Source organism: Mesoplodon densirostris, chromosome 5 (genome assembly GCF_025265405.1).
Source record: "Mesoplodon densirostris isolate mMesDen1 chromosome 5, mMesDen1 primary haplotype, whole genome shotgun sequence".
Lineage (NCBI taxonomy): Eukaryota > Metazoa > Chordata > Mammalia > Artiodactyla > Ziphiidae > Mesoplodon > Mesoplodon densirostris.
Window position 1 is genome coordinate 2,984,324 of NC_082665.1, and position 111,998 is coordinate 3,096,321.

A 111,998-nucleotide genomic window follows, 5' to 3' on the forward strand; every position below is an offset into this window, starting at 1 on the left:
TTTTTTCTGTTTCCTTGTTTTTGTTTTAAACTTATATTTTATTTATTTATTTTTTGGCTGCGTTGGGTCTTCATTGCTGCGCATGGGCTTTCTCTAGTTGTGGCGAGCGGGGGCTACTCTTCATCGCGGTGCGCAGGCTTCTCATTGTGGTGGCTTCTCTTGTTGTGGAATGCGGGCTCTAGGTGCTCGGGCTTCAGTAGTTGCGGCACATGGGCTCGGTAGTTGCAGCATGCAGGCTCTAGGGCACACGGGCTTCAGTAGTTGTGGCGTACAGGCTCAGTAGTTGTGGCTCGCAGGCTCTAGAGTGCAGACTCAGTAGTTGTGGCTCACAGGCTCTAGAGTGCAGGCTCAGTAGTTGTGGAGCACAGGCTTAGTTGCTCCATGGCACGTGGAATCTTCCTGGACCAGGGATTGAACCCGTGTGCCCTGCATTAGCAGGCAGATTCTCAACCACTGTGCCACCCGGGAAGTCCCCTAAGCCACTTTGTGATCTAAGCTTGGCCACAGTGCTTGCCCTTAAACAGGTCTCAGTAATTAATGATCTTTGGGGAAGTGAGGGAATGCAGGAACACAGGAAAAGCAGTAAAGAAACAATAGTTCAGGACTTCCCTGGTGGCACGGTGTTTAAGAATCCGCCTGCCAGTGCAGGGGATGTGGGTTCGAGCCCTGGTCTGGGAAGATCCCACATGCTGCAGAGCAGCTAAGCCCGTGCGCCACAACTACTGACACTGCGCTCTAGAGCCTGCAAGCCACAACTACTGAAGCCTGTGTGCCTAGAGCCCATGCTCCGCAACAAGAGAAGCCACCGCAATGAGAAGCCCGCGCACCGCAGCGAAGAGTAGCCCCTGCTCACTGCAACTAGAGAAAGCCCACGCGAAGCAACGAAGACCCAACGCAGCCAAAAATAGATTGATTAATTAATTAATTATTTTTTTAAAAAAAGAAAGAAACAGTAGTTCATTGGTAAAACTGAATCCTAGTTCCTCCTCAAGGAATGTACATCACAATCTGATACAGTCTTTGAGTTCTGCAGGAACTGAGACCCCCACCAGGTACAGGATGGGATAGTGATGTTGACCCTCCTGGCTTCAATTGACTAAAGATTGGATTCTGTCGACCTTGGCCCCAATTCTATGCTGAATTCTCCTCTGCCCAGGCCCCCTCATGAACATGCATACACCACCCAAGCCCCTCATGAATATGCATGTACCCTTAGCTTAAAACTTCCCCAGTTTTGCTGCTTGGGGATACAGTGCTTTGGGAAGGATCCCGGGTGTTCTCCTTACTTGCTGCAAATAATACATCCTTCCTTCTCCCACTCTTTGGCTTGGCTGTGTCTTTTGGCTTGACACCCACCAAGAGGCAAACCCTATTTTCAGGTAACAACAGGACAGCTAGATTCTTGATCTGGGACTATTTTCCATCAAAAAATGCTAGTGAAAGATTATAACCTATATAGTATGGCTAGAATCCATGAATTTACCTTATATAAATAAACACATAAAGTAGTGGTTTACCTATGGCTGCTGCATTGATGGGGGTATGGCTGCTAATGGGTACAGGGTTTCTTTTTGGAGTGACACAAATGTTAAAATTGTGTGATGGTTGCACAACTCTGTGAATACTAAATATTAGTGCTTGTGTGCAAAAACCCATTGGTCTGTTCACATTTCAATGGTAAAACGTATGGTTTTTTAAAAACAGGAATCTATGAATCCACACTGGTGTAAATAAACGAATGAATGCATGAGTGGGGGAGAAGAAAAACTCTTATAGTGGAATGCCAAATAATAAATGTAGAAGGACTGATAGAATTAGAAAACCACCCCTGGGCAACCATTTTAATCGAAATTGACTCAGGCAGAAATCAACAATGGAAGCTATAATTAGAGGATGAGATTTGACAGGTCACAGGGTACTTACATAGTTTCAAAGCCTCTCCCCATAAGATGCTTACGAATTACAAGAGTGAAAATGGTAACTTTACAGTGGAGGAAGCAAGTGGGCAAGGTTAACCTTGCCAGTGATGGGACACGCAGACAGCAGGTTCCCCTGTCAGATCACAGACTCTGACTCAGCACCCCTCCTGTGGTCTCCCTCCAGAGTGCATCCCCTGGGTGGAATTAGACCAAACGAAGGACATTCTACAACATCCCTGGTTTGTACACTTCAAAAATGTCAGTGTCCTGGGGATTCCCTGGCAGTCCAGTAGTTAGGACTCCACGCTTTCACTGTGCAATCCCTGCTCAGGGAACTAAGATCCCACAAGCCGCACAGCGCAGCCAAAAAAATTAAAAAAAAAAAAAAAAAGGGAGGGAGGAAGGAAGGAAGGAAAGAAGAAAGAAAAAATGTCCATGTCTTAATACAAAGGATAGCTAAAGAAACTCAGCCACTGAATGTGGCATATGGTCAGGGACTGGCTATGCAGGACACTGTTGGAATGACTGGCAAACTGAGTGAGGTCTGTTGGTTAGATCATAGTTTTGTATCAACGTTAACTTTTTGTTTGTTTTTTAAAGTCTTTATTTTTTTTAAAAGCAGTTTTAGCTTCTTGATTTTGACCGTTGAATTATGGTTATAGGAAACAATTCTTTGTTTCTGGGAAATACACACTGAAGTAGTTGGGGGTAAAGGGACATTGTATCTCCAACTTACTCTCAACCATTTCAGAAAAACCAGATAGACGGTAGATAAATTGATGACAGAGACTTAGATACATATTTTATATGTAAGAATCTAAGAGAGACAGACACAGAGAGAGAAGTGTAAAGCAAACATAATAAAAATTTAGCATTTGGAAAATCTGCATGAAGGGCACCTGGAAATTCTTTATACTATTTTTGCCACTTTTCTGACATTCTGAAATTACATCAAAAAATTTTTAAAAAGTTTTATGCTTGCCTTTTAAAACAACACAAATTCATTGTCTCTCACAGCTCTGGAGGCCAGAAGTCCAAGATCATGGTGTCGCAGGGCCTTGCTCCCTCTGAGGCTCTGGCGGGGGGTCATTCCTGCCTCTCCAGCTCCTGTTGCTTGCGTGTTCTTGTCTTGTGCCTGGATGTCTCCAGTCTCTACCTCTGTCTTCACACGGCCATCTCCCCTCTGTGGGTCTGTGTCCAAATTTCCCTCTTATAAGGACACCAGTCATACTGGATTTAGAGCTCCCCTCTTTATTCTCTATGACCTCAGCTTAAGTTGATTATATCCTCAAAGACCCTATTTCCAAGTAAGATCACACTCAAAGATTCAGGGGTTAGTAAAAGTTTAACGTGGGAATCTTTGAGTATCTGGGAGTTCTTATACTCTTCCTGCCACTTTTGTGGCAGTCTGAAATTATGCCAAGGTAAAACAAGTCAGAGCATAATCAGAAACTCCCCACTGGAAACCCTCCCAAGCGCCCCAGGTCTTTGAGGCTAAAGTCCAGATCGTGGCCTGGGCTCCGCCTCCCCTCCCACCTCTGACCGCACCTGCTTCCACTCCGGCCACAGTGACCTTCCCTGCTTCCCCGGACACCCTGCCTTCTTCCTGCCCCAGACCTTTGCACTGGCTAACTTCAGCCGGGGACATCCTTCTCCAGGACAAGATGTGGTTCCTAAGCTCTCTGCTCAAGGGTCACCTGTCCACAGAGACTTCTGACCACCTGATCTAGGACTCTCCCACTCCTGTCTTTCTCCATTCCCCGCTGTATCATTCTTTATTATCAGTCCCATTAGTGGAAGTTTTTTTATGAAGTGCTGTCTGTTGAGCCCCCTCCCCTAGAACAGCAACCCCGCAGGCGCAGAGGCCATTTGTCTGAGCTTGCTCTGTTTCCCATGCAGTGCTGGGAGCAATGCGGGCCCGTGGCCAGCGCACTGAACAGTTGGGTGCTGGGCCAAGTAACTGCATCCTGTATATCTGCCCAAGCCTGGCGGCTCCGCCTTTCACTTAGTCACTACAGTGCAGGAGAAACTCAGGGGTCAGGGATTCTCCATTCAGCTCGGGAACCTCAAGAGGCAGGCAGGCTCTTTAAAAATCGAGAGCACCCAGTCTGGAATATTGTTATTAGCGGTGGCCTTCCCAGCGACCAGGGCCATCCTGGCCTTCAGCCTTTGGCGCCCGTGACTGGTGAGAGCCTGCCGGCAGCCCGGCTGGCAGCGGCTTTGTGGCTTCTGGCCATGGCCACGTGCGCTCGGGTTCCCTCCCTGATGGGAGCGGTTACCGGGCTGGGCAGACAGCGGGGCTCGGCCGGCGAAGCACTGTGTATGCTGGGCCCTTGGACCGTGAGGGGCAGGAAATAAGTCGGGACAAACCCGCCGTGGTGGATCCCAAGCCCAGGTGCAGAGCGCCTACTGTCTGCGCGCTGGGTCCGCCCGCAGCTTTCAGCCCCCTGGGGTCCCGCGACCAGACAGAACCGTGTCCGGTGTTCGCGGGACCGGGGCCTGCGTGAGGGGACTCAGCAGGCGGGATGCGTGCTGAGGCTCGTCCTCAGGGCCTTCCAAAGCCTTCCTCTCTCCAGACCGCACGTTTTTAACTCATCAATCGATATTTATTTATTACACTCCCGCAGAGCAAGGATTTACCCAAGTAAAACAGAATCGGGACATTGGGTGCAGAGTGTTCGCACACCCCTGGATGCGCGTTTCTGGTTGGGGTCCCGGGGCGGGGAGTGGGGAGAGGGTAGGGGTAGGCGGAGCGTGCGGGGGTCCCGGGAGTGAGGGGAGAAGAGGGGACAGAGGCCACCGGCCCACGGCTGCGTCAAGAGAGAGTAGGTGATGGGGGTGGGGTCTTGACCCAAGGTGCGGCGGTGGGGGAGGGATGGGGGCGTGGCGGGGTGGGCGTGGCGAGAGGCGGGTACGAGAGAGGCGGTGGCCCCGCGATACGCAACTCGGGATTGGCCGGAAGCCGGCCCCCGCCCCCTCCTCTCAGCCAATCGCCTTCCTTCCACTCTGGCCGCCCGGTCCCCGGGGTGCCACCCAGCCCCGGGGTCGCACTTTCCGGGTCACCGCTCGCCGCTCCCGGACGCGCCCAGCCCTCCGCTTCTTCCCGGTCTCGGTCCAGGTGAGCACTTGCCGGACCGTGACTCGCCCCACCCCTAGGCGGAGGGATCTGGCCGGGGTCTGGGACGGGGTCCCCGCCTCGGCAACCGCTGGGCCGGCGTTGCATCATCTACATCTGCCAGCCGCGGAGCTGGCCCCGCGCCCCCCGCGTCCCGAACCCTCCCCTTATCGCGAGTCCAGACTGTCCTGAAGCTGGGGGTTCCGCGCCCACGTGGCCCAGGGCCTCCACTCCAACTCCTGCGGCTGCGGAGGGGACGGCAGGGGGCGCGAGCCGGGGGGCGTCGAGCTGAGACTTTCGGAAGATGCGCTCTAATGGTGCCATCATTGATTTTTCGCTGCATTTTGGATGGGAAATGGTTGTCTCGAAAATTGCTCTCTTCTGCCAGTTCTGTGGAGTGGGTGGGGGCGGGGTGTAAAATATTGATGTAGTTGCGTAGGCTGCACGGGAGGTGGCTGCCCGCGGTGGGAGGGAGCGCAGGGTGCGCAGGGCAAACAGGGCCCTGCCTCCAGCACGTACTAAGGGGGTGGGGGAGGGTGCCCTGAGACCCCCCCACTTCGAGCCCTAGGCAAGGCGGTTGGCTGAGCTGGAGAATGGGGAGGGGTAGTGGGGAAGGAGCGGGAGCGCAAAACTTAGCCTCCCAAGAGTTACCTGGGGGTGTTTATCCCAAACCGTATCCCCAAAAGCCCCTCCCAAAGGCCGGGTGACCGGGCGGTCTCCAGATCCTCTGTAGGGTCTCAATTTCCCGCCTGAAAAGTCTCCCTTTGAAACAGGAGTTTACTACCTTCCGCACCCTTGGCCCTAACTGGCCCTCTTGGGCCGACTGGTGCGCGCGTGCAGGGCGCTGGGGGGCGCGGGGGCCGTGACCCCAGGAGGGTCTTGTGGTTTGGGGTGCGGCAGGAGCCAGCAGCGCCGCGCCAGGGGAGCCCGCCTTCCCAGCACGCACGTGCGTCGGCGCGCAGGGCGCTGTGCCCGCGCGGAGCTGTGCCCGCCGGGAGCTGAGACGGGCTGCGCTGAACTGAATCCGCGAGTTCCAACCCGGGTCGCCCAGCGAGGGTCCCGCCGAGTGCCTGTGGGTTCTACGGAGGTTCTGTCGGTCTCGATTTGAGTTCCCAGCAGCCCCTTACCTTTCGGGAGGTCTCTACAGGCGACGCAAGTCGCCACATAGGAGGCGCAGGGCAGCCTGCGTCTGCCGGGCCGGTCTGCGGGGTGTCCTGGCCAGGGGGCTGCCGCCCTGTCGGCCTCTGATGGGGAAAGAGGTCTAGGACAGGGGCGCTTCTGCACGACGGAAGAACCACCTACCCGCGGGCGCACCGCGGAGCGAAGGCAGTGTTCCGCTTACCTCGGGGGCTTTTTGAATGGTGGAAGAAGGACGCGTGGTTTCACGAGGGGAACTGAACGCCTGAAAAACTACTTGCTGATCCAAAGACTTGAAGGAGCCTCTGCTCTAGGCACGTTTGGGGGCAGATCGGCTGGGAGGCTGGTTTCTCCCGGAAAGCCGTGCGCCGCGGGCCTCATGGATTTGAAACAGATGTGATTGCCAAGGGTGGGGGTCTCCGCTTCCCCTGCGCGCAGGCTCCGGCCTGGGCATCTGGGGCGACCTGCTGGGCGCTGGTCTGCACCTGGCCCTGCGCTGGGAGACAGGGAACCAGCTGGGGCGGCCTCTGCCCTTGCTGATGGCGGCGGTACCCGGATGGGGCCGCTCCCGAGAAGTCCAGCGGGTCCACGAGCCCCCATGTGCACCTCCAAGTGAGGGGCCCTTTGCAGCTTCAGCCCAGTTCCGCCTGGGCCACCCGACCTTTTCACAGCAAACTGCCTGCCGAAATGTCCTGGGGAGCAAAGGGGCTGGGGTCCCTCCAGCTTCGCGGAGGAGTGGTGAGGGCTGCGCTCAGAGGTCACCCCGAGCCCCATGCCCTACCTTGAGCTCCTCGCAGGGACCTTCCAAACCCACGGGGCTCCAGAGACTTGGGGTGGGGGGAGCTTTAGATTTACAGAAAATTGAGAAGAGAGCAGAGTTCTCACATTCCTCCCCCTCACACTCACGGTTCCCCCCATTATTACCATCTTACGATTTTTACAATTAATGAACATTATGGTTAACTACAGTCCCTACTTATTCAGATTTCCTTAGTTTCCCCTAGTACCCTTTTCTGTTCTGGGATTCCATCCAAGAGACTTCATTCCATTTAGTTTTCACTGCTCCTTACGGAGTTGGAGCCGTGGTGAGTGTCCGGTCATCAGCCTGGGGAGGGATGGCTCCGCGCCGGCCTGGACCGGTCCTCTGTTCAGTGTGGGAAATCACAGGGAGGCAGCGGAGCGGCTGAGCTCAGTCCTGGTTTCTGAAGGTGAGAGGTGGGCGTTTGCTCATTGTCACCAGGAGGAGCCGGGCAGGGCTGCAGTCTCTTCTTTGAGTGCCCGTTCTCTTTCCTTTCTTTCTTTCTTTCTTTTTTTTTTTTTTTTTTTGTCATCTATTTTAAGGTTCCATGAGATTTTTAAAATTTGATAAAATACACGTAATATACTGTTTAACTCTTCATAAGTGTGAAATTCAGTAGCAGTACACACATTCACAGTGTTGTGTAACCATCACTATTATCTGTACCCCAAACTTTTTCATCATAACTCTGTACCCATTAAACAGTGGCTCCCCTCCGCCTGCCCCTGGGAATCTCCATTCCGCTTCATGTCTCTCTGATTTGCCTATTCTAGGTACCTCATATAGGTAGAGTCATGCAATATTTTTCTTTGTCTGGCTTATTTGACTTAGCAGAATGTTTCATTCCTTTTTTTTTAGGGTAAAAATATATTTATTACCATCTTCATCTTCCTCTTGTTATTTCCATCATATAAATGTAGTCTTTTAAAATGTATATATTTATTTATTTGGCTGCTCCGGGTCTTAGTTTCAGCGTGCAGGATCTTCATTGTGGCATGCGGGCTCTAGTTGCCTGACCAGGTATTGAACCTGGGCCCCCTGCATTGGAAGCGCAGAGTCTTAACCCCTGGACCACCAGGGGAGTCCCTAAATGTAGTCTTTTTCAAACAACTTTATTGAGATATCTTTGATATATAAAAGTCATATATATATTTAAGGTGTACAACTTGATGTTTTGATTTATGTATACATTATGAAAAGACACCACAATCAAGCTATCAAGATGAATAACATTCATCACCTCTACATAGTTGCTGTGTGTGTGTGTCTGTGTGTGTGTGCATGCGCTCACATGTTGAGAAGATTTTAAAACTTCATTCTTTTTTCATGGCCAAACACTCTTCCACTGTCTGGGTAAACCACATTTTGTTTATACATTCGTCTGCTGACAGACACTTGGTTTGTTTCCAGGTTTTTGCGATTGTGAATAGTGCTGTTATGAATGCGGTGGGCAAATACTGTATGTTTCCATTCTTTTTGGCTATATGCGTAGGGGTGGAATTGCTGGGTCACACCGTAGTTGTATGCTTAACCCTTTGAGAAACTGTCCAGCTGTTGTCCACAGCAGCTGGTGCCTGCGTAGTTATGCCTTTTCCTGCCGAGCTACTTGAGTGAACAGAGCTCCACGCCCAGAGCGGGCTGGGCGAGCAGGATTCCCAGGACAGGCAACAGAGAAGCAGGCGCTTCTGCAGGTGTTTGGAAACGGCCCGAACTGACGCCCTCTCTTCCTCTTGCCTTTGACAGATCCCACCATGCCGTCTGAGACACCCCAAGCAGAAGAGAGGTCTGCAGGGTGCCCCCACCTCTCAGGGGCACACCTGGGGAAAGAGAGCCTGGAAAAGGAGCCTCCGGGAGACAAGGAGGTCCTGTGGATCCGTCCCGATGCCCCGAGCAGGTGCTCCTGGCAGCTGGGCAGGCCTGCCACCAACTCTCCACATCACCACACTACTCTGTGAGTCCCCTTTATGATCATAAGATGGAGGGAAGAGTTTGTTACCTGAAGCCAGATAGCCACAGGGACCTGGGGTGTGAACCACCACCCCACCACCCCCGTCCCTTGCAGTCACTCTGGATGGATGGTGAGCTGGGGCGAGATGTATTTTATAGCTGAGTCCCCCCAAGGCTCAGAGAGGCCAAGGCTCGTTTGTGCTGTAACACAGCACCTAGTTCAGTGCCTCCCAAGAGCAGATGCTCAATAAATAAAGGGACGTGCCCAGGTCCCACGCTCTGAGTGACAGGTAGGGGGGAGGTTTCTGACCCAGATCCGTCCGGTCACACACTCGAGTGATTAGGATCATGCCTGCCCTTCTCTGCTTAACTCCAGGCCGTGAAGTATTTTTCTGTAGTGGGGTCTTTGTGGTTGGACCGAGACTGTTGGATGAATAAACCACGACTTTAAGCCCTCTCTTGGGTATTCATGTGTCTGCAATGATCTCATTATGAATAACTGAAGTGGAAAATGCAATTCATTTAGTCACAGCACCTACTATATGTGTGCCCTGTTCTAGGTGCAGGAGATCAATCAGTGGGAAAGGGGAAAAAAAAAAAAAAAAAAAAAGGCAAAAATCCCTGATCCATCATGAAACTCGAACTAAGTTCACTAAATCTTAGGATGATCTTTATTTCCTTAGTGTTATCTCCCAGAAGTACAACAGATGAGTCAGAAGAACATGCCTTTTGGATGTTTGGTTCTTATTCTTCATACACTGCTGTACCAACGTCTATGATTATTGATTTTCGATTCAGAACTGGGGAGGGGGAGGAGGTGCTCCCCTCACTGGGGCCAATGGACCGAAGTAACATTTACAAACCCAGACGCTCCCAGCGTTAAACATACCTCGATTCTGGGAGCTCAGGAGGCCAAGGTGGCCGCCGGCCATAGGGCATGAGCCCCTGCTTCCAGAACAAAGCAGAGCAGGGGGTGAAATGGCTCCGTGAGCTTCTCACTGGGCCTGGGGTGGCTGGGACACCATCCTATCCAGGCTGCAACCTAGCATCACACCTGCACTTCACGTGGTGGCCTAACCTTCCTGAAACGCCCTGGAGGGGTTGCTGTCCCATCCTGAAACTGCTTGTCCCAGGTCAGCTTATGAGGAGCTGGGCTCGGGCCTGAGGCTCTGGGGCTCACCCGCTGTCAGGACGCTGGACCCGGGTCCCTGGACGAGGCAGCCTAGGCGATCCCGGTGGTGAGAGCACAGGGGTGATGAGACAGGTTACGTGGCCGGGCGGCCTGGGGAGACCTCAGAGCCGGTACCTGGATGGGCAGGAGGTGCCAGCCCTGTGGGTATCTGGGGAAGGGGTTCCAGACGGTTCCCAGGTAGGGTGGGCTTAGAACGAGGAACAGAGTGGGAGCAGCAGAGGGAGGGGAGGGGCTGCGGAGGGGAAGCAGAGCCAGGCGCCCTGCCAGGCGAGGGGTTTCGGGTTATTCTAGCGGGCTATAGGGCTCTGCCCCTGGAAGCCTCCTGGGCTGTCACAGGGAAAGCAGCTGAGATAAGGTGTTAAATTCCCTCCCCAGGCCCGGCCGGATCACCTCAGGCAAGCTTCCCAGGTGACTTTCTGGCCCCCCAGAGCCTGGTGCTGAGTCAGGAACCCTGAGTTCTCCGCAGGGGCGGGACAGGGTGGGCTGGGCCTCCCCCTTCTCAGGCCGCTACAACCTCTGCTGGGGGTGGATGACTCAGCCACCCTCCAGTCCTTCCCAGGTGTTTACCCCTCCTGCCTTGGCTTTAACTAGTTAATAAGTCAACCCGGAGGTCGCCCCTACAGCTTGGTCTCCCTCCAAGTCTGGGGTCAGGAGCCCTTTGCCCCCGCCCCGGCTCTCCCCTCACCCCGACTTCTGCACCTCTCTTGGCCAAGCCTGCCTCTGGGGGGCTCGGGGCATCCGTGCCACCTTGGAGGGTGCAGCTGGGCTCTAGCCAGGCCGTGTTGCTGCCTGTCTGGGCCCCGGGGCGGAAGGCAGCATTCCTGGGGAGCTGGATCACCACCTTGGGAGCGGGGGAGGAAGCTACATGGTTAATGGGTCCCTGCAGTGGGGACCGCGGCTCACGCAAGCGTGAGAGCGTGGGGATGGCACCTGAGACATCCAGGGTGTAGGAAGCCATTGAGTTTCTTGGAACTCACGTCAGTTTTGCATATTCCGGGATGAATGGTCGGTCCCTGAGGATGAGGATGGAGGCAACGTCGTGGGGGCCACTAGGGAAACGCAGGTCTCACGGCATGCACACAGCTGAGCAGTGGCTGGGCCGTCCCACACCTTCCTGTCACCTGTCACCGGCTGCTCAGCTGGAAGAACCCCTGGGGGGGGGCAGTCACTCGAATGTGAAGGGGGACAGCTGGTCCACGAGAAGCGAATCCCATTCGGGGCCTGGAGGCCCACCTGGGAATTCACCTGACCTTAGCCCCAAGGACAAGAGATGACCCGCCAGAGGCCTTGGTTCTCTGGTCTGAGTATCAGGCTTCCTGCCACCTGTGCTAGACACTCTGAGTGATGCCAGGTGCCTGGGCGGGTTCTTTGCAGTCACTGTCACTGCCTGGTGGCCAGACCGTCTGAGGGCGTCTCTGTCCAGGGGTCCCCACCAGTTTTTTCATCAAAGAAAAGGAAGGGAGGTATCCCAGGAGGCAGGTGCTGAGAGAGGAGATGAATTGAAGATCAAAAACCTAAAAAGATCGGGACTTCCCTGGTGGTCCAGTGGCTATGACTCCGCCTTCCAATGCAGGGGGTGCGGGTTTGATCCCAATGCCAAAAAAAAAAAAAAAACTAAAAAGGTGGACCAGGATGTGATGTTGTTTTGAAGTCAGTGTTTGTTTGTTTTAACTTTTTTATTTGGAAATAACATTCAAATGAAGTTGCAGAAATCATACAGAGAGGTCGTGGGGACGTTCGCCCAGCTGCCCACTGATACCGTCTGTTACCATAGTGCGTTTTCAAGCCCCGGAAACGTTGGTGCAGCTGTTCATTAAATTGCATTCGTTTTCGTAGGTTTTGAGGTGTACTCGCCCGTGCATGTGTGTGTGACCTGTTACTGAATGTAGATTTGTGTACTTGCCACCCAGATCCTCATGAAAGGCAACTCTTTGATTTACGTCTTGATTTATTTAAAAGAATGTGCTGGCCTGCCAAGGCTGGTACCACTTTGTTTTTCTGAGTAATCGTGGACTCCTCTGTTTTAGGGAAAAATCTCCCAAAATCTTGCCGGACATCCTGAAGAAAATCGGGGACACCCCGATGGTGCGGATCAACAAGATCGGGAGGGGCTTCGGCCTGAAGTGTGAGCTCCGTGAGTGCCGGTTCCCGCAAGTGGCTCGCGGGCGGGGGGCGCGGGGGGCCCCTCAGACCCCGCGGGAGGGGTGTCTGACCACATCTGTTGAGGGTGGGCTGCTGGAGGGTGAGCAAGCCCTCTCCGGAGTCGGTGTAAGGGAGGCCGTGGCCTGTGAGCCGAGGCCTGAATTGTGGAGGGAAGCGTGTCTGGGCAGAAGTCGGGGGCAGAACCCGAGCTGGGAAGGCGGTGCTCTAAGCCGACAACTTCGGCGCCCTTCCGTCTCGGACTCTCGTAGGGAGGGGTAGCCATGCCGTGGGTGGGGTGGGCTGGCCTGAGAGCCGGGGCGGTTTTTGTGATGAAGGTCCCAGCCATCAGCCGGGCAGGAACTGGCTGCCCCGGTGCTCAGACAGACAGTTCGCGTCTCACTTAGGAGACACAGAGTGGGGATTTGGGAGCTGTGTCTGGTACACATGGGGATCACCTGAGAGTCTTATCCAAGTCCTATGGAGAAGGGACTTCTTTGCAGGAGGCTGTTTCTAGGAACACAAGAGGGTGGGGGGCTTTCTTCCCCTCCACTGTTCTCCCGGGCTCGGAGCCCAGGTAGATGTCAGCCTTGTCCCAGAGGACGTGACAGGTGCAGAGGCCCTGGGGGGGACCAGGCCCGGTGCTGCTGGGACAGAGAGAGCTGGGGAGGGGAGAGCACGGCGGTCCTTGGGGGTCCACACCTCCTAGGGGAGGGACCGAGGCCACGTGGTCGATTCACCCCGGAGGCGTCACCATCAGAGGCTTCCCGCGCATGCCTCTGGTGAAGAGTTCTCTCATAAGCAACAAGCAGTACACACTCCCAGGCACTGCTGGGGGTGTATCAGAACAGCCCAGGAGAGCTATTGTCTGCTCTGTGCTCCTCCGTCAGATAACAGAGACCAGTAACTAGTACCCCGTAGGCATGGGCCTGCTGCGTGCGCTTCAATTTGGCAGGAGCCCCTGAAGTAGGTTTTACTGTGCCCATTTTACAGATGGAAAAACCGAGCCTCCGGTTGGTTACTTGGCTTGCCCACGGCTGATCAGCTTGAATCCCTGCGTCTCTGTTGGCTTTCCCATGGGCTCATTAGAATTTTCTAACAAGTAATTCAAGTGTGTGACCTACAAGAGCCTGGGGTGCAGGGCTCCTCAGCGGTCAGACCTTCAAGACCCCCTCCTTCACTGTCCCGGCAGGGCCCTCTCTGGGTCTTAGGGGGGAAAGCCTGTCTATGGTTGTGGATTTCAGAAACCAGGACAAAGCAGGAGGAGCTTGTTTTGTGGGTGCTGCAGGCCGGCCTGGTCCTCCAATCACAGTTGGTGCCATCTCTCCCCCTTTTACGAACACTGCATATTCTTGAGAGGTGGGAGGGAGTCCTCCCCCAAGGAAGGAAGAGCAGAAGCAGAGGCTTAGGCGCAGGAGAGGAAGTCGTCTCTGCCAGGTGGGGAAGACGGCGGGAGGCGGGTGTGGAAGGCGTGTGGGTCCTGGTCTGGGGGTGTGACGGGCGAGCCGTGGCTTCAGGACATCAGGTCGTCTGTCATGGTCCGCTGGGTACAGCGGGGCTGTCTGCTCTGACGTAAGCCTGGGCTCCCGTCGGGCGCCCCCTGCTCGCCCAGCAAGTCTCTTCGGGACTGTACTGCCTGGCGGGGGTGACCCTGCTCCATCCATCCAGCTGGGGGGCTCCTTAGGCTCCTGTGTCTCGTACACTTGGAGTTGCCACGTGGTCCATGGGGGTTGGGACGGGCAGGTGGCAGGAGCTCCCGTGGGCGAGCACCCTCACCCACGTCAGGTGTGGGAGGTGGCAATGGAAAGGCGATGATTTTCAGGACCACTGAGGCTTGTCCCTGCCTCCTGGGCGTGTCGGGTGCTGGGGAGGGGACGGCACGGCAGGCATCCCTTAGCGGTCGGGGGCCTCTTCCTCTCTCATGATGCGTCTCCGGCTCCAGTGGCCAAGTGTGAGTTCTTCAACGCGGGCGGGAGCGTGAAGGACCGCATCAGCCTGCGAATGATTGAGGATGCTGAGCGCGAGGGGACCCTGAAGCCTGGGGACACCATCATCGAGCCGACGTCGGGGAACACAGGTGGGCGCTGCCACGGGCCAGAGCTCCCGGCCCGGGGGACCCATGGCTGCACACGCTGGTCTGTCCGGCTGGCCTTTCCCTTCCCTCCACGCACTTTGCTCGGCACCTGATGCCTGTGTGCAGGTGTGTGACTGAGCCCAGCTTTCTCTGCTGTCTTGCCGTCCCAGCTGCACTGGTGATGTTGGAGTCTGTTATGTGGGCAACTACACCTTGTAGTAAAAATCTGTCCGAGTTTCCTATGGCTGCGGTAACAAATCCCACAGCCTGGGCGGCTTAATCAGCAGACGTTTATTATCTCACAGTCTGGAGGCTGGACAGCTGACATCAGGTGTCAGCAGGGCTGGCTCCTCCTGAGGCCTCTCTCCTGGGCATCTTCTCCCTGTGTCCTCACACGCGTCCCTCTGTGGGTGTCTGTGTCCTGATCTCCTCTTCTTAAGAGGACAGCAGACACACGGGGTTAGGGCCCCACCCGTATGACCTCGTTTAACCTCAATCTCCTCTTCAAAGACCCATCTCCAGTTAGAATCACATTCTGAGGGCGGTGCAGGGTGGGACTTCAACAGATGAAGTTTGGAGGAACACAGTTCAGCCCATAACACTCCACCCTCTGTGGCCCCCAGAATTCATGTCCTTCTCGAATGCAAAGTATATTCACCCCCATCCCAACAGCCCTCCAAGGTCTGAACCCATTCCAGCACCGACGTTAAGTCTCATCTAAGGATCCCCTCAATCAGAGGTGGATGAGACCTGAGGCTCGATTCCTCCTGAAGCAAAATTCCTCTCCGGCTGTGAACCTTCAAACCGGACAAGTTATGTGTTTCCAAAGCACAGTGGCAGGCCAGGCACAGGACAGACGTTCCCAGCCAAACCCAGAAAGGGGTCGTGGGTCCCAAGCAGGTCCGAAGCCGAGTGGGGCAAACTCCGGGAGATCTTGAGGCTCCAGAACCCTCCTCTCTGGCTCCATGTTCTGTCTTCAGACTAACTGGGGTGGCCCCTCCCCTCAGCCCTGGGCAGCGGCCCTGACCCCTTTGGAACCAGGGAGGAGGCGTCCGGCCCGGGCCTGTGCCCCGGGCCCGTGGTGGGGCTGGGGATGGGAACAGGTGGGCTCCACGGTGCCCAGCAAGAGCTGGAGGAACTGGGGTTCGTGGTGGGCACCCTGCTTTTTTCTCTGGGCACACTTGCCTTTTTATCTCTGCCTGCACATTGTCCTCTTATCCCCTCCTTTGAGGGCAGAAGGGGATGACGTAGGGCATTTTCGCAGCGCCCTCTCCCCTGGGCCTTTGGGGCTGGAAGCGGGGTCTCGGGGGCACCGTGGCCCCCTCTCACTCCACGTGCTGTCCCCAGGGATCGGGCTGGCCCTGGCCGCCGCGGTGAAGGGCTACCACTGCATCATCGTGATGCCAGAGAAGATGAGCACTGAGAAGGTAGGCGGGCATGTCCCCGGCCCCCTGCCCTTGCGCTACAGGCCCAGTGGGGAGGTGAAGGCCACCACGTACCTCTGCAGGTGGACGTCTTGCGTGCCCTGGGGGCTGAGATCGTGAGGACGCCCACCAACGCCAGATTCGACTCCCCTGAGTCACATGTGGGCGTGGCCTGGAGGCTGAGGAACGAGATCCCCAACTCCCACATCCTGGACCAGGTGAGGGCCAGGCCCTGGGGGCCAGTGTGTGCCCAGAGGCTTGGGACCAAGCGGGGCCTTCCCTGGGGGATGTCTGTCAAGGGCTTGGGGGTGGTGTCACATCTGCAGCAGGAGCAGAGGCTGCAGAGGGACCGACGCACTGGGACGTGGTCACTGGCTCCTCCCAGCCCAGGGTGTGGCCGGCAGGGTCGGCCAAGCCTTTGGCGCTGCTGTCTGTGTGCCGGCTTCGAGGGCCCAGCTCAGTGCACCGGAACGCCCTTTGCAGAGGACCCTGGAAGCTCTCTACAGGCATAAAATACATGCAGACCTTTTGACTGGAAGCTCTTCTTTGTCACTCACTCCACGTCTGGGTTAATTCAGAAATCTCATCTTCTGGAGAGCTGGTTTTCATGCTTGGTGTCTGTTGAGGTGCCCGGGCTGTTCCCTGAGCTGCCGGGATCCTCTCTGGCTTGCACTGAGCTGTTTGCCTGGTGCCCTGTGGCCGCTGCCAGTTCTGTGCCTTGACTTCAACACGACTCCTTTGCTCTCTTTCCTTGCAGTACCGCAATGCCAGCAACCCTCTGGCTCACTACGACATCACGGCCGAGGAGATCCTGCAGCAGTGTGACGGTGTATACTTCTAACCCTGCTGTCCATCTTGCCTGGGAGCGTACAAGTCACTTACCCGCTCCTTCGTAAACTCCTATTAATCCTTCAAAACCCAGCTCAAATATCCCCTCTCCGTGAAGTGCTTTTTAGAGCATTTCTCTAGAGCGGTTTCCTCCCTCTGTTGTGCCCTCTTGGACTTTGCCCGTGCCTCTCCTATAGCACCAAACATATCATGTGGTTGTATTTGTTTACCTAGCAGTCTTTCCTCCAGACCTGTAAGAGCTCTTGAGTGCAGGGAACAGGGGTGTCCCAGGCTGGTGCTGGGCTTACAGCTGGGGCTTCACGTTGCTGAACGGCACTTGGCCTCAAGCCCCAGCCTGGGCACTGAATTCAACATTGGGGTTTTCTCATCTGCAGAACTGGGGTGGTGACATCTGCAATTAGCTTACTCTGTACAGACATGAGGCTGCTTGGAACCTCTCCACACAGTTGGTGCCAAGGCCAAGGGGGTTGTGATGTTTTCTGACGGACTGTTTCCCTAAGAGGTCTTCGGGAAGCGTTGCCAGGGACTTGGCACCCCTGGCTTCCTGTTTGGAGCCTAGCATTGGCTTAAGTGCCCTCGTTCCGTGCCCAGGAGCCAGGCAGCAAAGTCCAGGCATTTGCTCACCCAGGTTTTATGTGTGAGAATCCTCTCATTCGGTAAAAACAGCCTTTCTGCCTCAGCACGGGTGCCCGCGCTGACTTGTCTGCAGGTGCCTGAGCTGGCCACCGGGCACTGAGAGAGGCCAGACGTCTGAGCCAAGCTGAGCGGTTTATTCTGGTTCCTTTGATAATTCAGTTCACTTATCCACGTCGTCTGAATCAAACAGCTTAAGAAAGTGTGAAGAGCCTCCCTGGGCTCAGCCCTCAGCCACCTGGGGCCCACCTCCTGCAGGATGTCACCTCGTTCACGATTCACGACAAATAGGGATTTCAGGGACTGGCTGCCGTTTAGCCTTAAATGGGGCTCCCTGGGGCCCTGTTACTGTGACTGCATCTTAAAGATGAAGGACTGTGATGAGAGGCTTTACATTGGAGAATAGGTTTGCTTTTGCCCTTTCTGATAACTTGCCTTCGTTGCGGTTGAGGACCTTCTTGCTTCTTATTAAGAGTGGAGGGCCGAGCAGAAACGAACACACCATTGTAAAGCAATTATACTCCAATAACGATGCTTAAAAAAAAAAAGTGGGGGTTGGCCACTCCTGCCTGGGGATGTTCTCCCTGACATGCCTTCTCCCCTGTCAGGGAGGCTGGACATGCTGGTGGCGTCGGCGGGCACGGGGGGCACCATCACGGGCATCGCCAGGAAGCTGAAGGAGAAGTGCCCTGGATGCAAGGTGAGGAGCTGCGAGGGCACCACCCTGCCCCGCCCAGGAGAGGTGGGCCTGGACGTGTGCGCGTTTCCCACCTGCGGCCTGAACTGCAGCTGGAGGCTTAACTGCCGGGCTCCTTGGCCTTGGGCCCACAGAGTGGCCTCTGCTTTAGAGCTGGAAGTTGCCATTTCTGACACTTCTGCATAGACGGCCTTGCATCTTATATGGGGGCGGGGAGGTGTACCTGTGCCTGCCTGGGAGATAAAGGACCCAGCAACCTGGACACCCAGATGAGTTGGGGGTGGGAGAGTCCATTTGGGTGGCCTCCAAGGGTCATTCCAGAAGCCGAGAGCTCTCAGGTTCAGGTCCTACCGCTGCCCTACCGGGGCTCTGAGAGTAGGGGAGGGGCACCTGAGCCTGGAGAGGAGCTCAGAGAGACCCCCACTGGAGGCGCACCCTTCCTCTCTGCCCATTTCTCCGCCATCCAGGAGAGGTCAGTCCTAGCAGCCCCCTTGCCCCAGGCTCCCGCTGTCCCGGGGCGTCTCTTGGGGCTGTCCTGGGGCATCCGCGCAGGAGGAGCTTTCCAGGACGCCGCTTCCCCCAGCCTCGTGCTGCCCCCTTGAGTACCCTGAGCTGGACATTTATTTACCTTGCGATCTCCCAGCGCCCGGGCCTGGGTTTGTGGGTTTCGAGCCTCGTACCCGAAGTCCGGGAACGGGGCCCATGCCCCGATGGCAGCCGGGTGCGTCCAGGTGAGACTTGAGCCCTAAGGCTGCCCACTCTGCAGATCATCGGGGTGGACCCCGAAGGCTCCATCCTCGCAGAGCCCGAGGAGCTGAACCAGACGGAGCAGACGGCCTACGAGGTGGAAGGGATCGGCTACGACTTCATCCCCACCGTGCTGGACCGGACGGTAGGCGGGGCGGCAGTGACAAGCCCAGCCCTCAGGCCACAGCCTTGCCTGGCTGAGCGGGAACAGAGACGCGAGCTCCGTGCTGCACAGGCGGCAGTAGTCTCGGGGGTCATGACGTGGTGACTGCGGTACTTTACCTGACGAGCGTGTGCCACGGCCCTGTTGGGCAGACACAGAGGCCGCTGGGGGGTGGCGGCTGGCGCAGACCACCCCGGCAGAGGGAGGGAGCCGGGTGGCTGGAGCGGGTAAGCAGGCCGACGTGGGAGAGCTAAGGACCCCAGAGAAGGCTCCTTTTAAGGACCCTAAAGGATGCTTCGGTCAGGGACCTAGACTAGAAGTGTGGCCCTACAGCGGGGCTGGTGGGCGGTTTTACTGGCCACGTGCACAGTGTGCTGGACCCGGGGGGAGGGGGTGGGGTGCGACCTAGGTCTGCAGATGTGAGTCCTGGATCCCAGGCGAGGGGCTGGGCCGCATCCCTGGAGGGTCACGGCCTCCTGGACCGAGGTCCTCTGTGAGGTTGCAACCTGGGCGGTGGTCCCCACGCCCACCACAGCCCCGCTGCCCGGTGCCCGGCGCCGCCTGGCCTGACCGCCTGCCCTCGGCGTCCCGCAGGTGGTGGACAAGTGGTTCAAGAGCGACGACGAAGCCGCCTTCGCCTTCGCGCGGATGCTGATCGCGCAGGAGGGGCTGCTGTGCGGTGAGTGGGGCGCCAGATGCTGGGGCAGCGCCTGAAGGACCCCCTCGCTCTGGGGCTGCCCGGCCCACCTGCACGCCGTCTGCTGCAGGGCTCGGAGGTTCTGTGTGAGGAGGGTTTGGTCGTGACACTCGGTGGTGACGAGGCGAATTTGGGTGGACAGTGAGAAGCGGGGGTCCCCTCAGCACCCCGAACCCGGCCCCTCCCCCGAGCACCCCTCCAGAGCGCGGTGCGGCGTGCACACGCACACGCACTCGCACGCACACGCGCCCTGCGGTCTGACCCCGCCCCTCCCGGCAGGCGGCAGCGCCGGCAGCGCCATGTCGGTGGCCGTGAAGGCCGCCCAGGAGCTCACTGAGGGGCAGCGCTGCGTGGTGATCCTGCCGGACTCTGTGCGGAACTACATGTAAGGAGCGCGCCCTCCGGCCCCTCGGCTGCCCGCACTCCGCGCTCCGCCCCCCGGGCGCCTGTGCCGCCTTTGCTGCCCGCCAGGCGCCCCCCCCCCCCACCAGACCCAGCAGCAGCGTGGAGGGAGCGGGGGGAGGGGGGTGCTGTGGGGCCGCGGGGGACGGGGTGGCGGACGCAGCCGCCCTAAGAACGCCTCCCACCCCCCGCTGCAGGGAGCACCGGCTCTGCTGCTTCACTCACACTCCAGCCCCAACCTGGCGAGACCCAGGCTGGGGTCGGCGGCCCCGGGGACGGGCTATGCGAGGTCTGCCTGGTGGCCGCCGTGGCCGCTTCCAGTCCGGGGGTGCTGAGTGTCTGCACACCTGCCCAGGCGGCAGCTTGCAGCCTCCTGCCTCCAATTCCCGTCCTCTGGGCTGACGGCCCCCGCTTGGGGCCACCGGCTGAAAGATCCAAGGTTGCTGTGCAGGAGCAAGGGCACGGGGGACTAGAGACCTCCCCCACGGGCCCGCAGGCTTCCTGCCTGGCCCAGGAGTGGCAGGTTACATACGTCGGGTGAGCTCCGCTGCCCCTGGTGGGCGCCCGTTCCAGCAGGGGTGAGGGACGTCTGGGTGTCCACTGCCAGGTTGCCCTGAGCATGGCTGGCTGCTCACACCACACAGTGCGTGAGAACGGCCATCTCCCCGTGTGCTGGGCCGGACTGCCGTGGGTGCACACGCCTGCCTGTGTGTGGGAGAGAGAAATGGCGAGAGTGTGACTGAATGATCATGTCTCGGGCACACACGTCTAGGCTGGGGGGCTGTGGATCCTCTCTGCTCCCCACTTCGTTGGTCCTCGTCCGCCTTTTTTTTTTTTTTTAACATCTTTATTGGAGTATAATTGCTTCACAATGGTGTGTTAGTTTCTGCTGTATACCAAAGTGAATCAGCTATACGTATAGATTTATCCCCATATCCCCTCCCTCTTGCGTCTCCCTCCCACCCTCCCTATCCCTCCCCTCTAGGTGGTCACAAAGCACCGAGCTGATCTCCCTGTGCTATGCAGCTGCTTCCCACTAGCTAGCTATTTTACGTTTGGTAGTGTATATATGTCCATGCCACTCTCTCACTTCGTCCCAGCTTACCCTTCCCCCTCCCCGTGTCCTCAAGTGCATTCTCTACATCTGTGTCTTTATTCCTGTCCTGCACCTAGGTTCTTCAGAAACTTTTTTTTTTTTTAGATTCCATATATATGTGTTATCATACGATATTTGTTTCTCTCTTTCTGACTTACTTCACTCTGTATGACAGACTCTAGGTCCATCCACCTCACTACAAATAACTCAATTTCGTTTCTTTTTATGGCTGAGTAATATTCCATTGTATATATGTGCCACATCTTCTTTATCCATTCATCTGTCAGTGGACGCTTAGGTTGCTTCTATGTCCGGGCTATTGTAAATAGTGCTGCAGTGAACATTGTGGTACATGAATCTTTTTGAATTACGGTTTTCTCAGGGTATATGCCCAATAGTGGGATTGCTGGGTCATATGGTAGTTCTATTTTTAGTTTTTTAAGGAACCTTCATACTGTTCTCCATAGTGGCTGTATCAATCTACATTCCCACCAACAGTGCAAGAGGGTTCCCTTTTCTCCACACCCTCTCCAGCATTTATTGTTTGTAGATTTTTTGATGATGGCCATTCTGACCAGTGTGAGGTGATACTTAATTGTAGTTCTGATTTGCATTTCTCTAATGGTTAGTGATGTTGAGCCTCCTTTCATGTGTTTGTTGGCAATCTGTATATCTTCTTTGGAGAAATGTCTGTTTAGGTCTTCTGCCTATTTTTGGTTTGGGTTGTTTGTTTTTTTGATATTGAGCTGCATGAGCTGCTTGTGTATTTTGGAGATTAATCCTTTGTCAGTTGCTTTGTTTGCAAACATTTTCTCCCATTCTGAGGGTTGTCTTTTCATCTTGTTTTTGATTTCCTTTGCTGTGCAAAAGCTTTTAAGTTTCATTAGGTCCCATTTGTTTGTTTTTGTTTTTATTTCCATTTCTCTAGGAGGTGGGTCAAAAAGGATCTTGATGTGATTTATGTCATAGAGTGTTCTGCCTAGGTTTTCCTCTAAGAGTTATATAGTGTCTGGCCTTACATTTAGGTCTTTAATCCCTTTTGACTTTATTTTTTTATATGGTGTTAGGGAGTGTTCTAATTTCATTCTTTCACATGTAGCTGTCCAGTTTTCCCAGCACGACTTATTGAAGAGGCTGTCTTTTTTCCATTGTATATTCTTGCCTCCTTTATCAAAGATAAGGTGACCGTGTGTGTGTGGGTTTACCTCTGGGCTTTCTGTCCTGTTCCATTAATCTATATTTCTGTTTTTGTGCCAGTACCATACTGTCTTGATTACTGTAGCTTTGTAATATAGTCTGAAATCAGGGACCCTGATTCCTCCAGCTCCGTTTTTCTTTCTCAAGATTGCTTTGGCTATTCGTGGTCTTTTGTGTTTCCATACAAATTGTGAAATTTTTTTGTTCTAGTTCTGTGAAAAATGCCATTGGTAGTTTGATAGGGATTGCATTGAATCTGTAGATTGCTTTGGGTAGTATAGTCATTTTCACAATGTTCATTCTTCCAATCCAAGAATATGGTATATCTCCCCCTCTGTTTTATCTTTAATTTCTTTCATCAGTGTCTTATAGTTTTCTGCATACAGGTCTTTTGTCCCTTAGGTAGGTTTATTCCTGGGTATTTTATTCTTTTTGTTGCAGTGGTAAATGGGAGTGTTTCCTTAGTTTCTCTTTCAGATTTTTCATTATTAGTGTATAGGAATGAAAGAGATTTCTGTGCATTAATTTTGTATCCTGCTACTTTACCAGATTCATTGATTAGCGCTGTAATTTTCTGGTAGCATCTTTAGGATTCTCTATGTATAGTATCATGTCATCTGTAAACAGTGACAGTTTTACTTCCTCTTATCTGATTTGGATTCCTTTTCTTTTTTTTTCGTCTCTGATGGCTGTGGCTAAAACTTCCAAAACTCTGTTTAATAATAGTAGTGAGAGTGGGGCAACCTTGTCTTCTTCCTGATCTTAGTGGAAATGGTTTCAGTTTTTCACCATTGAGAATGATGTTGGCTGTGGGTTTGTCATATATGGCCTTTATTATGTTGAGGTAAGTTCCCTCTGTGCCTACTTTCTGGAGGGTTTTTATCATATATGGGTGTTGAATTTTGTCGAAAGCTTTTTCTGCATCTGTTGAGATTTTCATATGGTTTTTATCCTTCAATTTGTTAATATGGTGTATCACGTGGTTTGATTTGCGTATATTGAAGAATCCTTGCATTCCTGCGATAAACCCCACTTGATCATGGTGTATGATCTTTTTAATGTGCTGTTGGATTCTGTTTGCTAGTATTTTGTTGAGGATTTTTGCATCTATGTTCATCAGTGATCTTGGCCTATAGTTTTCTTTCTTTGTGACATCTTTGTCTGGTTTTGGTATCAGGGTGATGGTGGCCTCGTAGAATGAGTTTGGGAGTGTTCCTCCCTCTGCTATATTTTGGAAGAGTTTCAGAAGGATAGGTGTTAGCTCTTCTCTAAATGCTTGATAGAATTCGCCTGTGAAGCCATCTGGTCCTGGGCTTTTGTTTGTTGGAAGATTTTTTATCACAGTTTCAATTTCAGTGCTTGTGATTGGTCTGTTCATATTTTCTATTTCTTCCTGGTTCAGTCTCGAAAGGTTGTGCTTTTCTAAGAATTTGTCCATTTCTTCCAGGCTGTCCATTTTATTGGCATATAGTTACTTGTAGTAATCTCTCATGATCCTTTGTATTTCTGCAGTGTCAGTTGTTACTTCTCTTTTTTCATTTCTAATTCTATTGATTTGAGTCTTCTCCCTTTTTTTCTTGATGAGTCTGGCTAATGGTTTATCAATTTTGTTTATCTTCTCAAAGAACCAGCTTTTAGTTTTATTGATCGTTGCTTTCATTTCCTTCATTTCTTTTTCATTTATTTCTGATCTGATCTTTATGATTTCTTTCCTTCTGCTGACTTAGGGGTTTTTTTGTCTTCCTTCTCTAATTGCTTTAGGTATATGGTTAGGTTGTTTACTTGAGATTTTTCTTGTTTCTTGAGGTAGGATTGTATCGCTATATACTTCCCTCTTAGAACTGCTTTTGCTGCATCCCATAGGTTTTGGGTCATTGTGTTTTCATTGTCATTTGTTTCTAGGTATTTTTTGATTTCCTCTTTGATTTCTTCAGTGATTTCTTGGTTATTAAGTAGTGTATTGTTTAGCCTCCATGTGTTTGTATTTTTTTTTTAATTATTTATTTTTGCTGTGTTGGGTCTTCGTTTCTGTGCGAGGGCTTTCTCTAGTTGTGGCAAGTGGGGGCCACTCTTCATCGCGGTGCGCGGGCCTCTCACTTTCGTGGCCTGTCTCGTTGCGGAGCACAGGCTCCAGACGCGCAGGCTCAGCAGCTGTGGCTCACGGGCCTAGTTGCTCCGCGGCATGTGGGATCCTCCCAGACCAGGGCTCGAACCCGTGTCCCCTGCATTAGCAGGCGGACTCTCAACCACTGCGCCACCAGGGAAGCCCCTGTTTGTATTTTGTTACAGTGTTTTTCCTGTAATTGATATCTAGTCTCATAGTGTTGTGGTCAGAAAAGATACTCGATACGATTTCAATTTTCTTAAATTTACCAAGGCTTGATTTGTGACCCAAGATATGATCTATCCTGGAGAATGTTCCATGAGCACTCGAGAAGAAAGTGCATTCTGTTGTTTTTGGATGGAATGTCCTATAAATGTCAATTAAGCCTATCTTGTTTAATGTATCATTTAAAGCTTGTGTTTCCTTATTTATTTTAATTTTGGATGATCTGTCCATTGGTGAAAATGGGGTGTTAAGTCCCCTACTATGATTGTGTTACTGTCGATTTCCCCTTTTATGGCTGTTAACATTTGCCTTATGTATTGAGGTGCTCCTGTGTTGGGTGCCTAAATATTTACAATTGTTATATCTTCTTCTTGGATTGATCCCTTGATCATTATGTAGTGTCCTTGTCTCTTGTAATAGTCTTTAGTTTAAAGTCTATTTTGTCTGATATGAGAATTGCTACTGCAGCTTTCTTTTGATTTCCATTTTCATGGAATATCTTTTTCCATCCTCTCACTTTCAGTCTGTATGTGTCCCTGGGTCTGAAGTGGGTCTCTTGTAGACAGCCTATATACGGGTCTTGTTTTTGTATCCATTCAGCCAGTCTGTGTCTTTTGGTTGGAGCATTTAATCCATTCACATTTAAGGTAATTATTGATATGTATGTTCCTACTACCATTTTCTTATTTGTTTTGGGTTTGTTATTGTAGGGCTTTTCCTTCTCTTGTGTTTCCTGCCTAAATAAGCTCCTTTAGCATTTGTTGTAAAGCTGGTTTGGTGGTGCTGAATTCTCTTAGCTTTTGCTTGTCTGTAAAGGTTTTAATGTCTCCGTTGAATCTGAATGAGATCCTTGCTGGGTAGAGTAATCTTGGTTGTAGGTTTTTCCCTTTCATCACTTTAAATATGTCCTGCCACTCCCTTCTGGCTTGCAGATTTTCTGCTGAAAGATCAGCTCTTAACCTTATGGGGATTCCCTTGTATGTTATTTGTTGTTTTTCCCTTGCTGCTTTCAATATTTTTTCTTTGTATTTAATTTTTGATAGTTTGATTCATATGTGTCTTGGCATGTTTCTCTTTGGATTTATCCTGTATGGGACTCTCTGCACTTCCTGGACTTGATTGATCATTTCCTTTCCCATATTAAGGAAGTTTTCAACTATAATCTCTTCAAATATTTTCTCAGTCCCTTTCTTTTTGTCTTCTTCTTCTGGGACCCCTATAATTCGAATGTTGGTGCGTTTAATGTTTTCTCAGAAGTCTCTGAGGCTGTCCTCCATTCTTTTCTTTTTTTTTTTTTTTTTTTTTTTTTTTGCGTCACGCGGGCCTCTCACTGTTGTGGCCTCTCCCGTTGCGGAGCACAGGCTCCGGACGCGCAGGCTCAGCGGCCATGGCTCACGGGCCCAGCCGCTCCGTGGCATGTGGGATCCTCCCGGACTGGGGCACGAACCCGTGTCCCCTGCATCGGCAGGCGGACTCTCAACCACTGCGCGCCACCAGGGAAGCCCCATTCTTTTTCTTTGTTGTGCTCTGCGGTAGTTATTTCCACTATTTTATCTTCCAGGTCACTTATCCGTTCTTCTGCCTCAGTTATTCTGCTATTGATCCCTTCTAGAGAAATTTTAATTTCATTTATTGTGTTGTTCATCAGTGTTTGTTTGCTCTTTAGTTCTTCTAGGTCCTTATTAATCATTTCTTGTATTTTCTCCATTCTATTTCCAAGATTTTGGATCATCTTTACCATCATTACTCTGAATTCTTTTTCAGGTAGACTCCCTATTTCCTCTTCATTTGTTTGGTCTGGTGGGTTTTTACCTTGTTCCTTCACCTGCTGCGTATTTCTCTATCTTCTCATTTTGCTTAACTTACTGTGTTTGGGGTCTTCTTTTCACAGGCTGCAGGTTCGTATTTCCCGTTGTTTTTGGTGTCTGCCCGCAGAGGGTAAGGTTGGTTCAGTGGGTTGTGTAGGCTTCCTGGTGGAGGGGACTGGTGCCTGTGTTCTGGAGGATGAGGCTGGATCTTGTCTTTCTGGTGGGCAGGACTGCCTCTGGTGGTGTGTTTTGGGGTGTCTGTTAACTTATGATTTTAGGCAGCCTCTCTGCTAATGGGTGGGGTTGTGTTCCTGTGTTGCTAGTTGTTTGGCAAAGGGTGTCCAGCACTGGAGCTTGCTGGCTGTTGAGTGGAGCTGGGTCTTAGTGTTGAGGCGGAGATCTCTGGGAGACCTCTTGCCGATTGATATTATGAGGGGCCGGGAGGTCTCTGGTGGATCACTGCTGTGAACTTGGTTCTCCCACCTCAGAGGCTCAGGCCTGACACCTGGCCGGAGCACCAAGACCCTATCAGCCACATGGCTGGTGTGGGTCAACACGTCTGCTTTGCCCTCTGGGCTTCAGTTTCCTCACCCATAAACTGAAGTCACTCTGGGCTTTCAACGGGTCTTCCCTCCAAACCTGCCCCTCTAGCTCTAGGCCTAAGCTGCTGTTTGTCAGGTGCTTTCTCATCTGCCTTTTTAGGGCAGGTCTCTGGCAGACCCCAAGGCCTGGTCTGGTGTCCTCTGACCCCAGGTGGGATGGGGTCCCTCATCCCCCTCTGCCAGAGCAGACATGAGGACAGCCAGGGAAGAGGCCACCCAGGAGCCCCGAGGGGACATGATGGCACAGGATCCGGGACAGAACTGTTAACCCACCTGGGTTCTTGGACTCTTTAATCAGTAGAAATTAATAAGAGGCCAGACAAGAGATTCAGGCAAGGCTTTATGGGGACTCATTCTGCAGCAGGCGGGAGTGAAAACAAGTAACAGCTTCCCTTGCTCTCTCCCTGAGGAGGGGGTGAGCTGGTCCCTTAAGTGGAGTGAGGGTAGGGGTGGGTCCAGGGGTCAGGGCTGGAGGGGTGGCTTAGGTGGTCTGTCCACCCCTTTGTGGTGCTGTGGACATGGGGCATTTGCAGGACCCTGCTTTTGCTCCCAGCAACTCAGAAGTGGCAGTTGGTTTTTTGGTCTTTTTGTATCTTGTTTTGTCCTGAATTTGCCCCAGCTGTGCTGTGCATGCAGTTTTTTTTTTTTGTTTTTTTTTTTTTTTTTTTTTTTGCGGTATGCGGGCCTCTCACTGTTGTGGCCTCCCCCGTTGCGGAGCACAGGCTCCGGACGCGCAGGCTCCGGACGCGCAGGCTCCGGACGCGCAGGCTCAGCGGCCATGGCTCACGGGCCCAGCCGCTCCGCGGCATATGGGATCCTCCCAGACCGGGGCACGAACCCGTATCCCCTGCATCGGCAGGCGGACTCTCAACCACTTGCGCCACCAGGGAGGCCCGCATGCAGTTATTTTTAGTCCCTCATAGTTTCTTTGTATCTGTTGCTTGAGAAGTTGTTTGTCCAGGTGCAGGCACTGCAGCAAAGGGTCCCAGGTCCTAGGTCCCAGCGTACCACAGAACCTTCTGCTGTGCTCTGAGCTCAGTCAGCCCTGGTTGACCAGATGCCCCCGTCGACCACAGTTCCCTAGGGGGTCTTTCTGGAATCTGGCTCTCAGGCCTCTTCGCGGAGCCTCCAGCCAGCCCCTTTGGGGTCTCTGCTGGACTGTGGGGTCTGGGGAGGGATGCTGGGCTTTCTCTCTCTGAGGACCTCCGCCCACAGTGTGGGCAGAGGTGGTGGTGAGACCCTGGTGACTTCTGGTGCCGCAGGTCCAAGTTCCTGAGTGACAAGTGGATGCTGCAGAAGGGCTTCATGAAGGAGGAGGACCTCTTGGTGAAGAAGCCATGGTGAGGACGCCTCTGAGCAGAGATCTCTCCCCGACCACACGCGTGTGGCTTGGGACTTGCGTTCCTGGTACCCAGGGCACGTGTGCTGTCCTGCACCTGGCTGGGTGCCCCTGCGGTCTCCCTGTCCTGGACTCAGCCTCCTGGTTCACGGCCTCCCTGCCCCACCCTCTTCCTGCAGGTGGTGGCACCTCCGAGTTCAGGAGCTGAGCCTGTCGGCCCCGCTGACGGTGCTGCCCACGGTCACCTGTGAGCACACCATCGAGATCCTCCGGGAGAAGGGCTTCGACCAGGCGCCCGTGGTGGACGAGTCGGGGTCAGTCTCAGCCTCCATCCAGAGCTCTGCCCTCTGGGCCCTGCTGGGTGCCTCCAGCCTGTGCTCCACGCTGCTCTGTGTCAGCGGTGCTGGACGCGGCAGCCCAGTGGACCGCACAGCTGGTCGGCTGACCTTGGTCACTTTGCACTCAGATGCTCAGAGCGTTGGACGGCTGGTCCCTGAGCACCGGCCAGGATGGGGGCTGCTCATATTAACCCTTTGGGCTTTAATGCCTTGGTCCCAGCCCACTGCACCCAGCGTGTGCACAGGAGGCTGGCGTACGGTCCTGCCCTGGCTCTGGGCATGTGCCTGACAGTGGAAGGCTGTGACAGACGTGCCCTGGTGACAGTGACCCACCATCAGGGCTCTCCCGGGACTGCCCCAATTCTAGCACCAAAAGTCCCATGTCCCAGGACACTGGCCAGCTGGTCACCCTTGACACCTGTCAGAATGGAGATGCCCAGAGGACTCACTGGTTTACCGTTCCCTGCACTGGACGGTCAGCTCCAAGGGCAGGGTGTTTGGTCACTGCTGGGCTTCTGCCACACAGAGACCCTGGGCAGATAGTGGTTGATTCTAAGAGGAGTTCTGGGTTTGACCCTGAGGGTGGCTGTGCTGGACTCTGCTGTCTTGGCGGGGGTGGGGGGTGGGGGGTGGAGAGTGCAGGAGAGGCACCAGTGCTGACCCTGCCCCGTCCCCGCTTCCCCAGGGTGATCCTGGGGATGGTGACCCTGGGGAACATGCTCTCGTCCCTGCTCGCGGGGAAGGTTCAGCCATCGGACCAAGTTCGAAAAGTCATCTACAAGCAGTTCAAGCAGGTATGAGCCCCGCGAGGCCTGAGCAGGCGGTGCTGAGACCAGCTCTGTCCCAGGAGGCGGGGCCACGCGTCCCTCGCCCCTGACCCTTGACACCACCCCAGACCCCATCAGACCCCTAAATCTGACAATTCGCCCCGGCTTCACAAAGCGAGAAGCCCCAGGTGGGGAAAGGCCAGCATTGGTGAGGGCTCACCCACGCCCGTACTTTGGCAATGCCTGTGGTCACTGGCAAGCCCAGGGACCGTCATCCCAGCCGAGCCGGGCATCTGCCAGCGTGACCATTCCCAGAGCACCAGGCCTTGATTTTGTCCGGTGCACACATCATTTAAGATCACCTGGCATGCCTAATTATTTAATAAGAACTAGAACGTTCTGGGGGCTGAGCCAGGGCTGGTCAGACCCCGTGGTCATCCTGAGATGATGGCCACCCTGTGATGGGCCAGGGCAGAGCCGACGCCGTGTCCCCGAGGGTGCCTGGGGTCAGGGCAGCCCCTCTCCCTGGTCTCCGGACGTTCCACAACCCCTTTCTCCTCGGACCCCCAGGGAGTGGGAGTGGTGGGTTGCTGGCTGTCTCACGCTTGAAAGGCTGGCAGGTGGAGCCCAAATCTAGGAATGGATTTGATTTTCCTTTCTCCCCATCCCACACATAGCTGAAATGTCACCAGAATCTGAGTGTTTCTCCCCATATCCACCCCCCCGCCATCGCCTCTAGCGTGGTCCCTGCACGGCCCCTCACTCCTGGCCCTACCTCTCTGCGGCTGGAGAGACCACAGGAGGTGTGGGTGGGGTCTTGCCCCTCCCTGCCAAGCCCAACCCCGGCTGCCTCCACTCCTGCCGTCCACCTGCCCTGGTTCTCAGGCCGGTCCCTTCCTGCTGCCTTGGCACTGGCTATCTCTGCTCTCCTGCCCTCCACCCCCCGTCCCCTGCTCTCGGCCTCTCTGACCCCCAGGCCCCGGGCACCTAGCACACGGGGTGTGTTCTTGGAGCACTTATTGCCCCCCAGTCCAGCGGAAGCTCCAAGAGGCTATCCTGGCCCCCGTGGGCCCTGAGTGGGAAGCACAGGGCCCGGCGTCACATGCATGTGGGTGGCCAGCCAGGCTGAGCAGGGGCAGCCTTTCCGCCCATGCCATTGCCCACCAGCATTCCTGGAAGTTTCTGACCCTCCTTCTCTTCCCTGCGTTGAGCTGAACATAACATGTCCCATTTGATGATTTTGAAATGAACACACACCCGCGAAACCACAGTCGAGAGTGAGCGTATCCATCCCCTCCCTCCCCCACTTCTACCCAGGCTTCCTCTCCCCTCCCCGCACGCCTATCCTGTCCCGTAGACTGTGCGCCCTCCCCCGGCTCGTGCGCATACGCAGCCCCACCGTGTGTACCCTTGTCTGGCGTCTTTCATGCAGCAGAGTGGTTTGGTTTTTTTCTATATAAATTTATTTATTTCATTTTTGGCTGCGTTGGGTCCTCGTTGCTGTGCGCGGGCTTTCTCTAGTTGCCGCGAGTGGGGGCTACGCTTTGTTGTGGTGCGAGGGCTTCTCATTGCGGTGGCTTCTCTTGTTGCAGAGCACGGGCTCTAGGCACGAGGGCTTCAGTAGTTGTGGCACACAGGCTCAGTAGTTGTGGCTCGTGGGCTCTAGAGCGCAGGCTCAGTAGTTGTGGCACACAGGCTTAGTTGCTCTGCGGCATGTGGGATCTTCCTGGACCAGGGCTCGAACCCCTGTCTCCTACTTTGGCAGGCGGATTCTTAACCACTGCGCCACCAGGGAAGCCCAGCAGTGTTTTGAGGTCCCTCCGAGGTGTGGTGTGCATGCTCTCCACCCCGTCCTGTGCCTGAGTCCAGTTCTGTTGTGTCTCTGGCCTTTCCTGCTGATTCTCTGCTGTGTGTGCCCTTCCCTCCCCCAGGGAAGAGCTGAGCGCTCTAATGTTACTGAGTCCGGGCTTGCCCTGCTCGCCGCACGACAGGCCAGTAAATCGGGAGACAAGGCGTTGAGGCTAGGAATACAGCTTTATTTGGAAAGCCAGCAGGCGGAGAAGATGGCAGACTGATGTCTCAAAGAACCATCTTCCCGCGGTCTGGATGCCGGTTTCTTTCACAGAACAGAGAGGGGGAGGAGGTGAGGAAGTAAAGTGAAAAGGCCATACGGTTTGCAAATGTCCCCTGGAATGGCCAGCCTCGGGGAGGGGATGTGTTAATGTCTTCTTTCTTGCAGCCATCCACAGGGTCAGGATGTTTCCCTGAGCAAAGGCACTTGGGTTTAACATTCAGGCAGAGGGGCGGGGCTCCCCGAGGCAGGCTGTCCTTTTAGAAAACAAAAGCAACGGGAAGCAAAGGTTAAAATAAAAGAAACAGATCCAGCCGGTAGTCAGGACTGGCTCTCCCCTGTTCCACCAGGTCACCCCCCTTAGTGGCCGAGGCTGGCCTCCAGCCACAGCCTTCCCCCGGGGTGTAGCCGAGCCCCAGTTCCCTGGGCTCTAGTGCCATCCAGGCCCTCAGGGGTCTCGACGCCCCGCCACCAAGATGTTGGGTGGGGCCGTGTGTGCCTGCCCTGCTCCAGGCACCAAGCGGTGGGTGTAAGCGGACACAGGACGTCCTTCAGCAGGGTCCCCGGCATCCCTGGTCCAGACAGTGTCCCGAGGAGAATGCGGCCCCGAGGAAACCTGGTGGGTCCTGTCTCCTGGGTACACCCTCCGCATCCAGGGCTGCCCCTTCCTGCCGCCACGGGGGTCTGGCCGCTGGCAGTGAGCAGCACGGGGAGGTCCCCATGGAGCTGTGGCGCCCCCTTTCCGCCCTATTCTCCCAGCGGAGAGGAGAAATCCTGACCCCCGTGGTCTACTGACCACGCCCAGCGTCTGACCTCGTAAAGGCAAGCATCGGGGCCACTGTGTTGTGTACGGCTCAGCATGCACTAGTGCTTGGCAGGCAGCTGGTGCCCAACCCGCCTTACACAGGTTAAGGCACTGCCCCGGAGCTTGCGTCCTCTCACAGGGAACTTGCCTCCATTGCCAGAGCCGAACTGGAAAGGGTTCCAGTGGGGCTAACAGCTTTGGAGATCACCTTGGGGTTTGAAAGATGGACCTAAGTGTCCTTTCTTTCTTTTTCTTGGAAGCTCTCATCATATGTCTACTGAGCAGATGGCCCAGAGCGGGCGCTCATGTTCCCCGCCCGTCACCACGCCCTGTACCACCCCCGCCCCTCACCACGCCCTGTACCCCCGCCCCGCCCCTCGCCACGCCCTGTACTATCACATCTTGCACTGATGTAGGATTTGTTCCGATGGATGGCGAATATTACGCTGTTCGTAACTAAAGTCACTAGTTTACTGAGGGTTCAGTCTTTGGGTTCTACAGCTCTGTGGGTTTTGACAAATGTACAGTGACCTGTACCCATTACAGCATCGCACACAGTAGTGTATGTGCCCCGGGTGCCCTGGGTCCCTGCGCCCATTCCCCACTGCCTGAACCCTGCAACCGCCGATCTGACTAGCTTTGCCTTTTCCGGAAATTCATAGCGGTGGAATCATACTGTGGGAAGCCGTCCTAATGGCTCTTTGCAGAGTGATACGTACGGACTCTTCCCCGTCATCCAAGTGTCCTTTCACGTGTGTCAAGCCTCGTTCAGTTTCTAAGTCAGCAAGAGGCTCCAGAAGAACCTTCTGGAGGGACGCCGGCCCCTCCTGCTGCCTTGTGCTCCTTTCCTCGGGCTCCGGCCAAGCTGGGCTGCCCTGGCGAGCGCTGACCACGGCTTCCCTTCCAGATCCACCTGACGGACCCTCTGGGCCAGCTCTCGCACATCCTGGAGACGGACCACTTCGCCCTGGTGGTCCACGAGCAGATCCAGTGTAAGTGGGGCCCTCTGTGGGCTGGGAGCGGGGGCGGGAGCCCTGTGGGGTGCTGGCCGCCGGGCCCCCAGCCCAGGCTTGTGTGTGCGCTTTCCTGCCGTGAGCGCACAGGGCGTCTGGGAGCTGGAGACGCTGATCCCCAGCCTTGGGTCCAGATCTCAGAGGGACCCCGCTGTGGGCCAACCTGGGTACCGGCTCGCGGTGAGATCACAGGGCTTTATAGACTGCTCACAAAGCCCTTCCCGGGCCTCCTGGCCGCATCTCCGGAGGCCGGGGATGTTGTTCTGGTGCCGGACGAGGACGAGGGTTATAGAAATCCCGAGAATTGGTGGTGCGGGGGGGCTTGGAGCCCGCCCTCCCGCCTGCCGAGGGCTGGTCCTGGGGCCTGGGCGCCCCCACCTAACCCTCTCCTGTCCTCGGTTCCTTGGTGCGGGACCTGGCCTTGGGGGTGGGGGGGACCTGCAGGTGTGTATGCCCCGCGCACCCCTCGAGCTGGGGAGCGGCGCTGTGATCAGCTTTGCAGCCTCCGAGTACCAGGGAGGGCGTCCAGGCCCCGGACCCCGAGCTTGGGTGGGAGGCTCCCCTGCTTGTGTCACACACTCGTGTTTGAACATCTACACACCCTGACGTGGGATCTGGTTTCAGGGTCTGTAAATAAAGTTTCCTTTGACACCGCCCTGTCAGAAAGAACGGTCAGCGGCCGCTTTCGCGCTGTGTGGGCGGAGCTGAGGGGTCACAACAGAGACCGTACCGCCTTTTACAGAAAGTTTGCCGACCCGGCTCTGGCCAGTGTCTCCTGGGGGACCTGGAGACCGCTCCGACTGCCCGCCCCTATGGGGCTCAGTGCTTCTCCAAAGCTGCCCCTTTGCCTAGAAGCCCCTCATCTCTTCTGGGTGCCTGTTGCTTTTTCCTGAGGTGCTCCGAGCCGGCCCATAGGGTGCCTGGCTTCTCTGTGTCTCCAGCAGCCCACCCTGTGTGACCTCTGCCCTCAAAGGCGTGAGGGACAGACAGGGAAGCGGGGTCTGGTGGAATGGGGTGCGACCTGGGCATTTACCACCGGCCGCTCAGTTCTGCCCAGCCTGCTGTGTGCTTCACAACAGCTGTCAGTCAGGGTTCCCCCAAGAAACAGAACTAGTAGGATGTGTGTATACAGAGATTTGCTATAAGGAACGGCTTATAGGCTGGCAAGTCCCAAGACCTGCAGGGCTAGTGGCCAGGTTCAAGACCCCAAGAGTCAATGTTTCCGAGTCCAAAGGCCGGACATTTCCATCTTACTCGTGGTGGGTCAGCCCTTTTGTTCTATTCGGGCCTTAAACTGTCTGGATGAGGCCCAGCCACACTGGGGAGTGCAATCTGCTTTACTAGGTCCATCCAATCAAGAGTTGATCTCATCGAAAGACACCCAGAATGAGGTTCGCCCAGTTCTGGGGCACTCCATGGCCCAGTCGAGTTGAAATGTAAGATTTACCATCTCCATCACCCTCTCTGCCCTTGGGCGGCAGGGCAGGGGGCCAGCGGCCTGCATTCATTCTAAGCCTGAGAGAAAGGCGTGGGTTTGAACATGGAACTGTAGGCCAGAGATGTGAGCTGGTGGTGTTAGGTGTGAGTAGGATTGGAATTTCATGCCACAACTCGGGCCTTGGGCACCAGGGGTGACCACCGGCTGTTCTGAATGAATGCGACCCTTGGGCGTCCCCGGTGGGCGCGGCTCAGAGGGCTCAGGGCCCTGCTGTCTGCAGCTTCGCCCAAGTGGCTTGTGTTGGGAGGGGATGGCGCTTGTGCTTGGGCTGCCAGGACCCACAGGTGCCCGTGGACACGGGGCACCCTCCCCACACACCCCCGCCACCCTGTGCCTGGGGACGCGGCTGCCTCAGATACGCTCTGTGTGGAGGCCCCTCTGAGCCTGCGGCCTTGTCCCCCCTCAGACCACAGCCACGGGGAGTCCAGTGAGAGGCAGATGGTGTTTGGAGTTGTCACTGCCATCGACTTGCTGAACTTCGTGGCCGCCCGCGAGCGGAACCAGAAGACAAAGTCAGGAAGTGAAGGTGCCGGGGCCGCAGCCCAGCTCTGACTACCCCCCGAGGTTGTGTGGCTGTTCTCTTTTGCTTTCATAAACACTAAACAAACAAACACGTGATTTTTAGCCACCTGGCACTGGGCATCACTCTGTCACAATGGGTAGCCAGGATGCTTACTGCTTAGCCCGGGCCCGGCAGAGATGTTATAGTTCCCCGTCATTAACACTTGGCCACCTAAATGAATCTATTTATGATTTATTCGATTAGATGTGTTTTTCTTTAACTAACTTTCTCATAAGATGTTTCAGCAAGCAAATCTTTTAAAAGAGAACTCAGCCAGGCCAGGCGGATGAACCCCTGCCATGACTGGGGTAGGGGGCCTGAAGGCAGAGGCCAGTACCTTTCCCAGGAGTCCAGAGGGAGGATCAGGAGAATGGGGCCCAGGAAGCGCGGGTCGGTGCCGTGGCCCTTCTCCCAGCAGCGTGGTCCACTTGGGGGGGATGGGTTGGTTGGAGTGGCTTGAGTGTTTGGGGTTTTTTAATTGAGGTGAAATCCACTTAACCTAAAATGATCAATTTTTAAATGTGTAATTCAGTAGCGTTTATTAGAGGTCGTCCAGCCACCACCTCTGTCGAGTTCCAGAACATTTCATTCCCCCCATTAAGCCGTCACTCCCCTCTCCCCTCCTCTCTTGGCACCCACTACTCTGCTTTCCATCCCTATGGATTTACCTGTTTTGGATATTTCATATAAAAAGAATCATACAATCTGTGACCTTTCGTGTCTGGCTTATTTCACTTTGCCTGATGGTACTGAGATTCATTCACACTGTCGCATGAATCAGTAGTTCCTTTTTGTGGCTGAACAGTATTCCTTCTACGGATAGACCACAGTTTGTTTCTCCGTTCTCAGCTGATGGACATTTGGGTTGTTTCCACTCTTGGGCTGTTGTGACTAGTACTGCTCCGCACTGTCGTGTACAGGTGTTTGTTTGAACACCTGTTTTCAGTTCTTTGGGTTATATACCCAGGACTGGAATTGCTGGGCCACATGATAATTCTGTGATTAATTTTGGGGGGAGCTACCAGATTGTGTTCCACGGTCGCACCATTTTACATCCCCACCAGCAGTGCATGAAGGTTCCAGTTGCTGCACATCCTCACCAACACTTATTTTCTGGGTTTTGTTTTTTATAGCCATGATAGTGGGTGTAAAGTGTCATCTCACCGCGGTTTTGATTTGCATTTCCTTAATGACTAATGATATTGAGCATCTTTTTATGTGCCTGTTTGGTCATTTGTATATCTTCTTTGGAGAAATGTCTATTCAAGTCCTTTGCCCATTTTAAAATTGAGTTGTTTGCCTTTTGTTGTTCAGTTGTAGAAGTTCTTTATATATTCTGGATACTAGAGCCTTATCAGACATGTGATTTGCAAATATTTTCTCCCATTCTGTGGGGTAGCTTTCCTCTTTCTTGATAATGACCTTTGGTGTACAACAGTGTTTTTTTTTTTTTTTTTTTGCTGTACGCGGGCCTCCCACTGTTGTGGCCTCTCCCGTTGCGGAGCACAGGCTCCGGACACGCAGGCTCAGCGGCCATGGCTCACGGGCCCAGCCACTCCGCGGCATGTGGGATCTTCCCGGACTGGGGCACGAACCCGTGTCCCCTGCATCGGCAGGCGGACTCTTAACCACTGCGCCACCAGGGAAGCCCAGTGTTTTGTTTTTGATGATGTTCAGTTTATTTGTTTTTTCTTTTGTTTCGTTTTTGGTATTATGCCCTTGCCAATCCAAGGTCATGTTTTCTTCTAAGAGTTTTATAGTTTTAGCTTTTACGTTTAGTTCATTGATCCATTTTGAGTTAATTTTTGTACATGGTGTGGGGCAGGGGTCCAAATTCATTCTTTTGTATATGGCTCTCCATTTGGGGAACAGACATTCTTTCTCCATTGAATGGTCTTGGCACTCCTGTGGAAAATCAGTTGGCCGTAGATGTATGGGTTTATGTCTGAACTTTTGCTTCTGTTCCATTGGTCTATATGTCTGTCCTTATGCCAGTACCACACTGTTTTAATTACTGTAGCTTTGTAGTAAGTTTTGAAATCAAGAAGTGTGAGTCCTCTGGCTTTGTTTATGTTCAGTATTGTTTTGGAAATTGTGATGTATCTTTCTTCATGTTTCTTGTGCTTGGAATTATTTGAGCTTCTTGGGTTCCAACATCTGGTTTGTAGGAGTTCCAGAAAAGAGGAAACAAGAGAGAAGGAAATCACCAGTGAAATAATTCAAGAAACTGTCTCAGACTGAAAGACACGAGTTTGTAGATTGAAAGGTTCCACCTAGTACCCAGCGCAACGGATGGAGAAAGACCCACATGGGGAACGTCACCGTAAAACGTTAGATCACTTGGGACAAGAAGATCAGAGAAAGTTTCCACTTAGGGGTGGGGAAACCCAGCTCACAGAGAGAGTCTAGGGAATGAGAAAGGGATCCAGCTTCTCCATCTCTAGCATGTGGAGGCTGGGAGACAAGGGAGCGAAGCCTCAAAACATCTGAAAGAAGGGACGTGGGCCAGAATCCTGGATGCAAGCACGCTCTCCCTTAATCCTGGAGGGAGGATGTAGACGTTTCCCCCGAGGCAGGTGGCCTCCGGGCCCAGGGGAGCACTGGAAGATGCACTCCACCAAAATGAAGGGGGAAAACAAGGGCCCTAGCAGGCCATCAAGATGGGTACCCCTAGAGTGATGGGGAATGGGGCCGGGCTGCCATAGATATTTCGATAGATGGACACAGCATGCAGGACATGCTGAAGACGCAGCCCTGAGGGCCCACTCTCGTTTCCTACACGCCGGAGACGGCCCCTTCCGAGGCCTCAGACCACGTGGGCAGGCCGAAGATTCGACGGGAGAGGCCACCGTCCCTCGGGAGCTTTCTGGAGGGGCTGGGCTGTGTGGAGGGGTTGCTCACAGCTGCCTGACCCTGTCCCGGCCACCGTGCTCCATCCATCTTCTGGGAAAGGCCTCCTGTCGTGGACGCGGCTTCACTCCTCTGTAAAGAGCCCCAGGAACAGCTGGGTGTGCCTTTTGGGAACGGCCAGTTCCTTAGTCGTCGGCTATTTGTCTCTTAAGACCGAGGCTCCTCCCGGGTGTCCTGCAGCCCTGGGCCCCCAGCAGCCACGAGCAGGCCACACGCCGCTGTCCCCCGGGGTCTGTGCGGGAAGCCATCCCGGTCCCCACAGACAACCCGGCAGGCGGAGGCCTTCCCCACCAGGTCCGAGGAGGGCCTGGGACTGCACAGAGCTGGCGGGAGATGTGCTCTGACCTCAGGGGGGCTCATTTGATGATTTGACTGAGGATGGGGAAGTTTTTTCAAAAAAATATTTTTCAGTAGAACTGTGGTAGGACAAATAAGAAATATCAGGTCCTAATCCCTGGAACCTGAGAATGTTCCCCTCTTTGGAAGTGTCTGCAGGTGTGATGAAGGTAAGGCTCTCGAGATGGGGCGATTATCCTGGGTCATCCAGGTAGGCCTAAAGGCCCTCAAGTGTGCGTCAACAAGGGTCCGTCTAGGGGAGAGGCGAGGCAAGACCTGAGACATATGGACAAGAGGAGGAGGATGTGGCCGTGGAGACAGAGACGGGAGGGATGCGGCCGCAAGCCAGGGATGCCTGGAGCCCCAGAAGCTGGAAGAGCCGGAAGGACCCACCCCCAGAGCCTCCAGAGGATGCACGGCCCTGGGACACCCTGATCTCAGACTCCTGGCTTCCAGACTGGGAGGGAATGAAGGTCTGTTGCTTTCAGCCCCCTGTTCGTGGTCCTTTGTTTGTTTCCAGTGCTTTACTGTGACACGTGATGCGGCCACAAACATCTCTGAACACAGTGGCTAAACCTTACAGATCACTATTATGAACTGGCCATTGTTCTAAGCATTTCATGTGTATTCACTCCGTTTAAGTCCCGTGATTTGACCTCTAGACTTCTATGAGAGAGAAAGACACTCATTCCTCTGTTGCATAAGCCACTGTTACTCTGGGTCTGTGCTACTTACAGCTGGGCCCGACCCTCACTGGGATGCTTAGGCAGGAGGAGGGGGGCTGCTAGGAGTGATGGTGTCTTCAGTTTTTCCAGAAATAGATGGCCATCTGCCCCCCACCCCGCATTAGCTAGAGCTGGTGTAACAAAGTACCCCAAACTGGGCGGCTTAAACAACACAAATTAATCCTCGCACAGTTCTGGAGGAAAGAGGGCCAAGATCCAGGTGTGGGCAGCGTTGGTTCCGTCTGGAGGCTTTCCTAACTTCTGGGGGTTTGCTGGCAACTCTTGGGCTTCCCTGGGGTGTAGAAGCATCACCTTGACCTCTGCCTCCATCTTCACATGGCGTCCTCCCTCTGCATGTGTCTCTGTTTCCAAATCACCCCTTTTTATAAGAACCCCAGTCATCAGGTTAGGGCCACCCTAATGACCTCATCTTAATTAACTGCATCGATAACTACCTCATTCCAAATAAGGTCCCATCCAGAGGTGCTGGGTTAGGACTTCAACCTATGAATTTGGAGGGGACTCAGTCAGCCCCTGACACCCCCGACATAACCTGCCCTCTTCCCTTTGTCAGTACTTCTGAAGTCATACACGACACTTCCAATGTGGATCCTATCGGCTGATCCAGCTGCCAGCACACAGGGTACCTTTGGGGGAGTTTGAAAAAGGCAATCCCTCTACTAGATGCAGCCTTGAGGGTACACAGCTTGGTAAGGCTACAGTGCCTTTGTGCAAATGGGAAAAATGGTGAATTAGTCCATCACTGCCATTTCTCCAGGCAGACTCGGGATGCAGGCCTGTGCTGGCGACCCTCTAGTGTGAGCAGAGGTCAGCCTGGAGTCAGCTAGCCTCACCCTCTGCTCCACACCTTCGCTCTGGCCACAGCAGTATTAGCACAGGAGGCTGCCCTGCCCACTGGCCTGAATGTGGGAACGTGTCCCACCTTAGCTGCAAGGGAGGCTGGGCAGTGGAACATTTATTCTGTGGCCACAGGCTCAGCTTAAAATGGGGGGGGTGTCTAAGGAAGCCCTAAGGAAGAAGAAAAAGTAAAAGTTGGGTGCCGGTTTCAATCTCTGCCATACCCTCACCCCTTCCCAAGGTGCCCTTTTTAATGAAAACCCAAATGACAGAGATAGCTGGCTCAGGACACTGGTGTCCCAGAGAGCAAGCAAACTGATGGAGCCCCTTGGGCCCAAAGCCATGGTCAGCCCATGTGGCTTTCTCTAGTTGCGGTGAGTGGGGGCTACTCCTCATGGCGGTGCATGGGCTTCTCATTGCGGTGGCTTCTCTTGTTGCAGAGCGTGGGCTCTAGCCGCGCAGGCTTCAGTGGTTATGTCGCGTGGGCTCTAGAGTGCAGGCTCAGTAATTGTGTCTCACAGGCTCAGTAGTTGTGGCTCATAGACTCAGTAGTTGTGGCACACAGGCTCAGTAGTTGTGACTTGCGGGCTCTAGAGCATGGGCTTGGTAGTTGTGGCTCGTGGGCTCAGTAGTTGTGGCACATGGGCTCAGGAGTTGTGGCTCACAGACTCAGTAGTTGTGGCTTGTGGGCTCTACAGCTTGGGCTCGGTAGTTGTGGCTTGCAGGCTCAGTTGTGGCATGTGAGCTCAGTAGTTGTGGCTTGCAGGCTCTAGAGCGCAGGCTCAGTAGTTGTGGCTCACAGGTTCTAGAGCAGAGGCTCAGTAGTTGTGGCTCACGGGCTCTAGAGCGCAGGCTCAATAGTGGCTCGTGGGCTCTAGAGCACGGGCTTGGTGGTTGTGGCTTGCAGGCTGTAGAGCACGGGCTCAATAGTTGTGGCTTGCGGGCTCAGTAGCTGTGGCTTGTGGGCTCAGTAGTTGTGGCTTGCAGGCTCTAGAGCACAGGCTCAGTAGTTGTGGCACACGGGCTCAGTAGTTGTGGCATGCAGGCTCAGTAGTTGTGGCTCACGGGCTCTAGAGCATGGGCTCGGTAGTTGTGGCTCGTGAGCTCAGGAGTTGTGGCTCACGGGCTCTGGAGCACAGGCTCAGTAGTTGTGGCTCGTTGGCTCTAGAGCACGGGCTTGGTGGTTGTAGCTTGCAGGCTCTGGAGCGCGAGCTCAGTAGTTGTGGCTCACGGGCTCAGTAGCTGTGGCACGTGGGCTCAGTAGTTGTGGCACGCAGGCTCAGTAGTTGTGGCTCGCGGGCTCGAGTGCAGGCTCAGTAGTTGTGGCTCATGGGCTCAGTAGTTGTGGCTCGCGGGCTCGAGTGCAGGCTCAGTAGTTGTGGCTCATGGGCTCAGCAGTTGTGGCACGCGGGCTCAGTAGTTGTGGCTTATGGGCTCTAGAGCACAGGCGCAGCAGTTGTGGCGCACAGGCTCAGCTGCTCCGTGGCATGTGGGTTCTTCCCAGACCAGGGCTTGAAGCCCTGTCCCCTGCGTTGGCAGGCGGACTCTTCACCACTGCGCCACCAGGGAGGTCCTCACCGCAATTTTTAAAAGAAAGAAAAAGCAAGCAAAGGGTTGGATCTCTGGGAGGCAGAGTGGCCACGTTTCCCAACAGACTGGCGGGGCTGCCCGGTGGACAGCAAGGGAAGAGCCCAGCGAGCTGAAGGTACGGAAGGTGCACAGGCCCTGGGGCAGGAGATGCTCTCCAGGTCAGGGGACGGGCCGGGGACCAGATGCGCAGCGGGAGCAGGGTCGGAGCCGAGTCAGAGGGCAGCCCCGCCGCTGAGGTGGCCCGTCGCTTCTGGCTCGGTGCTGTTTCCTGCAGGAGCACGTCTGCCCTGCTCTGAGCCGTGCACCCACCAGAGGCTGGCTTTGGTGGGTTCACATCAGCTCTGTGAACGGAAGCCCCGTGCAGCATGTGTGTGCTGGTGCTCTGGACAGGGCAAGTCCACGGTGTGCAGAGGTCTTGCCGAGCATCTCCTGATGCTGTTCTTACAGCAGAGGCCACCAGAGGAGGGGTCCAGGCCGGCGGGCGTCGTCAGAGCAGCATCGCCAGCTCCTCCTTAATCCTTTACCACAGGGGTCCCCAACCCCTGGGCCGCGGACCGGTACCGGTCCACGGTCTGTTAGGAACCGGGCCGCACAGCAGGAGGTGAGCGGCGGGCATGAGAGCGAAGCTTCACTGCCGCTCCCCATTGCTCCCCACCACTGGCATCACCACCTGGACCATCCCCCACCCCACATCAGTGGGAAAACGAAAACTGTCTTCCACGAAACCGGTCCCTGGTGCCAAAAAGGTTGGGGACCGCTGCTTTACCAGAATGGCCGGGAGGACAGCAGGGGAGCAGAGAGGGAGGCCGGGCCGTCAGCAAGGCCAGGCAGGGAGAGACCGCCCGGCGTCTGGGCGCTGGGGAGAGCCAGTGGGCGTGATGGGGTCGGTTCTGTAGGAAGGTTGGCCCTGCCGCAGAGATTGTTCCACCCCCCTCCCCGGGGTCCCTAAAAGCTGGCCGTGGAACTGGAGCTTTGCTCAGACGGCTCAGTGTGCCCCCCAGGGTCTCCTGGGCAGGACGCTTGCGTGGGGTCTGCCAGTGGACACGCCTCCCTCGAGTCCAGGAGCCCCGCCCTTGAGTCACGAAGACCAGCACCGTGGGCAAGGCGGGCGGGCGGCGTGCGTTTGTGAGTCGATCTCCTCAGAACTTCTTAAGTTCTCTAATTTTTTTGAAACTTAAAATTAAGTTAGAATTTCAGTATTGTGTAATAATAACAAATACATGTCAGCTATTTTTAACTGGGTGGGTAAAATTGAAGAGTGCAGTTTTTTGGAACACGTATTTACTTGAAGGTTTACAACTTGAAAGAAAGGGAGAGATGGACGAACCACGTGTGCCACTGGAAGACCACCAGAACCGTCAAAGGCCCATTGATGAGCCCCGAGGGGACGAACACACCCCGAAGGGGAGCAGCTGGGGAGGAGACGAGGAAGCGCTGCGGGACCATCACATCTACGTCCTCCACGCATGATGCCGCAGCGAGGGGAACACGACGCAGGGTGGGCCCCCGCGGAGGCACCGCGTCTCCTTGCTTCCTGGCCGGGGTCGTGCGGGAGCCTCCAAGGCAGGACAGGAGGAGGAAGCCGGGGTCCTGGACGCTGCTGAGCTCTCCCAGCCCCCAGCCCCTCCCTACAGCCATGACATTGGGGATGGGGGCGGCAGTGACTCCCCCACCCGGGGAGGGGCCTTGGCTCAGCCAAGCCCTCAGTGCCTGCGTCCCCGGCCGGGCACGTGACCTCGCGGGACGGGCAGCCCGCAGCCCCGGTCGCTGCGGCCGCCACTGCAGCACGCGGAGCCTCCTGGACAAGGCAGGCACTGGGGGGTCCGTGGGGGGCGGCCACGTGCGCATTTGTGCAGCCGTCGGCTGTTCGAGAACACGCATCATCGCTTCAGAGACGCGGCGGCACTTAATCGCCAGGACGCACAGGCTGCTCGTTACAGACGGGCCGTTATTTAAACGAGGCCCTAAAGCCTTCATCCTAGGGACACCTGATTTGCCACTGGCCCGTTTCTTGTGCATTTTAGCGACAGGACTGGTCTCTCTCTGAGGTCTAGGGCTCAGCCTTCTCATGGACGCCTCCGGCTTCCGTGGTCTAGCCCAGCCATGTCCCCCGGTGGGACCGGGCCCGCCCACGTGGGGATCGCCACATCCACCTCCTCCGTCAGGTCAGGAGTGTCCCAGGCAGGGCGGGCCTCCTGCAGCCCCAGCGCAGGCCGTGGCCGGGAGGCTCTCAGCAGGCAGGGTTGAGTTACAAGCGCACCGGTCGGGAGGGAGCGGGTGGGAAGCAGAGCCCCTCGCCGCACAGCCCGGATGCCTGTCCTCGCCGAAGACACCACCACAGGGCCAAACGTGAGCTCCGCACCCTGGACGAGGCAGGTGACTGGCTGGAGGGCGGCGTCCCTGGCAACATGGGCCCTTCGAGCCCCTCTCAATGCCTCTTCCTGGGCCCAGTATCAAAGTGGGGGGAAGGTTAGTGACTGGATCCAGACCGGCACCAAAATCGACGTGGCTCACTGTCTTCTCCTGGGTCCACAGTGCCTGACGTGAAGGAGAAGGGGCCCCGCAAAGACAGGGCACCAAGGCTGCCCAGGTAGGCACCCCCAGCAGCGTCAGGCAACGACGACATCTATCTGCTCACACTCCCCACGTCGAGCAGCTGCCCCACCTCAGCGCAGCTCCCAGCGTCTGCGAGGCCACCCGCCTGTGCGTGGCAGGAGGCTGAAGCCGTGGCTGGGACCTCTGCACGTGGCCTGGGCTTCCTTACAAGGGCACGCGTCCCAAGTGGTACAGCGCCAACAGGACGCTGTCCACTTTGGTTCTACCCTCAGTCACCAGCGTCACAGACACGCATCCTGCCTGACGTCAAGGCGGAACCAGACCTCACCCAGTTTCTAGAGAAGGGGACTTGCTCGATGGCGAAAGTTCTAGAAGAGCACATGGGCCTGGGAAGACGGCTGTGGCCACCATGGGGAAATTAACCTGTGGAAACCCCAAGGCGTGCCGTGAACAAACATTGCCGGGCAAAGAGTCAGGATGGGAACGGCTTCAGGTGGCTCAACAGTCAAGTGGGAGGCGACCAAACAGCCCCTTAAATTCCCAATAAAAACAGTCTCTAGGCACAGTGCTTCCCACTCCCGATTCCCATTTTTAATTCCTGACCTGCGGTGCAGAGAGTTCGTTGTGCACTCCGACCCCGTCTGGACAAGGCCCCACCTCATCTGAGACGGGCTCATCCTCAGGACCCACCCCCCTCCCTCCCAGGCAGCCTCCCTGGGACCTTTGGAAAGATACGTATCCTTGAAAAACAGCGTTTTGTACATTTCCCATGTGCCTAAATGGTGAAATAGGTCTGGTTCCACTTCCTTTTTCTCCACTCACACCGATCGTAAAATCTTGTTTTCAGTAATCATTTTGGGGCCCCAGTTCCATTTTGGATGTAGAGGCCATGAGAACACTTACCAGCCTATCAAGGAGAAAAAGTGGATAATCTACAACACCTTTAATTCTGCTTGAGCTCAGAGAGCTGCGGTTGCAAGGCGAACACGTGACTGAATCCGAAAGAGGGACAAGCCCCCCAAGGCGGGAGGCGGGGTTGCAGACTGGTTCCCCTTTGGCATAGCTGGCAGCCCAGCTGCGAAGGGCACCGCCTCGGCCGGCGAGCGTTCTCTCCCCCGTGTGCTGGGGAGCAGGGCAGGGGCTGGAGACCTCCCCCCGCCCCAGCCCGGTGCCCCAGGAAGCAGGCGTGAAACACCGCCCACCACCCTGACCTTCCCCTCCTTCGAAGCAAAGCCTTAATCCAGCGGGGGAGGGACAACCCCCCGACCCCACCCAGGGGAAGGCTGCTGCTTCTGGGGAGGGGCAGGGAGCCTCTCAGCCCCAGGGACACGCCCCCAAACCCCGAACCCCACCCAGACACGAGGCAGGGGCTGCGGCAGAGGCGGGAGGGGGCAGGATGGCTGGAAAGGCTGACCCCTGGGCCCCAGGACCTGCCTGCGACCGAGCCTGGACCAGGAGAACACCTGCCTCCACCTGGGGGGGCGGGACGGGGTGGAGGGGACAGAGCAGAGAGACACGCCTCCCCCCCCCGCCCCGCCCCAGGGCCGGCAGAAAGCCGGAGGCCGGGCAGGAACACGGACGGAGACCCTCTGGCAGGAGGAGTCTGAAGGCCACGAAAGCAGCGACAAAACTAAACCCCAAACCCAGCACAAGGGCCCAGCAGACGGACTCGGCCCCGCACCCCGAGCCGGCCGCTGGCTGCGCCCACTTCCGCGCGCGAGGCCTCTTGGCTTTGGTCTCAGCTGTTCTCCAAAAAGTGTCCAGCATTCGGTCACGTATCGTGAGACACGCGGCAAAGAGGAGACAACCCCTCGTCCTCAGAACCATCCCCGAGTGTCCACATGCCGCCTGTCGCCGTCCGAGCCTGGACCTCACGGCCGCTGTACTCGGCAGGGACCCCCAGGGCGCTTCCCTGACTCCTGCTGCCGCGCCGCGGGCACCTCTGCAGGTCCTCGAGTGACCCTGCAGAGGAATTCTGGCAGAGCCTGTAGGACCAGAGCTCAGCTCCATCTCCCTGGGGACCGCTAGGGCTCCACGACGGCCGTCCCAGTGATGCTCTCACACTCGGTGCCACCTTCCCAACTTTTGCCGGGTAAGGGGCAGTCTCATCGTGGTCTTGATTTAGTCTCTGGTGGTGGTGAGGCCCAGAACGTTTTCACGTGCTTGTTCACTGAACGGGTTTTCCTTTCAGTGAACTGACTAAAGATCCTCTGCCATTTTCTTTTGATTTCCAAGAACTCTCCCTTTACCCTCAATACGAACTCCTTGTCAGCTTTAAATGTTAGCAAAGAAAGCGAGGGAGAAGCGTTTCTCCCCAAGTGTCGCCTGTCGGCGGTCCAGGCTGTCGCCCTTTTGATTTGGCCGCGTCCACCAGGGCACGTCCTCTGACTCACGCATTCGGCCTCGTAGGTCCTCCTCGCCCGGTGGTAATGACGGTGAGCTCCTCCATCAGCTTCCGCTGGCTTCGTGGCCACTGGCCCTGGGAGCCTGGCCGCCCGGTTCGGCCTGGGCCCCGCGTCCCTGAGGCTGCTCTCATCGAAGCGCCAGGGGCGCCGTCCCACATCCCCACACTCCGCTCCTCCTGGGAACACCCCTTCCTTGGCTTCTCCGGCTCGATGCCGGGGAGCGTTTCCTGCAGCTGCAGGGCTGTCCTCCTGCAACAGAACTCTGGCTGGAAAACTCAGGTCTATACTCAGAGCATAAACTACGAAGGGCTTCACCACTTACTTGGATTGACTGTGGTGTTAATATCAAAAAAAAAAAAAAAAAACCCAAAAAACCTGAGTTAACATGAAGCAAAATATTTTTAAAATATACCTGATTTTTTTCTACCAACCATTTTCTAAAAATGTATAAGCAACTAGAGCCATCAACATCACTAAAATGTTCCTTTTCAAAGACACTGGGATAAAAGAATTCCTGATTTAGCCCTGTATATTAAAGCCATTATTGGCTTTTATAGGCTGCACTCTTGGGTTCGTTTAAACAGTGATATAAAAAAAATGGAAACATCTGTGCGAGAAATGCCTTCTCAATACTATCTGTATGTAAAATACTTACCAAATTATTTCATTAAGCAACACTAACTAGTCCTTTATAGACTAACAGGGAAGAGCTGGGAGAGATCTTGCTGAGATGGCCCTGGACCCTCCCCTGCAGAGGCCGGGCCTGGGCTGGGGGTCAGTGTGATGAGCAGAGCAGGCTCCCGGCCGTGGGCGGAGGTGCCCGCCCCCAGGCCAGCATTCATTAAGTGATTACGCTATAGCTCTACTGTTCTGCAAATTTTAGTTTCAAAATGGTACGGAGACCTTAGGTCTTAGTGAAAATAAGAGGATCTGTTTGTAAAAGGGCAAAACTAACTTGTGCTAAGAATTTCTTCTTAAGAGTGTATATAACACAGCACGTGGGCTAAACATAATACATACATTATTTAGGACATCTCATAATGCAACAAAATGCAAAACACTGGATATTTGGTCCAAATTCTGTTCTTTCTTTCACGACTTGCTAGCTCATTACTTATTCACTCAAGCTCTCTCTAGACAGAATTTTATTCATCAAGTATTACTCTGAGCTAGACCAAATCTTATAAACCAATTTCTTCCTTTTATAAACCAACTTCTTCCCATTTACAAATGAAGCACTTGAAGCCTAGAGGGGCCCAGGGCTGAGCCAAGGTCTCACCTGGTGAAATTTCACGCCTACCCTCTCACCTCTGACCTGAAAAGAGTTGGAGAGAGAAGAGGGTGACTCCCTTTTTCTGTCAGATGGATCCGAACCATGTCCTGGAGCAACACATTTCAGAGCTGTCCCTCCTCATTCCAGCCAAGTTCACGATTTCAGATGCACTTTAAAAAATTACTTAAGTCTGGGCTTCCCTGGTGGCAGAGTGGTTGAGAATCCGCCTGCCGATGCAGGGGACACAGGTTCGTGCCCCGGTCTGGGAAGATCCCACATGTCACAGAGCGGCTGGGCCCGTGAGCCATGGCCGCTGAGCCTGCGCGTCCGGAGCCTGTGCTCCGCAACGGGAGAGGCCACAACAGTGAGAGGCCCGCGTACCGCAAAAAAAAAAAAAAAAAAAAAAATTACTTAAGTCTGCTGACTTTAGCTTGTAAGTATAAACGGTTTGGGAGTTAAAACTCTCTGACAGTGTTTCAATGGACAGCCCCCTTCAGTATGTCTGGAAACTGCTCTGGCGGGTAACGTGACAGCGTGAACTGTTGAAGGCAATTCCTTGCTAATGAATCATTTTCTCATTACTATCAAAATAATTAGATTTGTGGTGAACTACAGTAAAAAACAAATAAAAACTTCCCAATTTTTCTCCTGGAAAACCAATGACAACCTGAAGAAACTCAGAAAAGAGTCTTGAAAATGTAAATGGGCCTGAATGCGCCAGGGCAGTGCAATCTTAATTTTAAGAATGTGCGGGGGTCACAACGGACCCCAAGTGCCACCAGCAAACATGTCAACATCTGAATGTTCTTAAAATGGAAAAGCAGCTGCGGTGACACGAGCTTTAGAAAATAAAACGTCCATGAAGCATGTTTCTGTTTTTAATTTTTTTGCTTTGATAAATCAGTTGCTTCACAAAAATCCCTTTCAAAGACAACAATCCAAGAAAACAATTGTTACAGTATTCACATCTAAAGATTGTCAGTTCATAGACCAAACAGAACTAAAACGGGAGGATGGCAGAGTTATTTCTGTCCCTAACTGCCAGAGGTGGGCCGTACTCACCTTCCGGGGATGTCTGAGCTTGTCTAAAAGAAAAAGTGCTCCAACACTTTCTCGCCCAGGTAAGAGTCGGGTCACGGGCAGGTTATGCAGAGAGGACCCCCGGAACCCTCGGGGCTGAGGTTCCGGCATCAGGGCTCTGTGGTCTGTGAGCGAGCTGGGGCCGGGGCCCACCTCACTTTGCACGCTGGATAAATGCTTACACTGTCTTATTTCTGGAACCAAAATACGGAAAGCTCCGTTAGCGCAGCAGCTGGAGCGTGGCCGGGGCACGGCCCAGCCATCCGCTACCGGCTCACAAGCTAAGCAGCAGGTAACACACCGCGCTTAACCTGGGTCTCAAACCACCGTCAAAAGCATCCTTCACAGGGAAAGAATTTAACAGAAGCAAAGTCAAGGTCGCATTTGTTCATTTAAAATGAAAGCTCGACGGGTTCGTGCTCTCACAGATGCTCTCAAAAATCCGAGGGCTGGAAAACGGGTATTTATTAGGCACCAACTGACCACCAATACGCCGGGCGGCGGTTAGCAGTCTGCCTGTTGGGTTGTTTAAAATCCCCTTGGTTACTCATGGGAAGAGCTTAAAGGAACCTCAGGCTGTGTCCGGGGCGCCTTCTCTCGAATGACCTTCATCCTTGTCCTCTGAATGTGGTGAGCAGCACACAGACTTCGGCTGGAGGGAGTGTGGCAGAGACCCCGGGCACCGACGGCTGGACCCCCATGCGGCCCCGCATACGTGCTGCCGTGGCCTGTGCAGCACGCACCCTGGGACAGGATTTCTGCTGCGGGGAAACGCGGACCTGGAGCAACCACCTGCCGCGGTCACTGATCTGAGCCCAAGGGCTGAGGGATGGGGGGCGGGGGGGGGGGGAAGAGGCGAGGGAGGGAGGAGGGAGGGAGGGGCTGGCCAGCTTCCACAGGGCCTCGTCTTAAATTCTAACTTCGTTGGACTTCAAATGATCTTTTAAACTGGTGTAGACTTGACTTAAAATATTTGAAATTGTTTACAAATGAGGAACGCAATAGCTGCTTTAAAATGTTATTTTCTCCCCCAAAAGAGTCGAGAATCAAGGTTTTCTTCTAAATCTCCTGAAATATTTTAAAAGAAATTTCTGTGTGTTTCTTGCTTCCTTCTGAGTTACCTAGGAAGTGCTCTCCTATGACTAACTTTAATTATTAATAATTTCGGGGCAGGGGGGGGAGTCAGTTCCAGAAAACAATCTGCACCAGCTCAAAATACCCGCCATGTAGCCTTGGTCCACAACCCGTTACTGTCACTGCTTCTCAGGAACTGACGACCTTCCCGACCGTAAGACTGTCCTTGAGAAGTGCGCTGAGCTTGACGGTTACACAAAGATTTCCTCCGTGAAACCAGGGCCTCTGTTTCCTCTCCGAGAAAAAGCCCCACTTGAAAGCAAACCAACAGAAACAAATGAAAACCCAAGGAAACAAACCCAGTCTGCTCCTGTGGTTCGTCTGGTCACCAGGAACCGAAGTCCCAACACTACTCCAGATCTGATGTGATCAAGTCAGAGGGAAGAACCACGTGCAGGAGAGAACGCCGACCCCAGGACCAGTGTGAGACACGGCGGCAGGGCCACCGTCACCCCATCCTCCAGGCCCCGCTCGTTCCCGTCCCACAGTGGATGTCTGTTAATCGTGTAACAAAGCCGGGGGTCCCGGCTCTGAGCCAGCGGGATAGAGGACACTTTATATTAGTTTATCATAAACATTCTACACGTAACAGATGGCTGACTAAAAAATTCTAAAACAACACCCAGCTAACATGGTACACCAACCATTTAACTGTGGTCAAATTTAAATTAGACTGAAATATGTCAGTAAGAGCTTTTAACAGACCACTGGCTACCATTTCTTAACTTACCTAAGCTCTGCTTAGCAAGTACCTTTAGATGTATGTTTAAGATAAGTGTAGGATGCAATCTGAGCATTTACGTATAGACTAAAATTTGAAGATATCAAAACTTCATTAAGTAGGTGTTTCTTTTATAGGAGTAAATGTAAATTGCTGCCCTGGGATAGCAGAGAGCCATGGGATGCGAGCTAACTTTGGGCAGGTTCGTCAAATTTGGTCAATTCAGAACATTCCGAATTGACACAGTAAAGCACGTACTGTTTCTCCTCCAGAAATTTCATCCTCGATATAGTCATCATCCAATTCATAGCGAATTTATAAAAATAGCTTTTTATCCAATAATTCCAGCAAGGTAAAAATAGGAGTTTCTTTTCACATACAGCAAATGACACAGGCTCACGGAACACGAGCGAACGGAACCACGTTTAACTCGCCATACATTCGCCACCAGGTCACACGCGGTTTATTGCTGTGTGTTGTCATCCGCCTCGCACTGGCAGTTTTCAGGGGCAGAAGCTTCTTCCTAATCCACGGGCTCCACAAATAAACCAGCCCACTGAGACCTGCTTTTACCACAGAACTAAATTAAAACTGCATAATTTTTTAGAAAATGGCAACACTGTTCCTTAATCTAGTCGGGTTCAGGGGGCGGGGAAGGGGATCCGTCATTCGTCATACTTTTAGCGTTAAACCTTGAAAGAATTTCATTTAAAACACACACACACACACGCACACACACACACACACACACACACACCTTGAAAGAAGTCGCTGCACCAGCAAAGACGCCCTGGAAGCTTACTAGGAAATACAAAAGTGCACTCTTCTATGCCTACATATAAAACATATTAGAAAGAAAACTGTGTAAAATGTTTGCTGTGCCAACTATAAAACGCGGGGCGGGCGGTCCTACTGCAGGGAGTCGCTGTTCTCCAGCACCAGCCCGCCCAGGTGGCCGGGCGCCAGCGCCGCCCCGCCGTCCCCCGTGCTGTCCACCGAGTCGTCCTCGCTCTGCTCGGCCATCATCACCTGCTGTACCGCCAGCGTGGCCCCGTCCGACGACAGGGATTGCAGGCTGTCCACGTTCATGCTCACGGGCGCGGTGATGGTCACGACGGCTCCTGTGGCACAAGGCGGCTGTCACCACGCCATCGGCGCTCGGATGCAAACCGTTACCCCTCGACCCGTGGGTCCGGGCTGCCCGACCTCCCGTGAAGCCCCCTGCACGATCCTGGGACCATCCACAGGGAGTTAAGGACCCGTGTCTCCAGGATGGGCCCCAGACCCTGTGCGGCTAAGCTCTCAGTCTACAGAGGGTCCGAGGGTTGGGACGGTAAAGGGCACAAACGGCCGGGGCGCAAAGCGAGTGCCACATGGAGGACAAGAGACCCAGGACATGGGAGAGGCCATGAGACAACAAGGCGGGGAGACAGGGTGGGAGGACTGGGTCAGAGGAAGGCAGGCCGGTCTGAGAGGGAGAAAGAGAACCTGTGACACGCATTCCTGCTCCCCTGGCCAACAGCGGAGCGGGGAGACCACCAAGGGCCCGCGAGCGGGACGCCGATGAGACGCGCTGGGCCGAGGACGGCGCTGCGCTAGGGAACCCCACACGGCGGGTCACACGTGCCCGTCCATAAAAATCTCCACAGCACCAGCGGGTGAAGAAAGCAAGAGGATGTCATCTGTGGTATACATAATTCATATAGTATAACATGTTCAGGAAACTTTTAAAAACGATTCATTCATGCATTCATTCTTGTCTGTGCACAGACCACGGCATCAGACACGCACTGGGAGCCTCCACGGGAAACTGGTGCTAAGGGTTGTCTCTGGAGAAGATTAGAAGCCAGGGTGGAGGAAAGGTTACTTCTCACTGGATATCCCTGCCTGAACTTCTTGCCCAGTAGATAGGTATTGCCTTTTCCAGGAGCGGGGCAAGGGAGGGGGAGAGAGAGAGGAAAAAAACCTTTCTAACTAATCCTTGAATTAAAAAGGAAAACAAAAACGGAAAATACAAATGATTTAAGTATGAAGGTAAAACGACTGCCTATCAAAACCCAAATAAAGAAGCCAAAGCTTTAAACGCACATACCATGAGGGGCCCATTCCAAGCCCAGGGCCAGCCCAGCTCTGGGACACCCTGAGCATTGGCAGAGGACAGATGAGTGCATGTGTGCAGGAAACAACTGAGGCCTGGAAAAGAATCAGCCCCAAAGATCACAGAGCACAGTGTCCAGAGCTGGCAGAGCTGGACTGGACACACCCTGAAGCACAGGCCCTGGGCCGGGCACTGACAGGTCTTGCCTCTGTCTGTTGAGGGGGAAAAGCAGGCCAGGACCCAGCACTGCCGGGACCACCAGGCAAGAACCAATTGCAAAAGCAAAGCACAAGAGGATCAGAGAGTGCCGAGCAACCTAACTTCTAGAACATAGCTCAGGAAGACCTGGAGCCACACGGAAGCACCCATCCCCCGATACGGTAACACCCACAGTGTCTGGCGTCTAGTCAAAGACTACCAGGCATGCAAACAGGCAGGAAAACAACCCGTAGTGAGAATTCAGCGGACAGAAACCAGCCCAGAGCTGACAGATGTTACAATTAGCAGAGGAGGTCATCAAAACAGGTACTGGCCGCCGCGTGCTGTTTGTCCCAAACTTCAGTAGACCATGAAGGATCCAAAAGCTCACATGGAGCTTCTAGACAATGTCCAACAGGAAAAACACAGGGATGGGATTAGCGGAAGATTCAACATCACAGAACACAAGACTGGGGAAGCTTAGGAACAGAAACAGAGAAACCATCCAGGATGAAACAGAGAAAAAGAATCCAAAATCCCGGAAAAAGCAGCCATAGCTGTGTGAGTTACAATGCCCTATCATATGGGCAACTGGAGCCCCTGGGGGAGGGGAGGTCAGAAAATATATTTGAAGAAATAATGGCCCCAAACTTTCCCAACTGAATAACAGTAAACTGCTGAGCGGAAAAAGTAAGAGGAGAACGAGAAGGTAAGAATGCGATAATAACACAACTTATTACATTTAAAAATACACACAACCATCTGAAGTGTGAGGAACTCACGCACACAGAAGATGCTTGTCAACTAAACACAGAAACAGTGGCCCGTGATGAGGGGACGCGGGTCAAAGGGAAGAGGAAAAGCCGGATGAGGGCGGCAGGGACATAAAGGGTGAAGCACCAGGCGGTGAGCGCACAACACGTCCACTCCCTGCACCGAAGCAGGAGGGACAGAAACAGACGGGAGGGACCTCGGGGGACTGGCCTTGGACCCGGCTCTCCCAGGCACACTTGCACCCCTAACAAGCAGCAGGACCAGCGCCCTCTCATGGTCAGATGCAGAAAGACCACTGCCTGCCCTTGGTTCACAGCCTCACACGCCCCCAGCCCCCAGCACGGCGGCCGCCCACCGGCTGCGAGGGCACAGGCCCAGGCCCGGTCCCCACCTTCGGACACGGTCAGCTCGCTGGCGGCTGGCTGTGCGGCTCCTGAAGCGATGGAATCGGGCCAAAACCTCTGGACGGGTCTGTTCTGAGCAGTTTTCTTCTTTGTTTTTGGAGTTTCTGAGCAACTAGAATCCAGCATCGGCTGCAGGATTCGTCTTCTTGCATTGATGAACCTGCGCGCAGGAAACAGGTCAAAACGGCCTTTCCGAGGCCACCCAAGGCAGTAACAGGCCCACCTGACAAACCACACGAGCAGCAACATGTATTCCCTGTTAGAAGAAGCACTCAGAGTAACGACACGCATATTATCTAAATGTCCACAGAACGGGGTTGTTTTTAAAGTAATTAATTTGAATAAAGACCAACTCTTCCACGGTGCCTTTCTTCCACTTTAACTGATTATTCCCTGTTTGTGAAATTGATATTCATAATGACACTGATGATACTGTCAAAGCTGTGAATGTGGCATGATTTTCTCTGAGGAAGAGAAAGGTCAACGCAGCAAAACTACACACCCTGCAGTCTCGTGACGCCCGAGGTCTTGCAGGCTATGCGTCTCTTATCTGAGGGTCCCACCCGGCCGAGCCCCGAGTGTGGACAGATGTCCGGCTCTGAGGTTGCCTAACTTCAAAGTCCTGAGATTCAAAAACATCTACAGTTGCACTAGGACATATTCTAATAATACAAATGACTGGGCTGGCGCCTCAGAGCTTCGTTCAGCGTCGATCTCTGGTCCCAGCAGCTGCGCGTGAGCTGGACTGGGAGGGTCACGACCGCCCCAGAAGCTCACCGCCGACCCCAGCGCCCCCTGGGAAGGGACACCCGCTGCTACCTTTCAAACTGTCTCTTTATCCATCTTTGTCAAAGCTGCTACGAGGCAGAGGCATAAGCTAATGGTGAGTGTTGTCCAGTCTCGCTCCAAGATATAATTTTTGCAAATATAAAAGGAAACAAAGTCACAAAAGGTAAAAATAGCTCCCAATATTAACTAAAAGACTTTAGAAAGTTTAGAATTTATAAAAGCCATGTTTTAAACTGTGATGAATTTCAAAATTAAAAGTTGAGGTCAAACCTTCTAGATAAGACAATTCTCTTAAGACAGCAGAGGAGCGACTTCGGGAAGGCCAGGGAGCCCGCACGTGAGGAAGAAACAGCGAGGAGAAGGCTGACCGGCGGCAAACACATCCGGACATCCAGAGACGCACCTCTGCGTCTCTCATCCCTCAGTCCACCCATCACTAAACCAGACACAGTCTCTACATGGGACCGCATGAAAATAACGGAGAACGTGCTAAGACGTTCCAAAACTCACAGCCACACGGCACTCGAAACCTTTGAACTCTTGTTAACACTCTATCTAAAAGATCTAACAGGAGATAATTCAAAGAGTATGGTCTATTATGGCTACCTACATAAAAAATACTGGCCCAAATGCAAGACACTAGAAATACTTGATGCAATGCCAAAGCATACCTCCTGCATACACAACTGCCCAAAATGGAAGATTTTATCATTTATATTGGAACTCACCTGACCTTCAAGTTTAAATTTAACAGTTAAAATGAAAAGAGAACAACATTTACAAGTGGTAGAATCTGTATTTCCTTTTCTTTTACGCAAGCCAATTTCATTAACCTGAAATCAATTCCTACATCTGAATAATAAGTAAATCAAAATGAGGCAAATGACCGCCAAGCAGAATGCAAGCGCACACCTAGACCTCAGCGCCACTTTGTGACGTGAACGCCTCTTATTTAAGGGAAAAACCATCACGGTCAGGGTCCAGGTGTCCACACTGACAGGTGACACAAGAACCAGAACAGGGTGTTTCATAAAGAAACGCTTCCCTCCCAGGACCCTGAGGCCTGCTGTGGGGCAGGACCACCGCGCGGCCGGCCAGCCGTGGGACTCCCTCCCCCAGTCACTGCTGAACAAGTGACACAGGTTTCAAAAGGTGGGAGGGGTGCGGAGGGGCCACCAGGGCTGAGGGGAACACACCTCGGCTGTCCACCGCCCAGCGGAGCTCGTCCACGGAAACATCGTGTTTCTGAGTGGAGGTTGGGGTGAGGGGCGCTGGTTAATGCCCTGGAGAAACCCATTTCTAATCGAGGGAGGAGGATGTCGGCAAAAGGTCCTTAGTGGGGTATCGAGCACTGAACATTTAAGGTGAAAGTGTGTGTGACTTGTGCTTACCTGGCCGCCACCAATTCCAGACTCTGGTAACACAGGAATGCTCGTCGAAAGAACTCATGCGCTTCAACTAAAACTTACTACTTGCTGACGTCAGGACTGCCAGGTGCTCTGGCATGCGGGATGGCACGATTTCAGAAAGCGGGCACCACTTACCAGTTGTTAACTTGGAGTAGTGTCAAATTTGTCTGAGCAGCAATCTGTTTTTTCTCATCTTCCGTCGGGTAGGGATGCTGAAAGTAAAAAGAAGGGTCACCGTGAACTTCAGTTTTTAAAAAGGAACTCAAGGTCATCCTGGTAAAACAGAAGCACACAAATAATCGTTAGTAAAAACTGGTGTCAAGGGTGCTTGTAGCTAAAACCTAACTTCAGTCTCGTCATTTGTTCCAGAAATGCCTAAAACAAATGAAGCCTTTCTCCCAGCTGCCCAAGAACACAGGTGTTGCAGCAGCTAGTGAAAGCCCAGGCAGAGGTGTGACGCAGACAGGAGTCCACACGCTCAAAAGCCACGGCGTAGGGAAGAGCGCGGGGCATGCAGAGGGGCTCCTGGGCTGCACCAGGTGCTGCTCTAAGCACCCGATACGATCTATGGCTTTTGTATCAACGTTACAGGTGTAGTTCAAGGACCATAAACTGCATCCATTTAAAGCAGATAAATGGCTGAGTTTTGACCCACAGCAAGACAGAGCGCACAGATCACCCCTGTACACCCTACAGAGATTCACTGATTCCTCATGGTCACAGAGCTGTCGCCACCTTGATTTTACAAAGAGGAAGATGAGCAGGGCAGTGCACACCCTCCCCGCATCCTGGGCCGGCTGAACAGGAGGAGGCAGGGAGCGGACGGGGCTGCTCCAGGCCGTCACATTCAGGCGACACGTTTCTGTCACGAGAAGCGCAAGCATGAGCTGACACTGGGATGCATGGGTGTCACCTACGGCGTCGCTAGACTCGCGTGTGTGGCTGGCAGAGTACTGAACTGAGGGCTGGGGACGGGGTGTCTGCTATTCACTCTTTATTTCACGTATGACTGAAATATTTCACTCAGAAAAAGCCAGAAGTATAATAAGTACAGACACACCTAGGAAATACTGCAGGTTCAGTTCCAGACCACCTCAGTAAAGCGAATACTGCGATAAAGCGAGTCACGAGTTTTTGTGTTTCCAAAAATGTTATATAAAAGTCATGTTTATGCTCTACTGTAGTTCACGAAGTGTGCAGTAACATTACATCCAATAGAACAATGTACGTCCCTTAATTTACAAATACTTTATTGCTAAAAAATGCTAACCATCATCTGAGCCTTCAGCTATAATCTTCTTGCAAAAGTCACATGAAAGATGACTGAGCACAGACTGTCATGTCAAATATAATAATAATGGAAAAGTTTGAAATATTGAGAGAATTACCAACACGTGCCTGAGATATGAAGGAAGCAAACGCTGTTCGCAACCCTGGCACCGACAGATGGGATCCACACAGGGTCGCCACAGACCTTCAGCTTGTGAAAAACAAGCATCTGAGAAGCGCAACAAAGTGCAGTGTGCTTGGACCAAAATTCACAGACGTACCAGAGGAAGACAATTTCTATCTACAGTAATAAACAACTTCTCCAAGGTCGGTTTCCATCTGGCTGTAGAAACCAGTACGACATTCACTCTAAAACTTGCATGCACTGAAGGCCCTTATTTTGCACCGAGCAGGACCCCAGGGAGTGACTGGCACCAACAAAGTAAGGAGGTGGGGGTCTCTTGGTTTTTAAGCGAACACTCAGTGTGTCCGGAAGGGCCCTGTGCATTCTGGGATAACCGCATTTGTCCCAGCAGCAGTGAAGCCACTCCTCACACTAACCGACAGTGATTCACTTCCATTCTACACGTGAGCATCTGGCCCCAAGGGAGTTTATGGAAACAGAAATATTGTTCTTGTCCTTTAGAAAGCTCGTAAAATAGGGGCTTCCCTGGTGGCGCAGTGGTTGAGAGTCCGCCTGCCGATGCAGGGGACGCGGGTTCGTGCCCCGGTCCGGGAAGATCCCACGTGCCGCGGAGCGGCTGGGCCCGTGAGCCGTGGCCGCTGAGCCTGCGCGTCCGGAGCCTGTGCTCCGCAATGGGAGAGGCCACAACAGTGAGAGGCCCGCGTACCGCAAAAAAAAAAAAAAAAAAAAAGCTCGTAAAATAAAAAGGGGGCAGGAAGCAAGTACACAAACCAGAAAACAAAACAAAAGAAAACAAAACAAAAAACCCACCAAAACAGTAATGAGTGCTGCCTGGAGTGTCAGGAAAACTACAAGGAGAGGACGGTATTTCAGAGAAATGGGGTCGAGAAGAAGACACAGGAAATGCTTCATAGGAAAAAAAAAAGGCATTTTAATTGAACCTCTGAGCAGGGTCTATTTTAGAAACGATTAAAACATTAAAGGAAACTTCACAGGAAAAGAGCCGATCCCATCACTTACTTGTGTTGTAGTCCGATCACTACATTACAGGCACATGTACCGGTTGTAACACTCACAGTGTATTTAGAAACACGTACGTTCTACTTTGTCACTTACGTCCACGTACCTACAGCTTCCTAGTGCTTTTGGCCCTCGCTTATCGTGTTAACTAACGCGCTGTACCACCTTCCGTCAAGCTGACAGGCCCTACCTCACACACCAGCCCATCTCCCGCTATCGCAGCAAACAGCATTGTAATGTTCTGTCCCTAAACTTCTCCGCTGCTCGTGACCCTCGCCAGGACCAGCTTCTAGGCGGGGTCACACCGCCGCTGACGACCGCGTTCTCCCGCGGCACGTGAGCCGCCCCCTCCGGGCCGGGGCACAGCCCGCAGAGCCCAGCTCCGGGTGGAGGAAGGGGGCTCAGCAGCGACCAGGGCCAAACCCCAGGGGGACGGGAGGCGACAGCCGGGTGAGGACGGAGGTGGGCGCCCAGGCACGGACGTGGCCGCAGCCCGGGCAGGGGGCGCCCCCGGGGGCGAAGGGGCCCTGCGGAGACCCGAGGGCAGCACGGCGCACGGGGTGGAGGCGAGGAGGCCGGGGCAGTGAGGACGCGGCCGCAGCGGGTGCCGGCGGCGCCGACGCCCAGGCGCAGGTCCGGGCCCACCAGCTCAGCTCTCAGGAGCGGCCGGGCCGGGGCTGCGGATGGACAGGTCCGCGGAGAGGGGCTTCTCCCTCCCGGCCCTCCCGACCCTCCGTCCCTCCGTCCCTCCGCATCCGCCCGCACGCCCCCCGGGCCCCTCCCTCTGCCTGCACAGGCCGTAACCCGGCGGTGCGCCCACCTTCCCACCGCGCCCCCCGGGGCCAGCCTGGTCCTTCCCAACCCGGCAGCAGCGAGAAGGCTGTCACTCCTGGCAGCTACTCGCGGTCACACCCTCCCCCAAGGTCGGGGGCATGGGGACTGGGACTGAGGCAGGTAACCAGCCAGCCTTCCCCAGAAATCGGTGGGCAAGCGTGCGCCCCAAGACAGGACGGCTTCAGGGGGACATGCTGAGGTCCAGGTGAGGACGGGGCCACGCAGACTAAGGCACGCCAAGTTCCCCCTCACGGTCACAGGCCCACGTGCCAACCCCTCCGTCCACAAGCTCAACTCCTCATCTCCCTCCCAAATGCAACGTACCAAACATCGCTGTTTTCCCAGGTTTTGCCCCAGAGCACCTCTTCTCTGCCCACTTCTCTAATTAACCTCCCCTCCCCGCAGGCGCCCTCCACGGGCAGTTTCTCTCGCGGGCGTGTACCATTAACATCAGCTGCACTTATTCGCTGTCACCAGTTTTTGGGTAACCCTCCCTTCTGTCCGGTGCTCGACCCATCAGGGACAGTCAACAGAACACCGATTCTTAAACCCAGGCCTACCAGCCCACACAAGTCCATTTTTTCTAGAAAATAAGCCAGAAAGAAAGCATCACGGAGGTCTGGCTAATTGCGGAGCACGCGCGTCCTCACCCCGATGTGCTGGAAGAGCCAGGACCTCATCACATTGGTGGCGTGCTTCGGCAGGACCCCCCTCTTGTTCTTAGATGAGCCGTCATCTTGATGCAAGATGCTGAGATCCTGGTTTAACTGTAACTGAAGCTTTTAAACAATTGAAAAACAACGTTAGAAAGCATAGAAAATGATGACATATCCAAGTAGCTTACGAGTGCAGGTGGAGAGAATAACCAAGGATCTTACGGCTAAATGTCTTATTTACAGGAAAGGCATAAACACTGGGACCCTGTAGGGCTGATTTTCCGAGGACGTGGCCCCTCGTGTTGTAACCCTTTACCCTTGCGTCTCAGCCGCGCAGGGGCCCCCCGTCTGGTGACGCGGGTGGGACGGGCACCGAGAAGCCCCGAGTGTCCCACTCTGCCCGCAGCCGGGCCCCGCGCTCACGCACACTTGTCCTCAGCTTGTCTCCTCTAGCGACAGATGCGACGACAGCCCATTTCCTGGCCTGGAGCAGAATTCAAGCAACCGACAAGGATGGACGGGGAAGCTGGAAGGGCCACTAACTAGAGGAGCCCGGCCAGGAGGAGAGAAAGAAACACACAAAGTGCGGACGGAGCGACCACAGCACAGAGGGGCCAAGGCGACGACCTCTGCCCAGACGGCTCCGCGGCCACTCAAGACACTGCCCCCCTCACCCTGAGAAGAGCCTGAGATACAGCCTGTTCACTCCGTCTCGAAAGGAGAGGACACGTGTGTAAGTCCCCTTAGATGAGCGTCCGTCCACTCACACAGACACGAGGAGAGAGCATCAGGCCCCACGCGTCCAGCCAGGGGCGGCACCTCACGCCCAGCGGCTGCAGAGACGGTGCCCGTGTCATTCACCCCCCAGACCAGGGAGAAAACCAACGCCCCGCGCTGGGGCCTCCACACAGACACATCGGGACCTCTCCTCTGTGATCCACGCTTTACCTTAGAACTGCTGTGTGACAACCTAGAGGGGTGGGACAGGGAGGGTGGGAGGGAGGCTCAAGATGGAGGAGATGTGGGGGTACATGTATGCATATGGCTGATTCACTCTGTTGTACGACAGAAACTAACAGCATTGTGAAGCAACTGCATTCCAATAAAGATGTACTAAAAAAAAAAGTAAAAATCAATAAATAAGCATCAACTTCTGTAGGTCAGTTTCAGTATACTATAGTCATAAACATAATTTACAGGATTTAGAAGTTTATTTTGGAGAGGTTTCTATTATTTGTACTTCCTCTGGATTTACATCATTTTGGATAATTCTTTAAAAGACTGAACACCAACATCTAAACAGAATTTATGACTTAAAGAAGACATTACCACCACTAACTATACCTAAAATTTCTTAAAACCTAAGATTATCACTAAGGGCATAACTGTTTTTCTGGAATGCATGTGTTTGTTCATTAAAGGACTGAACAGTATTTTTTTTTTTAAAGATTGATTGATTAATTTTTGGCTGCATCGGGTCTTAGTTGAGGCACGAGGGATCTTTCGTTGCAGCGCTCGGGCTTCTCTCTAGTTGTGGCGTGCGGGTTTTCTCTCTCTAGTTGTGGCGTGCAGGCTCCAGGGCGCATGGGCTCTGTAGTTTGTGGTACACAGCCTCTCTCATTGAAGCACGCGAGCTCAGTAGTTGCGGCGCGCGGGCTTAGTTGCCCCACGGCATGTGGGATCTTAGTGCCCCGACCAGGGATCGAACCCGCGTCCCCTGTGTTGGAAGGCGGATTCTCTACCACTGGACCACCAGGGAAGTCCCAAGGACTGAACAGTATCAAGCACTGCCTGTATGCTCACGTTTGTGTGCACAGGAAAAAGAATGAAAAATGGGCTTTTACAACTAGTCCCACTAGGGCCAGAACGGAACCTGTCTGCTGTGTTTACCTCAATATAATCCATGAGCTTCTTCATGCAATGTGACATGTATTTCAGTTTCAGTGTTGCTTTTTTTGTGCAGGGTTAAAACAAATGTGGACTCATGAACAGGGAAAGTGACAGCTGGCCATACGACTCGACCTCACAGATGCCACCAAGGGGGCCTGGGGAGGCCAACGAAGCCGAGGGCCTGCGGGGGGACCGGCCAACTGGCCCACCGCCCTCCAGCAAAGCCTGAGCCTGCGCGTGGCAGGGGGACTTAAAAGCCTAGGAAACAGGGTGAAAACCCATTTAAGAAGCAGTGGGGCCCCCAGAGCACTCCCCATCGTTCTCTGCGGGTGACGGATCTGCCCCCAGCCCTGCAGAGACTAGGGGTCTCTTTCCCAAAGAAACAGACCGGAGGCTGAAGACCGAGCACAGCTGGACGGTGGGAGGAGGGGCAAGGCTAGAAGGAGGGTGAGGAAGATCTGCACACAAGGTGGGAGACCCCGCCCACTCCTGCTCCTGCAACTATGCTTCCGCCCCAAGCAAGAGATCAGAGTCCTGCTCCGGGGAAACGGAAGGAAGAAAAGGCTGAGGGAGGGCAGAATTTGGAGGCGAGGCCACAGGTGAGCCAGCCTGCCAAAGCCCAGCAGCTGACAAGCACCAAAGAGCACTCTAGTGCCTCATGTTTACATTTAGAAGGACAGCCGACTGCCCCCAAACACCTGAACGCCTCCGTCACAAAAAGCCAACAGCAAAGCAAATGAATGGTGTGACATGGGGGAGACAGGGAAAGTGCAGAAAGCAAAGCACACGTCAACCACCCGTGAACCAAGAGTAGGAGAGCGCAGTGGGTAAAGAAGAGTCTCAGAAATGACAACTACACTTGAAATGTAAAACGTAACAGATGGGCTGGAAGACAAAAGGCAAGTTCTGGGAAAGTAGACAATGGGAATACAAATATAAAAAGACAGGGCTTCCCTGGTGGCGCAGTGGTTGAGAATCTGCCTGCCGATGCAGGGGACACGGGTTCGAGCCCTGGTCTGGGAAGATCCCACATGCCACGGAGCAACTGGGCCCATGAGCCACAACTACTGAGCCTGCGCGTCCGGAGCCTGTGCTCCGCAACGAGAGGCCGCGACAGTGAGAGGCCCGCGCACCGCGATGAAGAGTGGCCCCCACTTGCCACAACTAGAGAAAGCCCTCGCACGGAAACGAAGACCCAGCACAGCCAAAAATAAATAAATAAATAAAAATTAAAAAAAAAAAGATCCACCCAGAGCGTGCCTTTAAAAAAAAAAAAAAAAAAAAACAGAAAAATCAAGGGACTCGGTTCAGAAGGCCTAGTGTCCGATCAGTAAGGGCTCTGGAAGGAGAGAATGTGCAGGTTGGGGGTGGGGGCAGGGCTGTCACAGAGAGTTCAGGAAAATGTCCCAGCCTCAAGGACACGAGGTCCCCGGCAGTGCCCAGCGCAGCCGACAAACAGGACCCGCGCCGAAAACTCAGGGAAAACGCATCTGACACAGGAGAAAACACAGAAGACAGGAAAGCGGAGCTCACACTGACCTTCTCAAAGGCAGCGCGGCTGCCAGAACACGCTGACTGCGCCCGGGGAGCCCCTTCCCGACCTGGAATTGTATGTGCAAACCAACTGCGTGTCAAGGATGAGACCAAGACTAAGTCACTTCTAGGTTTGCTAAGTCCCAACACAAGGCACCTCCCACACACGTTTTCTCCGCAAGTTCTCCAAGGGGGAGTGAAGCCTAGAAAGTAGAGGACGTGGGCCTGTGGAGAAGGGGCTCATCAGGGTGACGTGCCGGATGCCCGACGCGCGACACCCGGCCGAGGTGGAGACCAGGAAGCTGAGAGCCCTGAGGCCACGCGGCCCCAACCAGCTACCTGACGGGGAGGCCGAAAACACGCTGGGGTATCCGTGAGGATTCAGCCACTGATGCCATGGAAACTGTGCGGGGCAGGGGGGACCCAGCTGCTAACTCAGGCAGCGTGATCATGGTCACACATGCAGCTCGGCAGCAACCAGCATTTACACACTCGTGAGGATGTTCACAATGAAAACGCATCAGCCGCACTGTGTCTACAAAACGGCATCCTGGCCGGGGAGGAGACGGGAAAGAGCACAGCCCCCAGCAGGACAGAAAGCCCAAGCTACAGGTTGTATGGGTGAGTTAGGGGATGGGATTTTATTTCAAACACGGAGGGAACGGCAGAAGCAATGGCCAGGAGGCCTGAAAGCGGTCGCCCAAGGGGAGCGAAGTCTGATCCAGGCCTCTCAGCAACGCGGGCGCAGGGCGACCTGATAGCAGAGAGTCAAGCACTGCTGTAAATCGTGAAAAGGAGGTGAAAACTTGTCACGCGTCAGACAACAGCACAACCCCGAACATGCGAATAACAGTTTTGTACAAATAAGACTGTCCCGGAAAAGGGGAGCAGGGTGGGGCGAGGAGAAATCGGTGGAATCTCACTGCCCTGGCTTCTTATTTTCTCGGAAAAAAACGCTTTTAAATGAGTATGTACTACGAGCACAACGGGGACTCTTCCGTAGAGATGGCCCAGCCCAGGAAGAGCGTCCGGCTCCTCTGTGTGACTGGGGCCGGGTCAGAAAATGCCCCTGTGGCCCATGCGCCTGGCGCGGGGAGGGGCCAGCCACCGCCGTGTGCCGTCAGAGACAGCCACGCGCTTTCTTGACCTCCAGTTTCTAGAACATGAAGCCGTCACTGCTGAGGGAGACTCACCCTAACTACCTGCAGCCCAGCAAGGACCCAGACGTCGGCCAAATGAGAAGGAACAACGCCCGGAGTGGCCACAACAGCTCTGCAGGATCACGTACCTACACGCGAGGGCTCCCCGGTCACGGAACGCCCCAGCCGGGCCCCAGCCGGTCTATTTACTCTTCCGTGCAACCCCCCACCCGCCCTGCTCAGGGCTTGTCTCTCCGGCTCCCCAGCCCTGCTGCCCTGCCAGGGACAGACGCTGGGGCTGTGACGGGGAGGGGACAAGTGCAGGGTGGGCTGCAGGGTCACCGAGGACCAGAGCAGAGGCGGCTCCTGGCCAGCAACCTCAGGGAGCAGGGGCTGTGCAGATGTGACCCAAACTCTGCACATCTGCTATGTAAACTCGGTCAAATTCTTCCTTCAACAGCAGAACGAATGAGCCTCCACTGTACAAGTAAGCACTGGACTTCACAGTGTTTCCTTCCTCTAAAAACAGTTCACTGTGAGGCCAGGAAACGCTCTGAAAACCAGCTTTCTGTTCCCAGCCACTGTGAATGGAAAACTTCAGGGACGGCGGGCTGGCCAGGGATGGCGGGCCGGCGCTGGGGGCGCCTACCCTCACTCCCCGTGGCTGGGCCTGGGGGCCACCTCGTGTCCTGGCCCCGGGTGTGCCCAGGCGGCCCCTGCCCCAGGCCCTCTCACACCTGCTTCTGATTTAAGAAAACACTGACATCCCCAAGGCCGGGCCTCAAAGTGGTTAACGAGGATGTACAAAGCATCTGTGCAGGCCAAAGACAAAGAACTAACGTAAAGAATGAATCAGTGGTCTTAAGTAAGAACTGATGGCGAAAACACTGCTTCTGATTTAAACCTAGCTAAGTGTAAAAACTAAAAAAAATGTGTGTATATCCCTAGAACGGAGAGGGGACTGGTCTCATGTTACCACAAAGGCACAGAGAGGGTAAGACGAGCCCCAGGTTGGGGCCCATCGCGGCACTCCCAGCGCTGGCACTCCTGCCGGCCCGAGCCCGGCCCCTCAGCCGGAGGCCTGGGTCAGGGTGAACTTCCGGGGGTCCGGGCAGGGTGCGTCTCCACAGCCTCCGCCCTCCTCAAGTGGAGACAACCACACAGCCCCACGTTCGACAGGACAGCAGTGGCCCCTGGCGGAGAGGGGTCCTGGGGGACCTTCTCCTCCTTCCTTAGGCTTCTCTGAACTCTGTCTGCAACAACGCGGAAGATGAACCGTGAAGAAGACGCACGACACCGACACTCAGGTTAACTGGAGACCGCCCGAATGGCCTTCACGCCGAGGGGACGGCTGGAGCCCGGGCCGCCTGTGCCCCCGCATCTGTGCTAACACGCCCCCAAGCACCCCGCGGGGCCAGCTCACGCACCTGGGAGTTCTGGATCCGGATGGTGCCGGGCGACAGCGCCTGTGTCACTACCTGGCCTTGGGGAGTGACGACGGTGACCGGCTGATAGACTGTGCCGCCTAGAAAGGGACCCGAAAAGCTGAGTCACTCTCCAGTCCCAACGATTATACCCGCTCTTCTCGGTGTGCTCACCGAAAGAACAAAATCTGTAGCTTGTGAGCTTTGAAAATCATTTTGAACGGTCAACAGCACTTTGCTAGTTGACTTTTCACTTGGGCGGCGGGGCGGGGCGCGCAGCCATGGCTTCTCATGAGACAGCGCAGGGCGGGGTGGCTGGGGGGCAGTCTGTGAGCCCCCTCCTTTGTTCGCCTCCATTTCCTGGCACGTATTAAAGGACTTGGCCAAAGGCGTTAGATAACAAATATTTTTATTCTAGTTATTTTTTTCATCCAACGTGCTTTCATCTTCCTGCGGAGGTTTCCCTTTGTGTGATTATGTGGAGGGTTTTAGTTCAATTTCTCCCCCTCCTTCTGGGCCCATTCCATTTTCATGAGGGTTCTGTATGTGCAACGTATAAGAAAAACCATCACAGGAAGAGGACAGATTCTAGAGCTCCCGGGTGCATCCATAACAAGTAATACTGACACTAAGGCTGCACTTTCATTTGCTTATCATCGATTAATGACGCTACTTAAGATTCTCCAGGTGCTGCTAAGAGCACAATTAAAAACTATGTTATTTGAAAATTTCTGTTGGTTTTTGCTATATATTTTCAACTCCCATATAAAACCTTTCCTGCCAATATTTTTTGAGAGGGAAACCCAATTTGTATAAAATATTTGTTACTGAGAATGAACAAGAGCCAGGCATTCAAAGAGCTCTAGACACTGTCACTCCTGTATCGGGAATTGGCATTAATTAGAAACCATGTTTATGCACTTCTTCATTCTAATATAAAGGACTTCTTTCTGCAAAAGCTCAAGGAAAGTGTCCTTTTTTCTGTCGTCATACCTGCCACGGTTGCCATGGTGACATTCCCCTGTTGCAGAGCGGATGCTGGCACCACGATTCCTTGGGGGCTGAGAGTTCCTGTGATGGCGCTTTGAATCTGCTGTAAGTCATAAACACACAGCGAATGGGTTATGTTATCAGAAAACAGAAAACCCATGTTTAAAACTCCAAAACACGTGGCATAATGGCATCATCAGTAAAGGAAAGATGCTTGAGGCAAAGAGCATCATCACAGGACAAGCCTTCGTAAGGCATGCGTTACAGACATATCTGGAAGCAAGAGATGCCAAACTGACTGAACGTTAAATATGATATGATCAATACTGAGATATTAGTTTCAATTTAGCTTCCAAAAGATTATCTTTCACCTCATCAGCATATTAAACACACCCTACAGCCCTGGAGATATAACTAGGAAGACTAAAATTACCTGATCGAGTCACACACCTTCTCCATTCAACTTGGCTCAGAGTTTTCCAAGAACCAAAGCCTCCTGGACACGATGAGCTATTCAAAAGATGATGCCACAGGCTGGGGAGTCACCCCCGGGGGCACAGCCTGTACCTGCCCTTCCCACAGCACAGAGCACACTGGAACCCCCAGCGTCCACGTCTGTGGGGTGCTGGGTCTGGGCCTGGCCTACTGCAGGCTCCATGCAAATGTCCGTAAATACCATGTCGGAGAATCTACCCATCTGAAGTCAGATCCAAATGGGCCAATTTATCCATTTCCTGTGATGGCTGGACTGGGAGTTGGCGAGGGACGGATCTCTGCACCTGGCATCCAGCACAGGGTCTGGCACACAGCAGGCACCCAGATATTTGAGCGGTTAAATAGCCTAAGTAGATATCCTTCAAAGACAATTACTCTGTGGGCTATCACATCCATTTGAACGTATAAGCTTTGGTAGGTCTATATAAAGTTTGCTATATAAACTTGGTCAGAACAAAAATTAAGCAATCCAGGGCTTCCCTGGTGGCGCAGTGGTTGAGGGTCCGCCTGCCGATGCAGGGGACACGGGTTCGTGCCCCGGTCCGGGAAGATCCCACATGCCGCGGAGCGGCTGGGCCCGTGAGCCATGGCCGCTGAGCCTGTGTGTCCGGAGCCTGTGCTCCGCAACGGGAGAGGCCATGGCAGTGAGAGGCCCGCGTACCACAAAAAAAAAAAAAAAAAAAAATTAAGCAATCCAAATCAGTATTCTAAGTTCCCACATCAAAAAGCTAGAAAAAGAGGAGCAAAATGAAACCAGAGCAAGCAGAAGGAAGGAAATAATAAAGATTAAAGCAGAAATCAATGAAATTGAAAATAGAAAAACAAAAATCAATGAAATAAGAGCTGGTTCTTTGCAAAGATCAATACAGTGACAAACCTCTAGTAAGACGGACAGAATAAAAAAAGAGAAAAAAACAAATTACTGATATCAGGAATGAAACAGGGGAGATCACTACAGACCCTGAAGATATCAAAAGATGAAAAAGGAATACTACTGTAAATAACTCGACACACATAAATTTGACAGCTTAGACAAAATCCAACATGAAACAGATAATTTGAATAGCCCTATAACTAATAAGGAAACTGAATTAGTAATTTTAAAACTTCTAAAAAAGAAATCTCCAGGTCTAGGTAGTGTCACTGGAGAATTCTATCAAGCATTTAAAGAAGAATTAACACAATTAACCAGTTCTACATATTTCTTCCAGAAAACAGAAGAGGAGGGAACATTCTCCAATTCATTTTATGAAGCTTATACTATCCTGATACCAAACCTAGCCCAAGACTGTACCGAAAAAGGTAACTACAGATGAATATCCCTCAATATAGACACAGAAATGCTTAACAAAATATTAGTAAACAGAATTCAGGAATCTATACAAAAAGAATTATGTGCCAGGGCCAAGTGGAGTTTATTTCAGGAATGCAAAGCTTGCTCAATATTCAAAAAACATCAAGTAATATAGATCTACCATATTAATGGATGAAAGAAGAAAAACCACATATCAATCTATGCAGGAAAGCATTTATCAAAATTCAGCATAATAAAAACTCTCAGAAAAATAGGAATAGAAGGGAACTTCCTCAACCTGATAAAGAGCATCTAGAAAAAAAACAAACCTACCACTATTCCCCGAGACTGGGAAGAAGGCAAAGATGTCCCCTCAATCCCATTCAAGGTAGTACTGGATGTTCCAGCCAGAGCAATAAGGCAAGAAAAGGAAACAGAAAGTATATAGATCAGAAGGGAAAAAATAGAACTGTCCCTATTTGCAGATGACAAGACTAAACAGGTAGAAAATCCTAAAGAATCTACAAAAAGGATCTCCTAGGACTAATAAGGAAGTTCAGCCAGGTCCCAGGATACAAGACAAAGATACAAAAATCAACTGGATTTCTACATATTGGCATGGACTCTGAAGTTAAAAATATAATACAATTTACGATTGTGCAAAAGAGTGAAATACTTAGGTATAATTCTAAAATCACGTGTGCAGGAATTTCATGTCAAAAGCGAGAAAACACTGATGAAAGAAATCACAGAAGAGTAAATTAGTGGAGAGAGCGCCGCGACTGTGGGCTGGGAGAGTCGACACAGTAAAGGTGTCAACTCTCCCCAAGATGACACACAGGTTTAACGCAACTCCTGTCAAAACCTCAGTAACATTTTTTTGCAGATATAGACAAGATTATTCTAAAATTCATGTGGAAAGACTAAGGAACTAGAATAACTAAAATAATCTTGAAAAATAATAAAGTTGGAGGAATCCATCTACCCAATTTTGAGACTTATATAGCCACAGGAATCAAGACTCTACGGTCTAGATACACAGATCAATGGGACAGAACAGAGAACATAGCAACAGGGCCTACAAATATGCCCAACTAGTTTTTGACAATAGTGCAAAGGCAATTCCATGGAGGAAGGACAGCCCTTTCAACAAACGGTGCTGGAGCAAATGGATGAACATAGGCAAGAAAAACCAAACCTGAAAATGGGCCATGGATTTAAATGTAAAATATAAAATGTTTAGGAAAAAAATAAGAGAAAAATCTTTGGGACCTAGGGCGAGGCCAAGAGTTCTTAAACTTGACACTGAAAGTATGACTCATAAAAAGAAATCTGATAAGTGGGATTTTATCAAAATGAAAAAGGTTTGCTCTGCAAAAGACCCTGTTAAGAAGATGGAAAGATATGCTAGAGACTTGGAGAAAGTATTGGCAAACCATATATCCAATGGAGGACTTGCATCTAGAATACTCTCCAAGGTCAACCATTTTTTAAAAATCCAATTAGAAAATGGACAAAAGACACGAGCAGACATTCTACCAAAGAGGATATACAGATGGGAAGTAAGCACATGAAAAGATGGTCAACATCACTGGCCATCAGGGAAATGCGAATTACAACCACAATGAAATGTCACTACACCCCTTCAGAATGGCTAATTACAGTGCTTCAACATGGATGAACTTGAGGACATTATGCTAAGTAAAATAAGCCAAACACAAAAGGACAAACATGGTATAACTGCCCTTACATAAGGTACCTAGAGGAGTCAAGGTCACAGAGACAGAAAGCAGGATAGTGGGGGCCAGGGGCTGGCGGGGGAGGGGGAGGGAGAGGAAGGAGTCAGTGTTTCAGTGGAACAGGGTCTCAGGTTGGGAAGGTGAGAACGTTCTGGAAAGGACAGTGGTGATGGTTGCACAACAATGTGAACGTGCTTAATGCCACTGAGCTGTGCACTTTAAAATGGTTAAAATGGTAAGTTTTGTGTTATGTGTATTTTACCACAATCTTAAAAATTCATTAAAAAAAAAAAGAATTAGAAAGAAATGACTGGTACTCTGGCCTCCAGAAACATGGGCTCCAGGGTCCAGAACACAGAGTGAAGCCTCCCTTTTTCACGGCACGAAGCCCAGGTGGGCTCTCTCTCTGGCCCGAGGGAACACATTCCCAGCACAGGCCACGTTCAGAGACCTAGAGGATCCTCAGGGCAGAAGAGCAGAGGGCAGCCCCACAATCCTGAAAGGGCCGGTGGCCTCAGACATCAGCACGTTTCACCCTTGCAGACGCTGCAGGGAGCGAGCAGGAGCACAGGGCCCGCCGTAAATACCTGGGACTGGACAGGGGAGTACGGGCTGCCAGGTTCCCCACTCAGGAGAGTTTCACTGTTCATTTTCGTTTTTAGACAAGCAATATAGCGACTGCAGAAATCTTTGCAGAGTTCATTAACCTTTTCCAGCTCAAGAAGATGAATACGCAGAACCTGGATTGCTTTTACCATCTAGAAGCAAGAAAATGAAGACTTTCAGACCAGAAAAAGGGAGCATGACGGTAAGTTATCATTATCACCACACGACTCTCCTTGGTTATGAGCTTGGTTATGACTCAGCTTGGTTATGAGCCAGCCGAGGCGTCCTGTACCGCCAGTAACAGGAGGAGCAAGACACCAGATACTATGCAGAACCACCACGCATTCCAGCCCCACTGACCTGGGGCTTGTTGTTTCGGCTCCACCTGGCGTGCAGGGACAGAGGCGGTCACAGCTCCGGGAGCCAGCCGGGCCTCGACCTTGGCCTCGCCCAGCAACTCACCCTCGCCCTGCTACTGCTCCTTCATCTGTAAATGGGGATGAATCCGTACGCGCCTCCCGGGTGGTTCTTAATTTTGAAGAAGTTCAACTTACCAACTCCGCCTTTAATGGATTCTGCTTTTGGCATCAAGTCTAAGAACTCCGCCTACCCCTAGATTAGCCCCAGATCCTAAAGATTTTCTCTTACAATTTTTCTAAAAGTTCTTCGGTTTTATACAAAGTCACTACATTTGGGGGCAACTCGTCTCCCAGCGGTAGATGACTGACACTAGTGATGAACCATTAGCATAGACACCACTTCCTGTGAACGAACAGCCTAAAACTCAGCTCCTTCCCCGTGACCTTGGTGGGGACAGTTCACACGTCTCTGTGGAGTGAACCCGTCAGCCAGTCAGTAGTGAGAATGACCAAGCATCAAGCTCTGCTAGGCCCCGTGCTAGGGCACCAGGCAGGAGAGCCCTGGTCCCTGCCGGCCTGGCCCATGCTGGCTACACCCGTGCCCTCCTCGCTGCTGGCCGCATAGCAGAGATGCAGAGGCAGAGAGAGCATCTGGTCCTCGTCCCCAAAAGGCAGGCACTGTTGGTCCCATTTCGAAGAAGAGGAGACAGACTCGAAGTCAGACACCTCACCTGTAAGATCTCCTTGGCTGTAAGGGTTGAATATTAATGAAAAATTAAAAACAATAGCACCTAAGACCAAGGCCATTTATCCAGGGAAAAGTTTTCCAAAGACCCTTTCCTGCTGATGAGGGGCCTAAGGTTCTGGTCTGGGAGCTGGCCAACTCTAGTGGGAATCCAGCCCCAGACACAGGCTGCCAGGGCTGCCCGGTGCTTAAGGATGCCGCTCCCCTTGGGCACAGCAGTGATGTCAGCCCAAGGAACTCTCCATTGCTTTCGGGAAGCACAGAGAACCCAGGGTTTTGGAGCACTGGACCTGGGAGGGGGGCACCCGCGTGAGCCAGGCTGGCTTCAGACTGAAAGCCTAAGGGAGGCCGTGAGGGGTGTCGGACCCCTGATAGGTCCGTCCCTGCTCTGTGCTCACAGGCCACTCCGAGTCGTCACACAGCCTGTCACCCACCACCAGTGCCAGCCTCCAGACAGAGCTGTCCTGGAGAACAAAGTTGTGGTCCACAATCAGGGAAGAGCCAACACCTGAAGCTGGGCCCAGACACGTTCCCAGGAAGCAAGACACAGGGCACGCTGACCCCAGTGGACCTTCCTGAACATACGGGAGGGACTGAACCCCCAGCCCACTCAGAATGCAGGCTCAAGCCATCCTGTTGGATTATTACAGGAAGGGGTCAACAGAGAAGGCTGGAGACCTGGCAACATTCAAGTCACACACGGAAAACTATCTCATGAATTGTACAGTTTTCCCCTTTGGCCACAAACAATCTGAAGTTCTAATTAGAAATTTAAAATTTATGGAACGGATTAAATTTAGAAGAAATAAAAAGTAAAAACATGTATTTTACTTACTAAATTGTCAGTTTCTGGATCTTCACAAAAGAAGGGCTTTCCTTCCTTCTCTTGCTTCCTTACAAAGTTCTCAATGTCCACATCAAAACTGGCAGAAGTTGTGCCTTCCGAGCCCTGTGTAGATTGTTCACATTTTTCAAACAACAAAGCTAATAATGGAAATAGTGGATGCCTGGGGGGGAAAAATTTTAAAATATGTGTTCTACACTTTCTTGAAAATGTTTTAGTATGTACATATGCAATATTTTATATAACAGCTTTGCTGAGATATAATTCATACACCACATAATTCATCTGTTTACAGTTTATAATGCAACAGATTTTAGTATAGTCACAGAGTTGTGCAACCATCACCACAGTCGATTTTATAATATTTTCATCCCCCAAAGAAACCCTGTAACTATTAGCAGTCACTCTCCATTTTCCACCAAACCCCAGCCCCAGGCTACCACTCATCTACTTTCTGTCTCTACAGATTTGCCAGTTCTAGACATTTCATATAAATGGAGTCATATACTATGTGACCTTTGGTGTCTGGCTTCTTTCACTTAGCATGATGTTTCCTAGTCTCATCAGTGTTGTAACATGTAACAGTACTTCATTCTTTTTTATGGCTGCATAATATTTCACTGTATGGTTAACACCAGTTGGACAGTTTTAAATTTTACTTTTAGATCCATACTCCATTTTGAGTAGATTTTTGTAAAGGATGTGAGATTAGGTCAAGGATCTTCTCTCTGCATGTTGATGTCCAATTGTTCCAACTTGGACAATTTGTTGTAAACTCCACCTTTTCTCCACTGAGAAAATCAGGTAGACTGATTCTTCCAACTTTATTCTTCTTTTCAAAATTGTTTTAGCTGGTCTAGTTCTTTTGACTTCCATATAAAATTTAGAAATAACTTGTCTATATGTACAGAAATATCCTGCTACAACTTCAATTGTAATTGCTATAGAGCAACTTTAGGAGAAATGACATCATTACTATGTTGAGTCTTCCAATCCATGAACATCGTATGCCCTTTATTTAGGTTTCCTTTGACTGCTTCCATTGGCATTTTATAGTTTTCAACATAAAGGTTTTGTATGTGCTTTATTAGAGTTATACCTACATTTTTTTGGAGCTCTCAAAAGTGGTATTTTCTCTTGAATTTCAGTTTCTGATTGTACATTACTAGTAGAGAAATAGGATTGGTTTCTGTGTGTTGCCCTTGCAACCTGTGACCTAATTAAACTCACTTATTTAGTTCTGGAAGTTCTTTGGTACACTCTTTGGGATTTTCTATATGTGGACAATCATGTCAGTTGTGCACAAAGCCAGCTTTATTTCTTCCTTTCTAACCTGATATACCTTTTCTTTCTTTGTCTTGCCTCAGTGAACTGGCTAAACGTCCATTACAGAGCTGAACAGGAGTCAGGGTGGACACCTCTGCCTTATCCCCAAACATGGGGGAAAACGTTGCATCTTCCGCCATTAAGTATGATGCGAGCTGCAGGGTTCTTTCGTAGTTTCCCTACATCAGGCTAAGAAAGTTCCCCTCTATTACTGCTTCACTGACAGTTTTTAATCATAACTGGCTGTTGACTTCTGTCAAATGCTTTTCTGCATCACTTGATATGATCACGTTGTGGGTCTCACTGGTTGATCTCTGAATGGTGAACCAGTCTCATATTCCTGGAATAAGCTCCATTTGGTCAGTAAATATTCTTCTCTCTACATGTTACTGGATTTTATTTGTTAATATTTTATGAATGCTTTTTATGCCAAAGTTCATGAGGCATACTAGTCTTTAGTTTTTTCTTTTTTTATATTGTCTCTGTCTGGCTTTAGTATCAGAGTGATGTTCAATTCATAAAATGAGTTCAGAAACATTCCCTCTTCTTCTATTTTCTGGAAAAGACTGTGTTAACTTACTGCTTTTTCTTCTTTTTGGTAGAATTCTCCAGTACAACTATCTGGGCCTGAAGATTGCGTTTTGTAAGGTTGACTAAAATGTAGATTTACATTCCAAAACTTTTTAAAAAAGATATTAGGAATAACGTTGTAATCTGAGAAAACTTTCATCCCAGTAGTTATCACATCATGCCTCACTGCTCTGCCTGGCTAATAGCTCACGTTCCAGTTAACCAGATTTTCCGTTCTCTTTACTCCTCTGAACACCCACATGCTTCACATCTCATTGCTACCTATAAATGGCCTGCTTGTCTGCGTCCATCGGGGTCTGGGACCCCACAGGGGGAGGGCTCACTCCTTCCACATCCGGTTCAGAGCAGGTGGGGTCTTGCTCCGTTTTTAACTCTGTTACTACTTGCATCTGTGAAAGGAGGAAGAGGACTTCTGTTACTAAAAAGAAAATAAGCTGCTACCAAGTACAGTAAGTCCCCTATGTACGAACCTTCAAGTTGTGAACTTTCAAAGATGCGAACGGATTATAAACCTATTACACTACAGTACTATATAGCCAATTGTGTTAGTTGGATACCTAGGCTAACTTTGTTGGACTTAATGACAAATTGGACACAAACTTGCTGTTGGAAAGGAACACGTTCGTATGCAGGGGACTTACTGTATTCTATTCTCAAACAGAAATGCAGTGGAATGGTAAGCTGCCAGACAGTTATATGACAAGCAATAATACGTAAAGAATACTACCAACAAACTCCTTTGAATTTAATGTGCTTCTAAATGGCTAAAACAAAGGTCAAATTTCCAAAACATTTAAAAGTTGAGAGGACCGATATCTGTGAAATGCTTATGATTTTCAGAACCGTAATAACTCTACATCCCTGAAGGGAACTGGTACACGTGTAGTCTTTCTCGTCTGCCTCTCCTTGTTCTCTGTCCTCACAGTGAGTAACGTGGCAGGAAGAGAAGAACAAACAAATAATCCAAGCTTTCTTATCCTGTCACAAAAACAACTCAAACCCAAGATGCTCCATATTTGTGACAGGGCTGAAATTCTCCCTTACCTATCCTTAAACTCAGGAATACACAAGCTATAAAAATGTTACAGGGACTTCCCTGGTGATGCAGTGGTTAAGAATTTGCCTGCCAATGCAGGGGACACGGGTTCGAGCCCTGGTCCGGGAAGATCCCACATGCCGCGGAGCAACTAAGCCTGTGTGCCACAACTACTGAGCCCACGAGCCACAACTTCTGAGCCCACGTGCCACAACTACTGAAGCCCACACACCCTAGAGCCCGCAAGCCACAACTACTGAAGCCTGCGCACTCTAGGGCCCGCGTGCTGCAACTACTGAAGCCTGCGCGCCTAGAGCCCGTGCTCCGCAACAAGAGAAGCCACCGCAATGAGATGCCCACACACCACAACGAAGACCCAACACAGCCGAAAATAATAAATAAAATTTTTTTTTAAATGTTAAGGAAAGTCACTGCATCCAGAAAGCAAAGACCAGCGGTGTTTAAAGAAACAGTGTTAAACGTAAGAAGAAGCCTTAAAGATGTTACCACTGAAATTGCTTTAAACTGGCTGTGTTGTTTGTAACTTAGGGGAAAAGGATTTAAATCCTTCAACATAAAGAATTCAGTTTACAAATAAAACAAAATCGCTACAGTAAACTTCTCATTATCCCTGAGCAGATCACCACCCTCCTCGGCTTCTTCAGGACTGGGGTATCTGGGATCCACCTGCCCCGCCCACAACTGCCACCCCCATCCCCTCAAGGAAGCAGCCTGTTGGGGAACCTGTGGTGGGGTGGGGGTGTTGGGGGGAAGCTTATCCACGGAGATGGGAGAGCCTGCATCCTGCCAGGAACCCAGCCTGGTGCTCGGGGCTGCAGCCGAGAGAGCAGCCCTGCAGGTCCGGGCTCAGGCCCTGTTCTCAACTCTCCAACAGGCCAGGGTGAGCAGGTTACTTCCATTCTGCTGCCTTTAGATGGAACAGTATACTTGGGAATTGCTTCTCTCTTAAAAAAATAAACCTGTGCGCCACAACTACTGAGTGGGACTTCCCTGGTGGCGCAGTGGTTAGGAATCGCCTGCCAATGCAGGGGACATGGGTTCGAGTCCTGGTCTGGGAAGATCCCACATGCAGTGGAGCAACTAAGCCCGTGCGCCACAACTACTAAGCCTGCGCTCTAGAGCCCGCGAGCCACAACTACTGAAGCCCACGCGCCTAGAGCCCACGTGCCGCAACTACTGAAGCCTGTGCACCTAGAGCCCATGCTCCGCAACGAGAAGCCACCGCAATGAGAAGCCCGTGCACCGCAACGAAGAGTAGACCCTGCTCGCCCCAGACCCAATGCAGACAAAAAAAAAAACCCCAAAACCAAAAGCGACTGACTAAAGCCCAATCAAACACAGTCCTTCTGGAGAGAAGTCTGACAGTACTATAAAAAAAGCCTTAAAGGATTTATTTCAGGATTTTAAAAAAATGATCGTGAAAAAAGAGGCATCTAAATGTTCAACCAGAGGACCGGCTAAGTAAATGCGGTCTGTCTGTACTGTAGAAGATCAAATGCTTACTGAAAGGAATGCTCACAAGCGGTTCTCCACGTCACGGGAAGTGCTGAGCTGTTACAAGCGAGGCCTTCCCCGCTGCGCCCAGCCCTGCCCTGGACTCCCTGCATCAGGGCAGGGACCAGCTGGAGGGAGACGGACACGTAACAGGGTGTGTCGGAAGGTGATCACTGCCACGGATGGAGAACAAAGATCAGAGGAAGGGACCGGGAAGCGGGTGGCAGGTGGGGAGCGGGCCGTGGGGGTAACCAGGGCCAGTGGGGGGTCCTCGCAGAAAGCGGGGCGAAGCAAAGACCTGCAGGACAGAGCGAAGCAGAGCCCAGGGGCAGCCAGAGCCAGGGCCCTGGGGCAGGCAGAGGTGAGAGCCTGTGAGGTCGTAGGGCCCTCCGGGCAGGGCGTCCACGAGGAGCCACCGCAGGGCCCAGGGAAGCAGGGACATCGTTAGATGTGCATCTGAGGAGCAAAATCTCTTGGAAATATCAGAGGACTTCCCGGTGAAGAGAGCAGCCTGAAACACAATTCCCTACCTCTAAGAAGCAAAAACACTTAAAACATTTTTTTAAATCAACAAAACCAAAATCACTGCGACAGGAAACATCCCAGGAATGGAACAAAACTGTCCATCAAGGGAAGACCCGACTTGGGAAGGGGACAGGGTTGCAGCTCAGGTCCTACACACCCCCTGAGTCACACCAAGTGGGGAGTGACAGGTGGGCGAGGCGCCCCAGGTTTGGGGGGGCGGTCCCTAAACCCTCGAGCAGGGAGCCGAGCATCATGACCGTCTCCTGCAGGGGCAGGAGACGTACAGACAGCACCGCAGCTGCACCCACGTGCCATCGGATGGTCCCCTCTGCCACCCACATGCCGGGGAACGAAACCGCACAGCTCCCGCGCAGGCCAGCAACTGGGCACCACGGGAGTCCATGATAATCACCACAACCTTTAAGAGCAACGATACTTACTAACACTGACGTGAGAAAGGTCAATTCCCAAGAAACTATGACTGAGGGGACTCAGAATTACTGGCAATCTCGGTGTCATTTAGGAAATTATTTGAACAATTCTACAGCTAATCTTTCTGAGCACCAAGATATAATAAATGCACCAAACGTTCAACACTGAAGCTGCACCCTCACAGAAACTAGCTTGTGCCACACAAGGCACTGTTCGCGTTTCAGTACTAGGTCGGCTGACTACTTAGGACGTGGAACAGGGCGCCAGCGCTCACTTGTTGCCCATCTTGATAGCTGTCTATGCTCAACGTCTGTGTAGCCATCATGGTGAGTGAGTTCTTTTATAAAACATCAAATCATCTTGAGTCAAAAGCAAACGGTGTCTGGGAAGACAAAAGCAGAGAAGCATCGGTTAATAACTCAGAGCATTTCTTGTCCCCTTATTCCACAGCACCCGTATACCTTTTTAAATACACATCTTCACCCGGAGAGTGAAAACCATCCTTCACACTGCGGTATAAGCCAAATCCTACTCAGCAGCCCCGCACCTGCCTGGTGACTGCGTGTCTGTACTTGCCCCGGGCCTGGACGCGTTATCACGTCTCCAGGCATTTGGGTTTTATTCCTTCACTCACCCAGCAAATGCCTAGTAATGTCTACACATGAGGGACACTGTCCTGGGCCCTGGGGCTTTCCCGGGGCCACAAATAAGAGGAAGGCCAGGCAGCAAACGGAGGGGCAGGGGCGCTCGGGCGGGGTGACACGACAGAGGGTGAGCGCGCAGCTGGCGGGTCACACGGCTGCATGACGGGGCAGGTGCACTGACACTGAGCCCGGCGAGGCCGACCTCAGGCAGGAAGGACACAGGTGAGCTCAGGGAGGCTGCGCCGGGCATCGGCTCACATCTGCACGCGATGCAAAGGTGGGAACGCTGTCATTCACCTGTCACCACGCACACAGGTAAATGAGACGAGAGAAACCAGGTGGGGATGCCACCCGTGCCCCCCGCAGACAGGAGGGCAGCAGAGCCATGTGCAGAGGGACAGCAGAGTCGGGGGGCAGTGGGGGACACGGGAGCAGGTCACACCCACTCATGGGCCACGTGAAGACTGTGCACCTTCTTGGGGCGGGGGAGGGAAGCCCCAGGAAGGTCTGACCAGAAGGGCCCTGAGGCTCCCGGCTCGGGACGGTCCCTCTGACGGCGTGCAGGGCAGGTGAGGGACTGTAGGGCCAAGGAGGGTGGAGGCCGTGTGGACGGGGGCTGACGGGAGCACAGGGCGTGCAGATGGCCTGGGATGGGTAGGGGGGCGGGTCCAGGGAGGGTCGACAGTTCCCACCTGAGCCACTGGGAGAGCAGAGCCGCATGTCCCGAGGTGGAGCCAATGGTGGGGGGGCGGGTTCTGCGGCCTGGGAGGAAGCAAGAGACGGGACGCTGACGGTCTGAGACGCTCCTCAGTACCCACGGGGGAATTCTGAACGAGCGAGTCTGGGCCACCGGTACAAGCCCGGTAATCGTCAGGGCGTGGCCAGCACGTGCAGAGGTGTAAACGTGTCCTCCAAGATAGCCCAGGTCCTAACCCCCAGGCCCTGCAAGTGGGGCCTTACTTAGAAACAGGGTCTTTACAGGGGTAATCACGTTAGGGGTCTCGAGAGGCGCGTCCGGCCGAGAGGGGGAGGGGAGGCTCTGAGAGGCGCCGAGGGGGGGCGAGGGGATGGCCACGTGAACCTGTGTGAATCCGAAGCAGACTGGAGTGGTGCTGAGACAGGCCGAGGACACCCAGAGCCAGCCGGTCCTGAGCCCAGCGCCGGGAGGGGCCCGAGCTGCTCACCTACGGGCGTCCACCTGACAGCGGCTTCCCAGCAGCTGACCTGAACAAAATGCACAGCAGAGGCCCTGGAAGGGCCTAGACCAAGAAGGCAGAGCCACAGCCAAGTGGGTCTCGGCTGGGGGCCAGTTCTCCACGTTACTTTCCAGCCTCCGCCGGCCCGCCCCACGGGATGACAGCGCGGCCGAGCCCCCAGCTGCCGGATCCAGGCAGTGGCGGATCACTCTTCCAACTCCGGGCGCTTTCAAAATGCCCATAATAAATACTGGGGACAAGTCAACGTTTCATTTTAAAAACATACAGACGTGTAGTCCTTCTCTCTACCCACCTGGTTAAAACGTCAATATCTGACATAACTTGGTACGGCTGTCCTAAAGGAAAAATTTTGAAGTTTGCGTCCAAAGCTTTGAAGATACGTGCTCTCTCTACAATGGAACACCACGCAAGGAAGTGGGGGGAAAAAAAGGCAACTCCATATGACTAACACTTTGTTGAGTAAAAGGATGGGGACAGAGTGCCCTGCTCTCACTCCCGCAGGACACCGAAGGCGCCTGGAAGAAGCTGCCAGCAGATGGCGCTGTCCGCCTGAAAGGGTGGTCCAGGCCTGCCGGCAGCCATCTATCTGCAAAGCCCGCAGGCGCTCAATTCCAGGCTGCAGCAAAATGATCCTCCATGTTGGGGCAGAAACACTGCCTGGCACCTGCAAGCGGGCAGGCAAACAGCCCCCAGCGGAATTCACAAGGTCATCCCGCAGAGCTGCTTGGGCTTGGGAGGAAGCGTGTGCCCTGGTCCAGGCCTCTGGCAACCTCAGCGATTCAGCTACAGGCCCTCCCATCCCTGGCCAAGGCAGGCCCAAGACAGAATCTGAGTGACTAAGGGAAACCTACCATTAACTGGGAAATAAAGCATCCAACCCAAGGATGAAAGGTCAGCAGGCTCATCTTTGTTTAGCAAAAACTCTTCTTTTAGGTATTATATGAAAACCAAGGTTAACTTGAGATTTCTAAACAATCAATTAATCCCTAATTCTCTCCCCCATTACATAGAAAAGTAAGCTTCTATTATATTCAAACTCAACAACAGTGTCCTCACTCCTTTTTTTAAAGGTTATATACTCCATTTATAATTATTAAAAAATATTGGCTATATTCCCTGTGCTGTAAAATATATCCTTGTATCTTGTTTATTTTATACCTAGTAGTTTATGTCTCATAATCCCCTACCCCTACCTGCCCTTTCCCTCTCCCCACTGGTAACCACTAGTTTGTTCTCTATATCTCTGAGTCTGTTTCTGTTTTGTTATAGTTACTAGTTTATTTCTTAGATTCCACATATAAGGGCAACATACAGTATTTGCCTTTCTCTGACTTATTTCACTTACATAACACCCCCAGTCCCTCCATGTTGTTGCAAATGGCAGGGTTTCACTCTTTTTTATGGCGGAGTCGTTCTCCATTGTGTAAATATACACCACTTCTTTATCCATTCATGTACTGATGGCCACCTCGGTTGCTTCCATATCTTTGCTACTGGAAACTGTGCTGCTGTGAACATTTGAATCAGTGTTTTCATTTTCTCCGGATATACGCCCAGGAGTGGGATTGCAGGATCATATGGTGGCTCTATATTTAGTTTTTGGAGGACCCTCCATACTGTTCTCCATAGTGGCTGCACCACTTTACATCCCCACCGACAGTGCACACGGGTTCCCTTTCCTCCAACTGTCTTCACTTCGTAACGTCACGCGAGGCTCTAAAATCCAAGTCAAAGGACTGCCAACCCAACAGACTTACAATACCATGGTCTTTAAGGGTGAGACACGGTTTTTGTCCATTTTATTTCTACAAGTTTCATCCAGTTAAAAAAGAACACATTTATGGAAATTGTCACTTTGGTACCCTTTCAAGAGTTCCAGCCAGATTAACACAAATGAAGAAAACACAACTTTCCAATTTTCATGTACAGAAACGTTAAAACTAAAAGTAATTAAAGAAATACAAAATTTAAAACTATACATCCTTTCTCAGCTAGCAATTATTAACTTTAAAACAACAGTGCACCACTTTGCTAGCAAAGATGAAGTGAAACCCAGCACCCTGAAGGAATCCTAGGTCTCAAAAACCGTGTAACTGGTTTGGAAGGCAATTTGACCATATGTACAGTTACCCATAAAAAAAAGTTACACTCTTCTCAAACTCAGCTAAGAAGATAGCGTTAGTGTTGTGACCTGAAAGGCAGACAAAAAAATGAAATGTGAGCCAAATCTAACAGGCAGGCATTTTAATATTTCTAAGCATTCTAGTCCAGGACAAGTGACAAATCAGGGAAGAACCAGAGGTAGACAGACTGGCTGAGTCCCACCAGGTGGAGAAGGCCTTCCTGCTCAGAGCAGATGGTGAGTCCGGGAAGGTCCAGGTTGGCTCAGTCCGCAGAGACAGGAAGAGGAGGTGCAGCATGCGGGTCAGACGGTGGAGGGGGCCCCAGGTCAGCAGCACCCCAGCTTCCCTCATCCCAGCCCACGTGGTCCCCCAGATGAGAAGCCCGACTCGCCTGAGATGACTTCCTTACTGCCTTAGTGGTGTCTCTAAGCCCTGTGGGAGATTTAGATTTTAATATTTTTGTGTTTAGCTCCAGAATAATCTATGTATTTGACATTTAAGTTGTTTGCAGTACGCAAGAAAATTTGGCAAATTAATCTTAGGTTTTAGCCTTGATTCCAATTTAAAAGTATAACTGAGTTACTGATTTTACACATTTCTTTTTTAGTGAAAAGGCACAAGAAATCTACTAAGATTGTAAACATTTCTTCATTTATGCAAGTTTACTGACTGCCAGGGACTATTCTAGGTCCTGAGGGTGCAGCAGTGAACAAAACCAAGTTCCTCATCCAACGAACGTCACTTCCTGGTAGAAGGTTTGGAAAGTTTGAGAACTTGAGATTCACTACATGTGTAATTTTAAGTTACTAGATCTACTGAGAAGGTTTTATTTATTTGGTCAGATATTTAAGGTGCTTAAAACGAAAAGTGTATCTACTAAACTTAAAACTAGGGTTCCAAATGCATAAGGAGATTTAAGTTGTATATGGGACTGATCATTAAAAATGGTACATGTAGTCTGATCATCTTGAGTTGATCAAAGGCTTTCTTATGGGTGAAAGATCAAAATTTACTAAACTTATAAAGAGAAAAATGAAATCTATAAATCCTAACAAAAAAGCATAGAGAGAAAAACAGGCCTGTAGCTTTGTAGCCTTAACAAATGTTGATTTAAAAATAACCTCAAGGGCTTCCCTGGTGGCGCAGTGGTTGAGAGTCCACCTGACGATGCAGGGGACATGGGTTCGTGCCCCGGTCTGGGAAGATCCCACATGCCGCGGAGCGGCTGGGCCCGTGAGCCATGGCCACTGAGCCTGTGCGTCCGGAGCCTGTGCTCTGCAACGGGAGAGACCAAAACAGTGAGAGGTCCACATACCGCAAAAAAAATAAAAATAAAAAATAACCTCAAATAATCTCTTCTCAAAAGAGAAGAGCTCAAAAGCCTCATTTCAAAGGGCATTAAAAACTCACGGCAAGCGGAACAACTAAGCCCGTGCACCACAGCTACTGAGCCTGCACTCTAGAGCCCGCGAGCCACAACTACTGAATCCTGCGAGCCACAACTACTGAGCCCACACACCCAGAGTCTGTGTTCCTCAACAAGAGAAGCCACCGCAATGAGAAGCCCGCGCACCACAACCAAGAGTAGCCCCTGCTCGCCACAACTAGAAAAAGCCTGCGTGCAACGAAGGCCCAACGCAGCCAAAAATAAAAAATAAATAAATTTATTTAAAAAAAAAAAGTTTGATGGTTTTTGTGGAGGTCTTCTGTAGCCCTGGTTAATTAATCCTGAAACACTTCATGGTTTTTCTTGTTATCGTCAAAAGTATCTCATTGTCACTATACTTTCTGGTGGACTGCTGGGTAAAAATGCCCCCAGTCTGTGCAGGCTAACCTTGTACCCGCCAACATTTCTAACAGCTTATGGAGAGTCTACTGGTTTTTCTCAGCACACACAGATGCAATCCCAATCAAGATTCCTGCTGTTTTTGAAAAACTCAAAAAATTTCAAAATATCCTACAAGGCCACGAGTAACAACTAAGAAGTGGGTAACGGCACAGGAACAGGTAAACAGGCCAATATAACAGCAGAAATGAGACACTGGACTCGTCAGGGCTGGAAGGAAAAGTACCAAAGGTGCAAAAAGCTCTGGAATTGTGATGCTTTTACAAACACCTCTCTGAACTCAATCAATTGCTGCGAAGTGCTGGTGAACCCAGGGTTCTGGTGCTGCTCCCCACACACACTGTATGTGGTCAACCACACGCCCCCGCTTAGCCACGGGCACGCGGACTCTCGGCGACCTGGGCGGGCCAAGCAGAAGCTCCCGCAAGATCAGAGCTCCGCATCAGAGTCCTGTTTACGCGGCCCACACTAACGCAGAGACGCACAGAGAACTGGTCCAGGAGGGTCCATCTTCATTTTGCACTGCCAGCGTCACAGCGGGGCTTAGTGAGGGCAGGAAGGAAAACGAGGGAGGAGATGTCTTCCCAGGGTCTATATATGTCCAGACCTAAGTGAGGCACTTGTAGAGCACATTCCCAAACCCTGACACGCCTCCCGAGATGGGGGTCTTTGTCCCCTCCTCTTCAACGTGGCCTACACTCTGCTACTTGCTGGGAAGCAGGAGAGCGCATCCGGAGCAACGTTGTGTGACTCCAGGGCTGCGGAAGCTCCCGCCGCCGTGTTCACCAGGACACTCGCTCCTGGAGCCCCCAGAAGTAAGAAGTCTGACTAAACAGGGTGCCCCCTGCGCTCACTGTGAGGAAGCCCAGGCCACAGCGAGAGTCCACGCAGAGGTGCTTTGGTCAGCGGCCCAGCTCGTGTCCCAGCTAACAGGCAGCATTGACTTCCAGATTTGAGAAAACCCCTCCGAAAGACTCCAGCCCTCAGCCACCCAGCCATCCTAGCTGAGGACCCTAGCCTTGTGGGGCAGAGACGGGCCGTTCCCACCGCAGCCCTTGCAAACTCCTGGCCACCAGACCCATGAGCAGAGCGAGGTGGGCGGCCTCCTGTGCCCCCGCCAGCAGGGACCGGAGCGCTGGGCAGTCTCTGGAGCCCTGCTGATGAGCAGACAGGTACAAAGAGGCGGAGCGCCTTTGAGAGGCCGATCTGTCTGGCTCCCAGGCCCTGCCGTTCCTTCTATGTGCTATTTCAGAGGACACAGCAGAACTGTCTTGTACAATTAATAAACAGAACCCTTAATTAAATAGAGTTGGGAGGCCAGCAGGCGCACTCCCACGCCCCGACAGTAGGGCCCCCCGACAGAAAGTGCACAGACTCCTCTTCTCGCCTGGCAAGGCCTCAGCCAAGGAGACACTGCCCAGCCCCACCCAGCAGTGAAAAGCCACCGGACGGTCCCCATTCCTCCAGCAGACTCTCGACTCCAGAGCCCTCCTCTTCTGGCCACGCAGGGCCTTGCACGAGCTCCCCTTGGTGGCAGACCCCAGATGTCAATTCTTCGTTGGTCCCGAATAAACCCAGTTTTGCTGGAGAAGTAACCAGCAGTCTATCTGTTTTATGGCAACCGTTTCTAAGATAACTGTAGAACTCACAAGGAAGTCAGGCGAAGGTTTGACAGTCTGACAACTTTCATGCCTACAAATGTTAATTACATCAATTCAATCTATGAATTATAGTGTCATTCAAAACGCGAAACACTAAGAGAATGGATGAAGAAGGTGAACCACCAGGTACACACCACAAATGACCTTCAGTCATGTAACGTTCAACGCTGCACACACGGGTAACTCTGCTTTGCAAACATTAACGAGTCTAAAGAAAATGACGGCCTGGTGGTAAGAAGTGTACAAGTGGCATCTCCCAATAACAGCCAAGGTTTGCAAGTCAGACATCTCCAAAATATCCTAACAATTACTGAAAAGGAAAGGAACTCCTCCTTCCTGACCGATCAACATGTATGAGAAATACATGATGCAGCCGCCGTACGTTGCCAGCACATGGTAACGATACTACCCGTGAGCATGTAAGAGTTGAAATGCTGGGCGATGAAGACCCCAACTGCAACCGTAAAGTTTATTTTCCAGAATTTCACTTTGGAGAAGAGCCACCTGGTGTTGATTCAACAACTAAGCTTTTAGACACAATCACGGACCATCACACCTCCACTCCCTGAGCTCCCCGTAATATGCCTCCGGGCCTCTCTCCCATGGCCACTCTTCCCAACCCCACCCATCCCCCAAGTCCATTCTCCACACTGCAGCCCCAGTGATGGGATTTCTTAAGGCTTGCTGCTTTCCCTCTGGTATCAATTTTCAGAGTAACGTGCTGGTTCCCTAGCGTTCCCGAACAGTGACCAGTGAGGCTGTGATCCACGGGTTTAAACATGTAAAAAATAAGTACAGCTTTTTTATATATGTGTATATTTTCTGATGTTCCAAATTATCCCATCTTTTTCCAATGTAAGCCCCTTCAGTTACCTCCTACAGCTTTTAACACACTAGTAACCCTTGATAGCTTTCTTGCTTTCAGGTAAAACGAGATACTCCAGGCTCATATTGTTTATTTTCTGTGTCAAACCCAGACTTTGCCATTGATCCAAGGGGCTTTGATTCCAATGGGAAATGATATGTAGAAACCACAATCTAGGTGTTGTGTGCTCATTGCTACTGATTGGTCACTGTTTCTAGCCTTTCCAATGGACAGGGATAAGAAATGTTTTCTCAAAAAAATTTTTTAAAAACAAATTAACACTGATACCTCCAATTCAAATTTGGGATTACAGGGTATTTACTTTACTTCAAATTAATATTTGTATATCTCTTTTCTTACCCTGAAAATAATTTCCAAATGACAGTAACATAATAACTTATTTACCATTTTATATATGTGTATGTGTGTATATGTATATATATATATAGTTTCAAAATAATATGAATATTACTACTAACAATACAAGTACTAAAAATTGTTTAAGATTTCTTTGTAGTTCCTTTGTCTTCAGGATTTATCCTACTAGGATAGATGTACAATCCAATTTGTTTTGAAGTCACTGGAAATAATAATTCTCTGTGTACTTAAGCCACCAATTCAATTCCTAGTTAGGTTCTTGGTTTTTTTTGGGGGGGGGGCTGTGCTGGGTCTCTGTTGCTACGCGTGGGCTTTCTCTAGTTGCGGTGAGCAGGGGCTACTCTTCGTTCGTTGTGGTTCGTGTGCTTCTCATTGTGGTGGCTTCCCTTGCTGCAGAGCACGGGGTCTAGGTGCAGAGGTTTCAGTAGTTGTAGCCCACAGGCTTAGCTGCTCCGGGACATGTGGGATCTTCCCGGACCAGAGATAGAACCCGTGTCCCCCTGCACTGGCACACAGATTCTTAACCACTGGACCACCAGGGAAGTCCTCTTTTCTTTTTTTTTTTTTTAAGTATAATTTCCATGTTATTGTGTTTGCAGAGAAGAGTATTTCTTCAGTCTTTAAGGACCTAGTTCCTTACTTGGGCTTTGGTGGAGGCCATGGGGCAGCACCCGTAGGTCTAAGTCGGGGTGGGAGGGTTCCAACCTTCCGGCTTCCCGAGAACCGTTCTTGACTACCACGCTGTGCTCACACAGTAACGTACTGTCACATATAGCTTGGGAAGCACACAGGTGTCGAAAACACTTGCTTCGGAAAAGTCCCTGATGGCTTCGGCCTCTACTATGTTCCAAATGACGAACTTCTTAATGGGCTTATTCTTGGGCATGCATTGGGCACAGCTGGCTCGGCCCCTTTTGGCGTGACCATTTTTCCTTCTTGGCCATCTTGGAAGCAAGGAGGCAAGGGAGCCCTAGTTAGATTCTTTTGATTCATTTTGCTTTAATTTTTAGGTAGTCCTCCCCCCTCCTTTTGATTTAATTTTACTATAGAAGATACGTTTAGAAACCTAATCTATAACCCTGTCCCCTCTCCAATAAGGAACCCCATTTTAACTAGTCTGGGGTTTAAGCTTTTTTATCATAAGCAAATATTTATACACCTCTCTCAGATAAAAGTGCATGCTCTTCTCAGCTCTGGGCCTTCCTTTTCTCACTTACCGTATCCTAAAGATGCTTCACAGTAGGTTGTCATCACCTTCACTCCTGTTTACAGCTGCAGACTGAGTACTACAGGTGTAGCAGACTCAGTGCAGTTACTTAACCAGCCCCTCTGTGGACATGGGTGTGTTTCCAAGTCTTCAAAGGGATCTTCTGGAAACCCAAATCTGATCAAGACACACCCACTTAAAACCCTTCAGAGGATTCCTACCGCCTACAAGATACAGATCATAACTTGTAACGCAGCACAACGGTTCAGCGTGACTGGGTCCTTACTGCGCTCCTCCCTCCCTGCCCCCCATCACCCAACTCCCCGCACCGCCAGCACACCAGGCCCTTCCAGGCTCTTCAGAGCCCTGGGCTTCCCTCAACCCCCAAAGCCTCTGAGCACAGTTCCCACCCCCATCTAGACTGGTCATCCTAATCCTCGGCCCCTCGCCCACTCCTGCTCCCTTGGACCATTCACATCAGTCATCCCCATCTTAGAAGAGCTGCCCCTGACCTCTGACCCACATCTCAGAGCAAAACATGCCTTCCTTTTACAGTCCTTCCTACAGCTGTAATCTTACATTATTCGGATGGGCCTTGGATTAACTTGTGCCTTTACTACTTCCTGGCAGGAAGGAGCCGTGTCTGTTTTTGTTCACCATTATACTCCCCACCACCAATGCAATGTCTGGTACACAGCAGGTGCACAGTAATTTTGTTAGTGAATCGTTGTTACATTTAACACAGTAAGTATCTGTTCCATGAAAGTCTGATCTAACTCATGCCAGTGCCTTTTCTTTTCTTTTTTTTTTTTCTTTTCAGTGCCTTTTAAAAATGATAGATCTTGGGACTTCCCTGGTGGCACAGTGGTTAAGAATCTGCCTGCCAACGCAAGGGACACAGGTTCGAGTCCCGGTCCGGGAAGATCCCATATGCCGCAGAGCAACTAAGCCCATGCGCCACAACTACCGAGCCCACGCTCTAGAGCCCACGAGCCACAACTACTGAGCCTGCATGCCACAACTACTGAAGCCTGCACATCTACAGCCCGTGCTCCACAACAAGAGAAGCCATTGCAATGAGAAGCCTGTGCACCACAACGAAGAGTAGCCCCCGCTCACCACAACTAGAGAAAGCCTGTGCACAGCAACGAAGACCCAACACAGCCATAAATAAATAAAATTTTTTTTTAAAAAGAATTACTAAAAAAAATTTAAAAAGATAAATCTTGACTACCTTCTCCATTTCATCCAAAGTTGCTGGTCTGTACAAGTTTTCTACCTCCAAGTTCAATTCTTATTTATTTATTTAGTTGCACCGGGTCTTAGTTGCGGCAGGCGGACTCCTTAGCTGCGGCATGCAAACTCTCAGTTGCAGCATGCATGTGGGATCTAGTTCCCTAACCAGGGATCAAACCTGGGTCCCCTGCATTGGAAGCTCGGGGTCTTATCCACTGCGTAACCATGGAAGTCCCTCCAAGGTCAATTCTGATCATTTATATCTTCTTCATAAACTATCCACAGCTTTTCAAATTTACTGCCATCAAATTGTACATGGATGTTCTTACTTGTAAAATTTTCATATCTGTAGTCATATCCCTTTTTATTTATTTTATTTATTTATTTATTTATTTTTGGCTGCGTTGGGTCTTCATTGCTGCGCGCGGGCTTTCTCTAGTTGCTGCAAGCAGGGGCTATTCTTCATTGTGGTGCACGGGCTTCTCACTGCGGAGCACAGGCTCTAGGCATGCAGGCTCAGTAGTTGTGGTGCACGGGCTTAGTTGCTCCATGGCATATGGGATCTTCCCGGACCAGGGCTCGAACCCGTGTACCCTGCATTGGCAGGCGGATTCTTAACCACTGCACCACCAGGGAAGTCCCCATCTTGTTTTTCCTCTAAAATGTACTATGTATGGCTCTAGGGCTGTACAAAAACAGGCCGCAGTGGGACGTGGCCCATAGGCCTGTAGTTTGCCAACCCCAGGCCTAAAGTTTAGCTGTCCCAAGAGACATGTTATACTTGACAAATATAACCCCAGGTACAGTGCACTCTCTGACTCAGCTTTGGTGATGTCAAGTCTCTTGCACTTTTCACTTAATCCACACACACACTCCCTCCCTCCCAGGCTGCCACGCCCACCCAGCTAGGCTTCAGTTTCCCAGCAGGGCACCTCCCCAGCTGCTCTCAGAAGCTGCTCTAAGAGTTCCACCAATTCCACTAACCGAGAAACGCAAGAAATTCTGGGGTAATTTCAGTCTTAGTGGCTGTGAGAGCCGGTTATGAAGCCAGAAAAGGGCTGGGAGACAATACACACTATATCTCTGGATTTTAGGGGGCAGTTACTTATCTTTCCCAAAACATTTAATTGATGATCCTTTTCTAAACCAAACCTGTGTATTAATAAAGCTAAGAAAGCTGTCAAGGAACCCAAGACTCTCAAAATTCTATATTCAAAAACACAGATCCTTTCCAAGACACCTTGCAGGACACCAGTTGTACGTCACTACAGTGCAATCAATTTTCATTCTGTGTGTGGGAGGGTTGAGGTGACTGCCACTCGAGAACACGAGTCAAATGTCCCCTGCCTTCTATCCTGGCTCCATGTCCCATCCCAGGGAGGTGTTCAGTCAAGAACTCATTCTGAGGAAAACGTTTATCAAGATATCACTTTATTTTTCAAGCAAGGTTTTGGGAGGTACCACTTGAAGTTTAATCTTCAAATAAAATCAGATGTTAAATCCTGTTAAAATCTATCCCCCCAAAATATTTCCAAGCCAACCACTTACGTCCACAAGAGACACAGCAAAATTCTAACAACAAAGGTGTTTAATGGTTTCAGAATCCATTTCAGTAAATTCTGAGCTGAATGGCCTTTCACAGCTGACAGAAGTTAAATTCAGACCACAGCTTTGTTTTTAGGACCGTGACTATCACTGGCATCATTAAAAACTGATATTTAAAACTTTCATGATATACTTTCTGTTAACGGTCAATGAATACGTTGTAGGAAAAACAGGAACCCCAACCCTTCAAGGCAAGGGCTCTTTCATGGGACAATCTTTCTCCCTAGGGCACTGCTGAGCTCAGGGTCAGAGCACCATGGACGTAGGCCTGGCAGCACCATCCCTACCCTGATCGGGCTGGCGCTCAGCTTGGCAGCCCAGAGGATGATCAAATAAACATGGGAAACAACAAGACCTAAATGCTTGAAAGGCTTCACGTCGGGCACGGCCAGAAAATAAAAGAGATTTAGGCAAATATTTAAAATGAGAAATGTGTCAATTTTGTAAATACATGAAAACATATGTAACAACACTGACTAAAAACACAACTCAAAGGAGCTGAACTGATGAATTTGTAAAAATTTATGCCTATCCCATTAAACTCGGGTTCCACACAAGGCATTTTGGGAAATGCCGTTCTAGGTCAGTACCTCTCGACCAGGGGGGATTTTTGTCCCCCAGGGAACACTTGGCAATATCTGAATACATTTCTGGTCGTCACAACTGAGGGTGGGGGTCCCTCTGGTGTCTGCTAAAATCCCACAATGCACAGGACACGAAGTACCCAGCCCCAAATGTCAGTGGGGCCCCAGCTTTGAACGCCTGCCGTAGAGGATCACAGGGGTGTTTCACTTAGGCTGCAATAAATTGTGCTGAAATAAATATTTGTTTTATAGGGGGTTTTATTTATTTATTTATTTATTTATCTATTTTTGGCCGTGTTGGGTCTTCGTTGCTGCGCGCAGGCTTTCTCCAGTTGCGGCGAGCAGGGGCTATTCTTCGTTGTGGTGCACGGGCTTCTCATTTCTCATTGTGGTGGCTTCTCTTGTTGCGGAGCACGGGCTCTAGGCGTGCGGGCTTCAGTAGTTGTGGCATGTGGGCTCAGTAGTTGTGGCTCGCAGGCTCCAGAGCACAGGCTCAGTAGTTGTGGCGCACAGGCTTAGTTGCTCTGCGGCATGTGGGATCTTCCCGGACCAGGGCTTGAACCCATGTTCCTTGCATTGGCAGGCGGATTCTTAACCACTGCGCCACCAGGGAAGCCCACATATTTGTTTTAAAAAAAACTGTGCACAAACACATAACTGAACTTAGACTATCGCAAAGTTAAATTCCTGATTTTTAATGCAAAAAAAAAAATACAAACTTTGTTAAAATGTCTCAAACAACGTGTGACATATAGTGAGGGTTTGCCAAACTCTTGTGAAGGCGTTCTCTCTGAAAGTCCGATCAGACTGTTCAGGAAGCTGCGATCACAATTCCTACCATCCACAGTCCCTTCCGAGTGACCCCGCCCACCACTGCAGATCCTGCTGAAAGGAGCCCACCCCTCCCTGGGGAGAGCTCGGGTACCAGGAGCCCCTGGCGCCCAGGTCGGCACCTGGGGGACACGGTGGAAGGCAAGAGAGCTGTCACCCTGTCTCCAGGATGTGCGCTGGGAAACAGGAAGAGGATGAGGTGGGCAGAGCTGGGAAACGGAGAACCTGCAGGAGACAGCGTGCAGAAGCAGACAGTGTGCAGAAGCAGCCAGCGGTTAAGAGCAACAGTGGAAGTGAACGGGGAAGGTCAAGACCAGGGTGGCAGCCGGATCCCGCCAGGGCCCAAGCCGCAGTTCCATCAGCCCCGAGGCCCAGCACTACCTTGGTCCCTAGATTCCTTTTTTCCTTTTTCCTGTGTGACCCTAAACCCCTGGACTTGAAGTCGGCCCGCTCCCTGCCGTCCTGGGGCCTGCCTACAACAGCCAGGCGTCCATCAAACACAGACGCAAACGATAAAAGCATTTCCCACCACGTGCCCTGCAGCCTGCCACCAACAAGGCTCTGCTAGGCCAGAGGTTACACCAAATGACACACACCGTTTGGGTGGCAGGGTCGCCCTGAACAGAAATAATCCCCCAGACAGGAGCGCATCACCCCATACTGAGCAGCTCACCCTGAGGGGAGGGATGACAAAGCCTGCTGCTGGACCCGTCAGGAAGAGCACACGCCAACACTGAAGGGAAGACTCAGGACAAAGGGCATCTGAAAGGTTCGCTGACTCACTGGCCCTCAATCCTGCCACGTGACTGACCAGTACTTTTCAAGACTCTGACGAAGCCGTAGGACCCTTTCCCCAGGGAATCCTAGACGGAGCGAAGCAGCCGCTCTGTCCCCTCCCCAGGTCCCCCAGACGTGTCCTCAGAGCCACAGTGCCTCTGCATCAGGAGTCTGAAACCACCTTGTCAGAGGGCAGGTCGGCTGGGTCAGTACCAGGCCCTCTGTGAGTGAGACTCCCAGAAACAGTGACTAGACCAGTGGGGCTGACACACCGACACCAGGCACGGCTGCTGGCGAGGGCACCCAGCAGCTAGGCACCCTGTCCACTCGCTGGAGGGCAGACAACACGGTCGGAGGGGCCTCATTTGATGGGGGCCTTTGCAGCCAGGCCTTTCCGACCAAACAACCATGCCTCCCAGCCCCTGAATGTTTATTCTAACAATTTCCACACTGAACCTTTTCTACACTGTATTTCACTTTCCACATCTTCTTAAACAGATCGTACAAGACAGAACAGTAACCTATCACAGTTGTGAGTCATCACAACTGGTGTCAGGCAGTAAACCCACGTGGCCTCACCCCACTATGACCCCATACTGTGAAGCTCTGGGTTCCCTCGGCTGCACTGTTTTTACTTCCTCATCACCCTTACCATCAGTATAAGCATTTGAGGAAGGAAAAAGGAGGCACATACATATTCCTACTAAGGGATGGGCTGAGAGTAAATAGCCTTCCAGTGCACAGGTTCTTAACTTGGTCTCTGTGAACCTGAATGAGAAAAAAAATCACATCTTTATTTGCAATAACATCTGGCTGAAATTTAACACTCATTCAATTCCACCGGTAGACATGAAATCCTGAAGAGCACCTGTGACTTCTTCATCACCCGAAACCACAGGTATTTTCACAAACCATTAGCATCATACACTCAAAAAGAAATTATTAGAGCCAGTGTTCAATCTGTTACTAAGTGAGCTACTAAAAAGCATGTAAAGAAATGTATCACCAGTTTGGTTCAATATTTTGATAACTGTACTTCAGTGTAATAGGTTCTCTTCTTGATCCTCTCATTTTTTCTAAACGTTTGTAGGAGGAGTCTGGAGGCCAGCAGAGCGCCGGGAAAGGTCCCCTGAGGCGCATGATTTGCATCAGTCCAGAAGTTTCAAGGTTTTCTTCTAAACAGTTTCAATTAGTTTGAAACAAAAGCGAAAGTTATAACCAGAATGTTACCTTTCACTAATCCTAAGTAATACTTTCCTAAAGTTACAACACACTGATACGGAAATGTAAATGTAGCACACTAGAGGACAGCTGTTTACACCCAGTTCCATTAGTGCTGACACTTAAATCCTCAGCATTAGAACGTTCATCTTCTGAGTCATACTTCACCTACCATAGTTCAATTCCCACTTGTAAATCTCCGAAGCAGGAAGAGTCCTTCCACTGCTGCCTTCGGAAAGCCCTGTGTCAGTCAATATCACACAACCGTGCATCGCTGATTCAACCAAATGCTGTAACTAAACGATCTACATACCACTCTCCACGCTCAGTAAATTAAGAAAAAAAATGATGCAAGGCAGATTTGAGTCAGTGAACCATCTTCCAAATGCATGTACAACTAGATTTGAGAGTATCACCAATAACTGTACTGGAAAAATTTTTACATTTCACTTCGATTCTTCCATACAATATTCAAAATACATTATATAAAATTATGTATTATATAAATACATAAATCCCTTTTCAATATGTCAGGAAAAATCATACAAGTATACCCAACGAAAGCTGAGGGTTTCATTTACCATAAAGTAGAAAGCACTCCCTTCCTAAGGAAAAACCAGTAGTTTCTATTAAAAACTAAGTCTTGGGATCAAGATTAATTTCAACCCCCTTACGAATGGCACATCTATCCTGGATGGTTGCAGGTATGCGATCAAATTTAATAAATGCATATTCGCGCATGTATAGGTATCCCCCCCGCAAGGATCTGTCTTCTGCCCTTACCCGCCCCCCCCCCCGGGACTCCGACCCCAGCAGCACGCACTGAGACGCATTCTAGGAGTCAAACTTCACGAAGGAGAACCTGACTGGCCGAGGCTCGGAACCGCTAACAAAACAGCGTTTCAACAGCCCCGACGATGATATAAAGCAGACTAACGCTCCCTGCCTTTTCTGAAATGACTCACGATCTCTTTCTAAAGGAATGTGGAATTCCAGCGAGTGGCCAGACCGTGCCCGACGCGCCCAGGCCTCTACTTCACATCGGCCGTTTATTACTCGCGACGCATTTGTCACTCATTCCAGACACCGAGCACTAGGCTCCCTCCCAGTCTCGGACTCGGCGGCGGCCACCGCACGGCCTCGGGGGACCCCCGAAGCACCCCAGCCGCCGCCGCCCCCACCCCCACGACGCCGGCCCCGCCCCCGCGCGCGCGCCCGCTCCCGGCCCCGCCCCTGCGCGCCTCCTCAGCCTGGGCCCCGCCCCCGCCGCGCGCCCCCGCGCCCCCCGCCCCTCCCGCGCAGGGGCGCGCGCCGCGCTCCGAGAGGGACGGTTAGGAGCGCGCGCCTAACCACGGGCCCCGCGCGGCGGCGGCGGCGGCGGAGCCTTCCAGAAATTTCCGCGTCCCTAAACCCACACCGAAAAACAAGCGGAGCGCGCCCTCGCGCCGGCCCGGCGGACAGCGCCCCTCCCCGCGGCCGCAGTTCCCCTCCCCCACCCGCGCCCCCTCCCCGCCCCCTGCCCCGGGCGGCGGGTCTGGCGCGGCCCTCCCGGGCGGCGGCAACCCGCGGAGACTCGGGCGGCGGCGGCGGGGCGGCGGCCGCGGCGCCTGCAGGCCGGCGTGATTGATAGTGACGGGGCGGCGGAGCGGCGGCGGCGGCAGAGCGGTTGAGTGACAGCTTACCTGGGTGCCAATCTTCATCACACTGACAAGCGGCTGCAGCAATCGGGACCCGCAGTGCCGCGCCCGCGTCCAACCGTCACGCCGACGCTGGGCCACGCGACACAGCCTCGCTCAATGGGAGGAGGGCGACGCCGACGCGCGCCTCATCAATATTCACATAGGGGGCGGGGCCTTCCGGGCCCGGGCCCCGCCCCGGCCCGGCGCCGCGACGGCCGGGGGCGGGGCCTGGCGCCGGGGGCGGAGAGTGAGCCGGGGGCTGGCGGCGGCCGGCCCCACCCCCGCCTCGCTCCCCAGTCGGGCCCCGCCCACGACCGCCGCGCTGCGGAGCGAGGAGAGGCCCACCCGGCTGGCCGCGAGCCCCGCCTCACTACTACGCAGCTGGGGGCGTGGCCTGATCGCGCCACGCCCCCTCCGCTCGCTCCTCAGCGGCCGGGGCAGGTGTGTGCTGGGGCTCCGGTGGGCGAGACCATCCGCGATCGTCCGGCGGGGAGGGCGGGCTGTACCATCCGCGGTAGGAGCCTCGGGTCCTCTTCGCGCGCCCGGGCGCCGTGGAGCCCGGGCGGCGCCGTGGAGCCCGGGCAGCCCCGGGCTGCCCTCGGAGGCCGGGCCGTGCGGGCGTTTGGCGCCCAGCGTTCTACTTTGCGCAGCGCCCTCTTTGTGTACAGGTCCGCGGCAGCCCCTCGCTTTCTTCCCCGCGATGCGCACGTGCGTCCCGAGCGCGGCGGCTGTGCCCAAAGACCCGCCTGACCCCGGGCGCCCTTAGCCCTGGTCCGGGTTCCAGCCACCGCAGCACGCTCGTCTCTGGTCTCGCGCTCTGCCCTCAGGCACCTGTCCCCCGGTGATCCACGCAAGGCCCCGTCTGCAGGTGAAGTGGCCTCCCTTAGAGCGACCCGGAAAGTGTGGTCCGTATTTCAAGGTGGACTTTCAAAGGCGGTGCTGCCTTGCGCCCGCGGGCCCCGCCGGTGGCCGTGCGCTCCAAGACGTTAAGGGAAGGGCAGGCCTTCCCTAGTGCAGAGGAACGGGGCTTGGCCGACTGTCCATTTTTGCAGAAACCTTCCTCCTGTGTGGGATCGCTGTCTAGAGAAGGGCTCCCGCGCTGCTCCGGGAAGAAGCAGACCCAGGACGGGAACACGTGGCTGGAAGGTGCCTGGGGTGGGTTCAGTTGTGCACAGCTCGTCAGGACATCCATCCCTCCTCTAAGTCTTCAGCGTTCCACCAACACCAGGAAGCCACAGACAGTCTGTGTGGCCCTGCAGAACGGCTCTGTTTTCCAGAGAGTAGGTTGTAGCAGCGCTTGGGCTCAGGGGAGGCCAGTGAGCCACTGACCAGTGGAAAGCTGGAGGGAGGGGACCCCAGAATCTCAGTGATGCAGACCGGCTACCTATATGTGCAGGGCCCAGTGCAACATGGAAATGCACGTCCCTTGTTCAAAAGGTGTTACGAATCTTAAGGCAGGGACAGCAGAGCATTATACGAAGCTCGGGCCCAGCCGTCTGCACTGGTCACAGGCGCGGTGCAGCAGCCGTGGCCTCACTGGCATCATTCTGGTGCTGGCCCAGGGCTGAAGCTTTCACCTGGTTCCCATCAAGTGTGTGGGCAGCAGCGTTCTCGGACCAGGAAGACCTGGGGGTCAGCCCCCTGATAGCCAGGTACACGTTACCGGGCAGATGAGGCCCAGGCCCTGCGCCCCAGCCTGGCCTCTGCGCCTGGTCTCCTCTGCCCGTGGCCCCCACGATCCGCCCGCTCTTTCTTTTCTCTTCTCTACAGGGCCATCTCCGGAAAAGAGGAAGAGCTGCAAGTGCCGTAAGTGATCCCCTCCAGGTTTGCGGCTCTAAGGCTCACACAGTTGGGGGCCCTCTTTAGGAAAAATAATTCAAAATGAGGTAGAAGTGGGGTCACGGAGGGCAAGGCTTCCTTTGCTTCCGTTTGCCTCCCTCCACAGCCTGCCCCCTAGTATTGGCACCAGGGTGGTTTACTAACAGAAAAGGAACGTTTGTGCACAAGCAGCTCTTCTGAGTACTTTCCTTCCAATTTCTTTTTTATAAAGATTTGCTACTATTTTCCCAAGGACCACGTCTAGGTGTGTGACATGAAAAGCCTCATATAATTGTTTATAGAACTGTCCAGAAGACAGCAGGTGCTGTGAGGCCAGGAGGGGCGAGCATAATAGGTGGGCACAGGCAGGGAGGCGGAGGAACGCTTTGAGGGACCCACAGGAAAGGCAGAAAGAACTCTGCCAAGGCGCCGGCCAGCCTGACAGAGCCCCGCTCTGTGCAGCCCTGTCTCAAGCTGGAGCGGGTTGGGGAGAATGTAGGAGAAAGGCGAGCCTTGGACCCTGCCTGGCAGAGCTTATGAGCCAGTGCACAAAGCCTGTGGTAGCCTAGATGGGGTGCAGGGAGCTTCACTGTGTGGGGGAGATTACGGGGTGAAGGCTGGAGGAGGTGACGGGGGCAGGCAGGGCTTGGGCCATCCTCAGAGGATGGCTGGGATCTGGGGCTTGGGTAAGAAAAACGAGTGAGAAAAACACCTAAAAATAAGGGCAAGTCTCTTGGCTTGTTATGGCGGCCAGTGTGGCTGATGTGTAAGCTGCTTCAGTTTGCATAGGTGAGCAGGAAGTCACCAGCGATGAGTAGGGGATGATCCTTTTAAAAATATGTCAGACCTCATCACTGCTGTGCTCAACCCCTCTGAGTGTTACCCATCTCATTCAGAGCAAAAACAAAGTCTATGCAGAGCCCCTGAGGGTCTCCCGGATCTCTCTCCCCTCTGCACTTCTGACCTCAGCTCCCACCACCCTTCCCCTCAACCACTCTGTTCCAGTCTGCCACCTTGCAGCTCCTTGCTCTCTGCAAGCATGATTCAGCCTCAGGGCCTTTGCACTGCCTATTCCCTGTGCTTGAAGCACTCTTCCCAAAGATATCTGCATGGCTTTCTCCCTCACTCCCTGAAATCTTTCTCAACATCACTTTCTCAGAAGAGGTTTAGAATTGCAAACTCCCAACCCATTCCCTATCCTCCTCACCCTGCTTCCTCCTCTGTGGTACTTGTGTAGATACATGTAACATATGATGTAACTGTATAACCATGTAACTTGTTTATTATGTCTATCATCCAACACTCCCACCCCCAATACACACACACATAAACACTAGAATCTACTCTCCAGGAGAACAAGAATTTTACTCTGTTTTGTTCACTGATGTATACCGAGCCCCTGTACTAGTGCCTGGCAAGTAAATATTTGTTGAATGCCTGAACGAGTGCTTCCGAGGCATGGTGTATTGGTTATCTATTGCTTCATAACAATTATCCCAAACTTAGTGTCTGAAAACAACATACATTATCTCAAATATCTGTGGGTCAGGAATCCGGGTGTGTCTTGAGCGGGTCCTCTGCCTCAGGGCCTGTCACGAGTGGCCGTCACGGCTGGGGTCTCATTTGAAGGCTTGACTGGGGAAGGATCCATTTCCAAGCGCACATCGTTGTGGGCAGATGGACTGAGGGCCTCAGGTCCTTGCTGGCTCTTGGCTGGAGGCCCCTTCAGTTTCTTGCCACATAGACCTGTTCAGAGAGGAAAACAGCAGCTTGCTTCATCCAAGCCAGCAAGGAATAGAGTCTGCTAGGCAAACAGAAGTTACACTGTTATGTAAAGTAATCCCAGAAGCATCTTCCCATCACCCTTGACTATTCTATTGGTTAGAAGCAAGTCTCAGGTCCTGCCCACACACAAGGGGAGGGGGTCACAGGAAGACACAAACACCAGGAAGAGAGGATCCCCCAGGACCATCTTAGGGCCCACCCAAGTGGTATTTCTTTTTCTGTGTAAAAGAGAGCACTGTGGTGTAGTCAGAAGAGCCCTGGGCTTGCAGTCCGCAGTGCTGGGGGTGGAGTCTGGCTTTGCCACTTGCCGTGTGAATGTGGATGAGGGCACTTGACCTCCCTGAGATCCAGCTCCCTGCCTTCAGTGGGGACTGTCGTACATCTCTCGGGATTCTGCAGAGGATGCAATGAGCTGCGTGTGGAAGGCTCCCAGCACACAGTGGGTGCCCAGGGCCGAGACTGGAGGGCCCACGGGTCATCATGCCTGAGCCCCGTTTTTTTTAATTGTGTAACTTTTTTATTATGAAACATTATCTATCTGCAAGGAAGCAGATAGCATATACGTACATTTATATAATAATAAAAGGAATATAAATACTATTTCCCAATCTTGGGAGATAGAACAATGCCATTACCTTTCAAACCCACCGTCCCCTTTCTTAAATGCTTTTCTTTTTCTCTAACCAGAAATAAACATATCCTGACTTCTGTTTTTTGTTTTGTAATTCCTTTGCCCTTCCTTTTAGTTTTACCATCTAGGTTTGAAATCTCAAATAATAGATATATTTTACTTTTCACTGTTTTAAAACAATATTTGAATTTTATTGAGTCTTGTTCTTTTAACCTAATCTTTGGTTTGAGACATCCATTTATGAGTCTGCACAGTACTGAGGTTCACTCGTTTTTAGGGCTGTACACTATTCCATCTGTATAACCACTGTTTATCCAATCTACTCTTTTTTTTTTTGACATCTTTATTGGCGTATAATTACAATGTTGTATTAGTTTCTGCTGTATAACAAAGTGAATCAGCTATATGTATACATATATCCATATCCCCTCTCTCTTGCATCTCCCTCCCACCCTCCCTATCCCACCCCTCTAGGTGGTCACAAGGCACTGAGCTGATCTCCCTGTGCTATGCGGCCGCTTCCAACTAGCTATTTTACATTTGGTATTGTATATGTGTCCATGCCACTCTCTCACTTCTCCCAGCTTACCTTTCTCCCTCCCCGTGTCCTCAAGTCCATTCTGTAGTAGGTCTGTGTCTTTATTCCTGTCCTGCCCTTAGGTTCTTCATGACCTTTTTTTTTTTTAGATTCCACATATATGTGTTAGCATACAGTATTTGTTTTTCTCTTTCTGACTTACTTCACTCTGTATGACAGACTTTAGGTCCTTCCACCTCACTACAAATAACTCAAATTTAGTTTGCTTTTATGGCTGAGTAATATTCCATTGTATATATGTGCCACATCTTCTTTATCCATTCATCTGTCGATGGACACTTAGGTTGCTTCCATGTCCTGGCTATTGTAAACAGTGCTGCAAGGAACATTGTGGTACATGACTCTTTTTGAATTATGATTTTCTCAGGGTATATGCCCAGTAGTGGGATTGCTGGGTCATATGGCAGTTCTGTTTTTAGTTTTTTAAGGAACCTCCATACTGGCTGTACAAATTTACATTCCCACCGGCAGTGCAAGAGGGTTCCCTTTTCTCTACACCCTCTCCAGCATTTTATCCCATCTACTCTTAATGAGATTTGGACTGTTCTTTCTTTGCAAGGATTATAGACATGATATTAATATTCTTTTGCATGTCTCCTGGGGTACACTGCAAGAATTTCTCAGGGGTGTGCATCTAATTAAGAATTGTTGGATCGTAAGATATAATGAGTGGCTAAAGCAACTCCCAGATGAAGTTGCCATTAAATAACGTGGGGAAGGCTCTGGCAGAGATGGTATTTGGGGGAAATTCAAAAGTTCAGTTTTGTGCATGCTGATTTTGAGGTATTTTCAAAATGACTTCTGAGAATAACGAGTGAGTGTTTTGTAAACAATCTGGAGTTTGTGAGAGAGGTTATAGGTAGAGATACAAATTTGGGACTTGTATCAATCAGGAAGATTTCAAGAGCAATTTAATAAAAGTACTATTTTAGGGCTTCCCTGGTGGTGCAGTGGTTGAGAGTCCGCCTGCCGATGCAGGGGACACGGGTTCGTGCCCCGGTCCAGGAAGATCCCACATGCCGCGGAGTGGCTGGGCCCGTGAGCCATGGCCGCTGAGCCTGCGCGTCCGGAGCCTGTGCTCCGCAACGGGAGAGGCCACAACAGTGAGAGGCCCGCGTACCGCAAAAAAAAAAAAAAAAAAGCACTATTTTAAAAAGATACTTAAGTATCCAGGGGGAGCAGTTTAGTAAAAGTACTATTTTAAAAAGATACTTAAGTATCCAGGGGACTAATTAACAACAGACCACTGTGAACTCCTAGGCTGAAGGGAAAGGGAGCGGGACCAGTCACTAGGACGCTGGAGAAAGATGTGCTTTCCTACCTTTCTATCTATCTACTTTCTCTCTCTGTGTGTCTCTATTTCATGGCTCGTGGTTTTGTTTTTATTTATGTTATTTTTAAATTTTTTTAAAAAGATTAACAATAATTTTATTTGTTTACTTTCACCTGTGTCAGCAATTTGGGGTTTTTTTTGTTTTGTTTTTGGGGGAGTTTTTTGCCACAGCTTATTTTATTTATTTATTTACTTTATACAGCAGATTCTTATTAGTTATCTATTTCATACATATTAGTCGTATACATGTCAATCCCAGTCTCCCAGTTCATCCCACCACCACCCCCCGGAGCCCTGGTTTTCTAAAGAGGACAATTCGAACAATTAAGTCTCTAAAAGATCAGGGTGGGAGACACTGCCCCTAGCCGTGACAGTTCCTCCTCAAGGATCCCAGCACAACGCAACAGGGAAATGGCAGCCACGGCCAATGTTAAAAAATAATGTTGACCAAAGAATTGTGACTCTCGGGCAGACATGCAATCAGCAGGTGGCAGACAGCTTCCTGAGCTTGTTAATTGAGTGAGGGAACTGGTAAGACGTTGCAGCCAGTTCAAAGGAAAATGCAAAGAACAGACATCTATATAGGCAGGAATATTGGCGTGAACTTGCAAATTGTGCAAATCTGGCTTTGGGTGGGAGGATTTGGGGACCATGGGGTGAGGGTTGTCCCTCCATCACAGAGTCCATAGACAAAAATAATTTGCATCGTTACCCGTTCTCTACAACTGTAAGATAGGTCAAAGGCAAGGAAAAGCTAGAATCAGATAACCCAGAAGGGTGAGCTCTAAAGAATGCATAGTGGCCCACTGGAGACACCCAGCCAACGTTTTTGTTTATTCCAGGTGTCCTTACACCAGGTGTATTACTTTGCTAGGGTGACCGTAACAAAGTGCCACAGACTGAGTGGTTTAAACAACAGAGTTATTCTCTCTCAGTCTGGAGGCCAGAAGTCCAAGATCAAGGTGTCAGCAGGGTTGGTTCCTTCTGAGGGCTGTGAGGGAGAATCTGTCCCAGGCTCTCCCCTAGCTTCTGGTAGCTTGCTGGCAAGCTTTGGCATCCCTGGGCTTGTAGACGTACCACCCTGATTTCTGCCTTCGTGGTGTTCTCCCTGTGTGCCTTTGTGTGCCCAGTTTCCCCCCCTTTTTAAGGGTATCAGTCAGATTAGATTAGGGCCTACCCCAGTGACCTCACTGTAACTTGGTAAAGACCCTGTATCTCCAAATACAGTCACATTCTGAGGTCCTGGGGGTTAGGACTCACCATATGAATTTTGCGGGGACACAATGCAACCCTCACACCAGGAAATCCTACCCTGGAAACACAGCTGGCCAGGCAGAATTGTGAGGTGGACTAGGGCCTGAGCTCTAGTCACAGCATCAAATCGCACCAGGTGCGTGCTGTGTGGGTCCCTTCGCCACCCATAGGTCGGCGTGGTCCCGTGGCCATTTTATGATTGGTCACCACACCTCCAAACCAAGGCCTCTCCTGGCCAGTGGGCTCCAGCCCTGGCACCAGAATGGCTCGGCTTACTTGGGGTGACTCTCTGTCCCTAACTGAAAATCTGCTCATCAGGAAAATGTTGATTGAGGCCTTCTGGGGGCGGGGGCGCTGCAGTGGCCCTTGTCTCCCAGGCTTGCCTCCTGGCCAGGCATGCTCCCCTGAGATGAAGCCAAGGATACCAAACACCAGTCAAAAGAAGCAAACAAACAGCAGATGCTACAGTGAAAAGCCAACTTCCTCTTGGTTTTATCCTGACCTTTTATTAACCAAGGTTTTGAACTAAGTCTTATTTACATTAACACGTTCCCTGATGCAATCTCATGTTTTTAGGCCGTGAAACCAATTTTCTCTTTATCATTTTCAGGCACTCAGAGCCTTAACTGAAATACCGGATTGTTCCGTAGATTTTTCCTACATTAAACTATATTGTCCAGTTAAAAAAAAAGAGTATGAAACACCGTGCTAGAGGACAACGATTCCTGGCTCTCCCCTGACTGCACAGCCTTTGGACAACTTTGCCAGTGAAAGAACTTTGTTCCAACCACCTGCCCCAGTGCAGCTGTGTCGATGGCACGAAGCTTCGTCCCGCAGCTCCTATTTCACAGCGGTCCCCTCTCCCTGGTCTCTTTGCGGGTCACACCATGATGGCTGCCCACCCCTCAGGTGGACCACAGGTTCTGGAGTTGGCTGCTCCCGAGGAGAGCCGGGTGGCGACTTTTTTGAGCAGGACCAGAACAGACCCCCTCGGGCCACGCAGCTGCAAGTGACACGGTGACCCAGCTGCTCACTTGCAACCAGCGACTTTCCCAAACCAGCTGCTGCTTCAGCTTCCTTTGTGATCGGGCCAGTTTCTAAATTGGGTAACGGTCAAGATGTATGGTCTGTGATGTCATGTATGTAAAAATCTGTTTCTCGTTGAAGTTACAAAAGTAATGACAACACGAGCTTTCACTTTGTTCTGATCGCTGCCACCGGCGTCGGGGGTCCAGGGTGGTGGGTGGATGAAGCCCACCTCTGCCCGAAGAATCCAGCCAGGCTGTGCATCCACTTCCTGGTCTGAGAAACGGAACTAATAAGCAGAATACAACTTCTCTTTATTGTTTGCTATGAAGAGTGATCTGATTTAAACATGACTCGAAGGCCCCTGCTTATTTTACCAAGCACGATGTCCTCAGCGTTCCTCCACGTTGTAGCAGGCGACAGGACTTCCTTCTCTTTTAAGGTTGAATAATATTCCATAGTCTGGATAGACCACATCTTGTTCATCCATTCACCTTTCAGTGGACACTTGGGTTGTTTCCACCCCTTGGCTAGTGTGAGTAATGCTGCTCTGAACACGGATGTACAAATACCTGAGTTCCCGCTTTTAGTTCTTTTGGGTCTATACCCTCGTGGGTGTGCGGCAGTATCAGTGATTTGTAAGACTCCTTTGCTTCCCAATTTCTTTAGCTGACTTTCTCTCCCCTCCTACCTTATGAAATACTTAAGAGGTTAAATGTATAAGATAAAGAAATTCCTAAAAATGAGGAATTAGGAAGTTTAGACTTATATTTCCCAGAGGGATTGGAATGAGTCCCTTTTTTTAATTTTTATTTTTTTGCTGTACGCGGGCCTCTCACTGCTATGGCCTCTCCCGTTGCGGAGCACAGGCTCTGGACGCGCAGGCTCAGCGGCCATGGCTCACGGGCCCAACCTCTCCGCGGCATGTGGGATCTTCCCGGACCGGGGCACGAACCCGTATCCCCTGCATCGGCAGGCGGACTCTCAACCACTGCACCACCAGGAAGCCCGGAATGAGTCCCTTTTTACCACCCTGAATTCTCCCAGTCAGAGCCTGCCCTGTCCCACTTCGCAGCTGGCTTTGGGTTCATGAAAACATATACAGTATTAGAAATTAAGACTAAAAGATTGTTTTTAAAAGATTTTTATTCATTCATTTAAACTTACAATAAGAAACCGATTCCATGTTACTCAACAATAAATAACTATGAAAAATCATTATTTTCAAAAAATGATTAGTGAGAACAAGGGATTTGTTTCATATTTTTGCAGATCTCTTTAATGTCTGGCTTGATAAAAGACAGCTGGATTCTCATAGCTGCTTCTGTGTTCAGTCTCTTGTAATATATTGTTTTAGTTGATGTCTGTGAAGAAAATTTGACCTCGCAGGCATGTGTAGCAGGAAAATGGAGGAGCGTTTATATAGGTTCTCCACCAAAACTGACACGTGAATGTTCCTTACAGGTTCATTGCAACGTGGACTCCAGCAGCACTGCAATGTACCTTTCCTGCTGTTAGACTAAAACCCACTGGGCTCTCTGGCACTTTGGATGGATCTATTACCCACACATGATTTTATAACATGGCCATTTGGTCATTTGGAAAATATTAATTCACTGAATTGTGCAGTTATTCCAAATGTTGACCCATTTCACTAGACAATATTAAAAATCACAGTTGTGCTGGATGTAAATTGGAGCAGCCAGTATGGAAAACAGTAAGGAGACTCCTCAAAAAATTAAGACTAGAACTACCATATATGATCCAGCTATTCCATATCTGAGTATTTATCCAAGGAATACAAAAACACTAATTTGAAAAGATAGATGCACCTCAGTGTTCATAGCAGCAGAATTTACGATAGCCAAGATACGAAAACAACCTAGGTATCCATCAACAGACGAATGGATAAAGATGGTGATATATATATGTACCATTATGTCCCCGTGAAAAGGCAAGGACCGTCTTAGTATTATTAGAAAAGTAGGTTTTTTTAAATATCAGTTATCTTTTTTTTTTTTTTTTTTTTTCCTTTTTTTTTGCGTTATGTGGGCCTCTCACTGTTGTGGCCTCTCCCGTTGCGGAGCACAGGCTCCGGATACGCAGGCCCAGCGGCCATGGCTCACGGGCCCAGCCGCTCCGCGGCATATGGGATCCTCCCAGACCGGGGCACGAACCCGTATCCCCTGCATCGGCAGGCGGACTCTCAACCACTGCGCCACCAGGGAGGCCCTAAATATCAGTTATCTTTTAATTGAAGTATAGCTGATTTACACTGTTGTGTTAGTTGTTTTTTTTGTTTGTTTGTTTGTTTTGCGGTACACGGGCCTCTCCCATTGCGGAGCACAGGCTCAGCGGCCATGGCTCATGGGCCCAGCCGCTCTGCGGCATGTGGGATCTTCCCAGACCGGGGCACGAACCCGTGTCCCCTTCTTTGGCAGGCGGATTCTTAACCACCACGCCACCAGGTAAGCCCAATTGTGCTTCCTTTTAAAAGAGAGAGACAACGCACTCAGGCCAGAGGAAGACAGAGGCAAGAGCTGTGAGATGACCCAGTGTGTGCAGCTGGCACTGGGCATGGACTCAGCTGCATTGGGTCAGGACAGGATTTCCTGGGCTTCGGCACCTGGGATGGTTAGTTTCCTGTGTCAGCGTGGCTGTGCTGGGGTGCCCAGCTGTGTGGTCAAATACCCGTCTAGATATTGCTGTGAAGGTATTTTTCAGATGTGATTAACGTTTGAATCAGCTGACTTGGAGTAAAGCCGAGCACCCTCGTAATGCGGTGGGCCTCATCCGACCAGTTGAAGGCCTTTAGAGAGAAGACGGAGCTTCCCTGCGGAGGAAGGAATTCTCCCAACCGACTGTTTACCAGAATTTCCAGCTGCCAACCTGCCTGCAGACTTCAGGCTTGCTACTACCCACGTGGCATGAGCCACTTCCTTAAAATCAATCTCTCTCTGTCTCTGTGTCTGTCTCTCTCTATGTGTGTGTCTGTATCTATCTATCTATCTCTCTCTCTCTCTCTCTCTCTCCATCCTATTGGTTCTGATTCTCTGGAGACCCCTGTTTCTGTCTCTAGTTAGGCCCTTAGAATGGCACGTTGAGGCCGCCACGAGAACAGGCAGCCTCCATTTACTTGCTGCACCATTTCGCCCTTCCCTACTGCGGATGGCAAGGCTGCCGTGGGAGGACCCTGGAAGCCTCAGGTCCAGGTTCTTCCTACAGGGATGATACAGCTGAGGCTCAGCCTCAGAAGACGTGCTTTCAAGTCCTGCTTCCTCTCTGCCCACAGCCATCAGTGTCCTTGGGAAGGGTGCCCTCCTGCCTGGAGGGGCTCTGGCTGCCCACTTGGCTGAGGAGGAGTGGGGGGTGGGTGGATAGAGAGGATGAGGTGGGACAGAGAGATGGTGGCCTGGCTGCGGGCCCCTCTCCCACCCCTGCCCGCCGGCCGGCCGGCTGCATTGGACTTTGCAGGGCCTGGGGTCTCTCTGGCTCATCGGGGAGGCTGATGATGGAGGCCCAAGGGGAGAGAGAGGCGGAGCTGGCACGCTGTCCTCCTGCCCCCGGGACGGCACGAAATTAGCACAGAAAGGAGCATTAAAATGAAAAAACCCCCTCATTCTTGGCTCTTTTCCTGATCTTGCTGAAATGAATGTTTACCATCTCTTGAGACAGAGAACAGAGCTGCTGCTTCTACAACATATTTTCAATGAGAAGAAAAGAAAGAACCAAGCCTGGCTGGGTGGTGGGCTGTGCCACCCTCTCGCTGCCCATCGGGCTGGGTGGCCTCTTGTTTGGCTGCATCACCATGTATGACATTATCTAAATGCACTTTTATTTTTTTTTACTTTATGTTTTTAACATCTTTGTTGGAGTATAATTGCTTTACAATGGTGTGTTAGTTTCTGCTGTATACCAAAGTGAATCAGCTATACATATACATATATCTCCATATCTCCTCCCTCTTGGGTCTCCCTCCCACCCTCCCTATCCCACCCCTCTAGGTGGTCACAAAGCACCGAGCTGATCTCCCTGTGCTACGTAAATGCACTTTTAGATCATGCAAATCAATGCACTTCTCTTACGTGCAAATATTAGTCAGGATCAGTGGAAAGATTAAAGAATAGATTTGTTACCCGAAAACAGAAAGTGCTCATGTAATTAGAGACCTGGAAGGAAACCCTGGGTCCTTTTATGGGAAGTTAAAAATGTCTGGACAAGTTGAGGGCTCTCAGCAGCCCCGGAGGGCCATGAAGCTGGGGCCGGGCCCTCATCCCGGCCAGTGCTCTTCACGGCTTAACTAACTGGGTGACCTCTTTTACTGCCTTCAGAGTGAACAAAGAACACAAACGCATCCCTAGTAAAGATTCAGAAGGCTTGTAACAATGGGGTGGAATCACTTAAAATTAGCTAAGCTTTTGCCAATTGTATGTAAAAGTTTTCAAAGCCTTTAATAAAGCATTTCTTACTTATTCTGATTCCGCTATAAGCTTATCTACACCATCTTATTATCGCACGGCCAAAAGGTTTGCTAACTAAGATAAGCTTCCACTCCTGCCTTGTTCCAATCCTCAGCCATCCTGCGTTCCCAAAGACACGTTAGCTGTTTTTAAAAATTAGGGGGCTTCCCTGGTGGCGCAGTGGTTGAGAGTCCACCTGCCGGTGCAGGGGACACGGGTTCGTGCCCCGATCCGGGAAGATCCTACATGCTGCAGAGCGGCTGGGCCCGTGAGCCATGGCCACTGAGCCTGCGCGTCCGGAGCCTGTGCTCCGCAACAGGAGAGGCCACGACAGTGAGAGGCCTGCGTACCGCAAAAAAAAAAAAATTAGGGAGGCCTTGAGTTACAGAGTAATTGGGGGTACATTTTTTGGCTCATTTTCAGCAAAAGCCACGTCACCTTTCTCCACGATTATCATTTCTCAAAACAGCTGTGGGTCCCTGTCACCCAGGCCTGGAAGAATAAACTGCTTCCCCCTGCATCAGCCAGTTCGGCAGCTCACACAGACTAACGCACACCCTGACCTGGGAGGGGTGCTCTTGATAGAACCGTGAGGCGTTCTTTTCCCTTCAGGGTTTTTTTTTTTTTTTGCACCAATCTTTAGCTGATGATCTGTCTCCTATCACAGAAAGCTCAGGGGTTTGTAGGAAGCCAATGACATCTTCTCAAACATGCATCTTTCCAAGCAGGGGCAGGTTTGTTGATCTGCAAGGACGTGCCTTCCTCTGCTGCACGCACACTGATGCTCTGTGTGTCGCCGGCCACGCTTGGTAGCCTTGGTGTTGTGATGAGCATGGTTTCCTGGATGTATTGGCCTCTCCCGCAGGCTCATGAATCCCCACCGTGAGTCAGGCTGGTGGGAATTAACCAGCTGCTACAGCTTGTTTTTATTCTGTGTGCTCATCTGCCTCTGGGAACCAGTGATTTATAAATAAACATTTATTATTTATCATTTTCAAGATCGGAAATGTTACATTTATGGAACTCCAGAAATAAACTGTCAGCGACCAGGAAACATATTTTTGATGTATTGCAAATGTACTTCCCACGTCAACGATTTGCCCAGATGGCCCTCCAGTTTGTCAGTTGAAGATGAGCTCTTCCCTCGTAGCATCCGATGCTTTGAAAGTTTTATCTTCCTCTTTCATGGCCATGCTTCCCATAGGGTCTAATCTATTTTCTGTCTCCTTGTCAACAATACCTCAAGGTGTGATGCAATAATTTGAGGGCCACAGAGTAGTAACTCGGTCTTGTATTTACGAGGCATCCTTCTCCAAGGGAAGCAAGGTGCTCTAAGGACAGCTCATGTGCGGTACACAGGGGCAGGTATTACTGTTATCTTTTTAACCTTTTCATTTTGGAAACATTCACAAAATTTTTGGCATGCACAAAAGTAGAGGGAAGAGTATCATGAACCTGTGTGGACTCATCATTCAGCTGTAAGATTATCAACATTTTGCCAATCTTTTTTTACGACTTTCTTTTTTTTCCCCCGAACAAACAACTCTTTATTGCAGGTTTTTTTCTTTTCTTTTTTTCTGGCCGCTCTATGCAGCTTGCAGGATCTTAGTTCCCCAACCAGGGATCGAACCCATGGCCCCTGTAGTGGAAGCATGGAGGGTTAACCACTGGACCGACCACCAGAGAATTCCCTGAAGTATAGTTGATTTACAATGTTGTGTTAGTTTCTGGTGTACAGCAAAGTGAGTCAGTTATACATATATATATATATATATATATATATATATATATATATATATATATATATATATATTCTCTTTCAGATTCTTTTCCATTATGGTTTATCACAGGTTATTGAATATAGTTCCCTGTGCTGTACAGCAGGTCCTTGTTGTTTATCTATTTTATATATAGTGTGTGTATATGTTAATCCCAACCTCCTAATTTATCCCTTCCCCACCCTTTCCCCATAAGTTTGTTTTCTATGTCTGTGAGTCTATTTCTGTTTTGTAAATAAGTTCACTTGTATCATTTTTTTAGATTCCACGTATAAGTGATAGCATATGGTATTTGTCCTTCTTTTTCTGACTTACTTCACTTAGTATGATAATCTCTAGGTTCATCCATGTTGCTGCAAATGGCATTATTTCATTCTTTTTTATGGCTGAGTAGTATTCCATTAAATATATATGT

General features: G+C 51.7%; 2 protein-coding genes across 3 annotated transcripts; one reads left to right on the forward strand and one right to left on the reverse strand.

The window, feature by feature from the left end:
- Positions 1-4,919: 4,919 nt before the first annotated feature.
- On the forward strand, positions 4,920-36,065 carry CBS (cystathionine beta-synthase). Its single transcript, XM_060100415.1, has 16 exons — positions 4,920-5,037; positions 8,714-8,921; positions 12,137-12,243; positions 14,191-14,325; positions 15,670-15,749; positions 15,830-15,964; positions 16,504-16,573; positions 17,837-17,928; positions 18,692-18,817; positions 19,430-19,514; positions 19,812-19,917; positions 28,229-28,306; positions 28,485-28,619; positions 29,329-29,437; positions 33,194-33,278; positions 35,204-36,065. Exons 2-16 carry the CDS (start codon positions 8,722-8,724, stop codon positions 35,347-35,349), a joined length of 1,689 nt encoding a protein of 562 aa, XP_059956398.1. The 5' UTR covers positions 4,920-5,037; positions 8,714-8,721; the 3' UTR covers positions 35,350-36,065.
- Positions 36,066-51,300: 15,235 nt separating this feature from the next.
- Positions 51,301-97,014, reverse strand: PKNOX1 (PBX/knotted 1 homeobox 1). Of its 2 annotated transcripts, XM_060100417.1 has the most exons (12): positions 96,904-97,014; positions 80,363-80,432; positions 79,301-79,408; positions 75,780-75,907; positions 73,593-73,764; positions 71,635-71,805; positions 67,523-67,622; positions 66,533-66,630; positions 60,538-60,666; positions 56,755-56,831; positions 54,409-54,581; positions 51,301-52,068 (listed from the first exon to the last, which is right to left on the reverse strand). In XM_060100417.1, exons 3-12 carry the CDS (start codon positions 79,349-79,351, stop codon positions 51,857-51,859), a joined length of 1,311 nt encoding a protein of 436 aa, XP_059956400.1. In that variant the 5' UTR covers positions 79,352-79,408; positions 80,363-80,432; positions 96,904-97,014; the 3' UTR covers positions 51,301-51,856. The 2 variants fall into 2 exon arrangements, with proteins under 2 accessions (XP_059956400.1, XP_059956399.1); XM_060100416.1 differs by lacking the exon at positions 80,363-80,432.
- Positions 97,015-111,998: the final 14,984 nt, after the last annotated feature.

Coding starts and splice junctions, on each gene's coding strand:
- CBS (XM_060100415.1), top strand. CDS start 8,722: ATGCCGTCTGAGACACCCCAAGCAGAAGAGAGGTCTGCAGGGTGCCCC. Junction 15,965..16,503: donor ACTCCCACATCCTGGACCAG/GTGAGGGCCAGG, acceptor CTTTCCTTGCAG/TACCGCAATGCCAGCAACCC. Junction 33,279..35,203: donor GGTCCACGAGCAGATCCAGT/GTAAGTGGGGCC, acceptor GTCCCCCCTCAG/ACCACAGCCACGGGGAGTCC.
- PKNOX1 (XM_060100416.1), bottom strand. CDS start 79,351: ATGATGGCTACACAGACGTTGAGCATAGACAGCTATCAAGATGGGCAA. Junction 75,908..79,300: donor GCTATCAAGATGGGCAACAA/GTGAGCGCTGGC, acceptor CTCCTTTCACAG/ATGCAAGTAGTAACAGAGTT. Junction 54,582..56,754: donor CTACTCCAAGTTAACAACTG/GTAAGTGGTGCC, acceptor TCCTGCGCGCAG/GTTCATCAATGCAAGAAGAC.